The 125,572-nt window shown below is 31.6% G+C and overlaps 6 protein-coding genes, 1 long non-coding RNA gene and 1 pseudogene across 9 annotated transcripts; 1 reads left to right on the forward strand and 7 right to left on the reverse strand.

Moving 5' to 3' along the window:
- Nucleotides 1-8,360: 8,360 nt before the first annotated feature.
- LOC107991187 (probable inactive ATP-dependent zinc metalloprotease FTSHI 1, chloroplastic) lies at nt 8,361-15,316 on the reverse strand. Of its 2 annotated transcripts, XM_051087115.1 has the most exons (16): nt 14,878-15,027; nt 14,434-14,654; nt 14,276-14,360; nt 13,413-13,847; nt 13,154-13,207; nt 12,997-13,062; nt 12,228-12,323; nt 12,016-12,144; nt 11,561-11,613; nt 11,045-11,240; nt 10,538-10,652; nt 10,193-10,467; nt 9,574-9,657; nt 9,360-9,472; nt 9,023-9,272; nt 8,361-8,929 (listed from the first exon to the last, which is right to left on the reverse strand). In XM_051087115.1, the coding sequence occupies exons 2-16, from the start codon at nt 14,589-14,591 to the stop codon at nt 8,711-8,713; spliced, it is 2,328 nt and encodes a 775-aa protein (XP_050943072.1). In that variant the 5' UTR covers nt 14,592-14,654; nt 14,878-15,027; the 3' UTR covers nt 8,361-8,710. The 2 variants fall into 2 exon arrangements, with proteins under 2 accessions (XP_050943072.1, XP_016901157.2); XM_017045668.2 differs by having other exon boundaries at nt 14,434-15,316.
- A 2,837-nt stretch (nt 15,317-18,153) lies between these two features.
- LOC103493085 (uncharacterized) lies at nt 18,154-19,397 on the reverse strand. Its single transcript, XR_007822188.1, has 2 exons — nt 19,107-19,397; nt 18,154-18,778 (listed from the first exon to the last, which is right to left on the reverse strand). It is a non-coding gene; the product is annotated as an uncharacterized LOC103493085 (long non-coding RNA).
- Nucleotides 19,398-20,709: 1,312 nt separating this feature from the next.
- LOC103493086 (protein SEH1) lies at nt 20,710-25,412 on the forward strand. 2 transcript variants are annotated; one of them, XM_008453710.3, is made up of 8 exons: nt 20,710-21,018; nt 21,435-21,546; nt 21,735-21,835; nt 22,193-22,270; nt 23,159-23,311; nt 23,452-23,564; nt 24,651-24,777; nt 25,113-25,412. In XM_008453710.3, the coding sequence occupies exons 1-8, from the start codon at nt 20,854-20,856 to the stop codon at nt 25,242-25,244; spliced, it is 981 nt and encodes a 326-aa protein (XP_008451932.2). In that variant the 5' UTR covers nt 20,710-20,853; the 3' UTR covers nt 25,245-25,412. The 2 variants fall into 2 exon arrangements, with proteins under 2 accessions (XP_008451932.2, XP_050943073.1); XM_051087116.1 differs by lacking the exon at nt 21,735-21,835 and having other exon boundaries at nt 20,734-21,018; nt 21,415-21,546.
- Nucleotides 25,413-27,606: 2,194 nt separating this feature from the next.
- On the reverse strand, nt 27,607-29,865 carry LOC103493087 (probable WRKY transcription factor 41). The gene is made up of 3 exons (XM_008453712.3): nt 29,192-29,865; nt 28,937-29,065; nt 27,607-28,403 (listed from the first exon to the last, which is right to left on the reverse strand). Exons 1-3 carry the CDS (start codon nt 29,512-29,514, stop codon nt 27,788-27,790), a joined length of 1,068 nt encoding a protein of 355 aa, XP_008451934.2. The 5' UTR covers nt 29,515-29,865; the 3' UTR covers nt 27,607-27,787.
- A 16,703-nt stretch (nt 29,866-46,568) lies between these two features.
- LOC127150407 (uncharacterized) lies at nt 46,569-53,360 on the reverse strand (annotated as a pseudogene).
- Nucleotides 53,361-63,537: 10,177 nt separating this feature from the next.
- Nucleotides 63,538-64,678, reverse strand: LOC103493088 (uncharacterized). The gene is made up of 3 exons (XM_008453713.3): nt 64,516-64,678; nt 64,269-64,416; nt 63,538-63,809 (listed from the first exon to the last, which is right to left on the reverse strand). Exons 1-3 carry the CDS (start codon nt 64,638-64,640, stop codon nt 63,720-63,722), a joined length of 363 nt encoding a protein of 120 aa, XP_008451935.2. The 5' UTR covers nt 64,641-64,678; the 3' UTR covers nt 63,538-63,719.
- Nucleotides 64,679-84,717: 20,039 nt separating this feature from the next.
- LOC103493089 (ethylene-responsive transcription factor ERF061) lies at nt 84,718-85,945 on the reverse strand. The gene has a single exon (XM_008453714.3). It carries the CDS (start codon nt 85,767-85,769, stop codon nt 84,846-84,848), a length of 924 nt encoding a protein of 307 aa, XP_008451936.2. The 5' UTR covers nt 85,770-85,945; the 3' UTR covers nt 84,718-84,845.
- A 19,721-nt stretch (nt 85,946-105,666) lies between these two features.
- LOC103493090 (uncharacterized) lies at nt 105,667-111,160 on the reverse strand. Its single transcript, XM_008453715.3, has 5 exons — nt 111,015-111,160; nt 110,760-110,900; nt 110,215-110,677; nt 108,749-108,876; nt 105,667-106,404 (listed from the first exon to the last, which is right to left on the reverse strand). The coding sequence occupies exons 2-5, from the start codon at nt 110,835-110,837 to the stop codon at nt 105,943-105,945; spliced, it is 1,131 nt and encodes a 376-aa protein (XP_008451937.2). The 5' UTR covers nt 110,838-110,900; nt 111,015-111,160; the 3' UTR covers nt 105,667-105,942.
- Between the last annotated feature and the right edge of the window lie 14,412 nt (nt 111,161-125,572).

The raw sequence follows: 125,572 nt of genomic DNA on the forward strand, positions 1-125,572 counted from the left end.
ACTCATTATTTGATTCCTAACAGAGTTCATGATAAATTAAGTTAACATCATTTTCAAAGTTATTCCAAGAATAAAAGTTGCAGCCAATGTTATGAGAAAACAACAAACAATGTAACAAATAACAGACACTTTAAAATTTTACATACTCCAAAAATCTAAATAATATATAAAATCCGGTTGCAAAATAAGTAAGTTTCAAAACTTTCTTACCATGAAGATTGGGAAGTGTTGCTATCAAAGATCTCTTGTAGTTTCTCTTCTATCAAATTCAACCCAAAAAATCGAGTAGACAATATATTGATCTAAATAATCGTTGTTTTTTCCTGGGAACCATAAAACAAAAAAACATCATCATTGACATTCAGCACCTAAGCAAATCTTTAATGGCTTAAATTGAGAAGTTCTAGTTTTGTATCTTATCCTCTTATAGTTTTTAATTTAGTCTATCACTATTCGTAAATGTTAAAATTAGATGATACTGAAACTTACATAGCATGATACTTCATAGATTGGCAGAAATTCGAAAAAGCAAAAAGAGTCATTTAAGTGAAGAAAAATGAAATTTTTTACTAATTGAAAAATGTAATATACTAGTTGCAAGCCAAAAACCATAAAATCCATAAATGAAAATTATTCATTTCCGTCTCAAATTTTTATATCCATATGGCAAAAAATAAATGAAATTTTCATACATTTTGCAATTATAGAAATTGAAAAATAAATAAATAAATAATAATAGCAAAACAATGTGAAATATAACAAATATAGGTTGGGAAATAATATAGGTTGACAAATGATTTGACAAATAATACAGTAAACAATATAGTTGACAAATAATACAGGTTGAGAAATAATATAATATATAGGTTAGAAATATTATATTGGAAATAATATACAGATTGAGAATAAATATATTGGAAATAATATAAAATAATATATTGGAATTAATATAAAATAATATATTGAAAATAACATAAAATAAAATATTGGAAATAATATAAAATAATATATTGAAAATAATATAAAATAATATATTGAAAATAATATAAAATAATATATTGAAAATAATTTAAAATAATATATCGAAAATAATATAAAATAATATATCGGATACAATATACAAGTTGAGAAATTGAAATAAATATCAAATCTAACAAACTATTCTATGTTTTACAAGTCTAATCAATTAATAAAAAGTAAACAAAAAAAATTAACAATAGCCAATTTATTAAACATAACAAATTTAAAGAAAATAAAATAGCTAAATCTAACCAATTTGAATCTAAATTTGAAGCAACCATAAATTCAATTGACCTAAACCTAACCAAATTATAAGCTCAAATGACCTAAATCTAACAAATTCGAAGCATATTGAAATTAATTGACCTAAACAACAATAAATTCAATTGACCTAAACAACAATAAATTCAATTGACCTAAATTTGAACTAACAATAAAAGCATAGTAAACCCAATTGGCCTAAGCCTAACACGCCTAACCCTAACAAAATTAAAGTCACCTTAAAATTAATTAACGAAATTACAACAAAAACAATTTGAAAAACTACATCCTTATCATTGATCACACTCTCAAAAGGGAAGGGAAAGGGACGAAATTAAAAAAAAAAAAAAATACCAATTTGACAGAATAGTTTTAGTTAGTTTTTTTTCGACCCTTCCAATTGATGTCAAACGTACCCTAAAAAAAATCCTCTTCGTTTTTATAATGAAGAAGATGGAGTGAGAGAGAAAATTGGGTTAGTTGAGGGAAAATAGAGAGAGCGTGGACAAGGTGGGAGTGGAGAGAAATTTGATTTTTTTGTTTTTGTTTTCAAAAAGAAAAAGTTAAATTCAAATTCAAATCCAACTTTCAAAATAAAATAAAAATAAAGTAAATAAATAAAATAATAAATAAAAGACAAAATGTTGTATCTACAAAGATTACCCCTCCATTGGATCAAAAAAATATTTCTTGTAGACAAAGATAATCAATTGAATTTTGCACTTTAATTTTCTAAACAAAATGTATCTTGCATACTAATTAAACAATCAAGAGCAAATTAAAAGATTGTTTCATAGAGATCACATGAATTGAATTCGTTCTTGAACAAAAATTAAAGAATCAACATGCTAAATTAGAAGAAAAATGGAAGAAACTCTCAAATAAATTGAATACCCATGATCCTCTTACCTCTTAGAAGATTACCCCTCTATTAAAATAAAAGATTGATGGAATATTTTTTAGAGAAAAAATGACAGAGATGGGAGACTTCTGAAAAAATGATATTTAAAGAGAATTTGGGTGAAAATTGGTCTTGCATTTTTGAATGGATCAAATATAACTGAAAATTGATTAAGATTTACAGAAAAATAATTTATATACAGAAAAGAAATGAAAATAACCGCTTCATGGATTTCGAACTCATAATTTTAGGGCCAGGTGCACGCTCAATTTGACGAAAAGAGAGGATTTTCGGAAAGTTGTTATATATTTACAAGATTGCCATTGAAAATATGTGAGAAAAAATGATTTGCAGGCTATGAGATTCGAACACAGGACATCAAAGGCGCCCGCGTGAGGAGAAGACGACACGTGACATGCGTAGATTGGCTGAACAGTGGGGAAGGTGAGCGCGTGAAGTCTTTCGAAAATGGGGAATAAAGAAATATGCTCGGCTGGGATTCGAACTCACGACCTTGAATGTCAATTATTTGTTGATAATTAACGACGCTTTAAATGTGTCAAAAAAAATAAAATTGTATCAATAAATAATTTTCAACGATACAATTGTACCCCATCTCATCTTTTTTATTTTCAACGACACAATACCTTGATTAGTAGTGTCATTAAAACCCATTTTTCTAGTAGCCGGGGGAGAAGAGAAATCGAAGCAGCCAAGATTCTTCGAGGTAGTCTCTTAGATTGGTGAGTTCAACGACAGTCCCCTAGATAATGTTCGCTTGTTCGACGATGTGAGATTAGTGGGTTTGACGACAGTCTCTTAGATTTGGAGATGAGTTACATTGTTTCCCGTTTTTTGGTAGGGAGAAAGAGAAAATGTTGAGCAAATTGTAAAACTCTTTTTGAATGTCACGCGAAGAGGGAATTGAAAATTTTTTATTTTTTGATTTTTTATTTCAAAATTTATTTAATGAGACAAAGAATTTATCGTTAATTAACGACACTTTAAATGTGTTAAGAAAAATTAAATTATGACAATAGAATTGTGTCAAAGAATAACGTGTCACTTCTATTTTCAATGACACATTTTACTCCTACTTTACCCCTTTTTTATTTTTAACGACACAATGTTTTGATTTGTAGTGTCGTTAAAACTCAAATTTTTACTAGTGATTTCTTTACTTCTGCACATTGCCTCAGCATTACTGTAGCTAGTATGATCATAGAGACATGGGCAAAATGTGCCAAGAGGAAAGTTAAACATTATTACGAGGTGCGTCGAAAGAAACACGAGGTTACTTCAAACAGAAGCAACCATTACTCAAGTGATTTCAGAAAATTCATTGGGAAAAGAGGAGCAGTAAATGACAAAGATCGATAACATAACAGTAAGCCATATAAAATCTCCCACCTGCATATTAGGAAATATGCCCGCGAGGAACTTTCTATGGCTTACCTATTCGGTTCTCGATCTTGTTATTTTCAGCTACTCTCTTCCGAATCAATTTTCTGAACCACCAGAGTAAGGGTTCTTTCTGTTTGAAGCAAGCTTGTATTTCTCTAAACGTGGCTCGTAGTAATGTCCAACTACCCTATTTACACATCTTTCTCGATCATAGTAACTAAAATAATCTTCAACTTCCCTATTTCTATTTGAGTTCCTCCATTGCACATAATTCTGAAATACACAACAATTTTGATATAAAAAGTACATATAAAGGCATCAATTAAACAAAACAAGCATGAAATAAATGAATAGACAATACAAGGGCATACATACAAAAAATGGAGTGGGCGGCGACGACTCTTGACTTCTCTCTCGGCGACAACTCCCTTCCCTTCAAAGAAAGCTCTCGACGACGACTTCTCTCTCGGTCTTCCCTTCCTTTCTCTCTCGATCAAAACCTTCCTTTCTCTTTCAACCGAAAACATCTTTTCTCTCTCAGTTCTGCGAATTACAGAATGCAAACTTGGGTATTTATAGAGGAACTCCCGACGTTTCACTTATGACGTCTGCATAGGATCTTAAACTCGCGATGCAGTCACTTATGGCATCGGGAGAATTATATCAAAATCAGTCAAAATGTCACACATCTCGCAACATCAACTACACACGTCGACAGACATTCGACCTCTCATGACGCCATGCAATCCGGTGTCGTGAGAATCCTATCAAAATAAGTCAAAACACCACACATCACACTACGTTAACTATCCACGTCGGTAGGTGTTTGACCTCTTATGATGCGATGCAATCCAGCGTCGTGAGAACCCTGTCAAAAGTAGTTTAAACGCCATACACCTGACGATGTCGATGACTCACGTTAGCAGAGGGGTAACTCTCACGATGCTATGCAAGCGAACATCGCGATACTGTTGTCAGAATTTTTTAAATGTTCCCCTTTTCGACGTGGTCAAAGGAACATCGGCAAAAGGTCAACCACTCACGACGCCTTGCATGCAACATCAGTAGTAATTGGGAAAACGACGACACGTACATGCATTGCCTCATGGAAGCTAAACCCTCTATCGATGTTGTTTATGCGATGTCGCCAGGGATCCATACTGCCAACACTTCCTTTAAAGCATCGCGAAAAGACATTTCCTAAAATGGCGCTTGTCCTGATACCGTTTTCTGCATCGACAGACCTCCAATTTTTTGTAGTGATCAGAATAAATTGATTATTATGTTCGACACTATGATAATCTCTGGTCTAAGGATCAAAACAATCAATTATTTAAGAGTATTTATGACACATGTCCATGTAATAATCTCAAAAAGGGTCATTCCAATTCTTATTCTATAATAAGAAAATATGATTATAATTTATGTCTCTACATATATAATCATCTTATGATTATCAATTATAACTCATACTAATCTTAATTTATTATTGTTCCCACAATAATAACCTAGTAGGGACATTTAGAATATAGTAACATATTCATGGATATTATTTTATAATAACATGCAATTGAATAATAATGAGAATAATAACTTTTATTAGATAATTAAACAATAAACCAATTATCCATAAAATTATTGTTGATCACAATATAAAAAAACCAACATTAAGTTGGTTTTCAATGGACCCATGTGCCATTACATCTTGCTAAGAGAGGTTAAGATGAAAGGGAAGACGTTACTAGCTTTAGATTACTAGGTGAGAAGGCTCCTTCGGACGGAAAGATTTTGACATTATCACGGGGTTTTTGTATAGGCCAAGGCGTGCGATTGAATTTGAACAGGATAAAGCCTTTAGACTACGACGGTTATATTTGGGCAATAGCACAAATATGAACAATCGGAGTTGGACAAAGATTATCTGGAATATTCAGTTCAAGAGCGATGAGGATGCAATGAAGATATCTCTATTTTGTTTCATCGAGCTAGTGATGATGGAGAGAGAGAGGAGAAAACACATGGACTGGACCATGTTAGGCCTCATAGATGATTTGGAGGACTTTGTTAGCTACGATTGTGGTAAGTTGATATGGGCTAAGACCCAAGGTAGCTTGAAATGGACATTGAATAGAAAAGTTGTCTTGCATAAGAAAAAAACTTGCGAATAACAAGTCCCTGGAGTCGTATAGTCTACATGAGTTTCTCTTTGCCTTTCAAGCTAATAATTTTATGCTTATTAAGTTTTTTTTAGTAGTTATATGCGTGTACTAATGTTATCATTGCATTTGTAGGTTTGGGTCTATGAGAGAGTATCATTCATTAATGGATGGGTTGCCAATAGAGCTTCGCACAATACAATACCATGCATTATGTGATCGAGTTGCAAGTACTCACCTGAGTTGAAGGTAATTCAGTCGTAGGTCTTTCGATCGCAAATGGTATGTTACGATTTGTTCTTCTTTAACTTCAATATAGTATTTTAGGACTTAGGTTTTAATTAGTACCTGTTGATGTTCTAATTTCATACCTACATAGAGGAGACTAACCCCACAGACGACAAGCATGCTTACATGGATCAGAGTCTTGAACTTCTAACAACATAAGGTTACGTAAAAGACCCACATGTCCCTACTCCTTCTCATGTCAACCATCCCTCTACCCTGCTCGTGTCCAATAGCCTCATTCTCCTTCTCGCGACAACGGTTGTCCCATCACATCTACAGAGCAGCCTACTAAGTCTGATAAGTCTTAAGCGACGTGTGATTGCAGCCAAAAACTACAACGCCTGGAAACCAAATTAGATTGGTAGAATAAGTACGTGGACCGAATGCAGTCATCCTTTACAGTCGAGTTATTAACCATAAAGGAGCTTTTGATAGTCTTAGTTAAGGTATGCTTGTCTTTAATTTCCTACCGGTATGCTTGTCTTTAATTTCCTACCTTTCTTGTTTTTGTTTTAATTAAGGAGTAATCGACATTTCTATTACTTCATTAATAGGGCAAGGCGGTTAAGTCTCAACAATGCTATGGTGGTGGTGAAGGTCCATCGTTCCACGGACAATGTATTCATGGATGTTTTCGCTCCATACATTGATGACCAATACGTTGACGTCGAGACGGGAACATCTATCAATGAAGACCCTATAGATGGTATCGTACCAATCAACATATCTTCAGGGGGTGAAAATGTCTCAATACTTCATGTCCAAGTCCTACTAGAATCGAAAGAAGAGGTATATTGCATTACAAATTGTATTAGTTTATGGTGATTTTGGTAATAACACTAATAGTATACTTGTTCTCGATTGTCCAACCTATCCATTTTGACAGAGGTATCCCGCCTTATGATTTTTTTAATGTCGTACCTAAGGAAGTGAGGGATACCGTGAAAGTTACAGAGTCCAGTTATTGAACAAGCACAAGGGAAGAAGAGAAGGAAGAGAATGTGTTTGTACAATCATGTTCGCAAGATTTTTGTTAAGTTCGACAAACAATTTTTCGCATACCTCACAAACCTGAGGAGAGAAAAGGAGCTGAGTAAGACCGTGATAAGCTTGAGGGCGCTTTTATGGTTCATAGATCTCTCAACACCAACCACATTCACGGACGACGACATATGTATTTCAAATTTGCTACGCATTTCGTTATGTCAGTTATCTTGGTCATTAATAAGTTGCTACTCACTATTTGCAGACAATCAACACATTGTTTTTGTTCACTCAGAAAAAATTACACATGTTGGTTTTTTTTTATTGTGCTCTATAATAATTTTATGGATAATTAGTTTATTATTTAATGTAAGTTTTTTAAAAGTGCACTACTTTTGAAATACAAAACCTAAACAGTGTCATTTTTGTTATTTTCCCAAAAGTATAGCACAATACTAAAATATTTGTAAAAATAGTAAAAAATTTAGAATATCAAGTCTGTCCTTTAGTGACTATCGATTATAGAAGCTATCATTGATAGCTGATATTAATGATCGCAATTGATAGTATATTTTTCAATTTGAAAGAAACAACCATTAGTATTATTCCCAACTTTCAATTTTGAAAAATCGAAAAAAAACCTTTAAAATGGGACGTGAGCTTTTTATTCTTTTATCAATTTTTGTACCTATGTAATTATTTTATTTTTGTATTGTATATTCTGTTTTTTTTTTTCACTTAAATATCATTTATGTAACTTACACTTATTAATTTCATTAATTAGTGGCAACAATTAAGATATCATATGCTATTTATGTTAATTTTTGAGGGAGTAAGAAAATCATGTACACACACTATTACATTTATAGCTCAAAGACATAGCTTTTTTTTTTTTTTTTTTTTGAAAATTATCCTCTTTTTTACTATTTTCACTTTTTTCCAAAAATAAAAGTTCTGTAATTTGTTGGTTAAAGTCTTTGTTTTAACTTTTTTTCTTTTAGTTATGAGAAAATTTTTTTGATTGTATTCATTCTTATTAAAATTACAAATTTAGTTTTCAAATTCTATGTAGAAATGATCATTAATTTTTTAAAGAAAAAAACAAATTTAATATTTAAACATTAATACTTTTTAGACACAAAATTACCACTTGCATAAAGTTCAATTGATCAGAAAATTTCATAAACTTGCAAACACAAACTTAGGACTACACTTGTGATTTAACCCAAAATAATAACTCTGCTTGCTTGTATGTTCTAATTCAAACTATCCTTTCTTTATTCATAATCCATCAATATTTCATAGAAAGAGACATTATATCATTATATCTTAAAAGAAACATCAAATGAAATGAAGTTGATATTGAAATTGAACCAAGAAGTTGTACTTTTATTAATACAAAGATATTGATGAGAAACTACCAAACATATAAGATAAATAATATATTAAATATAGTATATAAAGATCAAAAGTTCTACCTAAAGAATATATAATATTGACTTCAAAATTGTAAATTCAACCCATGAGAATTTGTTATAAAAAAGGAAAATTTTGAGAAAATAATATGGCAATATTTGCCATCTCAATTTAGCTGCTACCATCTCTTCAAACCTCAAAAACTGATGATGCGATGCAAAGAGAGGTCATGGAGCCTCAAAATCAGTTGCCAATTTCACATACAGGTTTTGCATCCTTCTCAAGCTTCGCTGATCGCCGACTGAGGAATGGCAGCATACTCAAAATCACGTTCTTGTTCCTTTTCTTGTTCCTGTTCTTTTCCTCGTTTTCGTCTTACAAATGGGAGGCTTCCAGGGTTTTCCTCTTGCAAAAGAATACTAATAGGTGTTTGTGGAGGGTAATTGTCTAGAATGAAGTCGATTTCTTCTCCAATTATTTCCTCCTGGGTGATGAGAACCTGCCATTCATTTCCAGAAAAAGGTTCAAGGTATAAAACGATTTGTAAAACAGAAGACTCAGACCTTGACTGCTTTTAGACATGGTTGGTTACCTTCACGGCTTTGAGCAATGCTGCGTGGTGCCTCTGGAGCATAGCCAATGTCCTATCATATAAGTCACGTATGAGTGCTTCAGCTCTTCGAGCAACTTCGTCGTCTAAATTCAAATTCAGTGGGGGTTCGGTCAGATCGTAGTCGTCGTAAAGGGAGCCTTCGAAATCCAATCTTGGACCAACAAAATTCACTTCCTTCCTCCATGGTGGCGGTTCCCCATGTATCACCATGGGATTCTCCAAATTCCAACTACAGAGGAGAAACAACCATCCATGTAAAGCGGAGGTGCAAATTTAAAATCTGTTAAAAAATCAAGGTCTGTTAACCGTAACTGACATTGTTATGATTTTACGAGCAAGCCAAGAGGCATCAGCAAGATAGCTAACAGATGCCTTTGATGTGTCCCGACCATATATGACCTCCTCTGCAGCCCTGGCTCCAAGGAAAACCTACAGAAAGATGAATTTTGGTGTTAAAAGTTTCAGATGATCAAAAAGAGGCGCGCAAAGGCACAATCTAAAGTGGCATGCTGTGTTCCATGCTAGCAAACCTGGAGACGATGAAGTAGTTGTGGTCGTCGCTCAAAAATGTATGATTCCTCACTGAGCCGGCGGAACACAACTTGTGACAATGTCTGCAGAAAATATTTCTCTTCAATAAGAAACCAATTTCAGTTAAAAACTAAGGCCGGACCACTAAGCCAATAGAAAAGAGAGTTGGAGAAAGATATCCACCCACAAGTCAAAGTGTTTACAGCTTAGTACTTCTGTTGGCATTTGGTCACAAAAAACCAACGACAAAGTATAAACATACCCACTTCTTCTAATAAGCTCCAAGAACTCATATTCAAACATTCAAAACTAGGGAAGTAAGGATTCTGATAAAGACCCAACAGACTCGCATGAATTTTCAGATTTACAGCTTTGATAGTTGTGGGGTTTTGATGCTAAATCCTTCAATTCAAATGAATGCGGATACCACCATAAGCATGTGAAAAGATATAAACCAAATCCTCAACGGTTTGAATCAGACAACCAGTTTAGTTTTCTAGAAAAACAAGAAAAATGAAATTAATTTTGTTCCTATTTAAGCCTAACATGTCAGTTTGACACCGATGAAACTAAAGAAAATTTACCACAAAAAATAAATAAGGAAGCATTCGGACAGACCTGACCACGAGGGATGATTGAAATGCGATCACAGCATTCAACTCTTGCACTCTCATATCTCCTAAGCAAATGTGAAGTAATAGCAACACCTATTTCTGTGGTAGCTCTCCGGCATTGTCCCTGATGACCTAGCTCTATGCCAATCCGTCTTGGTCCAACAGTGAGCCTGTCGATTGCATCGTCCATGTCTGACTGGTCAATAGATTCATGCCCTTTCCTCACAGCAACAAGAGCAGCTTCCTGGACAAGTTGAGCCAACTTCGCTCCCGACCAACCTGGTTATTTGATATGTCATTTCAAGAAACAAAGTTACAGATCAATATAAAAAGCAAAAAAAGAACAAACCAGGTAAATTTTGGGAATAGATGCTTAGATCGACGGAGTGTGACATCTTCACTTTGCTTGCATGAATTTTCAAGATATCAAGTCTCCCTTTTGCGCCTGGGGGACGAATTTTTATCTACACAGAATGCCCCAAGAAGGTACTCAGAAGTATAGACAAACAAGACATAGAATCATAAAAGTATGCTCACATGCTGTATACCTTTTGTGTTTTATATATTATGTGCATGAACACAACACATAACATTAGCAAGAAAATTTTGTTTGCTTGCCAGGGAAAATATATTTAGAAGGATTAGGAGGTCATCATCATGAACAATCTTTAATTTGAATGCACTATAATATTTCTATCACAGGAAATGCAGGTATTCAAATTCTTAAATGATGTCATGCATTCAGAAATACTTGATTTCAAGAAGAATATTTGAGAAGCACGCTTGATATCTTTCTGTATTCATTTTCCCCAGGCAGAAAAACAAGCAATTGCATTCACGAAGCAAAAAGTCGAACCTTTCGATCAAAACGACCCGGCCGGAGAAGCGCAGGATCTAACAGATCTCTTCTATTTGTGGCAGCTAAAAATATAACACCCCTTCCAGTATCAAATCCATCAAGCTCTATAAGAAGTTGGTTCAATGTGGTTTCCCTCTCTTGGGTAGCTGCATTGTAGAGATTATCCGTAGATTCCTTGAAAATTCCCTGACGTCTGAGACATGATAGTATTTATAAGAATGAAGACAGATGAAAATAGATATTCTGGTCTTTTGGTTGTTGCTTAAAAGAAAAGACATGAAAGTAGATTAACAGAATAAATGACATCTAATATCCAACAATATGGGATGTCGAGACCCCACTAATTTTTAGAGAGATTTCACCAAGTTATAAAGTTCTCAATATGGGGGCGTGAACCCCAAGCCCCTATGATAGACACTTGCCATCGTCACATGATAACATGTCATATAGTGTGATGTATTAAATACAATCTATCAACTAAAATAAACCAAAGAAGTTCAAAGTCCTGAATACCTAGTTGCCAAGGCATCAATTTCATCAATGAAGATAACTGATGGTTTGTTTACCTGCATATAGACCACATTGGTAACTGACTTTAGAAACAACAGACAATTGAAACTCTGCAGTTAAACTACGTATATAATTATTTGATAACAGGTAAGCTAAGCCATTTTTTCATTTCCAAACTAATACTGAGAAGACCCCAACTTTCTCCAAAAGTAGGACAAAGATTAGCCAATGAGGAAAACCGTCTAAGCTTAAAAACAAAAACCTTATACGAGGTCCTAACAGCTTATCAGTTAAGGAGTTCCCAAAATGATAATGAATGACCCAAGAAAAAGATAGACTATTGGAAGAGTTAAAATTGCTTTTACTAATGGCTTGAACTCATATAACTTATTGAATATAAGAAGATACTTCATACTGTCACTACAAAAGTGCCAAGGAGCCAAGAACTGAAGTATCACCTTTGCTCTCTTAAATAGATCTCTAACACGAGCAGAACCAACGCCAACTAGAACTTCAACAAACTCGGATCCAGCCATTTGGTAAAATGGAACACCAGCTTCACCAGCTATGGCCTTGGCCACCAACGTCTGAAATGTGTGGCTGGAGTTAAACTTGTGTAAATGAATATTACAGCTCAAATATTTCCAGATCTAGAGGGACTGAAACTAACCTTACCACAGCCAGGAGGTCCTTCCAAAAGAACTCCATGAGGAGGCTTTATTCCTAAGTTGTCAAACAATTCAGGATTCTTCAAGTATTTCACCAACTAAACAGGATAATAATAAAAGGGTTAAATCCACCGCTTGATTAGATTAAAACTTACGGCTTTCAAGCAACAATAAATATATCAATGTACATCATTGAAATAGTAAATTGAGATGAGAAGCCCCTATCGACCAGATACAAAATTACTGCCCACGACAAGATAAATGCCATAAAAGTGAAATCTTGTTCCCAGGGAATTCACATGAATAAGGTGTAAAAATCGGATTGCAAATCTTTAATACTATAGGAATTTTCAACAACTGAAACCTTTAATTGCAACTTGTATATTTTTTGTTATTTTGCACAGCTCCTCTTTCATATGTCCTAATAAAAGTTCAAATTCCATTTCTGTTAAGAAAAATGTAGTTGTTGTCAGTATCAGGACATCTGGCTTATGATTTCCAACTCCTCCAATCATTCCCATCTTTTTCCATTTCCCCTGTATCTTCATCTATACAAAATTAAAATAATAAGAAAAAAGAGCTTGAGCACACACATTTCCAGCAAGGAAAGAAAGCTTTACATGCTGGTTCAAATTTCATCATAAATATTATAGACATGAAAATGTGTCCTTATGAAAGATCCCATTGTTTATTTTGAGCATAAAGAGGGATATAAATGAAATTAATAAAGGAAAGGAACGATGAGCGGGGCCTCAACTGATGGCCAAGTACCTCTTGGAGTTCCTCTACAGCTTCGTCAATTCCTGCTACATCACTGAACATGACTCCAGTAGAACCCTGAAATTTTCATTCAAGAGCAACAGGATGATGCTTAGGATATATATCCTTTACTTTAAGAGGACTATAAGAACTTGCAATGAGTACTAACATCAACACGAGCTTCTGCTTTGGAGCGTGAAAAATCAATCCCTTGCCAAAGATCCTACATGATAAAGAAAGCAAGGAAAAATAATATTTCATACACTTTCCATCAAAATGAGAAATTCTTTCTTTGTCATTGATCTTTGGAGATGGCGACGAAGAAGTAGGAAAGATGTCAATATTATTTTTACCTCCAACACTTGAAAAAGATGTAAATGTGTAGAAAGCAATAACAAAGGTGGAAAAATGAATAGAAAAGGACATACCCACTTGCGGAAATTCTTGGGCCTCCTTGAAAGTGTAAAGCGAATAAGAAGAACCATGGTCACAATAACGAATATAATTGGTTTTAAAATCGCAAGACTGGCAGAGAGACCACCGAAAGCGTAAACCTCGTAAATCTTGGAAAAAAACCCTCCATATCCAAAAAAATCACCAACGTTTTCCCAGACCCTCTCCAAAATGCCAAAGATCAGACCAAGAGAAAGCTTAAGAAATGGTCCGGCTATCGGCCATACAACATAAACAACAGCAAAAAAGACAAAACTGGTAACAGCAAATACAGCAGAAGCTAGGAACCCTCCAACAACAACCGCTGCAACAACCATTATAACAGTCACTATTCCAAGGTCTACCATCATTCTGCTAGATATGCGAGATGCTACAGGATGAGGGTACTCGGGCAATTTTCCCACCAAATACTGTATCATAAGAATCAAGATATCAAGGAAGATAAACATGAAATCTTCTAGCCTTTTTTCATATTCCTTTTTGACAAAAGGAAATAGAAAATCATTTTTATGTAAAGAAGAGATAGACTAATGATGAAATACCCTGTACAAAAGCTAGGATACACATTCCAATTGAAACAAAATTCCCAAGAAAGATTCAGCCGTGATTAAAAAAATACTTGTATATTCTAAGTATAAGAGAAAAAAAACCCCACTATCGGGTTTCGATGAATGAAGAAAATTGTAAAACCTATAGAACATATCGTACATACGATCGTACATGAAATGGCAATTCCTAATAAAAGTGAAAAAAAATCAGACCAAAGAGATTCTACAACCTTAAAAATCTTGACTCAACCTGTCAAAACTAAAACTAGTTTGAGAAATTGATTGCCTACCGAGGTATGCGTCTCAATTTGGTATTGCGGACCTGTATACTGCTCCATTACTGTTTGGGCTTCACTCTTATCAAGCCTTAACGCCCTGGTAAAAGCATATTTATTAGAACAAATGGAGAAAGAATCAAGAAGAAAGGATGTAAGCTAGTCAAGTTTACCATCTAGTTCTTTGCAAGCTCTTTTGGCCTGGAATTTCCTTTAAATCGACAATAAAATCTCTGAACCTGTTCTCAATAAAGGTAGCTATACTCTCCTTCGAAGTTAACAATTTTACTTTGTCGCTCTCCATGGCTTTCACAAAATCCTTAAAGCTCATTTTCGGCAAAGCCTCAAAACTTCTATCAAATTCTTCTTCCTCCGATAACTCTGTATTGAAAACCTGCTCAGGCACATAAAGCTTCCCTTTATACTCTCTCAAAATGTCTTTCAAATACACAGCCTCGCTCTTATTTCCACCCTCATTACGACCCTCAATTCCCTCCTCCTTCGATTTCTTTCTCGAATTCAACCACTTGACCACAACATCAAACACACCCACCCCCAATTTTCTACTCAAATACTCTTTCTCTTTCGAAGTATACAATTTACCGCCAATTAAATACCTGGGTTCCAATTGGCTGGGATTTTCCTTCAGAACCCTGGTTACAAAATCATCTCGGGCAGCTTTATCGCCACCGGAGGACTGTGACGGTGAATCCGAAGAATTTGAAACTGCCAAACAGAAAGAAAACCTGTTTCGGTGAAGAAACAAAAATGGCGTTCTGGGATTCCGAGTGAAATTGAAACGCAGAGTTTGTAGATGGTTCAGACGAGGAGTGAGTGGGTTGAAAGAGGAATTTGGAAGGAAGGCCCTTGGAGATAACAGTGAATCAGTGGAGGCCATTTGTGAAGAACAAAAAAGAGGAATCAAATATTAGAGAGTTTTAAAGTGAAGAGGATGAGAGAACTCAATAGAGCTATGGAAATCACCTTCATTTCTCTGCTGCCCGAAGCTTGAAAAGTGGAAATCCGAGATAGGAAGAGGTTGAAGAAAACGGGGTTTATGTAAAACCAAAATTTATCCATTTTATTGTAAATAAAAATAATAATTACAAACTTTTAATTTCTAAAATATTTATAAATATAGCAAAATTTTAGAAGTGTAAATTGAAGATATCCATAGGCACTGGCAGACCCTACTAATGACTATCTTCTAAAAATCTTGCTATATTTATAAATATTTGGATCATTTTGCTATATTTGAAAATAACCCAAATTTAGAAATTTATTTGTAAAACTAGTTTCTAACCGCCACAATCATAAATCAATGTAATTTGATTATATAATTCGTATTATATAATAGAAAAAAATGTATATATAGACATTACCTGACATCTTTTTCCCTTCTTGGTATTGTTAATGTGCACACGTCTTCATTTCCAAATTTTGAGCTTTTGGATCATTTCAAATATTAAAAATTAATCCAATAGTGTAACCCAACATAGAAATTTCAATTTTTCCCACAATGTTACTTTTATCAATCAATCAAAGAACTTTCCAAGAGGCTTTTGTATTAGTGATCTAGAATTTTGTATACTATGAACGCTAGGAGAACTGTCGTAATAGGATTGGCACCTATTGATTGTGCTCAAATCTACTTATGGTAGCTCCGTAATGAGAATGGAGCGTGTATTGAAGAGATAAACAATATGATTATCGAGTTCAACTTTGCCATGAGATACATGGTCGAGGAGCTCAACACGGAGCTGCCCGATTCGAGTATAATATTTTGTGATTTGCTTCAAGATTCAATTGATATCTTGAAGAATAATGAATATTATGGTGTGAATGACAATCTAACTTCTTTCTTAACCATGATCCAAATTTGTCTCTCATTGTGTTAGTCCCTTCTTTTCCATGTAGGTTTCGATGTAACTTCAAATGCTTATTGTGGGTTTGGTCGTTACAATGGTTGGATCATGTGCATCTCACCAATTATGGTTTGTAAAAATGCTTCTAATCATATTTGGTGGGATCAATCTCATCCAACAGATGCAGTGGATGCTATTCTTGCAGATAACATGTGGAGTGGCCTCCACACAACAATGTGTTGTACAAAGAATTTGCAGGACGTGATAAACTCCCATGGATGAAGGACACTTTGGTCAAGCTTGTTCATTCACAAAGCTACACCAATAAATTCCAACAAAATACTTGTTACCGCTCAACCACTCCTCCAACAGCAACACTCATATAGGAAACAGTGACATAAATAAACATGTAGAAGAATTCCAAATGCTATGCTTGTTTTTTAGAAATATGGTGGTGATTGGTGCCTATATTGATAACGGATAGAGATTGAAATAATATGATTGCTTATATTTTGCTATAGTATATATGTAGTCTTGAAGTCGGTTTTTGTATGTCTTTCTTTTCGCAAGAATGACATTTAGATTAAATGTTTAATCTACAATTTAGATTAAACTTGAAGAGCTGAACTCCAATTAAGAATCAAGAAGCTATCAAAAGCATATCAATAAATCAATTTTTTTTAAGTAATGAAAATGGAATCAAACAATGAATATGGTTATACTTTTTATATCTCGTATATCTCATAAATTTCAAAAGAAAATAAACTTTTTTTCAATTGTTTCATTCAAGCCTTGGTTATATAATAATGAACTTTTTTATGTATAATACTAAAGGAAACACTTCTAAAAGGCACAAATATAAATAAAATACATTTATACATACTATTTATTGTACCATTAATATAATCGTCATGTACCTTAATTTCATGGATTCGAAATGTTTTAAAATTCAAGTATGTGTGTGCAATAAATCTAAAAATTACTACTTTTAGCGTAACATTAAATACTTAATCTAACATAAAATCAACTTCTTAATCGTTTATATGGAAATTAAACAGAAAAGAAAAAAGAAAAAATATATATATCAAGAACACAAATACAGAATAATATTTATTGCATGATATCACAACTAAAAGAATAACTAAAACATTTAAACTAAGAGCAAAGAATTTATACACAAAACAAAAGCTCCATGTTCAAAATATTTGTAGTCTTAGAATCAAATAACAAAATTTAAAACAAAAAAAAAAAAACAAAAAAAAAGACAAAAAGACAAAAAAGAAAAAGAAAAAGTATAGTTCCATGTTTAGAGAAATCATCGACTCTATTGTTCATCTTTCTGTCCTTTATGTTAAATATTTGGGATCTTCTTCATCCTAAGGACTTTGTTCTTTCATTTTATGCTAAATCTTTTATAAATATTTGGCATCTGTGGTTCCTCAACGTTAGACTCTCCATAGCTCTCTCTCTTGGTTCCATGATTTGCTAAGCAATTCGGAACAACAAAAAGTATTATGTTGGAGGAGTGGTTGGGTGGTAACAACTATTATGTTGGAATGTGTTGGTGTAGCTTTGTGAATGAACAAGCCTGACCAAAATATCCTTCATCCATGGGAGTTTATCATGTCCTGCGAATTCTTTGTATAACATATTGTTGTGTGGAGGCCACTCTACATGTTATCTACAAGAATAGCATTTACTACATCCAATGGATGAAATTGATCCTACCAAATATGATTAGAAGCATTTTTACAAGCCATAATTGGTGAGATGCACAGATCCAACCAATGTAACGACCAAACCCACAACAAGCATTCGAAGTTATATTGAAACCTACATGGAAAAGAAGGGACTAACACAATGAGAGAGACAAATTTGGATCATAGTGAAAAGAGTGAAAAGAAGTTAGATTGTCATTCACACCATAATATTCATTATTCTTCGAAATATCCATTGAATCTTGAAGCAAATCACAAAAGATTATACTCGAATCGGGCAGCTCCGTGTTGAGCTCCTCGACCATGTATCTCATGGCAAAGTTGAACTCCATAACCATATCATTTATCTTCTCAATACACGCTCCATTCTCACTACAATACTTCCATAAGTAGAAAGGAGCACAACCAATAAGTGCCAATCCCATTACAACGATTCTCCTAGCATTTATGTTATACAAATTCTGGACCATCAACACAAAGTCTTTTAGGAAGTTCTTGGACAATTGGTAAATTAATTAACATAGGGGAAATAAAGGAAACTTCTATGTCGGGCTTACAATGCATGGTTAGTTTCCAATATCGAAAATAATCTAAAAGATTAAACTTTGGAAAATGAAAATGTGTGCACAACAACAATATCATGAAGGGCAAAGAGATGACATAATGGGTAATGTATGTATATACTTTTTTTCTATTATGTAGTAAAGAACTATATACAATAAAATCACCTTGGTTTTCTGTATGATTGTGGCTGCAAGAATTGGTTAAAATTTCACGGAAGGTAAAGATTTTGAATATTTAAATGTAATTGGAAATGTGATCGTTGATTCCAATTGATATGTAAAAGATTGAATTGGAAATGTGATCGGCAGCAACCTTCTCGCTCATACGTAAAACAAATTGTTGAATTTGTTGTGTAAAGGAGATGTGTTGTCCTGTTACAAATAGCATTTTGGCATGCAAGAAACCATAATACATACAAAGTTAAAAGGACAATAATGATTGTATCTACCATTCTAAATCAACCTAAAAAGATTACTTAATATATTTATAAAATTCCTCTTTAATTCTAAATCAACCAAAAAAGATTACTTAATATATTTATGAAATTCCTCTTTACTCCTATGAATATACTAATATGTAACAGTACATTAAATTGCCAAAACAAAATGGAAATCAATTTGCATATATATTTAATTCTTGATGAGTTTCGTTTAATCAAAGAATAAAACCAATTGGAAATTAATGAAAGAAAAGAAGTACCGATTCGGATCCACTAGTGAAGATAACTCCCAGCACTAGCCAATGCGTAATTCGCTCCTTGAATCATATCTTCCACGGCTCCAACGTGTCCAACATAACTTGAAACAAATGGAAGTCCAAGACGTAGGGTAGAGAAGAACATCCAGAAACAAAAACAAGAAATCAAACGTAAAAAAAGTTAAAAGAAATCATAATAAATCCAAAAAGAATGCATAAACAAAGAATAACAAGAAAAGGGGAGGGATTGGGTTTGGGAGAGGTGGTTATGATTGAACAAGAACGTAGGAAATGAGGATGGAAGAAGATGAAAGCGGGAAAATCACGGCTTCAACTCCTTCCTCAAACTTATAACTTTCCTTCTAATTTCTAAACTAATGTTATGTTAAATGTTCAAATGTCTGTATAAAATATTTTAATTTATACACAAATTTCTAGGCAAAAAGAAATTGCAAAATTTCATCTTTACTTCCCCAAGTTTTATAAAATATGTCACTTGGTGTTGAGTTTTAAAAACTTATATTTTGGTCTTTTAGTTCTATAACAATTCGTTCATTCGATTTTTGAATTTTTAAAATGTAATTTTTTAGTCTTTAATTTCTTAAAATTTTCATTCGAACTACGTGAAATCATCCGTATGGCATGTTCAATTATACAAAATGCGAAATCCTAAAAATATTTGTCACATCGAATTTCAGTGTAAGGTGTGTAAATCCTTCGTCATCGTTAGACGGTGAAGTGTGAAAAATATGGTCAACTGTGGAGTTAGGAAGATGAGTTGCGTTGGCTGCTGACATGACAGAGATGATCGAGGGGAAGGGGGGTGGTGACCTACGGTGAAGGCGTCAAAATTTCTTCGATATGAAAAGGGAGAGGAGGCGGAGGTTTTGGGTGACTTGAGAAATGGTACCTTGCCAAAGAAAATTTGTTTATCGTGGGAGTAATATCCTAATTTGTATAGTCTCTTTTATTGTAAATATGTAATACAATTTAGAAAATAAACCAAAAGTATAACATAAAGTATTCGTAAAAATAGCAAAATTTATATAAAATGTCAAGTTTATAATTCAATGACTATCAATGATAAAAATTATCTATGATAGTAACCAATGATAATATATTTCTCAAACCGAAAGCTATTAACCATCACAACATTCAATATCATTGATAACTTTCAATTTTGAGACCTAAAAAATATGTTTGAAACAATAATTGAGCGTGAGCATTTTAATCTTTTATAAATTTTTTTATTACATATAAAATTAATGTTTTATAAATATTTTCATTTCAATTTAAGAACATAGCAAAGTGGTTTTGCAATGTATAACAATGCTAAAAAAATTTAAGTAAAGATCCTAATACTTAGGAAAATTGTCAATCCAATTCGACAAAATTGTTACACATTTTTTAATTTAATTATAATTTCATTCTTTATCCCTCACAATCATCAATTATATTTAGAAATATTTTAGTTGATAAATTTATAAATATTTTAATTGACTATCTATTAGATATAATAAATTTTCATAATTTTTCTATAATAGAATAGGAGGATAAATTAAATAAATACAAATAATAGTTTATCTTTTGAGATGACATAAACTTTTAAAATTTTTGAAAGGGAGTATTTTTGTAAGTTAAAATAATTTGAGTGAAAGAAAACAAAGGGTCACAAAACCCTGAAGTAAGAAGGAGAAGAGCGATTTTTGTAGCAGGTGAAGGCGCGAACAAAGAATTGAGAGTTTCGACAATGGAGAAGGCTATGGCGACATTCGACAAAGGCACTCTCTGTTCTGCTTGGAACCACTCCTCTAGCAGATTAGCCACCGCTTCTTCCGACGGAACCCTCGTTATCTTTGATTCTCCCCACCCTTCTTCTTCCTCCACCTCCTTAACTCGCACCTCAAACTTCAAGGTTCTTTTACTTTCATTTCTCTCTTTTTCTTTCACTTTAACTTCATCATCTTACCTCCACTTTACTGTTGCTTAGACATAATCTCACTTTCCTAAATGGTTGTTAGTTTACATTTTGTAAATTTTTGGAGATACCTCGATCATGCCGTTAAATTACTGCTTAGATTGGATTTAATGGAGATTTTATGAAAGCTGTGTGTTCTTAGGTCAAGAGAGAGGGAAAATTAAATGAATGAATAATTTTCATGTCTTTTAATAAGACATGTTTAGTGTCCAGTGATATATTTTGGGTTTTTTTTCTTCTTCTGATTTTTCTTAAATTAATACTAAAATCATCCAATGAATTTATAACCTTGAAATCTTAACTATTTTCTTACTTTTATTTTTCCCCCCTAAGGGGGTGATCCATCTTTGTAGGCACACGAGGCTGCAATTACTAAGATTGTTTGGGTACCTCCGGAGTATGGTGATTCTGTTGCGTGCATATGTTCAGATGGAACTTCATCGTTGTGGGAGGAGGTTGTTGAAGGTAACCGTTGGGTTTTTTAGGACCCTTGGACCTCTCAAATTTTATTGTTACATTAGTTGTGCCTATTTCTTTCATCCTATCTTCCCCTTCTCTTGGCCAGTGAGTATGGTACATAGATCTTTATTTTGCTAAAATTCTTGAAGTGTCCTAATCACTCCGTAAATCCATTACCTTCTTCTGCTTTGTAGATGCCCAGCCCCTAGAGTGGAAGCTATGCAAACTCTTTAAAAGTAATTCATCTCAAATCCTAGACTTGCAATTTGGAAATTCCTCCTCTGGTCTGAAAATGGTAAATTATGTTGTTTCTTGTCATTTCCTTTCTGAATGTATATCCCAGAGTGCTGTTACAGGTGAATGATGCCTGTGCTTTCTATTTGACAAGTCCTGTTGATTTTTGATGCATACAATTACTTCATTCTTGTTGACTCCGGTACATAACATAACATCATTTCTCCCTCCATGATTACAAGGATTTATTTTAATATAAATGTGATAATTGAATCAACAGTGATACACTTACGATGGTTTAAATATTTTCTTATTGTTTCATTTTCTTTACATTTTTTTTGCATTCACGATAGCTTATTTATCATTAAAAAGTGATATATTTGCATTCACGATACCCTTTACATTTTCCCCCTTTCAGATTGCTGCATTTTCAGATGGTTATATAAAAGTTTATGAGCTTATGGATCCTTTGGATTTGAAGAGTTGGCAACTTCAGGTGATCAATCTTTTAATATTTTTTCAAATTGTCTAATTTTATTTGGCTACCAAAGTTATTGTTAGAATAACTTATTCCTGTGTGATTGTCCCTCGAGGACATCCAATAAAAAGGGAACTTGTTTCTGTGTGATCTTACAATCTGAGGAAATATATCTAGTAGTTCTTTTCGTCAGACTTCAATCAATAGAATTTCTTCTTTAATAATAAAGGAAACTGACCTTTTGATTTCCTTTAATTAAAAATTATCTATCTTTTTAACCTACTGATGAATCACTTCACAGCTATATTCCAATGTTCTAATGCATCTTCCTTCTGTTAATTCCACAATGTGTTCCTGCATAATTAGACATGGATATTTGTGCACTTTTTGGTGAATTGTCCATTATTTGCTGTACTACTGTTATACCACTATGTCAGAACTCTCAGCAGTCAACAGTATTACCAACCATTATTCGGGAATCAATTGAATTTTTATGTGAAATACTTTTCAGTTTTTATTTCGTTATTTTGAAGATTGTGTTTAGAGAATTTGGAGATGCAGAATATTTTGTAAAATCAAACTTGTCCTCATTCTTCATCTTCCCTCCCTTGTCCTTCATAAAAAGGAAAAAGAAGTGAGAGAAAAGTGTGGTGTGCACGTGCACACAAACTCATCTGAAGGAAGTATTTAATTTTGGTCCTTTACCCTCTCTGTGGCCTGTTTATTGACATTCGAAGTGTCTAAAAAAGAGGAACAGTCATGAATGGTTGGGTAGTTTTATGGCATTCATCTAGAAGCCCATATGAGCAAACATCTGCAGGGCACTAAGTTTTAGGCTGAATTTCAGAATCCAAGTAAACAATGAGCTATTAAATATTTTGACCCCTATTTTCTACTTTGGTTCAGGCTGAATTTCAGAATGTTATTGATTCCATTTCTACAGTCAGGAAATCTTCTTGTTCATCTGCAAGTATATCATGGAATCCCCATCGAGGGGAGCAGCAATCAAGCTTTGTTCTTGCTTTTAGCTCCAATACACCGCAGCTTAATTCGGCCAAGGTATTCCTAGTTTTTCATATCTTATCACTGCAATCAAAATTGTGATGCAGCCAGGTGTTTGTAGCTTGCTGGAAGTCTTTCATGATTGCATTAACTATAAAAATTTCATACTACAGTTAAATGGCAATTTTCCTGCACAGGTTTGGGAATTTGATCAGGCTCATCAAAGATGGCTTCCTGTGGCAGAGTTGACTTTGACTGCAGAGAAAGGTGATGAGGTTTATGCTGTTGCATGGGCACAAAATATTGGAAGGTAAAATGAACTAATTTCTAAAGGAACTACCTACGTTAGGTGTATGTGTGGCTTGTTTATAACTTTTAGAACACATAAATTCAGCAAATAATTATATCCCCATGTAACTTTACACTTGCTTTTAACAAATCTAATAAACTATTTTGTTAAGTGCTAATTAATACCAGAACACTAGACAGAAAATTGCCTGGGGAATTTAAATGAGTTCCTTTAATTGGCACTACTAAGAAAATGAACTTCATTCAATATCACAACTTTTTCTAAGAGAGCTTGAAAGGGAGACTTCAAATGTAATTCTTTCCAAATTTCTCTTTTAATTCTTGATGATATATCCCTGAAGATTCTGATTCCTCTCCATTTGAAGCTCCTGGGAAATTCCTTTTATAGCATTTCTCCATAGGATGGACCTGTGCTCAAAAGCCAAGGTTCTAACCAGGGGAAATGATATGCTATGCTGAACTCTTGCTATAAAAGGGCAAAGATTTTGAACATAGGAGCAGTGGAGGAATAGGTTGTTTGACTTCCCTCATTTTCTTTTCATGAAGATGATCCATACTTGGAAAGAGGTGATGTTTGGCATGTTTTCTATGCTTACGAGTACATCAGATGTCTTTAGTTCAACCAGCAGCAATTTCCTAAAGGAATATATGATCTTCAGAGATACAAAGAGTTGAATACGTTTGACAATGTACTGATTTATACTATGCATTCTTAAAAATAGGAAAAATAGAATAAACAAACCTACAATTTCTTTATCATATAAAGGTGCCATTTGACCTGAGTTTAGATGTAGGTCTCGACATCCATGGTATTGACACTACTCTTTCTTTCGAGAACTAGAAGAGTATCCGAACAGTAATTTTAGAGGCCTTTCCTTCCAGGCAACTCGTAGTCTAGAGAGTGTTCCCTTGCAGTCTTTTAATTTCTCTACACGTCACAAACTTCCTGGTGCTATTCCTGATAACTGTTTGTAAGGATCACCATGACAAGTTTTGATATAAACACATTTTTTACGTGCTAAAATCCTTCAAACATGTTGAATAAGTTTTAATAATAGTGATATTGTGTTGTTGAAGTACCTTTTAGGCCATATGAGGTAATAGCTGTTGCAACCCAGAGAGGAATTGCAATATGGCGTCTTGGATTAAGCCCAGACACGGATGGAAGGCTCTCAACAGAAAGAGTTGCTCTGCTTTCTGGGCATAATGGCGAGGTATCTCTTCAAAATTCTCTCTGTTCTCTTCTTCCTGTTTCCTTATATATATATATATATATTTCTTGACAATCTGAAGATGGATGAAATCGAAACATCCATTATTTAATAGTAACACCTGGTGTAGAGAAGAGTTCATTTGAATTCATGTCATTGAAACCCTATAGAATAGTTCAAAACATTCGAAGTCATAGAAAGTTGGCTGCTAATGTTGCTAGAATTTAGTTGGTATGATTCCCTGAACTGCTTTAAGATTTTGTCTGTTTTGATTATCCTTAGATAGTCAGGAAGAGGTTTTAGGTAATTAAAAATGATGTTTTCACTTGCACTTTCAGGTGTGGGAGATGGAGTGGGACATGGGTGGTATGACATTAGCATCAACAGGAAAGGACGGAATGGTACGGTTATGGCAGTCCAACCTCAATGGTGTTTGGCACCAACATGCTGCATTTGAGCCGACTTCTTAAACTAGAGAATGTTTAGTTCTTTTTGATGTAACCACTTTCTGTATTCACTTTAAGGAAGAACTTCGAAATAATATTATGTGTCATGTTGAGTGGGGTGCCAAGTCAGGGATACCTTATTGGGGACCCTTGGGGAAAATCAATTGTCATTGATGCTTTTATTTCTCCAAATTGCTTTTGCTGAGTTGAGACTTATGTTGCTAAAGAAGTATAGTTCACGCTGACAAGAAGAAAGAATAAAACTGCACTTGAATTAGAGTTTGAGAATCCGAAGGAAATCAAGTATGAGTTTAAAACTAAGGATAATATAGTATTTCTATCTATCGACTTTGATCATAGTTCTTAAGAAACATTTAAAAGTAAATTTTAGAAATTTAACGTTGAAAGTGGTTTAATAGCAGCTGAGAGCCCAAAGAATAGGGACCGGTACGCTTAAACTTTCAGAACTCTGCTTCCAAGGCTTCTTCGTTAATTTTATTTCACAGCAGCTTCTACTTCATTCGCTGATTGGTGTGGGTCACACTCAATGCTTGCTTCTTTGTACCCGAAGTCTGTGAGTCTCTCAGATACTATTTAGCTATTAACTACTATTTTGAAATTCTATTTGAAAACTGTGATTAGAATTTTGGATAAACTATGTATTGGGCGATTAGTTTCCATTAGTTGTATTGTTGTTTTCTACCTCTGAGCTGCTTGTTTATGGAAATTTTCTTTTTGACAATTCTATGTTTTTACTTAATTAGTTTGGTGGCCCTATGATATGAACACGTAGTTCTAGCTGGAATTGGTTTTTCTGTGCTATAATCTGTGGTTCTTTCCTGTCTTCTTCATATGAGCCATAGTCTGCTTGGTCCAGCATAGTTGTTTTTGGTTCTGTTTTCGTTTCACCCCCCCCCCCCCCCCCCCCCCCCCCCCCCCCCCCCCCCCCGAGTATGTTATTTTTTGGTTTATTGAGATTTCTAGCAATGGTAGATCCTGCAATAATTGGGAATCCAATAGCTTTATAAGCTAACAAAATATACCTTCGATAAAAATTGATTTTTTTTATAGCAAGAATTAAATTGCTATAAATTTAAAACGACATAGATTAACCTACCAAAGTTCAAAGACTAAATTGTTATTTTTATAAAAGTTGTGTTTTTTTCGGTCAACCTCTGATCCTTACGAGAGAGTAGCTCAAATTCTACTTGGTAACATACAGCTATAGTCCGTCCAAGTAATTAAATCTATTATTTATTATTATTTCAATTCGCGGTTTCTTAACGTTGTTCCAGCAGTGGGATACTGGTAGCCTCTCTCCATCGAGTAGAAATATTGAAATTTCTAGTCTGTTCTAACTGGAAGTGTTTTTATTTAATCTTGATCTTGGGTTAAGTTTCCTGACGCTCGTCGTTCTTATATTTCCTTATACTTGTGTAGTAGTTTCTTTTCCTGTAAGGAATAACATCCTTATCTGTCACATTTTTTTCAATGCATAATTTCTCGACTCTGTTTCTGTAGTTGAATTATGTTCTTGATCGAAGTAGGCTATTACCTTTCTCCATTAAAGGAGCTAAGAAGTGGCTTTCAGTTTTATAAGGAACCAATAAATTTACTTCCGTTGTCTACTTGGCTTTCCTTTTATTTTTGTTTGATGATTGTTTGATGATCTTGTGCTGCTCAGCCATAATCATGCTCTCCTCCTGACAACGAGAATTGTTGGTTAGTAATTCACTGGCAATTGAAGCATGTTTTCCTTTATTTCTTTGTTTGTTTTTTGTTTTTCCTGATCACCAGACTATCTGTTCAAGATGTCAGGGTATTGGAAGAGGTTACGATTTTCAAAAAGTGAATAAAATGCGTATGCTTTATATGTTACTACTTAAACTAATATTTGGTGGCAGTGTCCAGATATTCTTCTTTTGTATTGCTTGGCCTACTTTGTTTTCCAAGTAGATGGGAGAAGAAAATTTTGCAATCTTATATTATGTTAGATGACCACCTTGAACTTATTCAGCTAAGATTAGTATGTTGAAGAACAATTGCATCCTCTGTGGTTTAGTGAATTTAAATTATAGATTCACTCCTCGTAGCATAAAAATGATTGTTGACATACAACCATACACGGTTTATATCATTAGCAAAACATATCTCTCCTTTTTTCAATCTCCTTAACAATTAACATGATGATATTTGATATAATATTTAAGTGCATTTCATCTCGCTCAAATCTAGTAATATAAATAATTACTTATTCTAGAAATGCATGATAAACTACAAGGATATATTTTTCAATTACTACTATTGCTATGAAGTTCCCTAATTTTTGAACAAGTGCAGTTGCTTAGTCTCATGTTGATGCAATTAATTTGGATGAAAATTAATAAAAGAACCAAAAATGAACCTGCTAATTATATTACTAATCACCATGCTTTGCTAACATTTTAGAAAATGAAATCTGGGTAAGAGAGAAACTTCCTTCCTTCTGTCTTGGTGCATGATTGAAGCTATATTCTAGGGGATTGGTTATTAGCCAGGATGCAATTTTATTCTCATGCCTAGGTGGTTTAGTAGAAAAAACCTTGGGAATTAAATGGGAAATTTGGATTGATCTGCTCTGAATCAAATGGAAAATCCCAATCCAGGATAGGGGAATTGGTAGCTGAAGTATTGGCTGAGAAAATCTCATGGACATCAGGATCTAGATTTTGCACACTATGAGTCCCTCCTACGTTGCTCCTTTGGCATGGGGATGGAGTGAAGTAGTTTTTGTCGGGTGAGGTTGGAGAGGTAAATGACCGAGTAAAGCTTCCCAAAGCAGAGTGAGTGTCGATGGCTAAATTTGAAAAGCCAGCATTTACAATGTCCTTACATCCAACAGAAGTTGAGCTTGAGCCAAAGCAGAAGGTAGATGCCTTATTTTCAAGCTTTTCGATGTTCTGAATGGTTTGATTACCGAATAGGTTTTCCTGCAAAGGCTGCAGCTCATGAGGATCGCGGTCAGTTTCCTTCTGTTCTTGCTTATCTGGTGAATGACATGTTTGGGCTAAATAGTTCCCTTGGGAACATGTGTGCTTTCCTCGGTATGTAATCTCAAATACTGAAGGGTCTTCATCTGATCTCTGCACTTGCTTTACTGCCCAACAATTCTGAGTATTGCGAAAAGTGCATCGATAGTAGCTTCTGCAAGTATGCAACAACCAGGCATTAGACTATTTGATGTGAAACAGGGGATGAATCTTTATTATCATTAAGCAGATTATAACTGAAGTCAACTTCTAAATCATGTTTGGATAAGGAAAATTAGGTTTTTCCTCTTTATTCAAAATAATTCTTGTATTTTATTTAATTTGGTTTATGATAACTTTTCATTTTTTTTTTCTTTTTTATTTTTACAAATTAGTTTTTTGGCTTATTAAAGAAGTGGACTTTGACTTTGAATTTTGAGTTAGTTGACATTTCTGCCTCATTTATTTTTCTGTCAATTTCCGTATACTCAATTCTCTTTCTATTTCTCTTTTTGGGTTTCCTTCATATTGCCTATTGCATTCATCCATTACACAAACAATAAAGTTTAAGATCTCTCCTCCCGTTATCATGTTTGTATTTATACACTGAAATAATGATTTTTCAATATCATTGTGTGGGTATTTGAATATATTTTCAGTATATGTCTTGCATGTTTTTCGAGGAGGAAGAGGAAGAAATCATCTCACCTGGGATATGTTGCACCAAGTATGTCCTTTTGGCCATACTTTCTCCAGCTATAACCATCCTCGTGGGGTCCTTCGAATCCCGTCTCAGAGTTCACTTTCACTTGTTCTGTCCATCTGGGCTGTGTCTTTCTGTAATCACAGATAATGTTGCTTTAATTTTGTTTTCTTAAAAAAGATTAAATTTGTTTATTAACTAAGTTCTTATTTGTTCTAAGGTTGACTTTGAAAAGTTGGGAAGAAAATTCTGATATTCACCTCTTCTTTGATTCTTTTCTGGAGTCCTGAGGGTCCTTGAGAACTCTACCAGAGTCATCACTAGAAGGACTTCCATTAACCGAAATTGGAGAGCCTGGCAAACCAGGGGTCGCTTCAACCATCTGAAGCTGATTCGTTGGTCCGTTCCATTTCAGTATCAAAAGAGCTTTCTCATATGAAGATAAAATTCCTTGTACTAATGATCCTCTGCTTTCTTCTCCAGATGCTGAACTCAACTCTGTTCTCAATTGCTTGGTAAGCTCCATCCCCTGAATTAGCTCACCAATGAGTGACTTTTGATCCCAGCTCCACCCACTTTCCATTTTCAATTCCTCTCAGTTTCATAAAATTAAACAAACTGAACTACTCTACTATTGTGCTAGTTCATGGTAGGAAGAACAAGAGAGTAAATTTCTGTTTGAATTTGTACGTTTGTCAAGAAGCAGAAGCTTTCTATCTAGGAAGAAGAAGCAAAAGCAAGAGGAAGTGGAAGTGGAAGTGGAAGACCCAAATGGTAAAGAATCAGAGATAACAAACATGGAAATAGCCAGATGAGGTAATTTTGATTAATTGAATATATGTGTTTTTAATTTGAAACTGAAGTGGATAAAAGGGGAGAGAGAAGAATAAGAGGAAGAAAAAGAGATAGATAGGAAGAAAGAAAGAAGAGCTTTGGGTTTAAGAAGAAGCAGTGTTGGGTTTTTATAAAGGAAGACAACTTTGTTTCATTATTTTAAAAATCTAATTGAACAGTTAGAAGTTGGGGAAACTTTGACTGAAACCCCCAGTTGCTTTCTGGTCTATGGTCATTGGTAGAGTATTAGTGTGGAAGTCCAAGTTCAAAAGCTGACCAAGTCCACTTCCACATGGATTTAACTTCCAAAAGGGTTTCTCTTTCTCGCTCTAGATCCTACGGGTGTGAATTGTCGATAATGAAATTCCATGATAGAGATAGAGAGATAAGTAGAAAGTCAAAGTTCAAGCTTGGAGAGATGACTAAGAATTTTCAAACCTTGCATCCGCGTTGTGGTATAGTAAACATGTGCTTTTGTTTATTATCATTATTTCATTAAACAAAGAATTCTAAAGCTTATGATTGTGAGTGGACAGCTCTTCTCATAAGACTGGCTGACTTGGATTTCTTTTTTTTTTTTTTGCATCACTGACTCACTAAAGTCCAATTGTTTTGAGACCATTTTTTCTCATCCAATTCATTATTTCTTATTATCTTTTACTACTTTTCTACTGATTTTTCCTTCATCTTACGTAAATTAGATCTTAAATCTTAGACCTTAGTCTTAAAAGAAACTTTGTAGTCAAAATTCATGTTTCTCGGTGTGCATTTATTTCACTTAAAAATTTGAAATTTGGTCATTCTCTTAATTATTCTATTTTGTATGATGTCATAATAATATGGTTATGTGATGCAATTCAAATTGCTTCAATACGTTTAGTTATTGATTTTTCAATGTATTTCTTATTTACTTTTTAGGGAGTATTGTTTGAGTTAATTACAGTTCATGCCTACTCTTTTCTCACCTTTTAAATTTTTAGAGGGCATTTTGGGTGCTGGTCGAGTTGATTATTATAGTTAATGGATTATAATAATTAGTGTCTACTAGATGAAAAATTTGTGAAAAGGAAAAATAATATTACTTTATTCTCTCAAGCATGTGGAGAGTTTTTCACGTACCCTTTGATACATCAATGAGTTTGGGCCCTTGGGGCACCTAAGCTTTGGAAGGAGGGAGGAGATAGGCAAATGTGGATATGCCTATATCTCCACACGCGTTGGCCGTCAGTTGGACATGATGAGGAGAGGAGAGATAAAATGATATATATATTTTTTACTAAAACGTTTTTAGTTAACAGTGAAACGTTTTATTATCGTAATGTTTTTTTAATTATATCTCTCGATTCTCATCTCTTAATATAACACAAAAAATACAATAGTCTCCTACTTCTCATTTTGTTAAGTTTCCCGAGCTGCAAGAGTGTCTGCAATTTTTGAGTGATTTTTATTCTAGTTGGTTTCTGTGCAAAACCAATTGAAGCAAGAGGTCGTTTTATCATGTGAAGACAGAGCATTATTATGTTTGCACAATCCAGAGCAAAGCTACGAAACGTCTTAAAGAGAGTGTGTTTCGCGATTCAGCCGTCTACTAATCTAGTTTTTGTTTTGCAGTTTCCGTTCCAATACCAATCTATCTTGCTGCCTTTCAATTGCTGTTATGTTTTCTTAATTACAGTTTGCCGGATCTGAACGAGCTGTGTGTTGAAGATCAAAGTGCAACAACAGTTTTTGAAGTACAAACTATTTTAGTCTAGTTATAATATTATTGTTTGAGATGTACACTATTTTTATTTGGATAGAAAATAAGAAACACTATAAAAAAAAAAAAGATAAATGAAAAATAGTAAGAAAGGTTTGAAATAGTATTTTTTGGTGCTCCATACAAATATGAAGCAAGCAAGCTATAATAATCAACTCTACCTATTTGTAGTTGATGTCTTAAACAGTCTCTTAAACATTTTTAACTTTCACCTTCACGAAATTGAACTTCCGTATTACCATTTTTATCCTTCATTTTTTTCTTTTATATATTGAGTCTTATTCTGTTTGAGCAAAATGCATTTTTAGTCGGCTTTTAAACGTTTCTTTGAGTTAAATTGACCATTACTTACTTATGAAAAAAGGGAACCCTACATGTTAAGTTGATATTTTATTTATTCTTAATTTTTTAATTTGCAACTTTAAACTAATATCGAGTGGCCTCGCTGAATCAAATCATTCTAAATCAAAACTAATTTACAAACCTTTACATTACATTTTAACAAAGATCCTTCTCTCTCTCTCTCTCTCTCTAACCATGCATGTCTAGTAGTGCTTTTAAAAAAGGGGAGCATTGTATAAGGGTTCTTAAAGCTGTGAGAGTTATTGAGCTTTGTTTTCAATTTAATGTGGTTGTATTCCCATCCCTTTTGTAGTACAATTTCAATTTAAAAAAAGAACGCACTTTAGTTTCTTAATTAAACAGGTTGGAAGACGAAGGAAGTTATGTGGTAACATTCAAAGGCTTTACCTTTGGTAGCTTGGATGCCCATGGAGGGGAATGACAGATGGAAAAATAATTTTTTTTTAAACAAAGGTAAAAGAGTAAAATTAACCTAACTTAAAATGGTTACCTCATTTTAAATTTATTTCTTCTAAAGACATTATTTTTAGAGCATAAAACATAGAAAGCAGTGAACCGTAGAATGAAACATAAAATATAAAACATAGAGCATCGAGTATCAAATATACAACATGTAGCAGAAAGCATAAAACATAAAGAATCGGATATCAAATATCTAAGTATTGAGGAAAATTTTAGTCGGAGTACCTTGAAATTTTTGTATCCCAAGCCTAGTGATATTCTTTTAAAAGAAGTTTGTTACCACTCAAATCTTTACAACTAGAAAAGGACAATATTATTGTTACCACTCAAATCTTTACAAAAAACGGTGGTTTAGATTCTTCTCTATTTAGTTCTACTTATCTGAAAATCAATTTTAAAAGCAACCTTTAATCTCAATAGTGTTCATTTATTACAATAATTTTCACAAATGTGTAGTTAGTAATACGTTTGGAATCCAAAGATAGATGCTAACTTTACCATTATCAGCCTCATGGCCTCCTTAGGCCCACTTGTAAAATGTAACGGGCCGTGTAATGGACGACCCATTAACAATTAAAAAATTATGGATCATCAAAAGCCAACAAGTTAAGTGGGCTTCTATAAACAAATTTGGGGTTGAGGTTAGGGGTGGCCATTCAAACTACAAGCACAATACGATTTTAACCAAGTTTTAAGAAATTTGAAGTGAATTTGAAATTAAACCAAACTGTTTTTAAATTTTTTTTTTTTTTATATATATTTATTTATTTATTTCTATGTTTATATATAAAAAAAGGTAAAACCAAATTTAAAATTTAACTATTTTTAATTTAAAGAATAAAATCTAATTTAAAATTGAATCAAACCTAATTTATTAATCGTAGAGTTAGGTAATATGATCTTTTTCTTATTGGTTTTGTTGAAAATTTCTTTTTATTGTCCTTGTCTTTAGGCCTAACGTGTTAGTGGGGTAAGTATGTGTCATCACCACTAGCACACTAGTACCTAGTTTATGGGAGAATTTGTTTTAGGTTTTCCACTTTCTGATTTGTTCATCTTTCATTAGTTGAATGTGCTTGTATTGCCTATATATAGACCATTTGATTGATTAATAAAATTAAGTCAAGTATTGAATATTTTCTTCTGACTTAATTAACATTGGTATCAGAGCTAGGTTAATGAGTTATATTGGGTTAAATAAACAAAAAAGGGTGAGTGATCTAAGAGTTGGGTTGGTGAATTAAAAAAGGAGTGAGTGAGCGAATGCTTATTTGATTTGTCTTGCAGCAGTAGTGTATTATCATGACAACTGATAACTTTGTCCAACCAGTAATTCCTCGCTTTGATGGTCATTATGACCATTGGAACATGCTAATGGAAGTTTCTTGAGGTCTAAGGAATATTGGCAGGTTGTTGAATCTGAAGTAGCAAAACCTGCACCTGGTGCAATATTGTCTGATACACAAAAGTCAGAATTGGAAGCATTGAAACTGAAGGACCTTAAAGCAAAAAACTATCTTTTCCAAGCAATTGATCGAGCAACTTTCGAAAAAATTCTTTGCAAAGAAACCTCCAAACATATTTGGGACTTTATGAAAAAGAAGCATCAAGGGAACGTGAAGGCAAAGCGAGTGCAGCTTCAAGGTCTTTGAAACGAATTCGAGACTTTACGAATGAAGACGAGCGAGTCGGTGATTGATTTCTTTGTAAGAACAATGACAATTGCCAACAAAATGCGGATCCAGGGAGAAAAAATGGAGGACGTCACCATTGTGGAAAAGATTCTTTGATCAATGACACCAAAGTTTAATTTCGTTGTATGTTCCATAGAAGAGTCCAAATATATTGATAATCTTTCAGTTGATGAGTTGCAGAGCTCTTTGCTGGTTCATGAGCAAAAGGTTACCAAGCAAGAAAAAGAGGAGCAAGTATTGAAGGCTTCAATTGAAAATCAGTCAACATTCAAAGGAGATAGAGGACAAGGAAGATAGCGATTTAAAGGCAGAGGAAGCAACGATTGTGGCAGCCAACAAAGACACCATGAGTATGAAGAGAATCAATTTCAAGGAAGAGGAAGAGAAAGAGGAAATGAAAGAGGAGACCATCACTCAACAACTTACAAACCAACAGACAAGTCACATATTGAATGCCACAGATGCCATAAGTATGGTCATTATCAATCAGAATGTCAAACAAATTTGAATTGGCAAAATGGAGAAAGAACTCACTTTGAAGAGAAAGAAGATGAAATATCTCTTTTAATGGTGTGCCATGTAAATGAAGCAACTCAACAAAACATGTAGTATTTAGAATACAGGTTGCAACAATCACATGTGTGGAGACAAGAAGGCTTTTTTCGAACTTGACGAGTCATTCCGCAATACTGTCAAATTTGGTGATAACTCCACCGTTTTAGTTTTGGCAAAAGGACGAGTGACTATCCAAACCAAAGGGAACTTTACCCACACCATTTCTAATGTTCCTTTTGCTCCAGATTTAAAGACCAATCTTTTGAGTGTGGGCCAGTTGCTAGAAAAAGGGTATGAGTTATCTATCAAAGATGGAGTCTGTAGAATTCAAGATGTAGAGATGGGTTTAATTGCCCAAGTGAATATGACAACAAACCGAATGTTCCCACTTTATCTGCAAAACACAACTCATTCTTGCTTCTTAGCGAAATTGAAGGATGTCTCTTGGCTATGACATTTTTGCTATGGTCACTTAAACTTTGGTGGTTGAAAACTCTACAGCAGAAAAATATGGTGACCGGGCTTCCTCAAATTGAAGTTCCTATTGAAGTTTGTGAAAAGTGCGTTGTCAGCAAGCAACATCGAGATCCTTTTCCAACAGGAAAGTCATGGAGAGCAAAGAGACCACTGGAGTTGGTGCATTTAGATTTGTGCGGCCCGATAAACCCCTCTTCAAATGGAGGAAAACGATATATAATCATCTTTGTTGATGATTATAGTCGGAAAACTTAGGTATATTTTTTACAGGACAAATCTGAAGCTTTTATTGCTTTTAGGAGCTATAAAGTGCAAGTTGAGAAAGAAATTGGCAGCTCAATCAAAGTTCTTCGCACAGATCGTGGTGGAGAGTATATCTCACGAGAATTTGAAAATTTCTGTGAGAATAATAGAATCAAAAGGCAGCTAACTGTAACCTACACGCTGCAAAAAAATGGTGTTTGTAAGCGAAAAAATCGCACTCTTCTCAATATGGTGAGAAGTCTTTTGATGAAAAGTGGTATTCCAAGAACTTCCTGGCCTGAAGTAGTCAATTGAAGCATCCATATATTGAATAGAAGTCCCACACTTGCTGTACCAAATATGACTACGAGGAAGCATGGAGCGGATGGAGGTCAAAAGTAGATTATTTCAAAATTTTTGGGTGTATTGCCTATGCCCATATTCTAGATCAGAAGCGAACAAAGCTAGATGACAAAGGAGAAAAGTGTGTCTTTCTTGGTGTAGGTGATCAATCAAAAGCTTACAAGCTTTACAATCCTTGCACTAAGAAAATTATAATCAACCGTGATGTAGTTTTTGATAAAGAAATTTTTTTGCAATGGAACAAAAAGGTTGCTGAAAAACAAGTGTCCACAAGCTTTGATAGAATTGATGATGAAGAGTCACAAAAGCCAGTAGAACATGATCAACTTGGTTCAAAAGATGGTTCGATTAATCCACCAAGCTTGTCAACTACATCGGACAACGAAGAATGACCTCAACGTACTAGAAGAAAACCAGCGTGGATGACATGAGGTGATAGGAATCGATGAATCTGATGACCCGCTTACATATTTTGCTCTATTTTTCGATTGTAATCCTACGATTTTTGAAGAAGCTATTAAGGATACAAAATGACAAAGGGCGATGGATGAAGAAATCGAAGCCATTGAAGAGCTGACTGATCTTCCTAAAGGTCACCAGACAATTAGGGTCAAGTGGGTGTACAAGACAAAATTGAAAGAGAATGGCGAAGTTGACAAGTACAAGGCGCACTTAGTTGCAAAGGGGTATAAGCAGGAATTTGGTGTTGACTACAAAGAAGTCTTTGCTCCAGTTGCAAGACATGATATAATCAGATTGATGGTCTCTTTGGCAGCCCAAAATTCATGGCCTATTTTCCAGTTGGATGTGGAATCAACATTTTTACATGGTGAGCTCCAAGAAAAGGTATTTATCGATCAACCTCTTGGTTATGTGAAGGTCAAAGATGAACACAAAGTTTATAGACTCAAAAAGGCATTATACAGACTAAATCAAGCTCCACGAGCATGGTATAGTCATATAAATGCTTATTTTACTAAGGAGGGATTTAAGAAATGTCCATATGAGTATACTCTTTTTACAAAATTTGGAGATGGAAGAAAATTACTCATTGTTTGCTTATATGTGGATGATCTTATTTTTATTGGAAACGACAATGCCATGATTGAGAAATTTAAGAGATCTATGATGGTTGAATTTGAAATTTCTGATCTTGGAAAAATGCATTATTTTTTGGGGATTGAAGTGGTTCAATTAGCAAGTGGAATCTTTATTTCTCAAAAAAAAAAAAAAAAAATATGCACAAGAGATGTTGGACAGGTTCCGAATGGCAAATTGCAATCTTGTGAGCATGCCTATGGAAGTGAGTCTTAAACTTGTTCGAGATCCTGAAGGAAGGAAGATTGCCAACACACTCTACAAGAAAATTGTGGGGAGTTTAATGTATTTGACAGCAACAGAACCTGATATTATGCATGCTGTAAGCATTATCAGCAGATACATGGAATTTCCAACAGAGATGCATCTTTTAGTTGCTAAGAGATTTTTTCGATACTTGCAAGGAACTTCAGAATATGGACTATTCTACAAGAAGAGTGAAAAATCAAGTTTAGTTGGTTTGACTAATAGTGATTATGCTGGTGATCTTGGTGATAGAAAGAGTACTTTTGGATATGTATTCATGATGAGTTCGACAGCAATTTCGTGGTGTTCAAAGAAGCAATCAATTGTTACTCTGTCAACAACTGAAGCAGAGTTTGTAGTTGCAACAGTCTGCACTTGTCAAGTAATTTGGCTGAGAAAAATACTTGAGGAGCTATACTTCAAGCAAGAGGGTGCTACTAAAGTCTATTGTGATAATAGCTCTGCCATCAAACTTTCCAAGAATCCTGTTCTACACGGAAGGAGTAAGTACATAGATGTGAAGTTTCACTTCACAAGGGATTTAACAAGAGATGGAGTTGTTGAACTTTACTACTGCAAAAGTGAAGATCAAATTGTTGATATAATGACCAAACCATTGAAGTTTCCTGCATTTCAGAAGTTACGGAAGCTGCTTAGAGTTTGTGCAATCAATAAATCTTTAAACTGATCTTTTTTGAGAAAAATTATCAGTTTAAGGGAGACATTATTGAAAATTTCTTTTTATTGTCCTTTATCTTTAGGCCTATCGTGTTAGTTGGGTAAAGTATATGTCACCACTAGCACACTAGTAACTATATATAGGAGAGTTTGTTTTAGGTTTTCCACTTTCTGATTTGTTCCTCTTTCATTAGTTGAATGTGCGTATTGCCTACATATAGGCCATTTGATTGATTAATAAAATTAAATCAAGTATTGAATATTTTCTTCTGATATAATTAACAGGTTTGCATGATGGTGGGATATTAAAAAAAAAAAAAAAGATAATTGGTTAATGTGGGTGGTGAATTTCTTTATAAAAAGCAAAGATCAGAAGCAAATCGAAAGATCATCACTATGAGCTTATTTTGCATAAAATTTTGTGGGTTAGGGTATCAAAAGTTCATTAAATCAAACTACGAGAGTTTGGTTGGAAATAGAAAATTTCGAAAATCTTTTCATTTATAGCAAAATTGTCGACCGTAGACTTTTTTGACTTTTTTTTATATTTGACTATATCCATTGGACAATTTATTTTATTACGATACAGTGTATTTGGATAGGTAAAAAAAATGAGGTAGAATATCACAAATCAGGAATACAATGTATTTGTAAATAACATTCAATTTTGGTAAATTTTAACTAAATGATATTTTCTTGCTCGAAAAAATTGCACCAACATCCCTTCAAAATATGACAGTAATTTCTACCAGATTTTCGGATTCTTAGGATTTAAATCAATTAATTAAAAATTTATTTATATAATTCATAGTCGATATGTTTAATAACAATTTGAATTCAAATTTTAGATAATACCCCTAAAATAATGACAAATATAAATTCAACAGGTTCAGATTCTTTATATTTCATAATATTTACCAAAACTTTATTAAATAATACATTATAATACTTTTAATAACTATTTGAATTTAGATTTTATATCATCCCCTAAAATTGTCAATTTGAATTCAAATTTTACATAATATTCCTAAAATAATAGCAAAGATAAATTCTTAATAACAATTTGAATTTAAAATTTAAAATTTAAATTGTTATAATTTAAAATTTAAGAACTTATATTTCAAAATATTTATAAAAAAATTTATTAAATAACACATAATACAAATTTTTATTTAATAAATTTTTTAATAACAATTTGAATTTAAAAATTTATTAATTAATTTTTTTATAACAAACTTGAGAAAAATATTCGAATTTGAAATTTAAAATTAGAATTTTATTAGTTTTGGTATTTTTTTTCCATAACAAGCATTTAGTTTGATGTAGGAAAATATTTTATTAGTTTTAATTTGTTTTGATAATCTCTAAATTTATTTATTTATTAATAAAAATTAATAAATTCGATTTAATCCAAAATATTTTATTGAGTTTCTTAAAAATATATTTCTTTACTAACCATAAAATATTTTGAGGCTAGCAAATAAATATATTTCATTAACATACTTAAAATTATTTGCTTGAAAAATATAAGGAAAATATAAATTAATTAGGAAAGATTTAAATCTATGAAAGAAAAATAACTAATTAGGAAGCATACCAGAAGAAACTCTAGGCGGAGAATCTGAGAAAGAAGAACGATGGGATGAAAGATAGAAGAAGCTTCGTGCAACCTGATGATTACTTTGGAGAAAATTTCGACGATGCCGTAAGATCTGGTGCGAATAGGACGTAGTAGTGATCTAAAAATCATTCTATTACAATGTATTTTATATACCCAGGAGCCATGTAAATATAACTACTTTGTGAGTTATGTTATTGTAGTTTATTAGTATTAAATTTAACCCTTTTTTAGTTTGTAATTAAATTTTTATATGTTTTGATAATCGAAATTTGAGACTTATGTTCTTATTTAGGGACAAGATTCATTATGTGTTATATGCAATTATAGTTACCTTACAGTATATTTCCACTATGAAAATTGTTGTCTTCAAGTATGATATATTTCATGTACAGTGTATTTGTTTATATATAGTGGCACATTCGAAATGACTTACAATTTAAATATATTACAATACATTATCGTTATTTTAAATACTTTGAAAGATGCTAGTGAATATTTAGGCACCCTCATAATTCACTCTTTAAAGATATGCTAACTGGTACTTTGTAAATTCAACAAATTCGAGTTACGCTAGTGTTGTTTATTGGTACTAAATTCAACTTTGTTTAGTCATGTTTATTGATTTCCATAATCAAAATTTGATTACTTATGTTATCACATTTAGTGCCAAGATTCCTTTTATGTGATATGCAACCATAGATATATTACATTGTATTTACTCCATGGGAACTTTTATATTGATCAAATATGACATTTTTTCGCATATAGTGTATTTTTTTATGTATAGGGGGGCATAGCAATGACTTGCAATTTAAGTCTGATAGAATACATAAATATTATTTGAATACCTTGAAAGATGTCGGTGAATACTTAAGCAACCTCTCCTATAATAATATCACATATCTACAAGAACTATTTTTGGTGGAACATACGGAAGCGGAAGATAGGGAAGCTGTAATCTTTTCAGCTTTGAATAGTTTCAAGGGTTTCAAGATGCGAAGAGAGACTTTGAATGCCTACACAATTTGAAGAAGGTGTGAAACGACTGCAGAGATTATGTGGAGCTTTGATGATGATAGGCGTTATTTTTTGGGTTTTTAGGAAAAATTAGAATTTTCATAGGTTTTAATTGTGAGTGGGGAGTTTTATTTAATTATAGGGTATTTGTTGTTTATCGAATAATTATATTTAGAATTCAAGTTTTTCACTTAAGTAGGGGCATTTAAGACATTGTTCCACCAAAGTTTTTTTTCCAGATTTTTCTATTTTGCTCTTTTAGCAATTTAAATAAAAATTTGTCATTTATCTAAAGTAAACTTTCTATTTTTCTATTCTTCTTATCAACCATACATTTTATTTTGTGTTGGGTTAGGTTACAAAATTTTAAAAGATATATATTTGAGATTGGTTTGAGTTATAGGATTTAGTAATTCGATCAACCCGATCTAACCTGATTTTATTATTATTTTTTATTATTGAATTTGAATATAAACTTAAACTTTACATAGAATGCTTTTAAATGATTTTTATTCTTATTTCGATTGAATTTGAATGTAGATTTGGATTTTACATAAACATAGGTTTCATGTCTTCAAGGGTATAAACATTTGGATTTTACTTGTTGGTTGTTTCATTATAAATTTTTGAAAAATTGGCGTAACATATTTAGGCCATTTACGTAAATATGACATTCTGCTCACAACAAAATTTTATTTTTTAATGGAAAAGGAAAGAATGAAAAAATAGTTTAAATTATGAAAAAAAAGCAAACGATGATATCCAACCCGAAAATTATGAGTTGGGTTTGGTTGGGTTGACCCTTACACATTAAACCGATAGGGGTCAACTTTTGTCAATATGAGGACCTCGACTTGGTCCATAATTTACCTCATCTAGGTCAAACACAACTTATGTACACCCCTAGTGTGGGTATATGAGTGCCGAGAGCTCAATTTCTTTGTTGAAGAAAGAAAATTTTATGGGTCATCATTAGAGTGACACTAAGCAAAATATCGTGTTAGTTTTCTTTTTGGGTTTAGAATTTTTCTTATTTTATTCCAAAATACCAAGCTGTGGTATTTGGATTCAAAAAGCTCTCGTTGAGCTATTTGGGGGTAAAGAAATTTGTAAGTGTGTTTGAGAGTTTTTTCAATCTCCATTGTAGTAGAACTAGTTGTTGCAGACACTACGAGAATTGGGGGGGGACTCCCGATGCACATAAACGTCGGCGGAAGTGCTAAAAATGTCGGGATATGATTTTTCGACGCAAAAGGCGACATCAGGAACATCGTCGGAAGAAATGCGTCGGGAGAACAATTCCCGACGCGTCATGAACAAGGCGTCTTTTCCAACGCCATTGCTGCGTCGACAATATGTAATTCTCGACGTCCTCATTGTCGACGTCACCTGTGCGTCAGAAATACCTACTCCCGACGTCATGATATTTGACGTCACTTGTGCGTTGGAAAAAACACTATCTCCGACGTCTTGTGTGCAACGTATTTCTGACGTTTTTTGTATCGGAAATTCCTTTTTTATATATTTTTTTAAAATATGTAATTTTTATTTTTTCCCTAAAATAAACTATAATGAATCAAGTCTCTACTTTGTGAAATATTCACATTCCTTTTTTGGATTAAATTAAAGGAAATTCAAAATAAATCAGTAAATTATGAAATATTGATGATTTAGATAATACAAAGAAGTTCAAGAAATATAATAGCGTTCATAATACAAAAAATATAATGTTCATAATAAAAAAAGCACAAAGAAAGTCGGACATCTTCTAACGAGCCTCATATGCCATTCTACACCGTGGGTCCTACAATGATACAAAAGTGGCTAAGTTTAGTACATATATATCCATCATCACTGTTATTTCAAAAACTTAAGAATAATGGAAATATATATACGTACTGTAAAGCTAGGGATCATGTGGTGGTCCTTGCTATGCCCGAGTCATGTCATGTATTAGCTTCCGCATTTGTTCCACTTCTAAAGCTAACACTTGATGATTTCTTATTTGCTCTTTAATCCGTTCAATTTGTTCCAAAGCTTTATCAAGCTTACCTTGTAATTGAATTTCTTTTTATGTGGACTGTGAACATGACGTCGAAGAACTGCTCGCACTTGTCGTCTTGCGGGCTTTCGGCTTGGATCCCAAACCAAGGCCTTTTGAGTAGCTTGGTTGTCTACCCAACACCTGATCGCATATCTCATCCTCAGAGAGTGGCTGACTACCCTCTGGGTAGGCCAGGATTGGAATTCCAATATTTAATTCTGTTCGTCACTATAATTCGTTGTCGTCGCTTGCATGTGACAAGTGTTCATCCACATCATCGATGAAGTCGTCAGTGACATGACGAACAACCGGTCTTTTAACAATTGTGGGATCAACGTCAGTCCTTCATAGAACGTCATCCTCAATGAGGTCATCCACTTGATGACTCACAACAATTTCTAGTACATTAAGGTGCATTCTCAACATCGTCCACTTCTGGCACGTCCCATATATGCTTATTCTAGACGACTTGCACAACTTTCCAATTGCTACCATTTTTTGGGTCATCTAGGTAAAAAACTTAATGTGCTTGAGTCGCAAGAATTACAAGTTCCACTGCGTACCAAAAACGGGACGTGTTGTGAGATTTGTACCCTAGTTCAACATGTGTTCTTTGACTTTTGTTTACATTGTGTATGGAGAAACGCTGGAAACGCTGCTCTTAAGAGTTCTAACAACATGTTGAATGACTTGTTACTCCAACCATTTAGAACCTTCACATGCATCAACTTAACCAAAAAATTCAACGACGAAAATTTAAAATAACCGGGATACAACTCATTACGTGCTTCATTCAATAAGTCCTAAAATTTGTTTTTTCTATCTTCATCTATATCTACCCCAATATTCCTCGACATTTCATCTTCCAAACGACGTTCATCTGTTTCCTCTTCTTGTTCAATCAGGGCTTGTAAATCATTCAACATACCTAACATATCATCTTCTTCATTAAACTGCCTACTACTAGTTTCTTCATCAAAAGAGTTACTACTAATTCATTCCTTAAAAATTTCTGTACTTCCAAAGCTTAATAACTCTCCATGATACACCCATTCTGTGTAGTAGGGAGATATTCTAATAGTCAGTAGATGTCGTTCCACACCCTCTAGTGAGTTTCAATTTAAATTCATACATCTCTTGCATGGACACTTTAATCGTCTGTAGGCATTGTCGCGACGTGATTGCGACGCAGAGCGGCCGACATCCCCAATCATTTAATCTTTAATATTTAAAAGGTTTGGAGTCGCCACCAATCATATTAAGGTATGATTGGTCACCAAAAAAAAAAATAGTCTACGTAAAATTCAGATTTAAGGTTCGCGAGTCAGTTGTGTGTAGGGAACGTATTAGCACCCTACAACACCCATAAAAATGATTACCAAAATTTATCTTTTAAACTAAACTAACGAGATTCACAAAACAAAGTTTTTTGTTTGATATTTTTTAAATGTCCCATGGTTGTCAATTCATAACTAAAAAAAAACTAAGTATGAATTGATGATTATATGGGTGGCATGAGAGCCATTAGAAAAATAAAATTTAATTTTTATTTAAAAAGATTTTTTTATTTACCTCAAGAATATTAAAATATCAAAATTTGATATTTTGATCTCCATCATAGGCCTTTAATGAAAAATTTCATGTATCTAAATAATTAATGAATTCTAAAGAAAACACTACTCAGTCCCATTCTAAAATATAAAATTGTTAGATATACTTTGTTTAAAAATAATTTTATTAACTTTTAAAAATTGAGAAATTTCATGTATTTATGGAATTTTAACCATAAAATCCATAAATGAACATTACTCTTTTCATAAATAATACAATATAAAATAGTTGGCAAATATGACAAATAATACAACCAACAATATATGTTGCCAAATAATACAAGTTAGAGATAATATCTACATATTCAAAAATAAAATATTAGAAATAATATACTACATTAGAAATATATAATGTTTAAGAAATAATATTTGGTAAGTAAATAATATACAGTGCTGAAATAAGTACTCTGCCATTCAACCAATCTAATCAATCAATATCAAACATACAGTAAAAACAACCAAATTAAACCCTACATTTAACAAATTTTAATCAAATTGCTTATTTTAAATCAAATTTAAAGCATAGGTGATTTGATGTAACAATTTTCAAATGGCCTAAATCTAAACACAAGTGTGATAGTATTCCTAACAAAATTAAACGCAGTGGCAAATTTGATGTAACACTATTCTATTGGTATTCAATTGGTTTAACCTAAAGAGCCATAATTTAAAAAGAAAAAATTAAACACAGTACAACCTATGTAAAATTTGATGCAACAATATCCAATTGGTTTAACCCAACAAAATTAGAATACAAAATAGAGGGATATAGACTCAATTGGTCTAACCTTAACAAAATTAAAATACCCTAACCCTAAAAAATTTAAACAATTTGACGAAGGAATAAAATCAAAACGAATTAAAACAAATTAAATTTAAAGAATGGAAGAACAATAAAAAAAAAAAAAAATTACCTTGGCTGAATAATTTTTTTTGCTTTTCCCTTTTAACTGATCTCTCCTTCTAGTAATCAAGAAATCCCCTTCTCTCTATTTTTTCTCTGTTTTTTATAGGACATTGAGATAGTAGCTTTTTTTTTTTTTTTATTTATTTATTTTTAAGATTGCAAGATCATGAAGATCGTGTTTGTGATAGTGGGAAAGTGGGAAAAATCGTGGAGAGGGAGGGGGAAAATCGTAGGACTGGAAGTGGTTAAGAGAAAACAAGGAAAAGACATGAAATTTAATTACGATTTTCTTTTCCTTTTTTCTTTTTTTAAAAAATAATAAATTCAAATTCAAATCAACTTAATTTAATAAACATAAAGTAATAAAATAAAGTAAAGTAAATGTAAAAAATAAAAATGGCCAAAATATGGTATCTACAGTTTGCCCCCCTTTGTCCATCCTGAAAATATTTAAAGGTGGACAAAGGAAATAGATAAAGTATTTGGGCCAAAATTTATTTTTTAGAGAGGGAACTAAAAAGATTATCAACCCTAACTCTAGGGCCAGGTTTGATAAATAAAGGACCTGATAGACAGGCTTCGGCCTCAGCTTCAGATCTGGGCTCGATTTAACCAAATTCAAAAAGACATCAACCTTAGCTCTAGGACTAGGTTTGATAAATAAGGGACCTGATAGACAGGCTTCGGTCTTAGCTTCAGATATGGGCTCGATTTAACCAAATTTAAAAATACATCAATCTTAGCTCTAGGACTAGGTTTGATAAATAAAGAACCTGATAGACAGGCTTCGGCCTCAGTTTCAGATCTGGGCTCAATTTAACCAAATTTGAAAAGACATCAGCCTTAACTCTAGGACTAGGTTTGATAAATAAAGGACCTGATGGACAAGCTTCGGCCTCAGCTTCAGATCTGGGCTCGATTTAACCAAATTCGAAAAGACATCAACCTTAACTCTAGGACTAGGTTTGATAAAAAATGGACTCGTTCTGCTTTGGACTTGGTGAAGATTTAATTTGAAAATAAAATATTGTCATTTTCAAAGAAATAAATAGCTCATTGCTCCATTCATCAATCCTATTAACAATTGATCAGTATGACCACCGGATAGAATAAAACACATATATCATGAAAGCTTTTTAAGTTGTCAAATTCGCCACTATTTGAATCAAAACTGCGAATGACTGCACTATGTTGTAAAGATCCAATATTGTTTAGTCCTTGGACATCACAAAATGTGAATCCCTTTAAGATGTAGACTTCCAATTATGATAACTCCCATCATAACAACATTTTTCTGGACTTGTAGACACTTATATTTTCTTAAATCTTATCAAAATAAAATCATAGCTTTTACTTGGTTTGCAAATACAATAAGTTATACTGGATCCTTGCTAATTAAAAAAATGTAGAATAATGGACTAATGAATCATAAATGTTTACTATCTTTTAGAAAGGATAAAAGAAAAGATTGGCAAATAAACATATGTTCAAAAAATATAATAAAAAATTTGAAAAAAATGTGACAACAATGCTTGGAATAGGAGTACGAAGAGAGGGGTGAGAGAGAGTTTACACATCTGGAAATAACACTCTAAGAACTAAATGTAAGTTTCCTAGAAATATCCTTGACTTCTTTCAACATTACGAAACCCTCTAAGAAAAGGCCTCATGCATAATATCTTCGAACATAATCTGAATTCATAGGATTTTTTAACTCAACGCCATCCATATTAGTCAAAAGTAGAGCTCTTCCTGAAAAAGCTTTTTTCACTACAAATGGACCTTCATAATTAGGAGTCCATTTTCCTCGATGATTCTTTTGAAACGGAAGTATTCTTTTTAATATCAAATCTCCCTCTCGAAAGCTTCGAGGATGCACTTTCTTATTGTATGCTCGCATTAGTCTTCTTTGGTAAAGTTGTCCATGATTTAATGCTGCCAACCGTTTTTCTTCAACGAAATTCAACTGCTCATAACGACCTCGTATCCATTCAGCTTCATCTAACTTAGCTTTCATGAGAACTCTCAATGAAGGTATCTCAACTTCTAAAGGTAAAACAACTTCCATACCATAAACTAAAGAAAATGGTGTTGCCCCTGTTGAAGTACGAACTGACGTGCGATATCCATGCAGCGCAAATGGTAACATTTCATGCCAATCTTTGTATGTTATTGTCATTTTCTCAATGATTCTTTTAATATTTTTGTTAGCTGCCTCAACTGCCTGATTCATCTTTGGACGATATGGAGTCGAATTTCGGTATTGATCTTGAACTGCTCACAAATTTTGTCCATCATTTTGTTATTAAGGTTCTTGGCATTATCCGTAATAATACCCTCTGGGAGTCCATAACGACATATAAGCTCTTTCTTGATAAACTTGAGCACTACTCCCCTTGTAACATTGCAATAAGATGCAGCCTCTATCCATTTAGTGAAGTAATCAATGGCCACAAGAATAAAACGATGGCCATTTGAGGCTTTAGGATCAATGGGTCCAATAACATTCATTCCCCATAAAGAAAATGACCATGGTGCTGACAAGATATGCAATGAAGATGCTGCTACATGGATCTTATCCATATAAATTTGACACTTTTTACATTCCCTTGCATATTTTATGCAATCTGATTCCATCGTTGTCCAATAATAACCAGATCTAAGTATTTGTCTAGCCATCATATGTCCATTAGCATGTGTTCCACATATTCCTTCATGAATGTCTGTCATAATTTGTTTTGCTTTCTCTTCATCAACACACCGAAGGAGCACCATATCGTAGTTTCTTTTATAAAGAACTTCACCACTTAAGAAAAAGTTCATGGCCAACCTCCTTATTGTGTGTTTGTCATTCTCTGAAGCTTCATATGGATATTCTCTACACTTTATGTATTGCTTAATGTCAAAATACCATGGCTTGTTATCATTTCCAACATTCATGCAATATGCTGGCACATCTTTCTTTGTAATTTGGATTGGATGAAGTTCAAATTCAAGATTAAGATCAAACATCACTGCTAGAGTGGCTAATGCATCCGCCATTCGATTGTCTTCCCTAGGAACATGGTCAAATGAAATCTTCTCAAAATTTTGAGATAATTTTGTAACGTATTAGCTGTAAGGTACCAATTTAGCATCACTTGTTTCCCATTCTTCCTTGACTTGATGTATCACTAACATCGAGTCACCCAAAACTTTCAACTTTTTAATACTCATATCGCATGCTACTTGAAGTCCCATAATGCAAGCTTCATATTCAGCGATATTGTGAGTGCATTCAAAACATAACTTGGCCGTTAGGGGGAAAACCTTTCCTTCTGGAGAAATTAGCACAACTCCAATCCCATGTCCCAACTCATTTGAGGCACTATCGAAAAGCATAGTCCATGTCTCATGATCTCTAGCATTCTTTTCAACTAGAAATATGTTTTCATCCGGGAAATCAATTCTCATAGGTTCGTAATCTGCTACTGGTTGAGCAACTAAATGATCAGCAACTGCGCTTCCCTTTATTGCTTTGTTAGTAACATAAACAATATCGTACTCTGACAACAAAACTTGCCATTTTGCAATCCTTCCAGATAATGACGGTTTCTCAAAAATGTATTTTATTCGATCCATTTTTGAAATAAGACATGTCGTGTGGTATAACATATATTGCCTCAAACGATGAGCGGTCCATACCAAAGCACAACAAGTTCGCTTTAACATTGAGTATCTAGATTCATAATCGGTAAACTTTTTGCTCAAATAATAAATGGCATGCTCCTTCTTCCCTGATAAATCATGTTGTCCTAGAACACCACCCATGAAACTTTCTAATACTGTTAAATACAAGATTAATGGTCGCCCTTGAGCTGGAGGTATCAGTACTGGTGGGCTCTGCAAATACTGCTTAATTTTGTTGAAAGCTTCTTCACAGTCCTCATTCCATTTTCATGGGTTGTTTTTACGTAAGAGCTTGAAGATTGGTTCGCATGTTGGTGTTAAATGTGAGATAAATCTGGATATGTAGTTCAATCTTCCCAGAAAACCTCGAATTTCTTTTTCTGTTTTAGGGGATGACATTTCCATGATAGCCCTTACTTTATCCGGGTCTACTCTGATCCCTTCTTCGCTGACGATGAATCCCAGTAGCTTTCCCGAGGTTGCCCCAAATGTACATTTGGATGGATTTAATTTCAATTGATATTTTCTCAACCGATCAAATAATTTTTGGAGTGTGGTTGTATGATCTTCATCTACCTTGGATTTTGCGATCATATCATCAACATACACCTCTATTTCTTTATGCATCTTATCATGAAAAAGTGTAACCATTGTTCGCTGATACGTTGCCCCAACATTTTTCAAACCAAAAGACATTACTTTGTAACAAAATGTTCCCCAAAGGGTAATGAATGTCGTTTTTTCTCTATCTTCTTCAGCCATTTTGATCTGATTGTATCCTGAAAAACCATCCATGAAGGAGAAAGTTGAGTATCTTGCAGTGTTATCCACCAACATGTCGATATGAGGTAAAGGGAAGTTATCTTTTGGACTAGCTCGATTTAAATCTCTATAATCCACACACATTCTCACTTTTCCGTCTTTTTTGGGCACTGGAACAATGTTTGCCACCCATTCAGGATATTTGGAGACTGTGAGGAATCCTGCTTCAATTTGCTTTTGTACTTCCTCCTTTATTTTAATCAGTACATCAGGTTTCATTTTACGTAGCTTTTGTCTCACTGGGTTTCATTCTGGTTTTAAAGGAACTCGGTGTACTACAATATCCGTACTTAATCCCGACATATCCTGATAACTCCAAGCAAAAATATCTGAATACTCACGTAACAAATTGATCAGTTTTTTCTGTGCTTCACTGGTCAATGATGTGCAAATTTTTACCTCTTTTCACTCCTCTTGAGAACCCAAATTGATTGCTTCAACTAGTTCTTGGTGAGGACCAAGAACCTCATCTTCTCTTCTACCATTCTTAACAATTCTGAGGATATTCCCACATCATCTTCATCGTCACTTTCCTTGTCAGATTCCATAGTGTATATTAAGGCATCAAGGGTAGAACTGGAATTACTAACATCTTCATTCTTATGAATATTGTCTATGAAAGGGTTTAGACTTTTGTGTTTAATTTGCAAATGCAGGAAAGAAAGCAGAGAGAAGAAAAAATTAGAATGAATGAAATGAAAATGTGGAAATTTCATTAAATAACAAGAAAGTAGTACATTAATGTTGTAAAACAAATAAATACTATGACCTTGGACAGAGCCATTCGAAAAAATAAAAAATTTAAACAAATAAAAGCTTAATCATTATTCTTGAAAATCTCTTGAAAATGTAGGTAGATCTACACTATCCCAATTGTTAAGCTCAAAATCAGGCGGACATGCATAAACTGTGTTGCCATCAAATGATGCTTCTTGTGCCTCTGCTGCAACTAATAAACTTTCCATCTTCATTAACAAATCATCCTTCAAATCAGAGTTGTGTGATGAATAACTTATACCAACACTCTTGAAAATATCATATAATTCTGGTATAAGTTTTATACTTGGATCAAACTCCCTCATCTTCAGCTTTGCCAAACGCTTTTTCTTCTTTTCCTCCTAAAGCCTAATCTTGTCATATATGGATGGCTTACAACCCAAACCAAACCTCCCATCATTGCTCGGTGTTTTTAGAAGTGTCTCTAAGTTTTTATTCAAAGAATATCCTCCACCTCCCATTATCCTAGTGGTCATAACTTCAACTTTAGACTTGTGTGGCTTTATCACTTCATCTACAGTTAATTCCATCATAGTTGCATGAGCAATTTCAAAAGAGCAAAAAGAACACTCTAATGCTTCTTCCATCGCTTCAACATATGGGGTTGAAACTGGCTTTGTTAATAAGAAATCTTCCTCTCCCATCACGCAAATCAACTTACTCCCAACAATAAATTTCAATTTTTGATGCAATGTGGATGGCACCACTCCTGCGGATGAATCCAAGGACGTCCTGATAAAAAACTGTACGCGGGTGTTATCTCCATGACTTGAAAGACTATGTTGAAAATACATGCACCAATTTTAACTGGTAGTTCAATGTCACCCATTACTTCTCTACGTGATCCATCGAAAGCTTTCACAACCATAGTACTTGATTTTATGTGTGACATATCCACGGGAAGCTTCAATAGTGTAGATTTAGGCATTATATTGAGAGCTGATCCGTTATCCACTAAAACTCTTGCAATGACGTAGTCTTTGCACTTCACTTGAATATGCAGTGCTTTTGTATGTCCTAAGCCTTTAGGAGGAATTTCGTCATCTGTGAAGACTATGGAATTTGAAGATGTAATGTTTCCAATAATTCCACTAAACTTTTTTCACTGAAATGTCATGTCCGACATGTGCCTTGTTCAAAATATCTAATAACACTTCGCGATGAGGCTCTGAATTCAAAAACAACGATAATAAAGAAATTCGAGCTGGAGTATGATGCATTTGCTCTATGATCTTATACTCACTTTGTTTTACTATTTTCAAGAATTCATTTTCTTCCTCATTCGTGACAAGCTTTGTGTATTCTATATCTTTTGCAATGATAGGCATCTCCACATCTTGGTCTTTGCAATACTCTTTCACATTTCTTTTCTCATTTTTTCTACCTTGCTCCAGTATTAGACCATCTGAAGGGACTGTTAAGTTATCTGGTTTGTAGCGTCTTCCACTTTGGGTTATCCCGCTGATTCCTGTAATGTTATCAACTGAAGGACCTGTTATGACCTGACAAACATACCGTCATGGCACTGCTTTTAGATCCTTAAATTTGAAAGGACTCGGCACTTGGATCGTGAGTTTTTTAGGATTGCAGAAGCTGGTTGAATCATTAAGACTTTCTTGATAAAAAACTATCAAAGGTCTTGGTAAAAAGGAATCTTTCTTTTATGAAACTTCATCCATTAAAACACATATTTTACTGTCTTTCATCTCGTCTTTTCCTTGTCCTCTATATACCGTGAGTATCTTTGAATCCATAAGTTGTTGTACTTTGGATCTAAATTTTTGGCATTGTTGGACAACGTGGCCTACAACTCAATGTCTGCTTTCATCATACCCTTCATCATATCTTATGTTGGGGTCTAGATATTCATGACTAACATATTCTGCTTCAAAAAGACCTTCAAAAAGTGCTTTCGTAGGCATCACTGTCTCATGGACTTCATTTTTGAACATTTCAACAAGGTTATCCACAACGTTCACTTTTGGATTTTCATGATCAGGCAGTGGATTTTCATTGACATTCGGCTTCTCACCAGATTTTTTGAAGCTCAACCATCCAGCATTAAGATTGCACATTTCTTTTCAAAGCCAAACAATTTTCAGTTGAGTGTCCCACTCCTCCCGTGTGATAATCACATCGAGTATTTGAATCATACCATTTTGGATAAGGAGGTTGTATAGGAATCACTGAAATAGGAGCTAACTGTCGATTTTGAATTAGTTGAGGTAAAAGCTCTGTATAAGTCAAGGGAATCGAATCAAATCGCCATGTATCTGAATTGGTTTTGCTACTTTGACCCTGTACAAATGGTCGAGGAGAATTTGAGTTAAAGAGTTTTGGAGTTTCAGAAACGGTAATGGGTTGGTACATAGCTATTATAAGGGATATGAGAGACATTGCTTATATATGACGGAAAGTTTTGCTCATATTTTCTCTGACCAAAAATTGATTTGTGCTTCCCTGAATTAGGAAAACCAATTGCATGAACCTCTCCTTCTTTCTTCTTGGATATTGTTCCTTTCTTTATTCCACCATATTCAGTTTTAGCCTTTGCTAACCTCCCGTGTTTTATCCCATATTCAATTCTTTCGCCAATAACAATAATATCAGAAAAATTTGTTGATGCATTACCAATCATTCGCTCATAGAATGGAGCCTGCAAGGTATTCATAAACATAGATGTCATTTCTTTGTCTATTAACGGTGGTTGAACCTCGACAGCCATATCTCTCCATCGTTGAGCATATTCTTTGAAGCTTTCTGAACTCTTCTTCTCCATCCGTTGCAAGTCTAAACGGTTTGGAGCCATATCAATGTTGTGTTTGTATTGCTTTAGAAATGCATCAGTTAAGTCCTTCCAAATGTGAATGTGTGCATTATCTAATTGAATATACCATCGACTAGCTGGACCAGTCCAGCTATCCTGGAAGCAATGGACTAACAATTTATCATTATTAATATGCGCCGCCATCTTTCTGCAGTACATTATAAGATGACTCCTTGGACACGTTGATCCATCATATTTATCGAATTCAGGAACTTTAAACTTTGCTGGAATGATCAAGTCTGGCACCAAGCACAATTGTGTTGCATCTATCTTTCCATAGACATCAGCTCCTTCAATTGCTCGTAACCTTTCTTCCAAAACATCTAACTTTTGCTTAGCCGGAGTGTTCTCGTTTTGTCCCATGTCTTGAATTTTAGCCTGAGCTTCCAAATGTTCTATACCTGGGACAATGGTGGAACAACATACAGCGGATTCGTAGGAACATAGTGTTGAGTGGTTTGAGACTGCGGAACATTCATGTGGTATGGAGTGAATCCTGGAGGATAAATGGGATCATCTGTGTCTTGAATTGGATTGCTTGATTGTGCTGTATCTACAACGACTTTTCCTTTCCCCATTGAAAGCAATTCTAGTATTTTTGAAACTTGTTCCCCAAGATTATTAATCTCTTGTCTCATTTTGTCCATGTCCTTATCTTTGTCTTCCATGATTCGACTTTTAACCTAGTATTTTAAGGATGACGAATTGGAGTAGGACGAGCTATATTTTCCTTTTTTTTTATAAAATAAAATAGAATAAAAAAAATTGAAGTAAAGGAGAAGAGGAGAAAGAGAGAGAGAGAGAGAGAGAAGCAAATCTTAGTATATATAAAATTCAAACAACAATAATAAAATTAATCAAACAAACATAATGTAAGTTTGGCAAAATAAAGAAAATCAAACTGAAACTAGAAACAAACAAAACGTAATGAACATCACTCCTATTGTCAATAGCAAAATGAACAATTAATGAAAACGCCCAAAATGTCCCAGTTCTCTGCATATCATCTTCAAGAATCTATTTAGATCATCTGCATGAGGTTGCATTAAGAAAAAATTAACTCTCAAATCAGCTGCCCATTCTGCAAAACCATTTGCTCTTTTGGACACCATTTTGAGAAATTCGATTGTCTGATCTACACGTTCCACTAGCACTTGAAAATCTCTCGTTTGCAGATCATAATCAACCTTCATTTGTATGTAATTTGTATTCAATGACTCATATTCTTGTGTTATCCTCTTACTTGAATTTTGAAGTGCAGTAAGTTGATATAGTGTAAGGAATCGGCATAATTTTTCAGTATCTCATACTCTTCAGAGTGTTCGGCCACCTTCAGATGTAGGCTATCAACAGTTTGACGCAAAGAATGATTTTGTGCTTCCAAATCCATTATTTGTGTTTCTCGTTTTCCAATTGATGTATTCAAATCATTGACAAGCTCGAGAAAATATTCCTTCCCATTTTCTAAATCTTTAATATATTCATCTTGCTACCCCACTGTTGCTTGTAATGTTGTCTTCTCATTTTTCAAGCTCCTATTTGCTTTATTCATTCGCCTCATCTCTTTATCTAAAGTCTCAAGATTCTTTTCTAACACATCTTGATTTTTTAAGAAACTCTTAGTCTTTTCGAGTTCATTCTGCAAATAAGTCGCATGATCCATCCATTGATTTGTCTCTTTACGAAGTTTCTCGTTCTCTTGCTCTAAAAGTCGATTTTTCTCTTCTAGTTCTATGCTCTTCTCAATCCATTGATTTGGTTGTTCGAAGCTTGTCTCTTTTCCCCTTTCAACTACCTCCCTTGAGATATCTATTATATTCTTCCTTCTGTTTGCCTGCCATGCCTCGTACCCACTAGTAACTCCTTCGTAATGTCCTTTTTCTTTTATCTTTCTTATAGATTTCCATGCGCATACTGCTTGACGTTTTTTCCCTTGACAATCTTCAGGATCGTATGAAAAATCAGACTCTTGCAGATTATGAGTTGGTGGTATAAACTGTTTGAGCCATACCTGACGCAAAACTAACAATGGTGTATAGTTAACACCTCCCCATGGTCCCAACAAAGGAACACTGTGAAAATCTCCGCATCTATATATCACCGCCTTTAAAGGCATCCATTGAGCCTTCCATATGACATTTTCAGAAGTCAGTTTTGCAAAGAAAGACAACCAAGCCTCCTTCCTTGTATATGTTGGATCCCAAACTGCCATACCAGACTCACTGATTGTGTTGCCCATTAAATTCCATGGGGTACTGAAATCTAACCTTGGACACCTAAACTCTGCGGGAATTTTGATATGGATGTGTATCCAAATATATAATAAAAGAACACAACAATTCAATTTTCCTTCCCCTTTATTTCTACAATAGTTAAGAGATCGAAAAGCTTCAACCAGTATAGGTATAATAGGATTGACTCCTCGTTCCATTTCAAAAAACAATTTGATCACTTTCCCATCAACATAACCCTCTGCTTAAGGAAAAATCACCGCTCCGTAAATGCACAATGTCAAGAGTGTAAGACCTTTGTCTTCATCAATGTATGTTTGCGTCATCTTTATTAGATAATCAAAGGGCACATTCTCTTCCCCACCCTTAACTTTTATATACTTTTGAATTTTTGTGGCATGGACGGTTTCTAAAAACTTTGACAAAGTCCTTTTTGTTGTTTGCTTAGGGTTAAATAAATAAACAATTTCTCTTTCTTTTTCAGACATGCTAAGCATAGCTTGATATTCTTCTATGGTTGGCAGTAAATCACATGACCCAAACGTGAAACAACCATATGCTGGATCCCAAAAATTAATTATGGCTCTTAAGGCAAAATAATTCACTAGTATATATATCAACTCTGCTATATGTCCATACTTCTTCGAGAACATGAATCTACGCTGAGGTGTCTATGCTTCCCAGATCATCTTTAGGTTCGCTAAAACATTTTGTGTAAAAGAGAGTTGGCACCTGGATAGTACTGATATTTGGGAAGAATTGTTTATACCGTCCCCAAATTTTTGTTGCATCTCTTCAGCCCATTTAAGAACATCACTTGGCTCATCAAACTTAGACTCAAAAGATGAATGCCTCGACATATTGGACATCATGGTGTTTCAAGACTGTTTCTTTTTTGCACAATTATGACAAAGAGAAAGACAAAAAAGAAAAAAAATTGTCATTCACTTTGCACAAAATAAAATAGGATATAATAAAACAAAAACAATAAAAATAAAACTAATAAAACAAAAATTTAATTTAATTAAAAATTAAAAAGTAAAAAGTAATAATAATAATAATAATAAAAAGAAAAAAAAAAAGAAAAAAAGAAATAAGAAATAAGAAAAAGTAAATAAGGTTTTCATGCACTTTAATGTCGTAATGAAATTAAACACTACTCTCCTTATTATTATTTTTTGGAAAAAAAATTATTTAATTTTAGAAAATGTAACAGTTTTCATGTACCTTTACAAGGTAAACACTACTCTCCTTTAAAGAATGTATAATAAATAATTATTTAAATCAAGCTTTTCTTAACAAATCAGTATTGTGATTGGATCTTTCTTTTTTTTTTTTTTTTAAACAAAGAAATATGTATGATTTAAAAATTTTAGAAAAATGATAAACTTTGTTTAGAAAAAATAAAAATAACTTGGACAATTTAACTTTTAGATAAAAATATGTCAAAATATAATGTCATGGTGTTGGTATCATCTAAACTCCTAGAAGAAAAAGGTCCTCAAATTTATTCCAACGTTATTTCAAGAAATAACAAAAGAATTAATCTGAGTGAGGACTTTTCATGTGCCTGCACAGGAGTCGAAACCCCTCGAAGGTCAACACTACTCCATCCTCAATTCTAATCCTAAAAGGTTGTAGCCCGGGTAGAGGGCTTGTGAGTGTGTGTAAAATGCATGATGACTAATTTAAAATAAATGTACCAATAAAAATAGTACAAATATTTCATACAAAAAAATAAATAATTAAGTGAACCAATGAATTATAATAGAATAAGAATAAAAGAAAAAAAAATGTAACGGCTCGACTCTCTTACACATTATTCAAAAGTCCCCAGTGGAGTCGCCAAGCTGTTGCGACGTGATCGCGAAGTGGAGCGGCCGACATCCCCAATCATTTAATCTTTAATATTTAAAAGGTTTGGAGTCGCCACCAATCATATTAAGGTGTGATTGGTCACAAAAAAAATTGGTTTACGTAAAATTCAGATTTAAGGTTCGGGAGTCAGTTGTGTATTAGCACCCTACAACACCCATAAAAATGATTACCAAAATTTATCTTTTAAACTAAACTAACGAGATTCATAAAACAAAGTTTTTTGTTTGATATTTTTTAAATGTCCCATGGTTATCAATTCATAACTAAAAAAAACTAAGTCTTAATTGATGATTATATGGGTGGCATGAGAGCCATTAGAAATATAGAATTTAATTTTTATTTAAAAAGATTTTTTTATTTACCTCAAGAATATTAAAATATCAAACTTTGATATTTTGATCTCTATCATAGGCCTTTAATAGAAAATTCCATGTACCTAAAGAATTAATGAAATCTAAAAAAAACACTACAGAGTCCCATTCTAAAATATAAAATTGTTAGATATACTTTGTTTAAAAATAATTTTATTAACTTTTAAAAATTGAGAAATTTCATGTATTTATGGAATTTTAACCATAAAATCCATAAATGAACATTACTCTTTCCATAAATAATACAGTATAAAATAGTTGGCAAATATGACAAATAATACAACCAACAATATATGTCGTCAAATAATACAAGTTGGAGATAATATCTACATATTCAAAAATAAAATATTGGAAATAATATACTACATTAGAAATATATAATGTTTGAAAAATAATATTTGGAAAGTAAATAATATACCGTGCTGAAATAAGTACTCTGCCATTCAACCAATCTAATCAATCAATATCAAACATACTTAATAAACAGTAAAAACAATCAAATTAAATCCTACATTTAACAAATTTTAATCAAATTGCTTACTTTAAATCAAATTTAAAGCATAGGTGTAACACTAACAAAATTAAACACAGTGTGATAGTGTGATAGTATTCCTAACAAAATTAAAGACAGTGGCAAATTTGATGTAACACTATTCTATTGGTATTCAATTGGTTTAACCTAAAGATCCATAATTTAAAAAAAAAAACACAGTACAGCTTAGACAAAATTTGATGCAATAATATCCAATTGGTTTAACCCAACAAAATTAGAATACAAAAACAGAGGCTAATGAGAAATAGACTCAATTGGTCTAAACCTAACAAAATTAAAACACCCTAAACCTAAAAAAAATTAAACACAGTACAGCCTAGACAAAATTTGATGCAACAATATCCAATTGGTTTAACCCAACAAAATTAGAATACAAAACAGAGGGATATAGACTCAATTGGTCTAAACCTAACAAAATTAAAATACCATAACCCTAAAAAATTTAAACAATTTGACGAAGGAATAAAATCAAAACGAATTAAAACAAATTAAATCTAAAGAATGGAAGAACAATAAAGAAAAAACTTACATTGACTGAATAATTTTTTTTTTGCTTTTCTCTTTTAACTGATCTCTCCTTCTAGTAATCAAGAAATCCTTCGTTCTCTTTTTTTTTTTCTCTGTTTTTTATAGGACACTGAGATGGTAGTTTTTTTTTTCAAGATTGCAAGAGCATGAAGATCGTGTTTGTGATAGTGGGAAAGTGGAAAGAATCGTGGAGAGGGAGGTTCGTGGAGAGGAAGGGTCCTGAAGAGGAAGGGTCGTGGAGAGGGAGGATCGTGGAGAGGGAGAATCGTGGAGAGGGAGGGGAAAATCGTAGAACTGAAAGTGGTTGAGAGAAAACAGGGAAAAGATATTAAATTTACGGTTTTCTTATTTTTTTTTTAAATAAATTCAAATTCAAATCAACTTAATTTAATAAAAATAAAGTAATAAAATAAAGTAATAAAATAAAGTAAAGTAAATGTAAAAAATAAAAATGGCCAAAATATGGTATCTACAGGCATCAACGTGAAACTTGGCAAATTCTAAAAATTGGGTCACTCCCTCTCTATATTTGATACTCAAGTGAAAACTTATTCCTAAGTTTCATCCAACCCTTGTCCATCGTTTGAGTCTCTAAAACATAAATATGTTTGATTAAAAACATATCTCTCTCCTCTCACATGCTAAACTTACTCCCCTGAATATACAATCTATCAAAATTTTCACTAAAACTAACTTCAAACTACATAGGCTACCATAACTGTTGGATAGCCAATGCAACCTAATTATTAACAACAAAATACTTCAATCTTCGCATCCTACCCACCCCTTCCAATAACGCTACCTTACAAGCTATCCTACTACCACCCCCTTCAAACCCTCACAAATACAAATAAATTCAAAACAAAAAAGACTACCATAACTACAGGATAATCATCCTAAATTAACAACGCACTATTCAGCACAAAGAGGCTACCATAACTGTAGGATAGTCATCCTAAATCAACAACAAAATTATTCAACACAAACAGGCTACCATAATTGCAGGATAACCAAAACAAATTTTAACACATATTACAGAATTTTTAACACAAACAAATTCCATTGCCCCCATCAAATTTTCAATTCAAACCCCCCACCCCCTTCAAAATTTATATTCAACCCTCCCTCATTTCGAATTTTCAATTCAACCCCCCCCTTCAAAATTTCAATCACCACCCTCCCCCTTCAAAATTTAAATTCGTCCTCCCTACTTCAAAATTTAAATTCAACCCCCTCCCTCACTTCAATTTTTAAATTCAACCAACCCTCTACTTCAAATTTTCCATTCAAACCTCCTCAAAATTTCAATTCAACAAACATTCAAAATTTCTATTTCACAAACAAAAGTCTATTCAACAAAATCCTAAAAAACTTTTTTTTTTAAAAAAAAACCCTAAACTATCTAAATAAACCTAAAAATTAAGGATTTTAAAACTTACCTTAATGTGCGACAGCGGCAGACGATGGGAGAGAAACGACGGCAGACGATTGGAGAGAGACGACGGTGACTAACAGCAGTGAGGGAATGGGACGTGCTTCTCTTCTTCTTCGATCGTCAGCTCTATTTTTTTTCCTCCGTTTCGGTTCTGTGTTTCACAGAACTGAAACATTAAATTTATAAGAGAACTCCCGATGCAGCACGAAAACGTCGGGAGATCCCCTTTCTCCTGACGCCATTCCCGACGAATAGCTAATGGCGTTGAGGATTTGGCATTACTCCCGACGAAATTCCTGATGCACCATAAAAGCGTCGGGAGAGAGCCTTACTCCCGACGCATTCCCCGATGCCATACAGCATGTGTCGGGAATACATGTCTGACAAAATTAATGTTATCTAATTTCTGACGGTTCGTTCTCGATGCATACATGCCGCGTCGAGATAACATGTTATTCCCGACATTGCTCCCGACGTCTATGTCATAGCGTTGGGAAAGGTGTTTCGCCTGATGTGTGAAAGTGTGCGTCGGGATATTGTGTCATTCCCGACAAATTTTTTGCTGATGCATTTCTTTGCGTCAGGAGAACCCTGATTTCTTCTAGTGAGAAGACTGAGCGTACTCCCGCGTTTGGGTTGAATCAATGTAACTTTTATTGTCGTTCTCCCTTTTTCCTTTACGCTTTATTATGTACAATTTTATGATCCATTATATACTTATTTGGTTCTAACCGGTCAAGTGAGAATTTGAGATATAATTTAATTTGTTCCACGTATATTTATATCTCGTGTAAATTACTGACACATGTTAGTATAATATACTTTATCTGTTTTTGTTTCGCTATAGATGTAACCATAAGTGAGGAAAGTTTGTGTTTTTTAGTACAATATAACTAGGAGGATGATGAATCCAACATTCGACCATAAGTAAGATGAAATTATTGAAGAGAAACGTGGAGTTTCGCCCATAGATGTATTGATTATCGAACCAAATCTCATTTTAGTGGAATTTTTACTTTTTAGATATCATGCCAATTGGGAAAGTGTTAGGTAAAAGGGAAAGAGATAAGGTATAAATAAAATGTGGAATGTCAAATAGGGAAAAAAATGCCATATTTTGTATTGACTTTCATTCCATGTGTCCTTATTAAGAATAAAGGTATTGAATTCCTAAGAATAAAAGGTTGATATGTTCAATTATTCCCTTATTTATTTGCCTCATGGAGTTTCCTAAGAGCCATTTTGAGTGATTATTCTTTCATTTTTATCATATGTTATTTATAAAAAAACTATTATCCACCTAATTACAATAATTTCTAATTATAAACTCAAAAGCAAATTCTTTCTTGCCTTTCTCGCCGCCTCTCTTTCCACATGTGGGAAATATATTTATAAAAATGGTTCGATTTAGATTAGATTCATATTTTTGATTCATTTAAATTATGTTTTTGAATAATTGAGTATCTCTTTAAAGAATTATTTTAATTAGTTATTAAAACAATCGAGATGCATAAAGTATCTATTTGACATTTTGTTAATTAAAGATTCAACCTTTGCTTAAATATGCTATAAAATTGAGATATTTACTATCTTTTTATAACTTCCAAAATTTAGAATCGCCTTTTATATATATATTTATATATGGATTTTAGTATTTATTTAAATTAAGAAGGTTGAAAATTAGCAACTATGTCTAGAGTAGGTATGAATATAATGTATTGTTGCCCTAGGAGCTACTTTTTAACTATCAAATATAATCGGTTACCTCGAACAAGTTATAGTTGTGTTAGGATCTGTTTGAAAAAGTCTAAAAGTAAATATTAAACTAATGTTGAGTAATTTAAAAGTGTGTTTTAAGATAATTTTGAATTTGTCTAAGTGGTTTTAACAATTTCAAAATCACTCTCGAACATGCATTTAAAAAAATTGGTAAACTTGATTTGAAAGAGAAGGTATCACTATCAAAGAGATCTTAACTAAAGAATGATACAAGTGACTTTCATTCTTGCCCCTAGTTTTTTTTTTTCTGAAAATAAAAAACAAAAACAAAAGATTCCTAACTTTTAGTTTTTCTTTTTAATATCATTAAAGACTTTGGTTTTGGGCCCTATAAAAGAGGTATAACCTAAACCAATAATCTCATTCAACAAAAACAAAAATAAAATGCACTCCAAAAGACATACTCTTTGCTTTCTCTCCCTCAAGGGCTTCGGCCATGGCGACCAACATGATCTCAAGCTTTGCTCGAAGCCCGAGGGGAGGGGACGCTAAAGGTATGTCTTCTCCAATGGTAATGCATGGAAATGCAACTTCGATAGATCTTCAAATTTTGTTACTATTTTAATTTTTAAATTATTATTTAATTCCAATACTTTTTTTATTATTATTGAAATGCTTCTCTTTTAACTTAATTTTGATGTCTTATTTCAATTTACAACGATATATGTTAGCCCAAAATTTTCATAACTTGTTCACTTTTTAGTGTTTTTGTTTTATCGTTATTCAAAATTTTATAGTAAACTACTATTTTAGTATCTATCAACCGAACATATGACCAAACCTATTTAGATATAAATAATTAATTAGGTGGACTTTAAAGGTTTAAAACACGTAATTTAGGTAAATCATTAACATGATTATAACATATATCTTCCATTCATGAAAAAGGGGAAAGATAAACGAGGGGCAAATCATTGGTGAAAAGCTACTCAAATTAAACTTATATTATGAGAGCAATGCGAGGGGCCAATAAAAATTGCTTTTGATGCAATGTGAAGAACATATATAGAGGTGGCCACATGACCCACAAAAATGGCAAGTCTTTTTCCAAGTTTATTAATTATTACTTTTTTATAAAAAAAAATAATGATTCTCATAATTTTAATTAACCTTAAACTAGAAGAAAAGTACTCTGCAATAAGAGATTCCCATGTTCTAGCAATCAATTAGAACATAAAAGTTATAGTTTTTTACCATTGTTTTTAATTTGTTTTTGCACTATCTCTCTTTTTACTAGTTCATAGTGTTTCGATAGTAGTTTTAGAATGATTAAAATTAATTAATCTTGTCATTTTTAAAATTGCTCCAAACTATATCTTTACCATCAAGCAAACATTCCATAATTGGTTTTAGAAACTAGTATAATATATAGTCGTGCATGGTTCCAACACTTATTAAGAAACCTTAATTTTAATATCTTTGGCATGATTGAACAAAAATATATATTCTTTTTTCGTTTTATAATTCACTAATGTGTAGAGGATGATTAAAACTCCTTTTTAACTTATAATAAATGAATTAGATTGTATAACATAACAATGATCTATGTTTTAGTTTGGCAAAAAGAAGAAATCCCTAATGCTTTTCATTGAGTTTATGGAACTTAATTTCATATGATCCACCAACAAAGCAAACCAATTTGATTTTTGTAATGTACTAACCGACTTTTTTTCTTAGTTCAAATGTGGATGGTTGAAATTGCAAACCTCTTACCTTAAAAGTGTAAATGTATGTGTACGTCAACTGAGCTACATGTAGCAAAAGATTTTATATTTAAACTATAATAATCATTAAATGTAATTATTTCAATGTATTCTAACACAAAAGACTAAAAGAGTACTGACAATAAGGATACAAAGATTTGATTTAGAAAATTCCAAAGATGATTATTCTTTAATTAATTTATTTATTTGTATTTTTTTGGCCTTGCTCTTTCAATTATTACCTTTAATCAGTTGATGTTGGATTAACAATGAGAGGTTGGTCTTGATTCTTCTCCACCACCCTTACTCCCTCTGCACTTCTAAGCACATTTGCCTGTATTTAAATCATCAAAACCAAATCTCATTTTCTTTTCTTCTTCTTCTTTTTTTTTCCAAAAGAGAATTTTCAAATATAGCAAAATAATAAATAAAAGTTCATCTATGTTTAATCATTTTTTTCTTAACAGAATATTTACAATAATTTTCCTCTGTTGTATCTATTATTTTTAATAACTTTTCAAGGCTTTTTCTTTTAAAAAATTAAACTCTTTATGTGGGAAAAGAAAGCTGAAGTTAATTTTCTTTTCTTTTAATAACAAACCGGAAAAAGAAGAAAGAAATACCATATGTAATTGTTCGAGTTTTGTTTCTAGCTAAAATTTACCATTTCCTTTAGTTTCTAAGTTTTTCATTTTTCCAAAAAGCATATATATACTGCTAAGAACATAGAAGTATTGATAATCTTATATGCATATTCTCTTAAAAAATCATTATTAAACGAAACTTGAAATACCTGATGTTCGTTAATCTCGACTGAAAACCCATCAACGATGAGAAAAGACGAAATTTTTCTGTAACTGCCAGGCTCCAACCACCTCCTCAGAACCTCATCGTGCTTTCTACTCAGGTACCCATCAACCTCATCTGCCCCTTCCCCACATCTTCATACCAAAAATATCAAATTAAAAAAAAAAATACATGTTAAAGAAGAAAAGAAAAACATTTTTTTTCAGACGTTTATGTCGACAACTTTTACTAACCGATCAGCCCGAAGACGTTCATATTCAGGATCATACTTCATGAAAACGAAGTAACATTCCCCACCTCTGCCCCCACCACCACCGCCACTGAGTTCATGTGCTCCGTTGTATCTGTTCTCCTGCATTTTGTAGTTTTCTTCCTTAGGGAAAATATTGAAGTCTCTTTAATAATGCATAAACTACTACACACACACATATATATATCTATATGATGTAAGTATAATTTAATTAGGGTCGGTTAGATTTATTTGTTTAAAAATATAAAGTTTAATTTTGGTTACTGAAGAGGAGAGCATCGAGTTCCCAAAAACATTTATATGATTAAAATAACGTCTTTTTTTGTTAGAAAAAAAAGTCAAATTTTTTTTAGGGTTTCTAATTATGATCTTCTAGGGTTTCGTGTGTTCGTGATCTTTAGGTTAAGAGCTAATAGAAAATTCTTGGAGTTAAGTTCATGTTTTTATTTTTAATTTGAAGCGTAAAACGTAATGAACCTTTAATTAATTAAAGTGGAATAAAAAAAACCCCACATTTTCAAAGATATATATGGAATATTTGGAACTCTACGTTATTTATTGTCAAACTACTCTATGAGTATCTATATTTTTAATTCTCTTATCTACTTTTTAACAATCTTGCAAAATTCAATGTTAAAGTTTTGGAAACAAAGTGATGTAGTCATTAAAAGTCGATCCTTTTTTTTTTTTTGAAAAAAAAAAATTGTTTAAAAACCTAAATGATATGTAATTAGAAAGGTGAAGACCATGATTAAGAAAGTTATGAAAAATAAATACAATTTTCAAATATCAAACGTGGAAAACACTATTATTAAGTTTAACATTTGTGTTTCCTTATGGAATGAAATTTTGTATTTTACATGACTTGTGTAAGATAATTATTTTACGGTGTTTACCTTAAAAACATTATTATTATTATTACTATTATGAGATTTTTTGGCAAATAGAAAAATTGACAAACTATCACTAACTGTCTTATGTATCATTTTATGTAGGTAGGTAGAAAACATAAATATTTAATCGATTTCTCTATTTTTGACAAATTTCCTGCCAACTAAAAATTTTCTCTTTTTTAAGTTATTTCGCAATATGTGGAAATAAAAAATGAACCCTTTCCTTTAAAGTGGACCGTAAAAATGCTAAAACAACAAGGAAGGATAATGTTTGTATGAAATCAAATTAGTTAGATATAATAAATAACATAAATGCAAAAAGAAATCCCAAATCCCTATTTTGTTTCTTAAATTTTTAATATTTTTAAATATAATTGGAACAAAACAATCATATATAAATTGAAATATTTACACTCCCAAATCTCGACTAGTCATGATACTTTGGTTTATAATATGGAGTATTTGCAAAAATAACAAAAAGAAATTATGAGAATAGGTTCCATGTCACTACATTTTCTAAATTATAAAATAACAAATTTAAAAGCGAATAACCTTTTGGTAACCCTCTAATAACCATCTGAGATTATTAATTACTTGTCATATTGGTAATATGCAAAAAAAAATGCTACATGATATTCGTTTTTAAAAAATTTTTTGTCATCTGATACAATTTCTCGTAGTCATGATGGTTCGGTTTATAATATCGTGTGTATATATATTGAAGCAATAATTAGGGACAATGTTGTAAAAGATATTAATATATTGTGTTTTTTAATATAAGAAAATGATGGAAAAATTTGAATAACTAAAAAAATAAAAAGAAAAATGGAAAAGGGATGTATGTCAGAGCAGAATTCAGGGGCATGGAAGGACCAACATGTGTCAATGTCGGAGTGGTGATCCCATTAGAAGCGTCCACGTGTCAAGAGGAGAGGGGAGAAAGGCGAGGGGCCCTGGTGATAAACATGGACCTAACCACTGGAAATCTCTGACCAACACGACAATCGAATGTTTTTCCTTTTGACTACTTTTTTCCTTAATTTTCCTACTAACCCAAACTTAACTATATAACCTCCTCTCTTCCCTACATTTTCATCTTAAATTCATTTCTAAATTTCCTGTTTTTAATTTTAATTTCATTAGTCTAAGCCATTCTTTTTTTCTTTTATCTGCCAATTTTTCATTTCAAATTCATTTTGTACGTCTATTTACTTAATTAAACCACATTATTGGATAATTAACATCGATTGAAATTATAAATACGAAATTTATTATACTTTTGAAATCGTATGAGCTTCAAATTAAACTAAGGTTGAGAATTGATTTTTTTTTAATATTAGAAAAAAAATTAAAGTAGAACCAAATTAAATATTGTAGTTCATGAAAAAGATAAAAAGTTTTTTTTTTATTCTGATTTCATTTTTAATTTTCTAATTTAGAGAACAAAATTTTGTTTTCTTGGATTTTGAAAATATTTGTATGGAGTAGATAACAAATGGAAGAAATGAACTCATAGATGAAAATAATATTTGTAAGTTTAATGTTCATGAAAAGCCAAAAACACAACGATATTATCGAACAAGTCCTAAGCATTTGTAGTTTGTAGATTTCAGCTTACATTTAGACCATTCTGTTGTACTTGAACAATTAATGTGTATCGAACCAAATTCGTTACCTAGTTAATAATAAATAATAGTTGTCAATCGAAAGATAACTCACTTATCTAGTAAGGTTCAAACATATATCTTTAATTTGGGTTAAGCATCAGTGCATTTTAGCATCTATTCTAACCTCAAGGTTACAAAACACATATATCCCCACTAGATAGCTTTTACGATGAAAAAGATAAGTTACATATGTATATCAACAACGTTTCACGTTTCAAATAAAAACTCCTTTTCGAAATAAGAGTGCGAATCAAAGTGAATAAATTTTCGAGAAAAGGGTATTATAACGGGAAGGAGGATCTGGTGGGAAGGGCAGAGGAGAGTCAGAACTAGGTTGATATATCGATATTATTGTTGGTCCTAAATATCCAAAACAGTACTCATTAACATATATTACTGCAAGAGAAACACACCTGAATTAGGTGAAACTATTTTGGATATATATAATTGGTTTAGTCAACAATGCTGAGTTTTCTCAGAATACACAGCTTGCCTCCCTCTGCTTCCTTATCCGTACTATATTTCATGTTCAAACCTTAATTTAAATGTTAGTTCAGTTATATATGTGTGTGTCCACTTTTTTTATTTATCATATGTATAATTGTTACTTTCATATCTACTTTAATGTTTACATTATATTATGGTTTTTTATAAACATATTTCATTTATTTTCATTCTCTTGGTATTAACCACTTATTTTGGTTTGTCGGTCTTTATTCTTAATTTATTTAAAGATTTTAACCCGTTGAAAGATTATGGGAGATTCAGTCCATTTTGGACTTTAGAAAATTTTGTTCTCTCTGGATTTTATCCTTGATTACTCATTACAGTCTGTGGGTGTCACTATTTATATATGGCTTCTAAGGCTGGTTGTTGGAGATATACTTTTCGTGGAAAAGTTGGTGCATTTGAAAGGCTGATCTTAATCTATAAATTGATCTTGTTTTGTAAGTTGGTGAGTTCTTGATATATTTATTATATGTATTGTGTACTAGGGTTGGACGTGAGATTATTGACGAAATAATGGGCAAAAGTGAGGAGTTCATAGGTGTTAGGGGGAGCCTACCAAGAAGAGTAAATTCAGAAGTGCCACACTCTTAGGAAGAACCTATACAATATTATACGAGATTGAAGAAACAATCAATTCAGACGGAGATTCTTTAGTAAACATGGATTGTTCAGTAGAAGTTCGTTAAATATCTTGAGGATGTTAATTCTTATAAGAACATTTGTATTTATGAATCATTTTGAATTTCAATATATGATCTCTTCAATCGGGTTCAAGACACCCTAGATATAGATGTAGTTGCACTGAATTAGATTACCAACGTGATTAGTGTTATGTTCTCCCTGTTAGAGTTGTTACTTGTATGATCATTTACTCAAATATTAACTTTGATGTGATATTGATTCTCCGATTGTCTTTGTGTTGTTATTTTATAGTCATACATTTTTTATCAAAGAATGAACAATGATTTCTAACGTTTATTTTCCATTATTTATTTTTTATATGAAATTTTTATTTTCTTTTTAGACAACAAAATTTTATTTAATTTCTAAGAAGAGTATAAACAGAAACTAACAAAACAATTTAGCCCTTTTTAAAATGAGATATGAGAGATGGGATTTCATTAATGATACATTTTTATGTCAAGCTATATATATATGCTCATCTTTTAAATATACTAGGAAGACTCCAAAATTATTATGCTCTATGATTACTATTATTTTACGTGTATTATTGGAGTTTGAAGGTTGGGAAAGAAAGAATTATAAGGTAGAATATAGATATTTAGTATATTTCTTAGGTGTCTAGAGTTTTAAAAGAGGCATATTTAGTTTCTAAAATTTTTAAAATTGTTGTAAATGATGCTAGACAATTATAAGTGAAAAATAGTATGGCTAATTTAAACAATACATAGGGATAAGAACAACCGTATTTGATTTAAGCAAAACTAGATGTCATTTTAGGATTCTTGCAAACACTCACAAAAAGTACCTATTATAATTTAACGAATAATTCCAACCAAGGCTTTAGCTAGATCAAAGGTCAAAGAACTCAAAAATCATTTGAAAGTTGATAAATGAAAAAGGAGGAAAATAAAACCAAGGACTTTTTTCTTTTGCCGTATAAAACTAATAATTTGAAATTTAGGGCACACGTTTGGATTGATTGCAAGTGTTTGTCAATAAAAAGAAAAAAGTGTATAAAAACTTATTCCAAACATGTCCTTAAATGCAAATTAATTGAGAAGTCAAAATTTAAAATTATAAAAAGAGAATGCTCTAAATAGTCTTAAATAACTCATCTGACAATTTTGATGTGCACATTTAACAAGGTTCTACATCATGAATTTCTACACACTATGCAATGACAACTCAATCTTCACAATTTCAATCGTACATTTTTTTTTTTTTTTTGTCTTTCGTGCCATCTTTCAAACTATACGTGTTAGAATAAAATACTTTAAATTTATGTAATAGATTAACCTAAAATCATTTATATCAAATTATCAAGAATAAGTCATCTATCAGATTCTATTGTTAAGAATAAATTACATACCAGAATTCATCTCCTTTAATTGATAATTGGCTATAAATTGATGGCTGTAAAATGACTATTGTCTTCCTCAACCAAAACCCTAAATGCCTTAGTGGGATTTTTCTCTTGATGGGATAAAAGAAAGACTGTGGGTACTTTATTGTTTGGTATATTGGGGACCATAACATAATGTTTTTTATATACTAGTTTAATTAGGATCTCCATTAAATTTTAATCAATCTAGGAATAGGCTTCTATCCATTTAGTCCATACTCAATTAGGAATCTTGTGCCTTAATTAAATAAAATACATAATAGGCCCAATTAAATAAAATAACCCAGTGTGATAAATTATTAATTTACATACATAGCCCACACTTTAATTATACATATTATTTAAATACGTCTAACAATCACCCACTTGGATTATGTTTGTATTACTGATATAATTAAATCACATAAACCTTAAGCGCGCATAAACATGTTATTTTAATAATAGAATTCATCTTTAGTTCAATATGATCCATCTCCTGTATCAGAATGGAACCAAGGTGGCTTTTGTCACTATCCTCGTAACTAAACCTTCCTTGATCACCAATTCCAATACATTCAATGACTTAGATCAAGTATGAATGGATAACATGGAAACTACATGCAAAATGATCTAGATCATGCTTGTTTCCAATTGATCTAAACTCTTTAGTAAGATCACTCTTAGAAAACTTTATGTTAAACCGCATTTGCAAAACTGCATGCATAATAAACAAGTTCAGATAACAAAATATAAACCATCAACTTTATTCTATATAGAAAATAAACAAATTAAGGTCAAAGAACATCCTTAATAACAAACTCCCACTAAACTATGAAATCGTAAAATTGACTAACACCAATATGAGCAACATACTCGAGGAAAACTTTAGTGGTATACTTTTAGTTAATAGATCTGTCACCATCGAGTTTGTCATTTATGTGTTCTATAAAAAAATTTGACCATTATGAACTTTTTCTTTCACAACTAGAAGTTTTACGTCTACATGCTTTGACTTTGTATTTGTTTTTGTTGTTATTGGAATACATTATTGTTGAGTTATTATCACAAAATAATTTTGTTGGTCTTTATCAACTACTATTTGCAGCCTAGTGACAAAATTTCGACCCATATTCCATGACTAGATGCCTCATAACGAGCTATAAACTTCACATCTATGGTAAAAGAAGCCATAAGCGTTTGTTTAACACTTTTCCAAAATATAACTCATTCAACCAACATGAAGTTATGGCTTGAAGTGGATCACAAAATGTATTGGCATCCAACGTAATTGGAATCAGAATGCCAAATGATCTCCAAAATTTCTTATCTTCGATAAGTGAGCATATAATCTTTTGTTCTTTGTAAATACATTATAACCCAATTGGCTGCTCTCTAATGATCCATCATCGGGTTGCTCAAATATTTGCCTAACCCTCCAACTATGAACACAACAGGCTTCCAATAACTGATGCATAGGGAACCTTATGCATCTCCTTAATCTTAAGTGTGGTCTCGGGGCATTGACCTAAATGAAATTTATCACCTTTAGCAATGGGGTATCTTCTGGTGCACAATCTTTCATGTCAAATCTATTAAAAAAAATTAATGTAGTTCTTCTGTGATAATCTTAAAATACTAGAGCATTCTCGCCGTATTTCTATTCTTAATACAAAAGAAACATCACCAAGATCCTTCATCTCAAAATTTCTTTTGAGAAACCTTTTTGTGTCATGCAATAAGCCTACATCATTACTTGTTATGAGCATGTCATCAACATATAACACCAGGAAAATAATTTACTTCCACTGAACTTATGATATACATAATCTTCTACCATATTCACCTCAAAACCAAAAGAGGTAATTGCTTCATGAAATTTGTGACACCTTTGACGAGAAGGTTGTTTGAGACTATAAATGGATTTCTTCAAATTTGCACACCATAGACTTTGAATTATTAGTTACAAAGTTTTCTAGTTGTACTATATAAATCGTCTTAACAATGTTTCCAATGAGAAACACAGTTTTCACATCCATTTGATGTAGCTTTAAATCTAAGTGAGCTACTAATGCCACGATTTCCCTGAAAAGAGTCTTTCGATGAAACAGGAGAGAAAGTCTCTTTGTAATCAATGCCTTCCTTTTGAGTAAAACCCTTTGCGACAAGACGAGCTTTATATCTCTCTATTTTTCCTTGTGAATCTTTTTTGGTTTTATATATGTTCGTTTACAACCTATGGGTTTCACTCCTGATGACAATTCAACAAGTTCCCAAACGTCATTGTCTTTCATGGATTTGTTTTTCTCTTCCATAGTATTTATCTACTTTTAAGAGTTAGAACTTTATAGAGCTTGTTGGAAGTTGATTAGATCATCTTCCATTATGCCAATGTCATCCTAATGTTCTTAAAGAAACATAGTATAATCATCTGAAATTAGACTTCTCTTTTCTCTAATGGATCTTCTTAATGACACTTCTTGAGATTGTTGAGTTTGCACTTCAGGGACTTCATTGTTGTCTTGTTCTATAATTGGTTCCATAGTGAAGTCAGGAATTAGAGTCTGAACATCATCTATACCCACATCAGGAAGAGAAACTAATTCCTCTTCAAAGACAACTTTCTTTATGTTATCTTCCCCTTCAAACTCAACATCCTTAAGGAATTTGGCATTTCCAGTATCAAAAAAATGATTTCGAAGTGGGATCATAAAACTTGAAACCCTGAGAATGCTCAGAATACCCAACAAAATAGAATTTAATAGTTCTTGCATCCAATTTTTTTTCGTTAGGCCTATAAGGCCTAGCCTCAGCTGGACAACCCTAGACCTGAGAAGATGCCAAATAATAGGCTTCTTTCTTGTCCACAACTCATAAGGGGTTTTAACTATTGCTTTACTAGGTACCCTATTGAGGATATATACTGCAGTCTTTAGTGTCTCACCCCGAAGGGATTCTGGCAAAGAAGAATAATTAATCATATTTCTTACCATAGATATCCCTAGTATTCCTGTAATGACCCAACTCCTTATACTAAGCCGAAATCATTACTAAATTAAAAGATAAATAAAATTCGTGAAATTTAAAATAGAAAAATAAAACAAAACCTCGAATTTCTCATTAAAAGTATAAACAAACGTATTTAGAAATAAGTCAAAAATAAAATCCTAACTCGAGCCCTATCTAATTTTAAAGAAATAAAATACCAAATAAGGAATGAAATAAAAATGCAAATACTAAAATCTGAACTATGACATAAAGCGAAAGCAACGTATCCCTATAGCTCGCCAAGGTCACTTCTGGTCATTCGCCAGCTTGCCTTTGCTCTTACCTTTGTCTCTGCCTGAAAAATAGAAATGGAAAGAGTGAGTATAAAATACTCAGTAAGGGACCCACTACTAGTCCAGCTGGTGAACCCAAAGGAGCACCTAGGACAACTGGTCTTTAGTGTACCCAAAGGAAACACTAAGACAATCGGGCTGCTAGTGACCCTATCGAATCACTCGAATCATGTCTATGTCAATGTCAATGTCAGGCTGATGATCCCGTCGGACTATGCAGTCCTAAAAAGGTGGTGATCCCGAAGGACATCCATGCGGGTACGACTCTAATAGCTAAAGCTAACATACACCATATACATAGCATGTAACATGTCATAACATCATCATAAACATGGCATATCATTACAAACATAGCATACTTAACCAGTACCGTAAACATGAATACAACGCAATCATCCTCCTTAACATACTACTAGTCATAACATAACAATCAATTCTCAGCATCAGTAATCAACACAGCATCGGTCATCATCAATATCATGGCGTTATCCATACATGCGATCTCTAAATATCACTTTTAGGTCTAGTAGTAGAATCTTTTCCCTAGAGATTTGCTCAATCAAATTCTAACAGTAAAATCACGCTTTCCAAGCAGCGAAAGTCCTAAATGGTTAGGAAACAACAATTTAATAACCTGACCTTCACATAATTAAAGTAAAAAAAAAAATTGTTCGAAGCAACTTACCCAAGATCAAGGTTGCAATAATTTCTTTTAATCAGAAGGGGTTCCACAGCCCAAACCCCAATTGGTCCAATCAATCCTTTAGGATAAATAATAATTTAATTTAATCCAAAAATTAAATTATTTAGATCCAAAAATGTTAATTTTAGTTGGGTATGCCAAGACCCAGTCAAACTTACCAACAAGTGGAAAAAGGACCAAAAAAAAAGTTGACGGCTCAAGAATGGTTGGCGGCTCGGCTGGAAGTAAGAGACGACTCGAACCTGAAGTTGGAAAGGGCTTACGCGGCGCGGACCTGAAGCTGGAGATGGCTTCTCGCGGCGCGGACCTGAAGCTTGACGACTGGCTAGGTGTGCTCAACTCGACTACGCAACGAAGACAGCGGCGACAGGCGAAGCTTCACGGCAGACTGCGTTTGGGCTGAAGGGCGACTGGAGAACGAAGGATGGAGGCGGCTTGCAGACGAAAAGCTGTAACTCCGAATAAGGCGAATGATCCGATGCACCAACGGCTGTCGTGTGTGGTCGTCGGAGATATGGGTTGACGACGACGCTTAGCGGAGAAGAGAGGAGGGACGACAAAACTCACGAGTTAGGCAGCGGTGGCGGGTTTGGTTCACGAAGAAGGGGCACGGAGCGGCTCGGGAATAGAAGGGGACGGCGAAACGGCTCGCGTGAAAGAATTCCGACAAGAGGCGTGGCAACTTGCGTGGATCGACTGTCGTTCGACGAAGGAAGGCTTGGGCGGGCGGAAAAGCGGCGGCGGCGACGGGTTCTTGAGGCTAGGGTTTGAAAAGTTTGGGATTAGGGTTTCCTTCTCTCTTTTTTTCCTTTGTGCACGGATCCCTATATACCTATTTAAACACAATTAATAAACCAATATTATGTTCTCTTTCCTTTTTGCTTATTTTAAACCAACAAAATCAAATCTTCTCTCTCTTCCTTTAAAACCCACAAAACTCACATTTTTAAACCAATAATTCCACCAAATCTTCCTTTTTATCTTTCCCAAAAATCACATAATCTCTCTCCTCAACCAAATCAATCATCTTTATCTTATCAAACTATCTTTTCATAATAACTATATTATTTCATAACACAATTATTAATTCCTTAAACCAAATAATACCTAAACTTAAATAACCAAAACAAACATAAATTCCAACTTAACAACAATTAGATATTTTTCAAATATCCAATAGAGTCAAATTTCCATAAAGTAAAATACTTCAACATTTAAATAACACCCAAAATCTCAAAATTACACTTTAGATAATAAAATTAAATTCCTCAAACTTTGGGGCGTTACAATTCCATTTGCCTTTCTGCTACACTGCTCATACTGGGTTTTCCTGGCATAATGTCTTGCGGGACGATTCCACATTCCTCTAGGTATTTGACAAAGGGTCCTGGACGTTGTTCACCTGATCCATCATATCTACCATAGTATTCACCACTACGATTAGACTTGACAGCCTTAATTTTCTTTCCAAGTTGAAGTTCAATTTTAGCTTTAAAAGACTTGAAATTGTCCTAAGATTGAGACTTCTCATGAATTAAATATAGGTACCCATATCTTGAATAATCGTCTATAAACGTAATAAAGTATTGTTGTCCATTCTAAGAAGCCATAGGGAATGAACCACAAATGTCTGTATGTATTAGTTCTAAGACGTCTGAACATCTGTTGACACTTAATTTTCTTATGTTTGTCTATTATTTTCTTATGTTTGTCTATTTTCTCTTAATACATTTCACACAAACTTTAAATTTGCTTAAATCAAGGGAATCAAGAATTTCATCTCACACAAGTCTTTGAATTCTCTATTTAGAGATGTGACCTAAACACTTGTGCCACAACATAGCAGAACTCTCATTTAATTTATGCTTTGTACCGCATGATTTAGACAGCAGGACCTTGTTAGATGAAACATAAGAATCAAGCATATACAGGTTTTCAATTAAAGAACTGGTACAAATAAGCTTGGAGAGTTGAAAAAGACTAACTTTATTATTTTAAAAGAACAAGAAAACCAAATTTCTCCAAACTGGAAATAGAAATAGAAACTAAGTTTCGTCTAAATGACGATACAATAAAAGTCTCATTCAAATAAAAAAAAAACTAGTTTTTAAAAGTTATCTAAAATTGCTAATAGCTTCAACTTCAATTGCTTTGTCATCGCCCACATAGATGAATCTTTCGGCATCATTTAGCGGTTGGCTTCACAGGCAATCCTTCATAGATATACATATGTGAGTAGTAGCATCAGAATCTACCTAACAAGTATCTGTAGGTACAGAAACTACATTAACTTTAGAACAAACCAAAGTAAGAAGTTTACCCTTCTTTACTGTTATTTGGCATACTTGGGACAGTCTTTCTTGAGATGACCTTTCTTTTTACAGAAGAAACAAGGATTCTCTATAGCTTGTTTCTAATCCCTGTTTCTTATTCTGCTGAGATTTCCCTTCTACAACATCCATAGGTTTCCTTTTCTTCTTACTATGAAAGTTAGTTGTCAAGTGAGCACTTTCTGTCCTCTCTCTCTTAATCCTATCTTCTTCTTGCACACATTGTGAGATAAGCTCATTAATACTCAGTTTATCATTCTGAGTATTATAACTTATTTTAAACTGAGTGAATTATGTAGGAAGAGAGATAAGTACCAAATGTACCAGTAAATTTTCATTTATCTCGATATCAAGTGCCTTTAGTTTATCAGCGAGATTTTCCATAATGTACTCCTGATGTTTCTATTGTCCTTATACCTCATGGAAGTTAAAGTAGTCAAAAGACTACTTACTTCCCCTTTTTCATTTTTTAGCAAAAGATTTTTCAATTTCAGCAAGGAATTTTTTGGCATTTTCACTTTCAGTGATAGAACCCCGAAAAGACTCTAAAATGGAGTGTTCAATAATCATCAGACACATGCGATTTGACCGTTCCCACTTCTCAATATTAGTTGTATTCGACTGTTCCTTAGTAAAAGCAGGTTTACCAATGCTTAATGCAAGGTCCAAATCCATACACCCGAGAAGTATCTCTAGACTTTCCTTCCAAATCTTAAAATTCGATCCATTCAACTTAGGAATTAAGCTCAAATTACCAGATATTTGAGCAAGACCAACTAAACAAAGAAGAAGCAAATAAATTATATATTCACAATTAATAGGTGTCATAAAATAAAATATGACAAAATAATTTAACATATATGGTAGGCCCCTTTTACAAGATACCTAACACAACATTGATGTTCAACCTTTGGGTAGAGACATCAATTGTAAACGGTGCTCTCAACGTAGTAATCAAAGTACTGGCGGTAAACTCTATCAAAAAATTAGTCTTTCTTTGGACCGACTATTTTTCACATGAGCAATCCTTATAACTGTCACCTACTCATTACCACACGCACACTCATAATTTGGCCAAATAATTATCTTCCTTTGAGCCGATAATTATTCGCATAAATAAATGAATATGCACATCCTATGTTTTAGAATTAAACTAATCTTGATAACAGAGGCTACTTTGGCAACATGTTATTTTGACCAATTCAATCTAAAATATAAGACACAATAATAATAATTTTATTATTGCAAAAAATAATGAGGAAGAACATCAAATAATCTTTACCAAAGTTCACTCAATAATATGGTACATTAAAATACAATTAATACAACATAAACATGTGAAAATCCCAAAAAAAATCATCATTCAAGTTTGAGCCACAAGGTTATCAGTTAATCTTGAATTAACAACATGATCAATTATACTTGTTTTAACAACATGATTAATTAATCAAATCTTTCAATCTAGAATAAATAAACTTATAAACTCAATTGATTAATCAAATCTTGAATCTAGAATAATTAAACTTAAAATCAAATATGATTAATCAAATCTTGAATCAATATCAATTAAACTTAAAACCACAATATGTTTAATCAAATCTTGAATCAAGAACCCAATAGAGAACAAACAAATTCCAACAATTTAACATGAAATTCACGCTCTGATACCACTTGTTAAAATAAAATATTTTAAATCTATATAATAGACTAACCCAAGATCATTCATGCCAAATTGTCAAGAATAAATTATATTCTATTGTTAAGAATAAATTACATACCAGAATTCATCTCCTTGAATTGATGATGGCTGTAAAATAGCTATTGTCTTCCTCAAACGAAACCCTTAATGCTCTTAGTGGGATCTTTCTTAATAGGATAAAAAAAAGACGGAGTGCTTGTTGTTTTGGTATATTGGAGACGATACCGTAAGGTTCTTCATACACTAATTTAATTAGGATCCCATTAAATCCTAATCAATTTAGGAATAAGTTTCTACCCATTTAGTCCATACTCAATTGGGAATCTTGGGTCTTAATTAAATAGATCACATAATAGGCTCAATTAAATAAAATAACTATAAATTATTAATTTACATACATAGCTCACACTTTAATTATACGTATTATTTAAATAATACGTCTAATAATACGACTTTTCGTTGTTTTCACTTCTTCATTCTTTTTAAACTTATTGAACTACATTATATATTATTTTAGGCTTAAAATTTTTGTTTCCTTCTTGCACATTTCTTTATCTTTTGAAGGTGTAGGGTGAAAGCAACATTTTTAATCTTCTTTGTCTTGTTTCTTATAATATAGTTCATTCGACTATACGTAATAGATAACCATGGTTGAATTCACAAGCACTTACGACTATGTAAAAAAAAGTTTATATATTTTTTTCTTTGATAATTGGGAATATAATTAACGTAGGCAAAGTGAGATGTCTTCTTTTGCATGCATGATCTTCCCTATCTCTTTCATTCTTCTCTCTCTCTTCTCCTCCCATGATGAACCTCCACTATCATCGTCTTTTCTCTAATGGTTGATTTGGCACAATTTACTGTATTCATATCTCCAGCTTTTGGAAGTCAAATGTATATCAACACCACTACGTCAAATTTACTTCGACATTTTCTCTATCATATTGAATAGTCCTCATCGTATGATATATGTATGAACAATGGTTAAAGACGTGCATTCTCCTCTAATTACCTCTCACCACTATCCAATTTTTGGCTTCTTTGGATGGGCCAAGAAACAGTTTTGGGCCTCTAGAGGAGGAATATTGCTTGAATTTAATCTCATTTTCATAATATATGTCATCAATTCTTAAACTTAATTACATTCTCTTGGCTAATAGATTATTGACTTTTTTCTATTATTTATTAGATAAAATCTTAACTAATTCCAAAATTTCTAAGTCTAAAATTTAATCCTTTTATTTTATTAGACATAAGTTCAGTTATATATTCAATTAATTTATAAAACTCCCCACTAACATAAAAAATTTACTAGTGTTTTAGTATACATGGATAATAGGTTAATTAAATCACTTTGTCATGTGTAAAATAATTATGATACATACCTTTAATCAATTACAATTAACATAATATGTAGTTTATATTATTAAATTAATTGATTTAAAATGTTTAAAAATTAAAGAAAATAAGTGAATGCTAACATAATTCTCAAAATATCCGACATGCTAACAGACATTTCAAAGCTACAAAAATTTAATGAATCCCAAATGGTTTGTCCAAAAATGCCAGCTTTCAATCAGAAAATCTCTTTCATTAGCTAATAAATTAACCATATAAGTCAATAGTTTCATTGATTAATCTAATAAATTAACCATAATTGCGTCCTCCATGACGTAGCACACATATCTCTACAAAATATTGTTATTCTTTTAATAAATATAGCATTGTTTTAAACCATCGTTGCTTTCCTCAAAATTAAGAAAAATAAGTTAAAGAATGTCATCACTTGTCTTTTATAATAAAATCAATGTTAAATTGATTCATAGAAATTGTATACATATAACAACTTCACTAGTTCCCAAAATTTGATATAAGAAATATATATTTATATAAATTCATATTTTAACATCTTTTTTTCCGTCAGAAAATTTAATTATTCGTTGAAATTATTCCATACATATATTGATAATGATTTAAAAATAGTTAAAATCATTTTTATCACTTTAATAAAAACATGCTCTTAATAGTTCAACAAGTACATATTTAATGAAATGAAACTTTTTAATTTAAAAACATAAATTAAAATTTTAATTAATTTACAAAAATTAAGGTTACGTTATAAAGTGATTTTAATCGTTTAAAAGTCAGTTCTAAATTAGTTGATGAAAATGTCCCGACGTACCTAGTCATAGTACCAAAAAAAAAAAAAGAAAAGAAACAAATGAAGTACAAACATACACAAAAATAGTCAAATTTAAGCTTAAAAGCACTAAAGGCGGTTATAAGAATAATATTTTCCACAACATAAACTACAAATAGTTTATAAATAAAAATAGGGGAAAATACTAGTTTGGTCCTACCTTATTTGGTATTAGCAACAATCGTGAGAAAATATTTTACTAATTTATTTAGGGACGTTTTAAAATGGAAGATTATTTTAAATAACAAATTTTTTAAAATATTAATAAATATAATAAAATATCACAATCTATTTTATTTATTTTATGTCTATCATGATATAAAATGATATTTTATTGTACTTTGTAAATTTTTTTGATACATTTTATCATATTTGAAAATAGTCCTTTAAAATTTAAACTCTATAAAAAGTTTTACTGAAAAACAAAAATCTATTAAACTTGATTTTTCTATAGTATATAAATATTTTTTTTTTTCATTTTTACCATTTTTTATCCACCTTGAATTTAATAATATTAATCTCAAATTTTATAAAATGAAGGATTAACTCAAAATTTTAATTTAAGTGGATGGATTAGGAAAAACCAACAAAGAAGTAGAGAATAAAAACAAATCCAAAAGTTATTGCGGAAATACAAAGAATTAAATAGACAAGTGGTAAGAAGATGAAGGATTGCCCGTTGCTCGTCTTTCACGTTAAAATCCAAAAGCAAGTCAACAGTTAAATCCTACCCTACCTGCCCGAAATTTTCTCTCCCGTCAAACCATATAAATCCCCCATCCTCATCTTCCCCTGTTCCTTGCGATTGCAGCCATAACCATGGCGAAACTCACCCTAACCTTCATTCTCTTCTTCGTCCTTATCTCTTCCTCACTCGCTCGCGATCTCAAAAATTTACCGGAACATGCAGAGGCCCTCCCCTTTTCCGTCATTGAATCCGCTGAGGATTCCGATTCCAAGGCCTCGAACCTCCTCCCGAGCCAGAAATTGTCCGAGAGCGAATTTCCAAAATCCATACCAGAGACCGATCAGGTACGCACCCAATCCAATCCTACTGAAATCACTACTCTTGATACCATAGACACCGCTGCAGATCCGGTAGTTATGATCACTTTCCGTCCAATCAACCGTCAATTCGGTCGAAGATCGGTGCCGCTGATGTTCCGGAGAGGCCGCCGCGGTTGTCACCACCTCCGCAGCTTGAAACCGTGGAGATCAATCGATCGAGTAGAGGGAATCTCATATGGAAACGACATGATCGTACCTGAGGAGCGATCGAGCCCTAATTCTGGATCGAATCGAGAAATTGCAATTCCGTTGAAATTGAGTGGGTTCCGACATGTCGGACCGTGGGAGGGATCGTACATTGGCGATTGGAAGGAAGATAAGAAGGATCTCCATCATCACCATTTCCATCACCAACACCATGAAGGTGAAGAAGATCATGAACACAAAGAAACGAGCGGTTTATTGAGGAAATTCCGTAAGTTTTTGAAGTATTTGGAGTTGTGAAGATACAAAATGAAACTACAAAGGATATGATAATCTGTTCTTCAGGTTTATGTATTTTTCCTTCTTGATTTGCAATAAGGTAATTAGCGTTTTACATAGTTCTGTATAGGATTTTGAATCCTTAATTATGTGTAATATAATAGGGTTGCTTTTGATATGAGTGGGAGTGTGTAACTTCACTTAATTAATTACAATAATTATGCATAATGTATGTATTTGGATGTTCATATTATATGAATTATGTTTTTGAATGCTTTTATGGATTATATGATTGTTGCATATTCAATTTTGTGTATTTCTATGTGTATAATCATGAGAAAATTAAAATATTTGTTTAAATTTCTATTTATATTATTTATTAAACAACAATGTCATTCGATATCAAAACTCTAAGCTTTTCTAATATGCATGAAATGAAATTATTAGATATAAACAAAATACCTTAGGAAATTATCATGTAATATAATAACTGATTTTATGTTGGCTAACTTTCTTGGAGTTATTTCTCTATTTATTTTCAAGATTTGATTGAGTTTTTAATTTAAAAAATAAGTTTTTTTTTTAAGAAACTAGACGGTTAAACCAACCAAAATAGTTTTAAGATATATTTGAAATAACTTGAAATAATTTTCACCAAAGAGAATATAAATAAAAGTGAGTCTTTTGAAAAACAAAGTTTTATTAAAGTCAGTCCGAATCCATGGTATACAGGTGGTCCTATATTAAAAATGGCAAAAGAAAAATTAGATAAATAGATTTGATTTTTTGTCTTTTATTTTTATAAGATTACAAACACTTATTTTGTCTTTAAAATTATTGCTTTGTTGTCGATTATTAGCTAAAATTTTGAAAATGAAAGAAAATGTAGGTTTTAGTTTTAATTTTTGATTTAGAATTCAACTATGGGTGAGATACAAATCGTAGTAAGTAAGGAGGAATGGAGCTTTTTATATTATTAATTACAAACTATCAATGTAAAAAACAAGTTAACTCGAAAAGTACCTAATCATTTTAGTATATTTTTATAGCAAAAAACTTTAAAATTTAAGCACTCAAATTTGTATGTTAAAACTTATAAACCAAATTAAATTAGACCTAAAACTTATCCCACAAAAAAAAAAGGGTTTTTACTACATTATAATTGATTGATGGTTGAGTGTAAATGCACAATAAAGTTGAGGAGGTGGGTATTGATAGAGTAGTATGGGTGCTTGGAGAAGTTACATAGGACACTGTGAAAATGTGGCTAAAATATATGAATAGGGCCACCACCTTCATTTCACATACCTTTCAATGTTCTTCATTCACATTAACCAAGGTTACACTTAACGATGCATTCAAAATACTCAACAAATATATATATACCCTTAATATTTTATCTAAATTGATTGTATCAATCAAAACCATAAAATTTTTTCTTTAGTATTATTTACTTAGTCCAATAAAGTGGAAGATATTTTTTAGTCTTTAATGCATATTTAGAGAGTTTGAGATATTTCAACCTTCGACCTCAGTAAAGTTAATACATGTAAACTATGGATTGAGTTACGTTAAACAACATATAGAGTTAGATATTCGAATCTCCAACCTCTTAATTAAATATATATATATAGGTAACTAGTTGACCTATATTTAGTTTGACACGAAAGGATAAAGTTGAATATATGACTATAAATTAAGAAATCAAAATGTATGAATGAAAAAAGACGAATGAAAACGAGGGACTAATTATACATATACACATTATATACCTCATTTATGTGTTGTTTCTTTCATTCACGTTAGAGATATGGGTGTGGGTATGGCATTTCACCTAATTTCTTTTTTTCTTGCTCTTCTCTTTTGTACACATTATTCCTTTCCAAATTTTATATTTTTCTTCCCAATTATTCACCACTTTCCTTTCTCTTTCCATTAAAATCTCTCACTCTAGTACCTACATCCATCCAAATCAACTTTCATCCAAACAAGTAGAAATTTGTATTATATTCAAAGTCTCGTTGCTTCTCATGAATGAAGTGACATTCAATGAACAAAATTCATTCACATCCTTCTTATGGTTATTAGTATAAGACCTTTTCATTAAGATATGCCAAAATGAATATGCAACTCAATTTAGCATATATAGATATTTACAGTTAAAAGATTTATGATTCGAATTTTTTTCGGTAGTTTCTTGTACTTCTCTTTTGACAAAAATATGGAAGAAGAAGATTAACTTAGGTTTGGCCCAAAAAAAATAAGATTAGTTAATGAATTGAAATAAATTTTTCGAAGATGGTCACACACTATCAAAATTAATAGTTTGTTTGTTTGCACCGACACACCCACCTATCTTCGATGGTGAATTCGTAATTTTTTAAATGATTGATGACTTGTAAAAGAGAAAAGTTTGCATATTTTGATACTTAAGTGAGTAATATTTATTTTACTTCTCTTCATTTATATTTTAATGATGAGTTTGATATAAAACATTATATTGAATCTAGATTTTGGAATCGAATCAAGTTGGCCTTGAGTCACTAAGGCCAAGAGATGCAAAAGCATATCTCATTCAAAGCTTAAATTCCTCATTTTCTCTAGCCTCATTTGGAGTTAGCTATTATTGACATATTGGTAAGTCTAGTCCTTTTCTTGTTCAATTGTCTCGAAACTTGTTTAATGTCATTTATGCTCTCGAGATCAAAATTAGCAAACCATGTCTTAACATAAGGGTTTGTTAAGATTATTTTCAAACTCCAAAATACTCAATAGTCAAACATAACTTTATTGAAATGGATCTATCTAGAAAACATGTGTATCCACTCTATATGTTCAATTGTTTTAAAAAATTAATTCTTCAAAGTGATCGAATTCCACGTTATCTTGGAATAACGTTGATGTTACCTTACAAATGGTATCATTTGTACTTTTGCAGTAATTAAAATAATTATAAAAAAAAACTCTAAAGATTAATGGTCCATTTTGAAACATTAGGTCTTTTCCTTAATGTTTTTTTATGCATAACTTCATATTTAAGTTCAGCAATGAAAATGAAAACTGAGAGTTCTCAAGAGAATCTTAATTGGATTGTGGAATGATTTTAAACTAATTTGTTCTTCATTCTAACAATTTAATTGCTCATTCCTTAGTTGAATCGATTATGTCCAATATTGAAGGTCATTAGACATTGCTATTATCTGCTATATAGTTTAATTAATATCATTTATTAAAAAATCAAAACTAATATTCTGATTTAACCATTTAAAATGAATGATGTGTAGAGTTCAAAGTAAAAAGGGGAAGAAAATAGGCATTAAAGAAAAAATAAAGAAAGAAGCTACAAATTTCTTTACAAAACTATATGAGAAATTTTATTACTTAGATTGAAAGAAGAAAGAAATTTAATTTAATTTAGTTTGCAAGAACTTCCCAGATCAAATCTGGATCGAAAGACGGCATCTTCGCCAATGAAGAGTACCCTTCACAAACACCTTCCCCGACCACCACCGCCGCCGATGACTCCGCCGATCCTGACGACGACGATGACGCCGGTGGAGAATTCTCCGACCTCCAAAACCCATCTTCTGAAACCACCGACGAACACCCCATTTCCCCGCTCCAACACCACTCTTCCACTGCCGGCGACGACGACGACATCGAAAAGGATTCAGAAACAGCGCCGTTTTTGGGATCCGATTTCTTGCCATTCTTTTTAGCCTTTTCCCTCTTCATCTTCAAACAAATTGATTGAATTTTTGCATCCACAGAGTTCTTTAGAGCATTCAATCGGCCGCAATCCGCGAATCCCAAATTCCTAAAATCCTTCAAATTCGGAAAATTCAGCCTTGCGTATTCTCCTCTGAGCTTATACGCCGCCCTGTCATACGCATACGCGGCGGCCTCCGCCGTGTCGTAAGTCCCCAACCAAACCCTCATTCTATTTTGCGGCAGTCTAATCTCCGCCACCCATTTTCCCCAATGCCTCTGTCTCACTCCCCTGTATAGCTTCTTCTTGACCGCCGTCGGAAAACCCCCATACCCGGTGGAGACTCCAAGTGGGTGGAGGTGCAAATTGGCGGAGGAGCAGGCATCGCGATTCTCTAAGCAGAATTGGTGGACAAGATCTCTCTGGCGGAGATAAACAGAGGAGCCAAGCGGCGGGTCCGTGGGAGGAGCGGCGGAGGAAGGAAGACAGTGGGAGAAAATGGAATCGAGAGTGTTGGTTGAATGGGGAGAGAGGAGGAGATTGGAGAGGAGAGTTCTAATGTCGGTGAAGCTTTTGGAATTGGAAATGAATTGGGGATTGTTTAATTGCTCTTGCATTTTGTTGTTCATGGAGGTTTTTTATCTTTTCCAGGAAAATGGGGAAGAAGAAGATTAGGATTTTGGGAGTATGAGTGAAAAATGGTGGTATTTATAGGTGGGGTGAAGAGAAATTAGAAAATGGGTACTTTTAGTTTCCTTTTTGTTTGTGATAAAGTTTGAAACTTGATAACACCCACCGATCAATTTGAGGATTCTCAATGATTGTAACTCTTAAAAAAAAAAGGGGTCTCTTGGGGTTCTATAGCTAACCCCTTGGGTTTCTTTCCCGGAGAGAGATAGAGAGGGATTTTGAACCATATGTTTGTTCGAAAGAATTTGAACTTAGATTATTCGAAAGACTTGGTTTGGTTTGATCCCACCTTTTGCAAAGGTATTAACTATTTCTATATGTAATCACTTCGACTTTAATAGTTAGATCATATCAATGATATAAGTTTATATCAAATATATATATATATATATATATATATATATATATATATATATATATATATATATCTCGATCATTAGATCATCATATTTCATATTTATGATCTACATTACACTCATATACGAAATCATGCATCGCTTACGATTTAAGTACCACTTGAACTCAAATTATTGTAATATTTATGTTTTTTTTAATTATTAAGAGACGTAATCAAAAACAAAATAGAAATGTAAATATGTTCTCTAAATGGCTTCTTCTCCATGTAAGATGGATACTTGTGTATTTCAATAGATCCCTTCTTAAGTTAAGTTTTGTTTAGCACCACGTGTTTGATTTTATAAGTGAGTATATACATGTCAATTATTATCAAACTAAACTCACTTTAACTGTTATAAGTTAGCACAAAAAATAAATGATTTTTATAAAGTTGTATAGGATTATTATCTAGAGATAGTTCTCATCCCATGTGTAATTGAGTAATAAGTCAAATATTTATTAAATATTATTTCAGTCTATATATCTTAAGACTTATTTTATTTTAGATGTCTTGGCACAAATGTTTAAATTCATTTTATTTTATTGTTACCTCTGTGTTGTCTTTTTTATATTCTGCCCTTTTGGTTTTTACCTAAATTGGTAGGAGATTTCCACACAAATTTGCTAATTTGTTAGCTTATTACTGTATAGTGAATATTATATTTGTTTGAATGTCATTTCAATGATGTTCTAATAACATGTATATTGCTCTTATTATTTGTTCCTATATAGTTAGCTCTTTTGTTTAGAAAAGTGTGTATCGAGTTTTGAGTCTGTTTAAACTTTAATTTCTATGTGCAGTTATGGAAATTTGTTTATTTTATTGTTGAGGATGATATCATCAATTAGTTAGACTAGATTGGATTGTTATGAGTGTAGTAAATCACTTGGGAAGTCTAAATGGGAACTCGTGACAAGTATTCAAAGTTGTATTGTTAATAGGATCTCATTCAAAACGTGAGAAACGTTTATGTGTAGAAGTGAGAGAGGACTTAGACACGTAGAAAAGCTAAATTGAAATGTAAGAGTAGGCTTTATGTGTGAAATATTGAGAAGGGAGTATATCAATTAAGTTTGATCCATGTAATTGATCAACTGCTTATCTAGTGACGTTGCAACAAATTGGGTTACTAATCTTGAGCTTTCTAACTTAGCACTCATTAATTATTATAGTGTTACTCAATTTGTCTTTTGTCTTGTTGTAACATCATACTTAACTTCTATGTGTCTAGTTACCTTATGTATTCTCGTGGTACGAGAACTATTACTATTGTTATTATTAATCATTGTTGATAAAATGAAACATTCAAATGTCTACTTCTCATATGATACAAGAACTTGGAATGAAGTGAATATTTGAAACAAAAAAAAATGAAATCTTAAACTTTAAACAACTCTCGATCAAAATTTAAATGTATTTACACTATTCATATAAAAATTTAATCATCCTAAATCTAATCTAGCACAACTAACATAATGCTTATATTATCAATCTCAAAATCATATATATTTTTTTTATTTTCTTATCTCACTCGCAGTATTCTATGTATACTTGGAAGGGTTAATTAATTATAGATAGAATAATTTATTTGAATTTTTAGTTAATTGATAAAAATATTTTATTGAAAAGTAAATGTAATTGAAGATATAATAATAAAATATATGGATGGGTGTGGTCCAAAGTTTCAGAGTAATCCAATCAGCATAGCTTTCAAAAGCTACTTTTTTTATTTAATGCCCTAAAACCCAAATACCAAATAATAAAACACAAATACAATATCTTAAAACACACGTGTCCTCTTCTCATTGGTTCTTTACTTTAATGTGATCAAATTAAATACATTAATTTCCCATCTAAAGTCTTTTTTTTTTTGCCTTTTGTTCTTTCCTTCCACCTAATTGAATTGAATTGGATTGGGGATTCAAATATATTTTAACTCTTGGAAGTTATATCTGAATTAATTACTTTTAAATAATTACTTTTTGAAAAAAAATATATTAATATTTGGTTGAATTTTAATTTAAACAGAAAATCGTCTTTATAATTGCAAGTGTGCAAATGGTTCGACAACTTGAATTATCTAAGTTAGATATTATATCATCATGATATCATTTTCAATCCTTAATCTCTCCTTAAAAGTTAATAGTTTCTTATGTTTTAATACAACTAAAACAATTCAAATATTTTAGAAAATTTGTTTTAAATCATATAGCGTTCCAAAATATTCACTCAATAACTTTGAGTGATAGAAAGTAAAATTTTGTTATATTTATAAATACTTTTCAAAAATATTGTTATATTTAGAAATTACTCCATTTTGACTAGGCCACGACACAACCCTTCCCCTAGTTAAGAGAAATCCGTGGAAATGACAAACATAAGAATGGAAATTGTCAAAATAGCAAACTGTTATTTTTTTTTTTATTTATGGCAAAACTAACTGTCTGGAATAATTTTCAACTTTTTTCGACCGAAAATGTCCCTCAACGGATGAGAACTGTCCATAATCAAATACAGTATATTTAAGGAACCTGGGAAATCAAACAAAACATCATATAAACCGATTACAGTGTATCTGTAAACACACCTACTTATGATAATTATTAACCAAATCAAATAATTATTATATTATTTCAAAGATCCCTAACCATATTCAATTGATTTCAATATCCCCTAATTATTCCAATTTTTCCCTTCAATAATTATATATTCAAATTTTAGCTACCGATTTTTGCTATCAACGCAATGAATATGTTCTAAAATTTTAATGCAATGAATTCTTCCTTCCTAAAATAATGATAAACATAATGCAATAATTAACTATATACAAAAACATTAAAAAACCTAACGGAAAAGCATTTCAAACATTCAAAATTCAAATCTCTAAAATTATGGCAAATATAATGGGAATACATAAGTTTATATTCAAATCTCAACTATCCCTAAAATCATGCCAAAACACAAACTGGAATTATCCCTAAAATTGGGAATATCCCTAAAATTGTGATCTATATTTAATGTTGCCAACAAACCGGAATTAATCAAAACCAAACACAAGATTCACCGAAATACAATCTTTTTGAAATTTCACCCGAACGTTCATGGCCATTAAAACATAAATTTCAACAAAGAACGGAGCAAAGCATATTATTTTTGAAATTTTAACATCTTTATATTTTAAACTACTTTAGAAAAATAACTAATATTGCCTTTCCAACATTATATTCATAAGATTATGCTATATACATTTTATTTCTTTGCCCTTGTCTACCATATTTTCGTAATATCCGACCATTACATCAAATTAAAACGTGATCCCTACAAATAAAACAGGTACCCGTATAATATATGAAACAATAATTTAATTTAATATTCATCCCTCCTATATACAATCTAGCAGTGAATACTTTATTCGATAAACGTGTTCCCTTTGAATTTTTTCATGGCTTTACAACGAGTGAAGATCGTATTCGATGGTAGATGGATTGAGTCCTGTCGGTATATTGACTATCGCCTCCTTGATGTATATGTTCCAGTTTCATCCTCGTTTCAAGAATTTGCAAATTGTATCCAACATAGACTTTTTCCAAATTCAGAAGTTTCTGTCTCTAGGTTGACCACTTACGGGAAAGATTGCAACAATTTGAAACTCATTCGGATTGTTGATGATAAGGATGTGTCTTGGATTATGTTACTTATATCGAAATTCCCCGACAATGATCAAATAAAACTCAACGGATGAGAACTGTCCAGATTCAAATACAATATATTTAAGGAGATAGAAAAATCAAATAAAATATCACACATTCGATTACAGTGTATTTGTGAACACACCGATAATTATTAACTAAATCAAAAAATTATTATATTCTTTCCAAGATTCCTAAACATATTCAATTGGTTTCAATATCCCCTAATTATTCTGATTTTTACCTTCAATAGTTATATATTCAAACTTTAGCTATTAACGTCCTATAATTTTAATGCAATGAATACTTCTTAAAATAATGATAAAGATGATGCAATAATTAACTATTAACAAAAATATTAAAAAAGTAACGAAAAATCATTTAAAAGATTTAAATTTCAAATCTCAAGTAAAATTCAAATTCAAATTCCAACCATTCCCTAAAATTATGACAAATATAATGGAAGTTTAAATTTAGAATCAAATCCCAACCCTTCCTAAAATCATGCTAAATAAAATATAATTTAATTATGGCAAATATAATGGAAATACTTAAATTTAGAATCAAAACCCAACCCTCTCTAAAATCATGCCAAATAAAATATGATCTATCCTTAATTTTGCCAACCAACTGAAATTAAGGGAAACAAAAATAGAAGATTCGCCGGAAGACAATCAACCGGAATTAAGGGAAACGAAAATTTGTACTAAAAGAAGAAGGTAGAAAGCGACGGTGCGGGTGGAAAGTCATTTGAAAATTTGAAGAATGTTAGAACCGGAGAAAATTTGAAGACATTTTTGATAAGTCGGTATTTTTTACTGATACATGCAGAAAACAGAGGAAAAATCCAAAGGTTGAAGAAGGAACAGAAGCGTGAAACGAAACAACTCATCAATACTTTGGGTGGTGTAAACCGATTAAAAAAGGAAGGGTGTGCAAACGGTGGAAAAGCGACGGAAGAGAAATCGATGGTGGAAAAGTGACGAAAGAGAAAGCGACGGTGGAAAACGGAAGAGAAAGCTACGGTGGAAAACGGAAGAGAAAGCTACGGTTGAAAAGCGACGGTGAAAATGTGCCGGAAAGCGTTTTTTGAAAAACGGAAGAACAAATACGTCGGAAAGCTTTACAGAAGATGATTTATTTTTTTTTTTTGGAGAAAAAACTAGAAAATTGAAGGGAGTGCATAGTATGTATTAATTACAGGGTATTTGTGGTTTTTCTTACTATTGTATTTAGGAGTCTATATTGTAAAGTAGGTAGGGGCATTTAAGGCATAGTTATCCTATTTATTATGTGGAAATTAACTGTTTTGCTATTTTGACAATTTAAAAATAAATTTGACATTTATGCAAAGTAAACCTTAAATTTTGATATTCTTCTTGTCGCCCCATTAGTTAATTGTCAAATCTAAATTCATATTAAAAACAAAAACTATCCTATGTGCATGTTACTTTTAAAGCATGGAGAATATTTCTTAAAAAAAGATTGTTGTACAAGAATTACTAAAATAACCAAGTCTATTTGGTAATTCTAAAATAAAGAAGCTATGTACATAATTGAGATTGGTAAATTAATGTCATTAAATTCACTTTTTTCTCCACATGGTTACCTTTAATATCTTCTATATACTTCACTTCACATTGTGACAGATCACCATAGTTTTTTTTTTTTTTTTTTGTCTTTCATAATACAACTAAACACAAATAATCGTGAAAATTTGATAATTAACTTGATGAAAAAATATATTTATAATTTGAAGAGGGGGCAACAAAAAGCTTTATTGATGTATTTATTCTAAAGAGAGAGATGTGACACACTTACCTCTAAATATCCAAACAGCCAAAACTTACTTCCAACTCTTTTTTATATAATATGCCATTATTCATAAATATCTTTTTTTGAAATAACATATTGAAAGTTATATTAAATGTTATAGACTCCACAACTATTATTGGATATGCACTTAAGTACACACTATGCATCCAAATCCATGTGACATGTTATATGACTTTAAAATGATAGATAACTTCCAATCTTGTCTTCTATATTTTTTTTTTACCCTAAATTTATTATTTCTATTTTCAGCTTATTTATTATTATTTTTTAAAATATATATATATATATATATATATATATATACTTTTTTTCCCATGCCTTAATTAATTTTTGTGAATTTTTTTTGTATAATGGTGTGTGTATGTAGCTTGTTTAATTTTTATTATTATTAAAGAAAAAAATGTTTACTTTTAATTTTAAAACCATTTAAAATGGTTTCTAAATGTTCCAATTAGTGATTTGGAAAAGGGAAAAAAAAAGAAAAGAAAAGAAAGCAAAAGCTATCTAAGAAATGATTAATTTTTTAAAAAAGAAATTGAATAAGAACTTGTTTAGCTAATTAATTTATATTTATCCTCAAGTTTTCTCTTTGGTTAGAAATTACCTTTTTTAAAGTTGTAAAATTACTCTAAACCCTTTCGTAAATGATTTGAACATATCTTTAAAGTAAATTTCAATTAAACTCAATAAAAAAAAGACACTAATAATTAACATCTCAACTATGGATGGACAACCTTTAGTGTATTAAGACTTTATCGTTTCAAATGCAAATGTGGTAGAGAAACAAGAAAGTGAGAAATGATAATTATGGTCAAAGAAAGTGTAGGGTTGGAAATCAATAAATATGAAAAGGTAGGCAAAGGGGCATGAGAAAAGAGGTTGGGCAAACATCACAACATAATGCATAAAGATCATCAAAGACTTATAATTTCTTTGCCAAATATCTCTTCTTTTTCTTTCTGATGTGCCCCTTCATCTCGTGAAAATTACAATTTCATAACCCTTCTTCAATTTTTTTTAGATAATAAAAAGTTTATTTTTTCTTCCCATTTCATTCCATGTGAAAAAAGGGTTTAAAGGTAGGTACCCCTTTGCAAAGTCAACCTCTCCCCTCCAAGATCTTCTTCCCTCCATTCATGTTTTGCATGGGAATGTATATCTTCCTATCACCCTCCCATTTTAGACCCTCCCCACTTTTTTGGATTACCCCTATGCTTTTCTATATAGTTGAATTAATACACTTAAAAGGTGTAGTAAAGTAATTAATACTCACTATTCAATTCACACACTATTGTGTGATATGTTTTTATTATCATTTAAAGTATATGCATGTTCTTAATTGTTTATGCAAAAATTTCTATTTGTAGATGGAAGAGAGTTTGAGTCATTATTGTTGAACTTTTTTTCTCTTGAGAGTAAGAATTCTTATCAATAATATAATTCTCTCATCAATAATATAACGTTATATGGGAAATAAATGGAAATTATCAAACTTTCTTAAATGGAATATACTTGCAATGGAGTGCTTAAGATTTGTATAAAGAGCTAAGTATCTTAAGGATAATAAGAAAGGATACGAGACGACATAATTAAACCTAATATGTTGAGAATAAAATTAAAATATGCCCCAAATTAGGAAATATAAAACTAGCTATTTTATCTAGTTGTCTTCCTCCAATTTCATTTAGCTCAAATACATGTAGAAGCTAAAGAAGTATTAACTTTTCATGTAGCAAATTAAACGACATATGTTCGAGTTACTCATATGTATCTCTCAAATTATACAAATTTAGAGTTTGGTGACAAATTGAGCACGTTGCTTTAAAATTTCAAGTGAGTGTTTGAGGTTATGAATGGGTTATCATAATCTATTATGAATTACAACAATCTATGTTAGTCTAAGTTATAATAATTTGTATTTAAGGAACATATATGTTATTTATTATAAAGAAGAAAAGAGATGATAAATATAAAAGAGGCAAACACAATCATAAATAGAAATTTGAAACTCACTCGAAGTTAGATATTGGTCACCCCTAACTTTTTTTAATCTAAAACAATACAAGAGGTGTAAGTCTTTTATCTATACTTCATTCCTTCCATTTCTACACCTGCACAAAAACGTAATTACTTCTCGATAGAGATATACTATTTATCTTTTTGTAGTATGTATACTCATATATATTTGCGGATTCAGAATAAGTCTAGGGATTCAAATCCCCTTAAACTTTACGCTTTATATATATAAGCTTCTCATTAACAAAATTTTTAAACCAACCACTATTCTTATAAATTGTTTATAGAAGTAGATAGATTCCTAATCATATTAGAAAATTAAAACTATTAATAACATTGAAACTCATTAAAATACAAATTTCAAATTTGAAAGTGAATGGTTTGGTGGTTGTGGATCACTTGTAACAAAATCAACATCCCATAATAGTACATAAAAATCAATGCTGTAATTGTGTATGGCATCATGATTCATATCCACATCTAAAAGGTAGAGATAAAAATAAAAAAGAGAGGCCAATTTTGTTGACATCTCATTAAAAGATGTCAAAGACAGACAGAAAAAAGAAAAGAAAAAAGAAAAAAATGATGAGTTTCAAAAAAGTGGTATTTTGGAGGTTAGCGAAGAAGGAAGGTTTTGTGTATAAATATTTTGGTTGTCAAAAAATGCGGCCGGTGCCCGGAGCCGACGATTTATGTGGTCCCTGGCTTTACAGCCTGACACGTCAGCTACCATAGCTGTATATCCCAGCATTTGAGTGGCCCACGTGTCCACTTAACATTTCTCATGAATGTAGAATTTTTCTAAATCTCGTGAATGCCCTTTTCGGGGCCCTCCCCACGTGAAACCCAACTACTCTCCACGGCGTCGTTTTTTGTTTCTTTTCTTCTCTCTTTTTTCCTCATTTTTTCCTATTTGTATTTTTGCATCATTGTGACGTCGTCATGACGATATAGACTCCAGCTGCTCATTATTATTATTATTATTTAAATGAACTAAAAAGAAAACATTTTTTTTTTATTTTAATTCTAACTTAAATGCTAAAACCGTTGTTAATAGTAATTAATTAAGGGTATGTTCGGTTTAATTTTGAAACTAAGATATTTGGAAAGAAGAAAGCTCCACCACGTTTCATGTTTATTTTAAATATTTTTTATTAAAAGAGTTTAAATAAAAATATTTTTTTGCTTATTATTTTACACAAATCAAAGGTTGTAATAAACTTAATTTCTTAGTCGATGCATTTACCTCCTCGTTTGTATAGACTTTCTTTCTCTATTATCATTGTTCTCGACTTCTCATTCATAAGTGTTATGAATTATAATAAAATTAAAAAAACTACAAAGTAAAGAATACATAAAACTTGAAGTATCATAAATTTTCTTTCAATTAGCCATTATATATGATTATGACAAAAAGGAGAGAAAAAAATAAGGGTTGATAGGAGTTTTTGGGATATTTTACCCTTTATTCACTTTAACTCTCCAATTAACTCTTTATAATAATTATTAACTCGACTCTGTGTTTTTATCACCAACCAAACCTCTCTTTGAGCTCCTAACTTGTCGTGATTGTATCCTATTCATTGTTTGAGTCGTTGAAGTTCTACTATATCTCTATTGTGTGTTTAATATTTTGTAACCATTATTTCTCTTCATTTATAACTTATACTAAAATAGTTCAAACTCTAAATACAAACAAAAATATTCTACGCCCTAAATATAGAACTAGTTCACATGAAGCAATTGATGTACCAAATATGTATGCTTAATAAAATCATAATTTTAATTGATAGGAAAGAGAGGAAAAGGAATATCATCTAAAATAGAAAAATGGAAAAATATTTACGTTTCATAGAAAAATTAAATATAATAGATTTTTTTTAGTAATATTTTATATGAAGTATTAATAGTTTGTTTTTTTTTTTCTAATTAATGTTTAAAAAACCCCCAAAGTAAATAGATAGTATTGTAAATATAATGATATATTATAAATGTAGATATTCATAACCTACATAGGTTATAATTTTCATATAACTCTCATTCAATTCCATATTGTAACGTTCATCTCATTTAATTCCATAATATAACTTATACCATGATATGTACAATAAATAGAGGAGTGTGGTACCTTTGTAAGACACACCACAATTGAGTTCAATTGTTTCTCTTCTCCCTCTCTTCTCTATTCTTTTTTTTGTGTTCTTGCATTGTTCTTATTTAGTTTTTGGTTCTTTATTTTATAACATGTTATCAGCACGACACTCTACCATTTTATCATTTGCAAAAGGTAGGTTATAATATTAGTTTTTTTTTTTTTTGTGTTTTGGTATTTGTGAATATTGCATGAAACAATCCATGTATCAATACATCATGCATAGTTTAAATGTTTGAGAATGTAATATTTTATACCTATTGCATGTTGTAATTTTACATATTATGTTTACATGGTTATTGTTTGTTAAAAAATATTTTTAGTTCATGATAAGATTATGGTTTAGTTCATCTTAATTTCTTTATGATTTATGTGATTGTTTATGTTTGGTTCTTATTTCAATTATTTTAAGATTTATGTATAGTTTATGGGTTATTTATGATTTGTGTTTATAATTTAGTTATTTACTTTCTATTAGTATAAGTTTTGTAATTGTTTTTATGATCTAAATGTTTTTATCAATTTATCTAAGTATGTTGTTTTAACATATTATGTATAAGTATGTTGTAAAATTAACATTTTTTGTGTGTATTTTTGTTAATTTTCCATAATATGTATATGTAATTTTTATTTGTAATTTTAATTATTGTACATTAACATGCCTGTTTTGAATTATTATATATGGGTTCCATTGATTTTTGTATCATGTGCATAGTATGATATTTATCTAAGTTGTCTTAAAATGCATGTTTGACATGTTTATTAAATTTCTAATATAAGTTAGTTTCTTTGTTATAGTTTTACCATGCAAATCTTACCAAATTAGAATCTCTAGCTCTTGATATCAATGGTGATAATTATTTATCATGGGTGCTTGATGCTGAAATTCATTTGGATGTCATGAATCTTGGAGAAACGATTAAAGAAGGAAACACGACTTCAAGTCAAGAAAAGGCGAAAGTCAGGATTTTCCTTCGACATCATCTTCATGAGGGACCAAACATTGAATATCGTACAATAAAAGATCCCTAGGAACTATGGCAAAGTTTAAAAGAAAGGTATGGTCATGAAAAAAATGTGATTCTTCCTAAAGCTCAATATAATTGAATGCACTTAAGGTTGCAAGATTTTAAATCAGTAAGTGATTATAATTCCGCATTATTTAAAATTTGTTCAAAATTATTGTTATGCGTAGAAAAAGGTACTGATGAAGATATGTTAAAGAAAACCTTTTCAACATTTCATGTCTCGAATATGCTCCTGCAGCAGAAATATCGAGAAAGAGGTTTTAATTAAAAAGTATTCTGAACTCATATTATGTTTTCTTGTGGCTGAACAAAATAATGAGTTATTAATGAAAAACCATGAATCTCGACCAACGGGAGCAACACCATTCCCTGAAACGAATGTTGTATTTTTAAATAATATTAATGGTCGAGGTCGAGGTCGTGGTCGTAGTCGTGGCCGAGGTCGTGACCGTGGTAGAGGAAGAAGTAATTATATTTTACGTGGTAATAATCATTTAGATTTCAAGAAAACCACAAATGATGATCATAGAAGGAAGACTCCACAAAATAAGAAAATTAAAAATGGTGAAAATCAATGCTTTCGTTGTGGTATGAATGGTCATTGGACTCGTACTTGTTGTACATCCAAGCAGTTAGTCGACCTCTATCAAGCCTCATTGAAGGAAAAATGGAAGAATGTGGAAGTAAACTTTGTCTATCAAGATAATGTATTTGACCCTTCCAACATGAATCATTTGGATGTGGCAGACTTCTTTGAGTCTCCTGAAGAGAAAAATGATGTTAATGAAGAAGTAGCAAATACTTCCTTTAATTTTGATAATGTCTGAAACTAATATTTGCATTATGTTTTCTCTATTTAACATTTACCCGTTTATTTACATTATTTACATTTCAAGATTAGTTTTTTCTTTTTACCAAGAGACTTATTGTAATCGTTTTTTTTTTTTTAATGAAGAGTTATGAACATTCTCATATTCTGGCTGACTCAAAGATGAATAATGAAGACTTATGTTTAGTACAACTACACACACAATACTTAAAAGTAAAAAATATTTTTCTACATTGACAATGCTTGAAGTAAATGTCAATACAATATCAGATTCTACAAACTTGATTGAAAGTTTTGATAGAGCAAACCTTATTTTGTCTAGAGGAACAAAATTCACAATTAGTAATGTTTTGTTCTCTAGTAAGTGAAAAAGAAACTTATTGAGTTTCAAAGATATACGTCAAAATGGTTATCATGTAAGTGAATATTATATTTATTGCTTCACATGAGAAGCATATATTGGAAACACTGCCTGTCTTTTCTTCTTGATTACATTATACTCATATACGAGTAATTGAAACATATGCAAACATGAACCCGAAGTTCATGAATTTAAATATGTTTACTCTTTGGCATGATCGATTGGGTCATCTTGGGTCAATAATGATGAGAAAAATTATTGAAAATTCTCATGGATGGCCACTAAAGAACCAGAAGAATCTTGAATCCAATGAATTATCATGTATTGTTTGCTCTCAAAGAAAATTAATTATTAGGTCATCACCAACCAAAGTGGGAGTTGAGTCACTACATTTTTTTAACTGATTCATGGTGACATATGTGGACCCATCAATCCACCAAGTGGACCATTAGATACTTCATGGTTTTAATTGACGCATCAAGTAGATGGTTACATGTGTGTTTATTATCAAGTCGAAACCTTGCATTTACAAGATTACTTGCTCAAATAATCAAATTAAGAGCACAGTTTCCTGATTATACAATAAAAAATACATTCGACTTGTTAATGTTGGTGAGTTTACATCCTAAGCATTTAATAATTATTGCATGTCAATTGGAATAAATTTTGAACATCCTGTAGCTCATGTTCATACACAAAATGGTTTGGCAGAATCATTTATCAAGCGTTTACAATTGATTGCGAGACCATTACTTATGAAAGCAAAACTTTCATTATCTATATGGGGTCATGCTATTCTGCATGCAGCGACACTTATACGTATAAAACCGATATCTTATCATAAATATTCCCCAACACAATTAGCTTATAGCCAGGAACCAAATATTCTCATTTGCGAATTTTTAGTTGTGCAATATATGTTCCAATTTCCCCACCACAACTACTAAAATGGGACCTCAAAGAAGGTTAGGAATATATGTCGAATTTGAATCCCCATCAATTATTAGGTATCTTGAACCCTTGACAAGAGATTTATTTACTCCACAATTCGCTGATTGTCATTTTAATGAGACAAATTTTTCAACATTAGGGGGAGGAATTAAGAAGTTGGAAAATGAAATTGTTTTGAATGTATCGTTGTTATCTCATTTAGATCTTCGTACAAATCAATGTGAACTAGAAGTTCAAAAGATAATTCATTTACAAAGTGTAGCAAACCAAATGCCAAATTCATTTACAGATACTAAGAAAGTAAACAAGTCATATATTCCAGCTGCAAATGCTCCACTAGAATTGAAATCCCAACTCAGCAAGTTGATACAATTAATGAATCAGCATTGTGCCAAAAGTATGGTAGACCAATGGATTCAAAAGATAAAAATCCTCGAAAAAGAAAAGTGACCAATAGTCGAAATGATTTAATTGACAATAGAAACATTCAAGAAAAATTCATGGACACAACTAATGGTAAAAATGTTGAAGAGACTCAAGTATATGAAGATAACAATGAGAACTCGAATAAATTATACCATGACAGGAAAAAGATGGAATAGAACTAATGTAGTTGTGGATAACATTTTTGCATATAATGTTGCACATAATATCATTCATGAAAATGAGGATTATTAACCTAAATCTGTTGACGAATGTCGTAATAGAAAGGATTGGCCCAAGTGGAAAGAAGTCATCCAAGCAGAATTAAACTCACTCACGAAACGTGAAGTTTTTGGACCTGTAGTTCATACACCTAAAGGTGTAAAACCTATGGGATTTAAATGGGTATTTGTGCGTAAACGAAATGAAAATAATGAGGTCACTAGATATAAAGCACGACTTGTTGCACAAGGATTTTCTCAAAGACCAAGCATTGATTATGAGGAAACATATTCTCTTATGGCTGATGCTATTACATTAAGATATTTAATTAGTCTGACTGTATGTGAAAATCTTGACATGCATATCTTCGAGGGACAATTGATATGGGTTTGTTTTATTTAAATAAATCAAACCTTGATCTAGTTATATGTTTACATGTGGAGGAACCGCTATATCTTGGCGGTCTGTAAAGCAAACCATTACAGCCACTTCATCGAATCATGCAGAAATTCTTGCAATTCATGAAGCTAGTAGAGAATGTATATAGTTGAGGTCAATGACTCATCATATTCGAGAAACATGTGGTTTGTCTTTCAATAAAAATTTACCAACAATATTACTTGAAGATAATACCGCATGTATAACACAAATCAAAAGAGGGTATATAAAAGGAGATAGAACAAAGCATATCTCACCAAAACTCTTCTATACACATGACCTTGAAGAAAATGGTGACATCAATATTCAACAAATTTCTTCAAAAGACAACTTGGCGGACTTATTCACAAAAGCATTACCCACATCAACATTTGAAAAGCTGGTGCACAACATTGGAATGTGACAACTCAGAGAACTCAAGTGACGTATCATAAGGGAGAGTAGAAATATTGACCTTAAGGAATAGGAATATTGCACTCTTTTTTCATTGACTATGATTTTTCTCATTGGATTTTCCCAACAAGGTTTTTAATGAGACAGTTATTAATATATAAAAATGATGTACTTTTTTTCCTTCACTAGTATTTTTTTCCCATCGGATTTTTTTCTAATAAGGTTTTAACGAGGCACTTATTTTTATATAATATGGATATCTAAGAGAGAGTAATAATGATATATTATAAATGTAGATATCCATAACCTACATAGGTTACAATTTTCATATAACTCTCATTCAATTTCATATTGTAACATTCATCCCATTGAATTTCATAATGTAACATATACCATGATATGTCCTATAAATAGAGGAGTGTGGTGCCTTTGTAAAACACACCACAATTAAATTCAATTGTCTTCTCCCTCTTTTTTCTACTGTTCTTTTGTGTTCTTGCATTGTTCTTATTTAGTTTTCGGTTCTTTATTTTATAACAGATAGATTGATTTTATAAATAATATCTTGTCGTGGCATATATTTGCAGGGATGGAAGGACTTAATAAGGACACGTGTATGGTTGAGAATGGTCTCAAAACCAATCATTCTCTCTTATCCTAATTTATTTAAAAAAAGATTAGAAAACATAAAGAAAAGACATTAAAGTCAAAATATGGGGAACCGACCGTTTGGGATGAGACGGACTATGTCTACATGTTGTTGGTCGTAATTTGAAACTACTCTGACTTTTGACTTTTTTTTAATATAGGGTAGGGCCACGTAGGTACACAAATATAATGATGCCTTTATTATATATCAACCTATGAATCTCCACTTATACATTCTCAATTGAATTATGGATTAAAACAATTTTGACCAACTTTTTAGTAATGTCACAATTTTTTATTTTTTTCAAACTCTTATTATAAACTTAAGCAATTGTTGTAATCTGTGCTCTATATCTTCTGTTTCTACTCATTTTGTTCACTAATTTTTACATAAAATAGTGTACAAACATTTATGAATTCATTAAGACTTCCATAAAGTCTATAGTTCGACGAAAAATTAAGCATCGAATTAACTTTATAAAAATTCACAAATTACAAGAAAGATGTTAGCTCTAATATCATTTTCTTCTAAAATTTTATTATCAATTGCACATTTTACGTATGTCTAGTTTATAGAGTGCATAAGAGAAAACATTCTATTTTATGATATTTGGAGTGGGAACTCGGTAGCGCATAAAAGATTGCATTACTTGTTAAAGTCCATATCGTAACACTTATATCTATTTAGTCTTGCGGTACAAATTTGAGAAATCAAGTTTACGGTTAAGGTCGATACAACTTAACAAGTTTTAGGTGCACGTGCATGCGACAGTATAATAGTTAAAGACACTAGAGGATACACATTTAACTTAGAATATCTTATATTTCTATGGAATTGGCAAATATTAAAAAAAATAGATAATGTAAAGCAATAGAGAATCAACATACAAAATGTGGTTCACTAATAATGAGTTAACTACATCCAAAAGCAAAAGGAAAAAAACAACTTTATATATGAGAGAAAATTAATGATACAAATCAATGCACGTCTAGGGTTATAAAGTTTATGTAGTGCACTTCCTACATCTTACATGTCAAAAGCAAAAATAACATAAATACAACAAATATGAATTCAAAGCATTCAACGTATGTATCTCCAAGTTAACAAGCATAATTCCCTTAAGGTGTTTGGAATTGAAGTTGTGCAAATTGAAAAATTGTGAATTCATAGAATCAACGGTGTAATAAAAGGTTAATAGACTATAGGTTAGGGTCTACACATTATTAAACTAAAAATAAATAAATGCAAAGACACATAGGCCCCTTAGAGATATCGATATAGAATATAAATGAGTGAGATTAAGAAACTAATCATGCACTTATGCATATCTAAAAAAATTACAGTCCAATAAAAAAATAAAACATTGTTGTTATTATTATTTAGAACGTGTTTAGTGATTCAAGTGTTTTCTTAACCAAATCATAATATATCGATAAATTTAGAGAAAAAGGAGAAGGAATAATAAACAAAAGTTAAAAAAATTAAATAAAACAAAATATTGGTTTTAAAGTATTATTATTTGAGTATCAAACAAACAAATGTTAGGGTTAAGATTTTAGATGAGCATTAACATTGTCAAAAGAATACATTAGGTTATAAAACATTATTCTCCATCTCTTCCACTAGTTTGACCTATAAATCAATCATTGTCGATATTTAATTTCCAATGATAAACGAAATTTCACATGACCTTTTCTTACTTTTATGATTAAAGTACATCTTTTTGGTTATGTGTTTAATAACATTTTAAAATGATTTTTTGAATACTTTAAATATATGGTTTTTAGCCATTTTAAATGGATCAATGGTAATTAGAGTGTTTTTGTAATATAAATATATATATTCGTCTATTTGAATTAACTATAAAAAAAATATGTTTTTCAAAAAGTTGTTTTTGTTTAAATACTATTTAAGAACCGGGGAGATATATAATAATTGGTCAACAAAGTTGATCACTAGAGCTGGTTGTCAAAGGTGGTTGTTGTCGGAGGGGTCATCAAGGTTGATTGTCCTAGGTGGTGGTCAACATAGATGACTGCTAAGGGCAGTCGTCGAAGTTGGTCGTTAGAGTTAGTTTTAGGTTGTCGTCAAAGTTTGGCATTAGTGGTGGTTGTCAGAGTTTGGTCATTAGTGGTGTGACTGTCGATGTTTAGTCGTCAAAATTGGTTGTCGTAGGTGAGGGTAGTAGTTGACTACAACAAAGATGGAAGTTGGGTAGAGGATAGGGTAGTTTGGTAATTGTATACACATTATACAAAAATAAGATACAAATCAACAATTAAACATCCAAAAAATCATTTTTATTAAAACATTTTTTTCAAAAAATTATTTTGAGTGATCGTCAACCACTTTAATTTTTTTAAAATATTTTAATGCGTCAAAAATAAACATTTAAAATGTTTAATCATACCTACTCATTATACTTTAACTAAAACGATTTAAATTTCTAAGTATTTAAAACGCTTTTTTAGTTACTTTATATATATAGACACACGCTAGAGTGAAATTAAAAAATAATTGGATGACCAAACAAAAAAAAAGGGCTAAATTAAATGCCATCAACCCTAACATCCTCCCATTAATATAAGTTTATACTATTGACTTCTAAAACAAATGTTCAATTATTCCACCTCATGTATCTTACAACACTTAGTTTAGATAAAAAGTGAGTTTAGTTTAACTATAGTCTGATATATTACACCTTTAAAAAAATGAAGATTGTAATTTTGTAAATCTTCAACTCAATTAGTGAAATAAAAAGAAATGCATTTATTTCCGTGAGGAAGGCATCGGTTTCCCCACAGGGCCATAGGCTACCATTAAAAACTATATTAAATTATGTATTTAATTTTATGCTTCAAATTAATTTTTCTAATTTTAAAATAGTTGGTGCCTTCTCATTTCATCTCTATCATTCATCTCAGGTAGAAGTTCTCTTACTAGAAAAAATTTGTATCAATATAGAATCAACCCAAGTGATATCTAAATAAGACATGAGGTGTTGTGGAACGTGTATAATATCGATAATATCATCATATGTGTTGCTTTTAAATGTAAAGTCCTAGTTAATGAATTTAGCTTAGCTATTACTCATGTTGTTTCAATCTTATGCTTACGATCACTCCAAACAAAATTTAAAACATATATATATATATATATAGATTATGTGTTTTTATCCACATTCTTGCTATCAATACTCAAACATTAAATGTTATCCTATCAACCTAACTAAAAGTAGTTTGAATGAATTAATCAAATCAAGTTAAATTCATGATTAGTGTACTTTAAAGGTAACTTTTTTGTTCTTATAGTAATGCTTACTAGGAGCATATATAGTTACAATAAAAATGTAATCTCAAATTTTGGTTGTGTTATAGAAATGTATTCAAAGTTTGTAATTTAACCATTAAGAGGAATATTTGCAATTAATTGTTTTTAATAAAGTACTTAGATTGGATTGGATTTGGATATGGATATTTGGGTGTAGTCTTCATATCCTTCTCCTTCATGCCCTCCTTTATGGGTAAGTTTGACTTTACGACTAATTTAACACCGACGCCATTTGCACTTACACCTGCCCTCTTCTTATTGGGTTCTTCTTTCTTCCAATTTGACTGTCCTTTTCCTTCTAATATTTCTTTCTTATCAATGCCCTTCTAAGTCTCTTTCCACCAATTATCATGGGGAGATTGAGGTTTTCTTAAAAAGATTATTTGTTTGTCCATTAACTTTTTTTTAGAACAATAAAGATGATTACAATTTATAGCCATTCCTAGCTTCCATTTTCTTATTTTCTTCAAAACAATTTTTTTTTTTTTTTTTTTTGTTCCTTGTCTCTTTTTTTTTTTCTTTTCTTTTCTTTTTATCCTAATCCGTAATCATATTTCAGAAATTCTTTAAAATGTTAGTAAAAAAAACATATAAATAAGTTGTGAATGATAAAATAATATTTTTTGTTATAAAGTTAGAGAAAACTGAAAACATGAACAATAATAATAAGGTTGACTTTGTTGTTCTCAAATATTTTACGTGATTTTAGAACCAAGGAAGACAACGTTTCCATTCTCACAAACTAGAACACTTCAAAGATGGAAAGAATGACCTCAAAAGTATTAAATTGCAAAAATGAGAAATAGATTTCATCAAATCAAAACCACAACAAACTCACCCCATAATTTATAACCCAATTTATTAAATTAAAAGTTGTAATTTAAAATAATTTGTTGCATGTACATAACTGAACTATCATAAATATAATTTCCATCGTTGAATCAAATCAATAGGAACAAAGGGTGTTTCTTTTCTTTTCTTTCTTTCTTACGCAAAATACACTAGCATATATTAACTTTATCGAATAGAACTATACCCTACATACAATGGAATGAAGCATTAAGTAATAATAAACCAAAATTATTCTCGTATCCTTGATAGAAATTGTAAGGACAATTCAACTGAGAAGAAAATATAAAAGAGCTTCTGATGCAACACATTCCTCGCCAATTCAATAGCTAAATGTAAGAGAAAAATTGAGAGATAATACTTACATAAGTTGGATGCAAATGCAATAACAAACATAATGCTTGTCGGTTTAAAACAACACAGCTGTACTTAAGAAAAGGGTAAATGGGTGTACCAAAATGTACATTGTATGATGAAATCACGACCGAAAACCACAGAGAATCGGATTCACCCTCTACGTGTATGAATGTGTGAAGCTAATACTGGTGACTAATCTTTCCAGCCATCCTTATTCAACCGTCGTGAGGCGAGGCCTTTCGATGAAAGATTTGGAGTAACGGGCAAGGAAGGTGTGTGTGGTGTCTCATCATCCCAATTGTCATCCCAACTGTTTTCCCATCCATCGTTATTGTCAGCAACGGCTTTGCCTCCAAGGGAAACAGGGAGCTCCATGTCCAGCCTTTGATATTTAGAATTGCTACTTACGAAATTCTTACGACGAATGGTAATGAACAATGAAACAGCTGCAACTGTCAGAATTACACCAAAAGCTAAAATTGCGATAACATGTGGTTTTGTGAGGTAGCTGAACCACGAGGACTTGGGGACATTATCAGAATCTTTGGCATTATTGTGCGCAATCAGATCCCTAAAATCAAGACTACAATGGCCGCTACTTGCAGTCAGAATGATAGTACTCCCATCTCCTCCATCGCCGATTGAAACTTTTACCTACATAATTTGATTGTTGGGATGTGTATATTACGACGAAACTTTAGTACATGTATCTTACAATCAGCAGATATTCCATATTACTAAAAGGCATATTTTACTACAATCTAATTGTCATCGGGATACTTGGTGAAATAGTAGTCAAACATATCAAAGAAATAGATGAGATCTTTTATTGGATTTTAATAGTGGGCTATAACTTGTTGACTGTTCCTTCAATGAGAACTTGTTAGCTGGATTGTCAGAGAAGCATAAGACCAGTATGACCTCGAAAATGTGTACAAACTTCTGGGTGTTCTGCCGACAGAGTGATAACTGACACTCGAGGCAAACCAAGTTATCACTCTTATCTTCTTTAATGTGTCAGAATTAGTAGAAGAGCCTTGACAAAGTTCTTTAATATGATTTCAACGTAAGTGCGGAACAAAGAATTTTCAACTTTATGCGATGTCTTCTTCCCTCAAATTACAATATTTCTTACATTGTTCTAAGGTTAATTTCACACTCTTAAGTTTGGCTTGAAGTTTAGCCAATGTTGTAAGGTTAATTTCCCTAGCCACGATTCAAGTGCTATGATCGGAGAGAAGGCATGGTATGTGGAAGTTCAGATAGAAGAACGATTTTCACTATACCAAACTGACCAAACTTTTGAACCTTTAATGGAGTTTTATATCCGAAATTCTTTGTATATGTTCCTTTTTTTTCTTTTTCTCGTCTTTTTCTAATTGAAGTCAATTTACAATGATATGAACCAAGATGTCTCTGTGTTACCTCCAGATCCAATCACATGTTCAAGAGCCAAGAAGCTAAAGATATCATTGAATTCTCCCATATAAATAAAGATGAACTCAATTGAGATGATTCAAGAGACAACTAATGATGTAATTCAAAGTAGGATATTTTCCCAAATGAATTCTCTGCCTATTGTGGCTAAGAGAATTGATATTTATTGATGAATTTGAAAGGTTGTTACAGGCAGTTAGATGGGGGTTCGTTACAAAGTAGTTAAACAGTTGGGGAGTTAGAATAATTAATCAGTTAGCTGATTGGTTTAGTCTTATTAGCTATCTTATTACATCAACTAACCAGAAGCTCTATAAATGTTTCATGTGCTGTTCCACAAGATAAAATTGATCGAGTTTTGTAAATTTCATTAGTGTTATTTTATTTGCAAACATACCTTATTTTTGGTAATCTTTTTATTTTTACACCCATGTTTTATTTGGGTTTTAGTATTTTTGAGTTAGGGGTAGAATGGTTAAGTAGGATAGATTCTAGGGGGGAAAGGGAATTACAGTATGTTGGTTTCTTGAATTTTTTAATGAAAAATCCATGATAGATGATAGAGCCTCATCACCATCCTTCCCCAATTCTTGAGACAAGGTTACATACCAAAAACATTCATGTAAGTCTAATCATTTTCTTGGTGGAGTGTTTGAACTTGGAGTAAAAAACTAGTCCTCCTTATCTCTTGGTCCTCAATTAAAAAGCAATTCAATTCTAATTCCTTTCCTTTGAATTGACATCAATTGACTTCGGGATTTTGGAATTTGTTGAGGTTCTCAACAAAGGTTCCTAATTTATAAATTTCCAGAGTTTTCACACCGGGAAAGCTTAATTGTTGATCCGTTGGCTCTCTAGGGAGTGCACATTTTATCCTCCCATTTCTGAATCCTTTCCGTTCTTAATGAAATACTTCTCTAATCTCCTCAGAAGTGTGAGAACCTTCCTATTCTTGCCAATAAAATTATCTCTCTTGTAAAAACCCTGATCTCTCATAGTCATAGTAAGTCTGCAGTCCATTGAATCCAACAATAACAAAATAGATAAACAAGCATGATACTAGTAAAACCAATTCACAACAAATAACTACTAAACTGGAAATATTTCAGAAAGGTGGAGGGATGTGTTCTTTTCCTATGGTCAGAGAGCAAAAATACGAGTTTTATAGAGAATAGGCTTATATGTAGAGTTGAAAATTAATAGATAGAACATCCTTTGTTACATTTCGGGGAGGCTCTTCATCTAGGGAAAGTCAAAACTACTCTCCTGCCTCCACATTCACTAGCTTGATATCTTTTTTGAGACGCTTGGGAGTTTAGGGAGGATGTTTTATCATCCATGTTCTTTGCCTTGAAGGAAAAAAAAATTTGGGTTTTGTGCATGAAAATTTGGCATATAATGTAACAAGGAGCGAAAGTCCCAGCAACAAGCATTAAAGGAAAAGATGATTGGGGATACGTTATCCATTGATCTTTTCATCACAATAACCAAACATCTAACTTAAACATCTCATTATTTAAGGCTACGATTTCTTAAGCATCATATGAAATGGTCTAAATACCTTTTTATCTTCTTTCTCTTGAAGTTGAACTTCACTCTTCTCCAGATGAACAAAATCTGGGGCAGAAATTTTCACAGTAAGAGGACCTTTTCCTTTGTTCTGGATTAGCAACGAAAGTTGAGGAGAATCTGCAACATTGTATACACACAAGAATGTAAGATTCGAAAATAAATACAACGTATTAACTGAAAAAATAGAAATGATTAATAATATGAGAACTTTTATTGTGATGAAGTGCAAACTAAGAAAAGGTAATAACAGCTGAAAAATGTTAGGTTCATGTAATTGTAACCATATGTAAATTTCGATCTGTAGCAATCCCATTTGTTTATCACAATGTAACCAATATGTGTAGCATACATTTAAGTCCAAAAAAGAACTGCCCTAGGCCTGCAAAGATCAGATTTGATATCGCATTAGATATCAATTGGTCCACACATTTTCTTTTAATATCCATGAGTACCCAAGCTAGCTTATGCGCACCTCGACTAATCTCATGGAACAACCTACCGAGCCCTAGGTAGTTGCCCATCATGGATTGAACCCATAACCCTCTTATCAATTAGTTGTCACATTCATAACAACGCCCAGATGCCAATTTGTCAGAGGAAAGCACATCTAAGATTTGAAAGATTTTGGTTGGCTAAATAAAATTGGTTATTACTCAGAGAAGTTAGATTGGAAAATGATGTCCACATAGGAAAACAGCATTGAAATAGAAAAAGAGAATCTACAACTGCCATCATCACCTTAACAAACCCACCCATCTATGCTTTTTGACTTAAAACTCCATGAACCTTAATGTGGAAAAAATATAATAAATAAATAAATGAAGCTCAATACAGCATGTGCCTTTATAGTGGGTAAAGCCCTAACCCACCTATGCCTTGAACCTTTAGAATTTGCTCAAATCAAAATTAAGATGATGTTGGTAAGAGAGTCTAAAACTTTAAAAGTGAAGATCAATACAACATGTGCCTTTGCAGTGTTTAAAGTCCTAACTCAACTCTACCCTTGAACATTTAAAATTTTACCAGGTGCTCAAGTCAAAATTAAGATTAAGTTGTAAAGGGAAATCCAAAATTTCTAAATGGGAAGATCAATACAGCATGTGCCTCGACAGTAGTTAAAGTCTTAACTCATCTCTGCCTTGAACCTTTCGAATTTTACCAGGTGCTTAAGTCTATGTTGTAAAACTAATACTCATGATGTAATCTGATTTCAAGTTATACCGTGAACAAGATTCTGTAGTAGCTCCCCCTCCCCAAGAAAGCCCCACATTTTAAATTAAGAATATGGAAACCTATTAGAATCATCATCACATATTAAGAGAAAAAATTTATACAGAATAAAGAACGACCCTTTGCAGAAATAAATTGGGTAAAAATAATTGGAATGGTTACAGAAAATAACTGAGAGCACCATATTTAGTAGCAAATTTAAACTCAATTGTTGTAAATGCATACCATTTCCTGGAACTCGCAAGCAAGCAACCAACCTCTTTGCCTCATCAGTGCATTTATTTGATGAATCACAATCCTCACCTGAAGAGCCATCATTTCTTTTCGATGTTGAAGATACTGTACTTTCTCCCTTCCCACTACTCTTAGACCCTTCCTTTGAAACTGAATTATCCACCGGCTTCCCCTTTTCTTTCTCTCCCTTATTCCTCCCTTCCTCGCCTATACCATCGTCCTTCTTTACTTTATCAGCACCTTCTTTCGATACTGTTTCACTTTCAGGATCCTTCTTAATTTTATCCTCACGGTTCTTAGCACCCTCCTTTGAGACGCTTACTTGATTCTCAGATTTCTTTTCCTTACCAGCAGAAACAGAATTAAGATCCTTATTAGACCCGGTGTCTTTGCTTGCATCATTTCCTTTATTCACTGTTTTCGAATCTAGACCATTGTTCGCACTATCTTCCACCTACATTCAAATCCATCGCCAAGGATACGCTAAACAGAAATGATAAATTCAATCCTACAGAAGCGAAATGAACCTCTAGTACCTTTGAATCAACACGAGTGCAGTAACAAATTAGCAGCAGTAAAAAGAATCCAACCGAAATGCGAAACTGAGTCTTCATAACGTCAAATGTAAAAGAACAATAAGATTTTATTGTCTTTGCACAAACATCGAACTTTATTTGCTAGAAACAGAAAGTAAAGTGAAATCAAACGCCATGGATGAGCGAGAATAACTAGTAACTAAAAAACAAAAATAAGAAGAGGAAATCAGCGGAGGAAACTAAGACATAGCTCACCTAATTGAAGACGCCAAATGATTCCATGGCTTGGCTCGATGAGGTCACCTATGCTTCTGAAAGAAGCAATGAAGAAAGCAGAAGGAGCTCGATGGTAGGGCTCGAGTTCAGCTGCAATTTTGAAAAGTATCTGGAGAAGGAAAACGAACGGCGTTGACTGTCCGGTCAACTCTAATGTACGGAAGCCCATTATCGGCCCATTTCTACAGGCCCATTGTCAAGATAAAACAAAGTGGGCTTAGGGGGCTTCAAATGATGGAAATTTTGTATTGAGATATTTGCAAAAATATATGATTAACTATATAGCATTGTTAAAAAATTATCATTGAGCTCACTATATAGCATAGTTCAATAAGGGTAAGGGGATTCAACTCTAAACCTCTTTACTGACGTCCTTTCATGGAGTCCTACTAAATTGATTTTATTTATCCTACAGATTTATTTTCATTTGAAATTTGGTCATTCACTATCTACGACGGTCCTTCCTAAACATCCATGAATTAATGCCTAAAATAGTCTATTTCTTAATTGACGGTGATCGTGACAAGGAGATGGAGTTTCTAACTAGACTATCACGTCGTGTGCTCGTTGAGCTATACTTGTTTTGAAATTTTTTGTTTAATATGGAGTTGGTTTATTTTTTTTTTTTTTTTGGTAGTATTAATTATGGTGTATTAAATGTGAAAAAACGGGTGAATCTAACAGAGGCACAATATCAAACACTATATCGCTTACCATAAAAATAATAGCACATAAATTGACAACCCAGTATGGTGCAAAATCACCTATGTCTGGGGAACAGTGTGCTTGGTAAAATAAAACTTCACTGTTTAAAGAGTTTAGCAACTACAACGAAAGTACTCATCAGACAGCCTCCCTCTACAGTGACTCCCGTTTAGCTTGTTCTTCAATGTTTTAACTTAGGCTTCCCATAAGTTTGAGCTTTCCTCACTTCCACGATATGCTTGTTCAAGCTTTGTATGAGATCCTCTCAATACAATATGCTTCGGTTTCCCCTATGAGTGAGATTCCCTCACAATCACTATATTTGGGCTCCCCCTTAAATACTATGTCAAAAGAGAACAACCTCTCAAGATCTACAATGACAACTTCAAAAACAATCTCAATGAGAAACACAAAGATACTCAATAACAATATATGGAGGTTGAGGCTTAGACACTAAAAATGAAAAGAGTACCATGTTTATATATGGCTAGCCTAGAGAATATTAATTTAGGAGAGAATGACTATTCCTTGCATGAAAAAAAGTAAGAGGCATAAACGGCTGAACAAAGAGATCTAGGAAATATGCAAAACATTCTTTCATATATGGAAAGAATATTTTGTTGAAGATGTTGTCCAACGATCCCAATGCTATTACCAATGTCTTTGACATGTTATCCAACATGATGCTCAAATTTTATCTTTAACAAAATTAGGCTTAAAATTAGGTAACCAAAGCAGTAACAAAATGTATGTGTACTTCTTCTACAGATTGTTATTGACAGTGATCAAACTACCCTTTTTCTTGTTCCAAAGGTTGTAATTATGGATTGAATCAAATAACTTGTCTAATATAAAACTTACTCTATTGCTTTTTTCTCATAAATTATTTAAAAAAATAATAATATCTCAACAATCCATTGTTTATTAAGAAAGTCTTCGATCAAAGAAAGTTATTCGAAGAACATTATTTATCACAAAATATATTAATCAAAATTAGTTTAAAAGTAACAGATAACTAAAATTATTGATGATGAAAGAAAAATTAGGCACACCATATAATTAAAGAATATATATACAAATATATAAAATAAGAAATAATAAAAATAAAAACTAAGTGCCAAATAGAGAAAGCAAAATCTAATTATAAGGTCATCAAGACTTTCTCTATTTCATGCCGACCTTATAATATACATAAAATCCAAAAGACAAATTGCAACTTATACAAATACTTTTTATTCCATAATGTCACAAAAGATTAAGGGATTTTTATTTGATTTGATTTCAAAAATTATTAGGTTACTTCAAGACAAACTCCATTACATCTCTTTAATAATGCCCCCTCATTTCATTGCTTTTTATTCTTCTTCTTCTTCTTATATGGTGTCATTTCACACTCTTATCATTTTTTTTTTCTTCTTTCTATTGTGTCATATTATAAATATAATCAATCCTTTTTGTTCCTATTTTTAACCCAATCAAATGCTTTTCAATCACTAATTTTACTCCCAACTCTTATTTAACTCATTCAATATTTAAAACACCAATAAATACATTTTTATGTTTATTAAATTTTTGGATGCTCTTGACTAAAAATGATTTCTAAATATCATAAACAACATTGTTATCTCAAATCAATCAAGTATCGATGTCAATAGTGGTATAGTTAGATAAAATATTTAATTCTACACTTATAATATCAATGTAAATGAATAATTGACAGAAAAAGTAACTTTTTGATCCTTTTTTGACAATGATAAATTGTCTTAGAAAATGTTTCCGTGGTAAGTAACTAATATCAATAAATGTAATTTATTGTATCAAAAAGTCATTAAATAACCAAAAATATGACTAATATTTCATGTGTCAGTCACCCACTTTTCACGACGGTGGATTCAAAAACAAAAAAAGAAAATTAAGAAATGTATCAATGATAAATATTTAAAGTCATGAAAACCTGTTTTTGTTATAGTCTTATTAAAAATGAAATGCTAAACTAAATGTCGATAGTTATTATGGATTTAATACATACAATTTTTAATTTAGTGGATTGCGATTGTTAGAATTATATTTATGAACTTTTAACCTAATCAATTGATCGTATTTACTCATTCGTTTGTTGCAATGGGTTCTGGTAGTTTGTCAAATTTTATATTTACCTTTTTTGTTAGCAAATTAGTATATATATATATATATATATATATATATATATATAGATTTTTTATTGAACTAATAATTGAAGAAATTTAAAGTTTTTAAATAATGATAGTGATAATAATAATAAATATAAATTTTAAGAAGAAAAAATACATTTGTATTTATAACAATCATAAATGTGGTGGCTGTATTTTAATTGAGTAAAAGTATTATCCCGCGGCTGTGACTGTGACACAAGGTCATGAAACGGCGGTTTAATCTCAATGACTGCGTGGCGTCGTTTAAATGGAGGTGATGCATGAAGCACGTGCACAAAACGATGTCGTTTATAGTTAGGGTTGAGAAGAGAGGCCAGGGAACATCACGTGGAGGGCCTGACTATTGATTGTCAGAGTGCACGTGCTTCCACATGATCATAATTTGATGGTCCCTTTAGAATGGGCCACGTGTCCACACCATCCCCGTGATGAGCGGCATTCTATCGTTGGCTTTGTTGGTTTCGTGTAAATAACACGAATGAAATTTGTTTCTCTCAAGACTAAAAGAACGACTCCTTTTTAAAAATAAGAAATTCTACCTACCAGTTCTACCCAAACCAAACTTATGCTTTTGAGATAAGATGATAAAGTCAATTATTTGTGATCAGTTGTAAATCATAATATGATATCATATCATATCATATCGTCCCAAAGTTCATTTTTTAATGCTTATGTTTTTTAATGAATATCGTAGCTTTTCTTTTTTTTTTTTTTTGGACTAATGTAAGGTAAGAAGAAAATAACATTTTGGTTAAGTACGATTGTTTTTGTAATTTTGCGTTTTAGTTTTCTTTTTCTTTTTTTAATTATTTTTTTAATGCCCGACCCTGACGAGTATTATTTACCTCTTATTTTTCTTCTTCAATAAATTAAAAGTTCTCTTTCTCAAACTTTTAAAATTTAACCCAATCCAATTTCATTCTAAAATTATCCATTTATACACTAAACCAATGATTATATATATTTAAATTTTGAACTTTGAAGTTGTATTAATTAAAATCTCAAACTGATATTTGTATCAATTTAAATCATAAACTTTTATAAATCCATCAAATTGAACCCTAAACTTACACAAATATATCAATTGAAACCTATGTGCATTCAATATGATATAATCCATAGTTTAAATAGATACAGCCACGTAAGTTTGAGGTTTAAATAGACACTTTTAAAATTTCAAAGTTTAAATTGTCATGGGTATTAATTTAAGGTTTAAATTAATAGAATCCTCAATGTTCAAGATTTAAATTGATATAATTAAAATCTATATCTTTTTTCTAAAATTTATTCGATTTTGTTCATATATATTCACTGGATTAATTTTAACAATGCTACTGTCCAAAGTTATTATTTTTTTTCATTTATTAAATACTAAAATTTATTGCAAGAGTATTAATAGTTAAGATTTTCTTTTAAGAAACAAAACTAGCATTGAGCACTAAATTTAAATTTATTAAAGTTTACCGTTAAAAATACAAAATCTATTAAGCAAATGTTAAAATATATGAACCAAAATGATATTTTAAATATAAGTTGTATTATAAGATCACGAATATAAGTTTTTAAAATATTCAACGTGATTAATATACATGTTATTATATATATAGGTTACAAGCATTCTCAACATTAGTCCGACCATATAATGAGCATTAGAATGTGGACCACAAAATAATTTAACAATGATCTCTATTTAACGTTAGATCAACTTGATTAGTATCTATTAAACAGATTAATTGGTCTCTAAATATATTTTCATATTACACTTGCTCGATGACGATAATAATAACAATAATAAGTTCATTCAACTCTACAAGACAATCTAATGTTATGAGTCTATTAAGCTAAAAACTACCTTTATAGCATATTAAATATTTTCTCATTTCAACGTCTTCTTTACGATCTCATTTGAAAGAAATATTGTTTAAATATGAACTTCATTGTCATAAAGATCCATTAAAATTTCAAATGATATGCTGACATTTCTATGTTTTTTAAATATATATATATATATATATATATATATATAAAATATGTAAAACGTAAACCGTTAAAATTAGAATTAAAAAATAAGTAGTGATGGAAGAGGGAAAAGGAATCAAATTTCAAAGTTGGATTTGGATATGAAAGAACAAAAAATTTGGGCCCTCCAAAATCAATGGCAGTTAAAGTGTGGAGGACAATCTTGGAAGCTTAATTCAAGGGATTTTTCCCTTTTTCTTTTATTTATCAGTTAATCATATTGGAGAGGAACTTTAACCCAAAAAAAAAAAAATCACTTAATAAAGATATTCCATATTCTAAAATATCACTAGCCTCGAATCGAAAAATTAAGAAGTTGACGAAGAGTACACATAAGACCATTTTATAGAGATCTGTAAAAGTAGTTAGAGAGGTAGTAGAGTGTCTTTTTCTATATATCATATGGTTGAGTGGACTCAGATTCGAGCAACCATGTCTTTGTTGTTTTTGCTTTAAATTTTTTGCAAAATTTTAGGGGTTGAAAAATATGTGATTTTAATTTTTAAATATCAAATTCATACGAAAGAAAAAAAATAAAGCAAAGCTTTTCATATTTTTCTTATTCTCCACCCCGATTATCGGTTATTACTTTCTTTTAGTTTATTCAAACACATTCTCTCACCCTACTCTTTAATTACAATACATTCGGGAAAAAAATCCACTCGAAATTTAAATGGTTAAAATGTCATTATTTTTGTATTTGTTAAACTTGTAAATTTTCACAAATGAATTAATTTAGATAAATTCTCTAAAAACAATCAAAACAAATTTTATACCATAAATGTGTTTTTACTTCGAATGTTGTATTTATAAAACGGACTACTAATATTTAAATAAAAACACAATAAATATAGAATCTCGCATTGGAAAAATAAGCAACTTAAGATAAACGTGTTACTCCTCTCTCTCTTTTACTATTAACTTAAGATAAAACACAAATATACCAAACTTTTAACTTAAATAAGTAAAAAGAAGTTTGCTCGAGAATTTATAATAAAAGTCGAAAGAATTGTTCTATTATTAAATGCATAATAAGACATTGATGAAAAACTATACCATTTTTATAAAAGAAGAATTTATAATCTTTAAAATAAGACCCTAAAGTTCCCCAACTGCTTGCAATATAGCCTATAAATTAATTAAATTTGTTCCCTACCTTAATTTTATGGCAAAATAAAAAAATATATATTTATAAGCATAATGAAGAAGGGGAAATTAAATAGTTTGTGGGGCTCAAGGCGTGTTCTTTTCATCAATTGTGAACCAATCAAATTCATTTCCTTTTTCGCTTTTTGCTTTCTTGTTTTTATGTTCTTATAATTATAATTTTTATTTCTAATCAGGACCTACACACTTCCATATTTCCAACTAACCCCCCCCCCCCCCCCCCCACTCTTCACTATTTATATTATTTCTTCCGACTTTTAGGTCACTCATTTATTATTATGATCCTATATAGTTTTTTAAAACTTTTGTTCGTTATTATTACCCGTCTTTTTTTTTTAAAAAAAAAATATTGTAATCTAATCTTTGAACACGAATCCAAGATCTTTGTTAGATTTATAGAACTAAAGAATTATTTTTCTTTTTTGAAAAAAACAAAATGAGACAATGATGTTAGATTTTAAATGCAATCTAAGTCGATACAAAACTTTTTAAAGTTAGTATAACTAACAGATTTCAATTAAAAAGAATACCCAAGCTTACATATATAGCCTAGATTTGGCCTTTCATAAATTTATATATACAAAAGCTTAAGTTATGTATTTATAAATAGGGATGAAGTTCTCTAGTCTGAAGTTGTTAAATCTTTTAGGTGTAAACCCATAATGTGTTAATTAGTTCTGAAATTTGACTTTTCTTAACCACGAGTCTACAAATGTCTTGGAGTTGAAGAACTTCGCACACTCCATGACTCTTATTCTTTAGGCCAAAAATATTATTGCTTCTAACTACTGATACCATTTGAAGTTAATTAAATTACTAGTATCTCTTGATAAAATAATTTGGTTGTGATAGTCATGATACACATAGATAGTAGTCTACTATAAATATATATTTTTATTATTTTTAAATATGTTTGTAGCTCTAAAAGTATTACGATCTAAAATTTGTGTTTAAAATTTTATGTCACTTTTTTCTTTTAGGGAGAGATGTATTTGAGGAAGAGGATTGTGTTTTGAAGAGTCCCTTTAATGTGTAAAATGCAATAATAAGAGGTAGCATTGGATTGAGTTATTGACCATTACATTGTTACTTTCAAGGTGAAGGCATGGGATGTAGAATAATAACAAAGTGCCTTTCAATTATTTGTTAAATAATTGTGTTTTTGTGAAGCATGCATTTTATTTTATTATTTAACCAAAAAATATGATTTGCTTTTTTTAATGATATATATATATATATTGTGGTTGACTCAGTCAACACTTTCTTTAAAATTACTCTTCTTGCCTTCTTGGAGTGAATGAAAGTGGGAAAAACAATTCTCAAATTTCCACAAATTAAAAGTCAATCATTCTCTATTTTCTTTTAAGGTAATTATTTAGTTCTTAAAAATCAAAATTATTTCCCTTAATTTCTTACTCTAGGTTTTATCTTTCTTGTTGATTTTTTTTTTAAATTTCATATTAAATTGATAAAAAGTAAATAATAAAACAAAATTGGTTCGTGAAAATATTGTTTATAAGCTTTATTTAAAAAAATTAAATTAAAGTTAAAAATGAAATTACTTGAACTCTTTAAATTTAAATTTAGAGGGAAAATATAAAATTTAAAAATTTAAAATATTTGGATTTTCCAACAAAAGAAAATTATAGAATAATATTTGGTCAGTTATTCGTTACCAACCTTACCTAGAAAATGAAGTGACGGTTTAGACTTTGATATTTGAATAACAATATTGATGTTATATATATATGTATGTATATAGTTCTTTTTCTTTATCTCACATCTTCAAAAAAGTATTTAATTGGTTAAAAACCTTATTCATCTCTCTATTATTACTAAAACAATGTTCGTGTAATCTTTAGGTTGTGTAACAATTTAGTTTCTTTATTCTAATAAATAACAATTTACTTTTATGTTTTTAATACGTGAAAAGTTAATATTTATTGTAAAAATTTATAGAATTTAATTCTAAAATATGCATAAAAATCGATTAACATGTATAAAACTATTTAAGAAAAAAACTATCGAAACTCTAGATTTTCAATGTTGTGTTCAATAGATTAAATTCTTTTAAAAATTTAATAGATTATCGGTTATATATATACATTTAATTGATTGTCAAACTTTGTCAATTTTATTATATAATGGATATCTAATTTAATAAAATATATTTCTTAAAGTTCATTCTCACTCACACAAAGTAGATAGGTTTAAATGTTTAAACTTGGTGAAGTGGTTTATTGAACTTCACCTATGTTTGGGATAAATGTTTAATTATGACATTCATTTAAGTACGATAATTTTATTTTATAATTGTATTTTTTTTTTCGATTCATTCCCTCGCTCTTTATTATATTGCTTATCGTTTTCTATTATATTAAAATAATGTATATTCTAAACACAAACTATTATAACTAAAAAATAACTATAATAAATTAACTGTAACGACAATTCAATGTTCCAAACACATTTATGGACTATTTTGAAACGAAATGTAATCCAATAATCCAAACTCGTGTTTGTATCGAGTGTTTTATACTCAATTTGTAATATTTAATTTTTTTAAAAAATATTTAAGATATTGAAATAATTTGTTGGTTTGTTTGGTTTTTTTTTTATTATTATTTTCAAGAAAAAGAAGAAGGGTGATGTAATAAAATATTTGTGGGGAATATGGAGGGAGTTGAGAGGGTGGGGAGGGGAGGGGAGGGACAGCATTGAAAAGCAATCGTAGGTCTATCTATCATTCCCCAAAAGGTAACATGCCAACGTATCTTTTCCCAAATCCCCTCTGGGCCCCCCCTCCCATTTCTCTTCCATTCTCTTCACGCGCCTCCTCCTTCCAAATTCTTCGGATTTATATGGGGATGCATGAGTTACTGCCCTTCCTCCCTCTTCTTCTTATCTATATTTTTAATCTCTTTTAATTCCTCTGAAATCACTCTTCTTTCTATCTATCTATCAATTTGTAATAAGAATTATATATATAATAAATTACACTTTTATAATTCATAAATTTACTTCTTTTAATCTTAAAATTATTTCTTTTTTTTTTTTTTTAGTTTGTATAAACAAAAATGCCAACATTTGGTCCATTGGAAAACATTTTTCTTATTCTATTCTTTTTTGCAAGCACTTGGGAAGCTTTTAAGGATGCAACATGGACACCCATATGCCTCAAACATTCTTATGTATTTTTATACATGCATTTTGCTTCAAACTTTAAATAATGTGTTTCTATATATAAATAACATACACTATTTTCTTATATTATTGTATTCAATAATTCTATTCATTACTTTTTTTTTTTTAAAAAAAAAAAAAGCAATTCATTCATATTTATTATTATTCTCTCTTTTCTTTTCCCTTCCTTTATTTGGTTTCTGAAAGGTGATTCCGAGAAAAGTGACTTTATGTTTTTCTAAAACTTAGTGATTAGTAACAATAATTTTTTGGGGGATAATATTGTTAGTATATGGTGTTAGGTTATTACAGTTTTCTATCACTTTCACTATAATTTTGTCCTTTGCCTTTTAATCTGAGAAACTTTAGCCATAACTTACCCCCCAAAAAAAAATGTTACATATATTGATTTATATAGACTTGGTATAGTTTATAAGTGTTGCTAAAAAAAAGGAAAAATATTAATTTATACTTGAAATTATGGGATTGTATATGAATTTAAGTTATGAACTAGTAATTATATTAATTTAAATCTCTTTCCAATTGTATCAAATTTACGAGATTGTATTAATTTAAACCATTCCTTATATTTTATCTGGATATATACTTACAAAAATTGACAACTTAGATTAATACATTTATAAAGATTCGGGGTTTAGATTAATACACTTCTGAAAATTCGATATTTAAATCGATACAACTATTAGTTTGAGTTTGAAGTGATACAAGTCTCAAAGTTTATAGTTAAAATTGACGTAATTGTAATTAATTTAAAGTTTAAATTGATACAACTTCATAGTTTAGAACAACAACATATTTAGTATAGTTTTAAGGGAACTCAACTGGAAATATTATCAATATTAGAACTAGCCCTAGTAGTAAAATTGTCTCCTAATCACATCTAGGCCTAGGATTAAGTCTTAGTAACTAAATTTTTGGATCCGTCTTTGACTTGCGATACATAAATATCAATTAAAGAAAAAGACTTTCAACCCAAAAGCATCTAAATATTTGAAGTATGAGAATACACAACTTTATTGGCAGCATCCTTACTTCGTTGACATTTAATTTAGATTCTTATCTTTTAACTTTTCTTTTTTCAGATTCCAAAACAAACTACCCTAATTTTTAAAATTCAAAAATAAAAAAAGTTAAAAAACCTTACCACGTAGCAACACAGTGATAATAAAATAACATAGCCTAATATATTTGGCATTGGGGTTAGGGCTAATAGGCCCCTCAAGTTTCAACAAACTACGATGCTTCCTTTTGAAACCAAACCATCACTTTTCTTCCTCGAGACCATAACAATCTTCTTCACTTCTAACTTCAAAAATTAATTTACCATTCTACTCTCTATCAACCCTTTATGCCTCTGTATTTTAGAAATCTATCTATCTAATCTGACCTTTCAAGCTTCAACTTCTTATTCTTATTCCACTTCACCCTAAATGACGAAATATCATAATCGTGGAAGTATATTTATTCCACGTTTAAAAAGTAAAGAAAATATAAAAAGAAAGCCCGTATACCTTTAATTTCAAATCATTTCAGTGAAAGACACTTTAAACTTAGGTGTATTGACTACCGTTAAACTTACTTTTGTATTCTTTAAGTTGAGAGTTGAATTAAAGAATGTGAGTCTAATGTACAAAAAATGTAAGAGAGTGTTCTTCTATTTTGTGTGGTTCTAGTAAGTTTGAATGTAGTTTTCTTTCAAATTTGGAATTTTTTTTTCTACGTTAATTCTTTAACGATTTTTGTTTTTATCGTTGTCATTTTATTTCTCTCTTATTTTTCATGAGAAATTTATCTCGAACAAAAATCTATAAGAAGACTCATTTGTCTAATACAAAGAAGATTTCTCAACATGCCAATTTGTGGTTGAATGTCCTATGGTCTATGGGACCTTTTTTTATTGTCTCTTTAGTATAATAAAAAAAAGTGATTGGAACCACACGGTCATCAACACAATTGATTTTTTTTTTTAAAAAAAGAAAAAAGAGTCAAATATGAAAGGTAATAAACAAAATTCCCTACTAAGAATTATAAACGTGTAATTTAAAAGAAAAAATAAAGAAATAAATTAATAGAAAAAAGGGTAAAGGGTAAAGGGGCAAATGGTAAATTTATTAAAATAGGAGAAAATTAAATTAAATTAAAGATTCTTAAACATTTAAAGAGGATTTATTAAATAGTAGTAAAGACAACCTCCGACAACAGGTAAGAGTAGAGGCAGAAATAGATAAGCAGCCGAGACCGTCACACAACCGGCGTTAACCGGTCATCACGGGAGGTTGCCGGTTTGACCCCATTTGACGTGTCAGGTGGATGCTGTTTTGATTTAATTAGAAGTTAAATGAAAAATATAATATGTTTCACTAAGTTCTGCATAATTAGAAGAAAAGAAAATTAGTAATGATAATAATAAAGCTCCAAAAATAGAAAATAAAAGAAATATTAAAATGAAATAATTTGGTTAACCTCTTTTTTCGTGTAGACCGTTGATTGCGGTTAGGAATAAAGCAGTCTGACAAGCACCGATCTTTTTGACCGTATCTTCCTTTGTCATTTTCCTTCTTTGCCCCCTCTTTTCTTTTTCTTTTTCTTTTTCTTTTTTTCCTTGTTTGTCATTTAAATTTCAATACTTTCTTTTATCTATTATGTATAAAAAGAAAAAAAAGAATAAGTCATTTTTGTAATATATCTATTAATGTTTAGTTTTAGTTTTCTCTCTCTCTCTCTCTCTTTATTTCTTTTATTTTCAATATCTCTATTAAGTTAATTTTTATTTATTGAAAATGGTTATTAGTATCCATGATTTAGAGAAAAAAGAGCCAGAAAACCTTTTTGAAAATTACTTCTATAAGATCAAACATACACGATAATATCAAACATACACGATAATCACCACCGTTCGTCTAGCTTTTATTGTTCCTACCAAGATATCTTTAATTTTGAATTGTACTTTTATTTGTATAAGTTCAAATATGTTCATGTAAAATAATTTATATTTTAATATTTGAAAAACTACTTGATTAACTCGTTTATTTATTTATTTAATTTTACTTCAAAATATTGTTTTTAAAATTTTTAATTCTTAACTAAACTTTTTATTTTTAAAAATATAAATATCGTAACAATATTTCTTGTATAGTTTAATTTAATTTGTATGTAACGCATTATTGACTTGATTGTTTAAGTCAGATAATACTTAAATTAGTAACAAAGAATAATTTGAATTCTTAATTTAAGATAAATATATGAGACTAAATAAATTTCTTTGTTCAACAAAAGAACAGAAATACCTCGCCAAATAAAGCATTGATTTTTGAGTCGTGCAATAACAAAAAAATAAAAATAAAATAAAGGGTAAAATTTTGACTAAGACATTCCATGTATTTTATTATATGAAAAAATTTAATTTGTCCAAAATCATAAAAGAATACATAGGATTGAATAGACAAAATTGAAAAATTAAAGATGACTCATGATCATTATACAAATTTTATAATTCATAAATATTACATAATTTCAAATGGGTTTTTATTAATGCAAAATTGGTTTTCTATAAACAAACAAACAAATAAAAAAATAGCTAGTTTCTTTCTTGCAAGAAAACTTTGTGGAAGCTTGTCTTCTATATATCATTTTTGTTCTGTTTTGGTAAACAAAATTTTCTCTAAAGATGCCCTTTTTTTTCCTTCCAAAATCTCCAAAATTAAATTAAATTTCTCTAAAATTTAACTAGGAAAGGCTCAAAATAACTAAAATGATTATAATTTAAAAGTTTTCGCACCACATATATCTTGAAAAGAAAAATACGATAAATTTTACTTTGGAGTCAACATGTTGAATTGATTTTCGGAAATTATGTATTAAAAAACGTAAATGTAAGGTATAAAGAAAAGGAAGAAAATGAGTATGGTGATTTTATTAGTATATTTTTGTGCTGTCGGTGGAGTTTGTATAATATAAATAAAAAGAAATGAATATTAGCAAAAATACAACTAAAATGTGAATAAAAAAACAAAAACAAAAATAAACGGAGCGATTGAGAAGTGATGATTTGTCGGGTTGTCGGGCTATTGAATCCTGAATACAGGTCACCCTTCGTGTCCGGAAGGCAATCCCTCGAATCACGCTAATACCCCTATTACCAAACCAAATTACAACACCGCCACAAATGATATAAAACCGCCGGACTTTGTTTTAAATGTTAAACCCAAATTACAAATACATCCTACCCTCTCGTTTAAGAATAAAAACGATATAAAAGTTTTGAAATTGCGTTTATGTAACTAATAGAAAAGTGTTAATAGTATTTACGATAGAACTAGATGGTTATTATAGTCTTTCATTAGGTGTTGTAAAAAATATCTTTAAAATATAGTGTTAGTTGAAATTCAACGATTAAACTTTTATTTGTGTGGTGATTATTTCAAAATTAAGATTTTCTATTTGTTGGGTTTAATTTCATTTTATTTGTAAAAAACTAATTTTCACGTGTAAGTTGGATTTTGAAGAATATAGAAAATATGAACTCTTAATTTGAAATTGGAAAAAAAAAAAAAAGGTTTTCAAAATCAATTTATATATAAATATTATAATAGGCTAACCTATTGAGTTGGTTGCTATTCTCTTAAACCATCCTTGAAAATTTCAAATTTGATTGCATGAAAAGGGTGTATTTAAATGAATAAAACTAAATACGAGAATGAACACTTAAAGACATGGTTAGTTTGATTGGAGGATTAATTAATTAGATTTGTTTCATATAAACAATGTTTATACATAGTCAGTTTTTCTTCCTTCTAGACAGCAAAAAAAGTAGCTAATAGGTTCTAAGTTAAGGAACAATCCCCCTCTACCATTGTTGAATAAATTCTTGATTTAGATTTGTAATTTCCCAAACAATTTAATTAGACATTAATTCCACACCGACCTACTTCTTAAGAACTTAGAACAGCCACATGCCTTTCTTTTTCTTTCAACTGTTTCCCATCTCTTATAAAATATTTTTTTTTCTATATATATAAAAATAAAACATACAAAAACAAAAACAACCCTTACAAGTTGCATTTATTTCTTTTTTTTCTTCTTCTTTTAAATGTGATTTTTTTTTAATTTTTAAAATTAACCATCTTACACCATATTGACAAAATCTTGAAACAAAATGAAACTAGTAAAAACCTTTTATTTTGAAAATGTGTGATAAGAGAATTAAAATGACCAAACTAATTTTTCTTTATGCATATACCAAAAGTAATA

This window comes from Cucumis melo, chromosome 7, assembly GCF_025177605.1.
Source record: "Cucumis melo cultivar AY chromosome 7, USDA_Cmelo_AY_1.0, whole genome shotgun sequence".
In the NCBI taxonomy this organism is placed as follows: Eukaryota; Viridiplantae; Streptophyta; class Magnoliopsida; order Cucurbitales; family Cucurbitaceae; genus Cucumis; species Cucumis melo.

Excerpts from the sequence above, each read along its gene's own strand:
- LOC107991187 (XM_017045668.2), bottom strand. The coding sequence starts at position 15,158 with ATGGCCTCCACTGATTCACTGTTATCTCCAAGGGCCTTCCTTCCAAAT. Across the intron at positions 13,208-13,412 it reads CCAAGAATTTCCGCAAGTGG|GATCTTTGGCAAGGGATTGA; the intron begins GTATGTCCTTTT and ends TTTATCATGTAG. Across the intron at positions 10,468-10,537 it reads CTATTCCCAAAATTTACCTG|GTTGGTCGGGAGCGAAGTTG; the intron begins GTTTGTTCTTTT and ends TCAAATAACCAG.
- LOC103493086 (XM_008453710.3), top strand. The coding sequence starts at position 20,854 with ATGGAGAAGGCTATGGCGACATTCGACAAAGGCACTCTCTGTTCTGCT. Across the intron at positions 23,312-23,451 it reads CGCAGCTTAATTCGGCCAAG|GTTTGGGAATTTGATCAGGC; the intron begins GTATTCCTAGTT and ends TTTCCTGCACAG. Across the intron at positions 23,565-24,650 it reads TGGGCACAAAATATTGGAAG|GCCATATGAGGTAATAGCTG; the intron begins GTAAAATGAACT and ends AGTACCTTTTAG.
- LOC103493087 (XM_008453712.3), bottom strand. The coding sequence starts at position 29,514 with ATGGAAAGTGGGTGGAGCTGGGATCAAAAGTCACTCATTGGTGAGCTA. Across the intron at positions 29,066-29,191 it reads AGAAAAGAATCAAAGAAGAG|AAAGACACAGCCCAGATGGA; the intron begins GTGAATATCAGA and ends CTGTGATTACAG. Across the intron at positions 28,404-28,936 it reads CTTGGTGCAACATATCCCAG|AAGCTACTATCGATGCACTT; the intron begins GTGAGATGATTT and ends GCATACTTGCAG.
- LOC103493088 (XM_008453713.3), bottom strand. The coding sequence starts at position 64,640 with ATGCAGGAGAACAGATACAACGGAGCACATGAACTCAGTGGCGGTGGT. Across the intron at positions 64,417-64,515 it reads GAACGTCTTCGGGCTGATCG|ATGTGGGGAAGGGGCAGATG; the intron begins GTTAGTAAAAGT and ends TTTGGTATGAAG. Across the intron at positions 63,810-64,268 it reads TCGAGATTAACGAACATCAG|GCAAATGTGCTTAGAAGTGC; the intron begins GTATTTCAAGTT and ends ATTTAAATACAG.
- LOC103493089 (XM_008453714.3), bottom strand. The coding sequence starts at position 85,769 with ATGAACAACAAAATGCAAGAGCAATTAAACAATCCCCAATTCATTTCC.
- LOC103493090 (XM_008453715.3), bottom strand. The coding sequence starts at position 110,837 with ATGAAGACTCAGTTTCGCATTTCGGTTGGATTCTTTTTACTGCTGCTA. Across the intron at positions 108,877-110,214 it reads CTTGCGAGTTCCAGGAAATG|ATTCTCCTCAACTTTCGTTG; the intron begins GTATGCATTTAC and ends ACAATGTTGCAG. Across the intron at positions 106,405-108,748 it reads AAGAGAAAGAAGATAAAAAG|GTAAAAGTTTCAATCGGCGA; the intron begins GTATTTAGACCA and ends CAAATTATGTAG.